The sequence below is a fragment of the Musca domestica genome, unplaced genomic scaffold (genome assembly GCF_030504385.1).
Source record: "Musca domestica strain aabys unplaced genomic scaffold, Musca_domestica.polishedcontigs.V.1.1 14, whole genome shotgun sequence".
In the NCBI taxonomy this organism is placed as follows: domain Eukaryota; kingdom Metazoa; phylum Arthropoda; class Insecta; order Diptera; family Muscidae; genus Musca; species Musca domestica.
Window position 1 is genome coordinate 13131704 of NW_026712192.1, and position 144179 is coordinate 13275882.

General features: G+C 35.6%; 1 protein-coding gene and 1 long non-coding RNA gene across 4 annotated transcripts in view; one reads left to right on the forward strand and one right to left on the reverse strand.

Moving 5' to 3' along the window:
- Positions 1-20587: 20587 nt before the first annotated feature.
- LOC101896084 (dual specificity protein phosphatase 13) lies at positions 20588-66304 on the forward strand. Of its 3 annotated transcripts, none has more exons than XM_011295565.3 (6): positions 20593-21613; positions 49405-49464; positions 60267-60445; positions 60537-60665; positions 64094-64218; positions 65835-66304. In XM_011295565.3, exons 1-6 carry the CDS (start codon positions 21596-21598, stop codon positions 66038-66040), a joined length of 717 nt encoding a protein of 238 aa, XP_011293867.1. In that variant the 5' UTR covers positions 20593-21595; the 3' UTR covers positions 66041-66304. The 3 variants fall into 3 exon arrangements, with proteins under 3 accessions (XP_011293868.1, XP_011293867.1, XP_005186816.1); XM_005186759.4 differs by having other exon boundaries at positions 20605-21613; positions 64121-64218; XM_011295566.3 differs by lacking the exon at positions 49405-49464 and having other exon boundaries at positions 20588-21613.
- A 32627-nt stretch (positions 66305-98931) lies between these two features.
- The window catches only part of LOC131801112 (uncharacterized), a 47782-nt gene continuing 2534 nt past the window's right edge, over positions 98932-144179 (reverse strand). Inside the window, exon 3 of the long non-coding RNA XR_009341703.1 lies at positions 98932-99294. This is a non-coding gene — a long non-coding RNA (uncharacterized LOC131801112). The remainder of the gene's footprint in view (positions 99295-144179) is intronic.

A 144179-nucleotide genomic window follows, 5' to 3' on the forward strand; every position in this document is an offset into this window, starting at 1 on the left:
AAATTTTAAGAAATTAGAAGTAAATTTGCAGCCAACTGTGGAAAAGTGCTAAATTTTTCTGAAATAAACCAAAATTTATGATATACAGGGTGATATGAAAAAACTGCAACCAACTTCAGGTTGCTGTCATTTCTAAGCCAATCGTCCGACAGCTGTTAAAATTATTCCAGTGACAGCTTATTATATTGTTTACATGCGTATTTTGCTGAGAATTTTCCAGAAAAAAGTTATTCGTGATTTCTTTATATTTGGGTGGAAAACCACAAGAGCCTATCGTTACTGCACTCTAGCATTTAAATGTGAATAAATCTTTTGTGTCTCGTACCATAGCTCGTTACCGTGATACTGGTAGCGTAGCCTGACGACTAGCAAGTGGACGGAAGAAAACAACAACATCAGCAGAAATGGTTTGAAAAGAAAAGAAGCGACTTGATCGAAACCGGCGTCGCAGTGACCGAAGAATGGCTCGTGAGCTGAACATATCGCAATATTCCATTCGGCAAACATTGAAAAATGAGCTCGGGGTAAAGCCATTGAAATTCCAAAAAGTGTAAGAACTTACACCGCAACAGAAAGAAAATAAACTCAAAAGAGCTAAAGAGTTGTTTCTCTTGGCCGAAAGTGGTGAACTGCGGAATTTGGTTTTCTCCAATGAGAAAACATTCGTTGTCCAGCAGTTTGTAAACAAACAAAATGATCATGTTTACCTGCCAAAGAGGTCAGCTGAAAATGTGTAACTTCGGTTAGCCACCAGAACTCAAGCGCCGGCCATGGTAATGGTGTGGGCCACCATGCGGCCAAAATTTTTGTATGCCCATGGCCTTAATACACCCTTCTGAATATTTTCGCGATAATATTCGGCATTTATTCTGATGTCACGGTCGATTAATACGAGCGGAGAGCGACCATCGGCTGTTATGGCAGCCCACACCATCACAATGGTCGGCGCTTGAGTTCTGGTGGCCAACCGAAAGTGCACATTTTCAGCTGACCTCTTTGGCAAGTAAACACGACCATGGTTGCTCTCCGTTCGTACTAATCGACCGCGGCATCAGAATAAACGCCGAATATTATCGCGAAAATATTATGGAGGTTGTATTTAAGCCTTGGGCACGCAAACATTTTGGCCGCAGACCTTGGACATTCCAACAGGATAGCAAAGTTGGCCCTAAAAAATACCAAAGTGTAGATCACCTCAAGCAAGCGTTTTGTCGGAAATGGGCCAAAATACCGCAGAGCAACATTCGGGTAATGGGCTGATATAAATTATTATCTTCCAGGGGGACAAAGTACTCACAAGAAACTCCTTGTGTAAAAAATTCTATTGAAAAATGTGGCTAAAATTATCGAAATACTGAATAACGGGGTGTACCGTTATATGGGGGCCATACTATATCGCGGACCTATATAGACAATTCTCTATCAGACGGTAAAGTACCGACAAAGAACTCCTTGTGTAGAATTTCAGACCATTCCATTGAAATAATGTGGCTTAAATCATCAAAATAACGAATATCGGGGGGTACCGTTATATGGGGGCTATGCGATATCATGGACCGATATAGCCCATCTTCGAACTTGACCTGCCTGCAGACAAAATTCGTTTTGACTGTTGCGTCATTACAACAGACGGACGAATGGACAGTGCTAAATCGTCTTAGAATTTTACGCTGATCAAGAATATATATATACTTTGTTGGGTCTAAAATTATTATTTCGATGAGTTACAAACGAAATGACGAACTTTATATACCCTCCATACTATGTATGGTATGGAGAGTATGGAGGGTATAAAATGTGAAAATTATGGCGTTTGACTTTTTGACAGTTTTTTTTATCTCACCCTGTAGTTGTAAAGAATCGCCCACTTGTTTCACAAGTTATGACAGATATAATTATTGTAAATTGTGACCTTTTGTGGGTAAGGTACCACAAGGGGTTGACAGATGTATATCATCTTCACAACAGATCTTGCGTTAGCAAAAATATTTGGTTGTTTGAAATTTGAAGAGAGTTTGATGCTTATTTCATTTTCTTTGAGCGTTTTGCATTTCAAATCTCGAACCCTATGTGAGGGAGGTACCAGAAAAAATGGTGCGATCTCTACCATCTTTATAACATATCTTGTGTTGATGGAAATATTGAGATGTACCAAGTCTGAATGGAATCGAATGTTAATTTCACGTTTTATGAGATTCATGGACACTCAAAATGTTGACCCTTTGTGGGGGAGATACCAGAAGGAGTGAACCGATATATCCCATCTTCACACCAGACCTGGTGTTAATACAAATATTGTGATGTGTGACATTTGAAGAGACCTGGATGCTTATTTCGGATTTTATAATCGTTTTAGTTATTCAAAACTTCGACCCGTTGTGGGGGAGGTACCAGAAGAAATAATCCGATCTCTATCTTCTTTATAACAGATCTTGTGTGCCAAGTCGAAATGGAATGAGATATTAATATCGTGTTTAATGAGTTTCATGGTTATTCAAAATTGATTATTGAGATTGACCCTTTGTGGGGAGGTACCAGAAGGAGTGGGCCGATATATTCCATCTTTACACCAGATCATTAATAAAAATATTGTGAAGTGTTTAATTTGAAGACTATCGGACTATTACATCACAGTTTATACATGTTATAATTGTTGTAAATGTTGACCTTTTGTGTGGGAGGTACCGGAAGGAGTAGGTCAATGTTGCCCATCTTAGAACTCGATCTAAGTTTGACAATAATGTTACGATGTACCAAGTTTGGATCAAATTGGACACACCCTTCGAGTGTTATCGTGCGCACTGATAGACGGACCGACGGACACCCCTATATTTGGTATTTTGAGGATTTAGCTACACTTTTTAACAGACGTGTATTAGATTCGATTTCGGAACAGGCACCACATTTTTTGGCAGATAATTGGCTGTAAATGTCAACGTTTTCGTATAGTCCCATACAACTGTAACTCCTGATATTCGGAATTTTTTAAATTATAGCAAAATTGTTAACATTTTTTTAGATTTTTCAAGTTCCTCCCAAATGGTGGATGATATTAAAAGTTCGGCCTGGTCGAGTACAGCTGCTGCTTTTACTTGTTCCATATTCATTTGATAACATGAAATTGGAAATACAGTACCTATGAAAAAGTCCCGAGGTGTATTATTCCAATTTCCAACAAAATTTTCTGATTCTTATTTAATTATTTGATAATTACTATCTGCTTAATCTCACATTTCCCATTATGGTAGCGGTTTTTAAACAAATAATTTCCACAAATAGCTTGTGAATTGATTTATCTCATAAATCGTGCCAATCCAATTTTAAAATTTCAAATTGTTTCAAATTTGATTCCCCACACAAAATTTCGAAGACAACGGATGTGCGTCATCTGTCTGACATTTGCCTCAATTCAATTGAGAGAGAAAAATTAATGACCGAATCGTGTTAAATAATTTAAATGAATTTTTAACAAATCACAAAATAAAGCGTCTGCTTTCTTTTTAATATTGGCGTCAAAAATATTCAAATTGATTTTGAAGAAAAAAAAAATATTGTAATTAAGTGTAAAATTTTTTGCGTGGAATTTTCAATGTGGGTCAAATGTTTATCGAAATTTAGCTGTTTTCGTTCAAGATTTACAAGAAATCGATAATGAGTGATGTCCAATATTAGAAATATTTAGTACATTTTGGAATGTGGTTAAATCCCGCTTTGTTTCACTACTCCGCATGAATTGTGGCCAACATACAAAATTTCAAAGTTCTAGGTTTTATCTCTTTTTTATTCTGATTAATCAAAAAATATATATAATTACAGAATTGTAAATTCAAAAAAAAAAAAAAAACAGATTTTTATTTAGTAATTTTAAGAATTTATAAATTTTAAACTAGAAGTAACTTCAAATTGCAAAATTCAAACTTCAAAAATTCAAGAAAGTAGCTCTAAAATTACATAATTATTTTTCTTAGTAACATGAGCCATGTTAGGAAATCTAGCTCTACTGACTGAAATCAATACATTTTTACGATTTTTATACCATTCGCCATAGTATGAAGGTTATTTATTTCAAACGTACATCTTGATATTTCTATCAACACAAGATCTGTTTTTAAGATGGTAGATTTCGGGCCACTCCTTCTGGTACATCCCCCACAAAGTGTCAACATTTTGAATAACAAAAACTTAAATAAAATGCGAATTGTATATCCAATTCCCTTCAAATTTCACACAACTCAATACTTGAATTAAAATCAGAATATGGTGTGAAGATGAAATATATAGGACCACTCCTTTTGGAGTTTATAGAACCACCAAAATTTATAATTTCAGTTCTATTACTAAACTATATGCTATATTTAGTACGATTTAGTACATTTGGTACACATTTCCATAGAGACCTACAGGGTGAGATAAAAAACTGCAACAAAGTCAAACGCCAAAATTTTTTAATTTTTTTTTTAATTTATTGAATGAAAGCAAAAAATGTCGGAATTAGCATCAAATTTTAGAAAAAGTTTAGATTTGTTCGAATTGGTCACCTTTGGCACGAATTTTGGCCTTCAAACGGCCAATGAAACGTCACACGCTGCCCAAATGTTGCTCTGCGGTATTTTGGCCCATTCCCGGCGAAACGGTGATCAACACTTTGGTATTTTTTAGTGCCAACCTTGCTTTCCAAAATACTCCAGACACAATAGTCCAACGGATTGGTATCCGGAGATTTTGGTAGCCATTGTGCGCTGGAAATGAAGTGAGGAACCTCATTTTGTAACCATTCTGGGTGGCGCGTGCTGAATGCGATGGTGCTGAGTCTCGTTGGAATGTCCAAGGTCTGGCCTTAATATACCCTCCTGAATAATTTTCCGAAAATATTCGGCATTTATTCTAATGCCACAGCTGACCATCACTGTTATGGCCGCCGCTTGAGTTATGGTGGCCAACCGATGGTGCACATTTTCAGCTGACCTCTTTTAACAAGTAAACACGATCATTTTGTTTGTTTACAAACTGCTGGACAACGAATGTTTTCTCAACGGAGAATACCAATTTCGGCATTTCACCACTTTCGGCCAAGAGAAGCCACCCTTTAGCTCTTATGAGTCTATTTTCTTTCTGTTGCGGTGTAAGCTCTTGCACTTTTTGGAATTTCAATGGCTTTACCCCGTACTCATTTTTTAATATTTCCCGAATGAAATATTGCGATATGTTCAGCTCACGAGCCATTTTTCGGCAATTGGGACGCGGGTTTCGATCAAGTCGCTTCTTTTCTTTTTCAAAGCATTTCTGCTGATGTTGATGTTTTGTTCCGTCCACTTCCTGACAAAAGTGCTTTTCTAAGCTTGTAAACAATATAATGAGCTGTGACTGGAATAATTTTAACAGCTGTCGGACGAGTGGCTTAGAAATGACAGCAGTCTGAAGTTGGTTGCAGTTTTTTACATCTCACCTTGTAAATACAAGGAGATACCTGGATATTAAATTTGAGGATTCCAGCCCTATAGCTTTACCTTATACCATTTAGTATTTTTCGTACAATTGTAGTACTCATTTCAAAAACTACCTTTATTTCTCAATTCCAGCTACCAACAAAGACATCAGTATAAAATCTGAGAATTTCAACTCTATCCCTTCAACCAATTCCTAATTTAGTACCATTTAGTACTTCGCGTACAAATATAGAAGGAATTTTCAAACCACCGCCAAATCTTAAACATAGATATCATCAGTAATCTAAATATCAGTTTTTAGAATTTTATCTCAATCTATTGGGTGAAGTCCCAATACCAAATTTAGTACCATTTTGTACTTTTTGTACAATTATAAAACATGTTTCCAAATCCACCTCCATGTCTCAATTCCAGCTATTAATACAAAATTTGAGGATTCCCGCTCTATCCCTTCACCCAATACCTAATTTAGTACCATTTAGTACTTTTAGAACAATTACAGTATATATTTCCAAAACTACCTCCATATCTCAATTACAGATAATAATCAAAATATCAATTTTCAGAATTTTATCTCCATTCCTTAACCCAATACCAAATATGGTACAAATGGTACTTTTCTTTACAAATAAAATTTCAGATATAATCAATAATCGAAATATCAATTTTCAGAATTGTTTGTCTATCCCTACACCCAATATCAAATAAAAAACCATATCGTACAATTGTAGTACACATTTCTGAAACCACCTCCACATGTCCAGGCTACACATGAACAGTGGCCGTTATAAACAATTTCAGATTTCAGGCACTATCTGTACACCCAACACTAAATTATACCAAATATAGTACTATTTAGTACTTTTCGTACACTTGTGGTACACATTTCCAAAACCACCTCGTTTTTACATACCTACCACCAATAGGGGCCTCACACAAAATATCAAAATTCCATCGTCATCCGCTCACCCTAAACCAAACTCTCCAGATTTAGTACTATTTAGTACAGTACGCACACTTTGTACACATTTCCAAAATCACTTTCACATAAAAAACATATAAAACTTACTTTCCCACATTGATCCTCATACCAAATTTAAAGTTTTTATTCCGATCCTTTCACATAATACCAAATGATACAATTTAAGAACTTTAGTACCATTTCAGAACTTTTTGTAACCTTAAAGTTCGTATTTCGAAAAACCGTTTGGTACCTCTGTTCTGCACTGCATCAGTGACTATCATTCCGTTTTAGTCGTCACCAAACTGTATCTAATCCGTTTCCCACGACTGTACAAAGTACAACAGATGTAATTATCATGGCGTCACATTTATGAAGAGATATCTCCAATTTCAATAGGGTTCGTCCTTGGGCCAAACAAATGATTTGTGTCAAATTTCGTCTGGATAGGACAAATAATGAGAACTGTACTTTGTTTACAAAAATACACGGACAGACGGACGGACGGACATGCATAAATCGACTCAGAATGTGATTCTATGCAGATCATCAAAAGAAACTATGGGTCTATCTCGTTTCCTTTTGCCTGTTACAAACAAATGCACAAAGACATAATACCCTGACCACCTTGTGGTGTAGGGTATAAAAATGGGGTAAAACCATTGACATTCCAAAAAGTGCAAGAACTTACACTGCAACAGAAAGAAAATAGACTCAAAAAACTAAAGAGTTGCTTCGCTTGGCCGAAAGTGGTAAACTGCGGAATTTGGTTTTCTCCGAAGAGAAAAATTCGTTGTCCAGCAGTTCGTAAAGAAACAAAATGATCGTGTTTACTTGCCAAAGAGGTCAGGTGAAAATGTGCACCTGCGGTTGGCCACCAGAGCTCAAGCGCCGGCCATGGTGATGGTGTGGGCCGCCATAACGGCCGACGGTCGCTCTCCGCTCATATTAATCTCCACGAATGCCGAATATTATCTCGAAAATATTCTGGAGGGTGTATCAAAGTCTTGGGCACGCAAACATTTTGGCCGCAGAACTTGGACATTCCAACAGGACTCAGCACCGTAGGTTACAAAATGAAGTTCCTCGCTTCATTTCCAGCGCACAATGCCCACCAAAATGTTCGGATACCAATCCGTTGGACTTTTGTTTCTGGAGTAAGTAAGCAAGGTTGGCACTAAAAAATACCAAAGTGTCGATCACCTCAAGCAAGAGCTTCGCCGGGAATGGGCCAAAATACCACAGAGCAGCATTTGAGCATCGTGTGACGGTTTCATTGGCCGTTTGAAGGCCATAATTCGTGCCAAAGGTGACCAATTCGAACAAATCTAAACATATAATAAAATTTGATGCTATTTCCGACATTTTTCGCTTTCGTTCAACAAAATTAAAAACAAAAAATGTAAAAATTATCGCGTTTGGCTTTTTTATCTCACCCTGTATTCATACTTAAAGTACATAAATGTCGAATGTTATTTCCTTAAAAACCACAATTTAAGAACTTTAGTACCATTTCAGAACTTTTTGTAACCTTAAAGTTCGTATTTCGAAAAACCCTTTGGTACCTCTGTTCTGCACTGCATCAGTGACTATCATTCCGTTTTAGTCGTCACCAAACTGTATTTAATCCGTTTCCCACGACTGTACAAAGTACAACAGTTGTAATTATCATGGCGTCACATTTATGAAGAGATAATCATACTTGAACTTCTCATCATCGTCACCACACTCACACACACATAACGTGTAGACGCAATTTAAACACAAACTCATGCCAAAGACCCTCAAATGTTGAGCAGGAATGTCGAAAAGCGAATGACGAAGAACACAAGAAACAATGTCAGTGGCACAACTCGTTGTCGCCATTTTCGCAACATGTCGTATGTAAATCAATAAATTCAGAAGGAAAATAAGAAGAAGCAACAGCAAAAAACACATATTTTGGCAAGTCACATGCCAGAGAACACAACAACAGCAACATATTACGATAGTAATAGCAAGCAGCCTCACTCACATCTAAATTGAGGCCAAGCGCAACATTCTTTGCCCGACATTCATTTTGGGGAATGGACAACGCATGGCTGACTGGCTGGCTGGCCATGAAATAAATTCCAAAATTAAAAAAAGTGTTAATGAAAATTTTACAAGAATTCTGAATTCAAAATTTAAATACTTTTTTGAAGAGCGTCAAACGCACAGTCATAGAAGGAGAAAAAAGAAATCAAAACAAAACATGATTCATAACACAGAGATAGATGCTAAATATAAAGATTGACAAATTGAGAGTGGCATGATGACGGGCATTTTGAATCAAATGTTTTTTTCGTGTTTTCTGTTTATGCCTAAAAACAAACAGGCAGAGAGCAGAGAAGAAAAATGGTGGAGAGCAGTAAGAAAATACACACCCATACTCCCGCACAGTTTTAGGTACAGCGACAGGTAGAAAGTAAATAAACAACCTTGTCCACTGTGACGTATGAGCAACATGCATAGCAGCACAGCAGAGCAAAAAATCCATTATGGATTACGACGCCCACATTTGGTGTAAAACCACAACATCAACGAACAGCAGCAGCTAAATGCTTTCCGTTTGCTTTGCAAAAAAAAATTAAAGCTTTTCCCATCCATATGTTCTTCAATTGTTTGGGGGTGGGTGAGAGTGTGAAAAGCTTTCGTTCAATATTGTTGCTGAACGAAAGCTGTAACACGTGCGACACTGCACTTGGTGTACGACGTAGAAAAACGAACAGCCAGCCCCGTTGAATATTCATAAAAGGAAATCGTGGAAAATAATGCCCAGATTCGGCAGCCAGCGAAAAGTAAATAACAAAGAAGGCTGTCGCGTTGATCATCAACGACCTGCGATGTTGATTATGAATCATTTCTTTGTTGCCTAATATTAGCTAAGCGTTTTTATTAGCCGACAATAATTGTGTTTGTCTTTAAGTTAATTGCAAAGAGATATGTGGTCAGTCAGTCAGCAAACGTATGACCTTGTTCTCTCTCTTTTGGCCATTATCATTTTCTCAAGTAAAAACCAGTAAAGAAAGCCTTAAAGTCGGGCGGGGCCGACTTTATGATACCCTAGATACCCTAGAGCTCCACATAACAATTAAAAGTTTTTATGGGAGAATTCAATCATACACGCTATGATTATAATTATAATTTAAAGTTCAAAGGACTAAATATGCCGAAGCATTTGTATCTTTTAAATTCGGAATTGTATTGCACATTTGGTGCACAATTAATTTGAAATCGAATAAAGATATATATGGGAGCTATATTCAAATCTGAACCGATCTCGATAAAATTTGGCAAAGATATTTCTGAGCTGTATTTGATATATTTCCCTGAATATCGTTGTTACGGAGTGCATATTACGGTTGTGGGTAACAAATATAACAAATCGGATAAACAGTATATATGGAAGCTATAGCTATATCTGAACCGATCTTCACCAAATTTGACATACTAGCTTCTAGACTCAATTTGGTCGTAAGTTCCAAATTCCATGCCATTTGGACAAATATTAGACGTTTGGTGCACAATAAAAGGTAAATCGGACGAAGTTATATATGGGAGCTATATTTAAATCTGAACTGATCTCGTTAAAATTTAGCAAATGTATTTCTGAGCTGTATTTGATATATTTCCCCAAATATTGTTGTTGCATTGTGCATATTACGGCGGCGGTGGATAAAAATAACAAATCGGATGAACAATATATATGGGAGCTATAGCTATATCTGAACCGATTTCGATTAAATTTGGCATACTTATTTTCAGGCCTAATTTGGTTGTATGTGCAAAATTCCATACAATTCGGGCTGATATTACACGTTTGGTGCACAATAAAAAGCAAATCGGACGAAGATATATATGGGAGCTATATCTAAATTTTGACCGATTATCTTCAATTTCAATAGGGTTCGCCCTTGGGCCAAACAAAAGATCTTTGCAAAATTTCATCTGGATCGGGCAATAAATGCGACCTGTACTTTGTTTAAAAAAATACATGGACAGATGGACAGAAGGACGGACGGACATGCATAAATCGACTCAAAATGTGATTCTATGCAGATCATCAAAAGGAACTATGGGTCTATCTCGTTTCCTTCTGCCTGTTACAAACAAATGCACAAATACATAATACCCTGACCACCTTGTGGTGTAGGGTATAAAGAGTAAAATAATTGACTGACTGACTGACTTAATGATTCATCAAAGCCCAGACGAAACGGCTGAAGCTGTCTTGAAATTTTGGATGAAGGCCATTCTTGGTCCGAATGGGGTCAGATAAGGCTGGGTTTTTGGAAATTCGTACTAGAACGGCACGAAAAGTAGTAAAAGGTACTAAATATTGTACTCTAAAATTTGAAATGAAAGTCACTAATGGAGTGTATGATAGATGTACCAAAGGGTTTTTTTGGAAATTTGCGCTATAAGGGTACGAAAAGTACTTAAATGGTACTAAATTTCGTTTCATTTAGTATCATGTGCTAAAAACTTGAAATTTGGAATGGGAATGTAGATAGAGCAGTAAATTCGATGTAAAGAGGTAGTTTTGGAAGTATGTGCTTTTGCATAGGAGAAGTACTCTTGCTAGGAGAAGTACTTTTGTACAATTTGAATTTGGTGGAAATAGATGGAGCTGGAATTCTGAAATTTGATACTGGTGGAGTGTAGGTGGATTGGGATATGCAGGTAGTTTCTGAAAATTTTTCTTATGTGCACGAAAAGTAGTAAATGGTTTTAAATTGGGTACAATTTTGGTCCAATAGAGCTGGAATGCTGAAATTTGAAAATAAAATTACTATTGCTTTGTAGAACTGAAGTATGTAGGTAGTTTTTGAAATTCGTACTTATCTGTACTACATGGTACATAATTTGTTACAATTTGAATTTTGAGAGAACCGGTAGAGTTGGAAATAAGATTTCTATGGGATTGTATAATTTAGGTGTGGAGATAATTTTGGAAATTTGGAGTGTAGGTTTTGGGTGTGTAGAAAGTTTAGGAATTTTTACTAATCTGTACTAAATTTGGTACAATTTGGATTTGCGTGAACTGATAGGCTTGGAATCCTAAAATTTGATACTAAGGTCACTATTGGTGTTTGTAGTTAATATATAAAGGCGATTTTAAAAATACGGGATGAGATAAAACACTTCAACAAAATCAAACGCCATAATTTTTGATTTTTTTTGTTAAATTTTATTGAATGAAAGCAAAAAATGTCGGAAATAGCATCAAATTTTAGAATAAGTTTAGATTTGTTAGATTTGGTGGAATTATGGCCTTCAAACGGCCAATGAAACCGTCACACGCTGCCCGAATGTTGCTCTGCGGTATTTTGACCCATTCCCGGTGAAGCGCTTGCTTGAGGCGATCGTCACTTTTAAGTGCCAACCTTGCTTTCCAAAATACTCCAGACACAATAATCCAACGAAATTGAATCCGGAGATTTTGGTGGCCATTGTGCACAGAAAATGAAGCGAGGAACCTCATTTTGTAACCATTCATGGGTGGCGCGTGCTGAGTGCGATGGTGATGAGTCCTGTTGGAGTGTCCAAGGTTTGCGGCAAAAATGTTTGCGTGCTCAAGACTTTATTACACCCTCCAGAATATTTTCGCGATAATATTCGGCATTTATTCTGATGCCACAGTCGTTTAATACGAGCGGAGAGCGACCATCGGCTGTTATGGCGGCCCACACCATCATCATGGCCGGCGCTTGAGTTCTGGTGGCCAACCAAAGGTGCACATTTTCAGCTGACCTCTTTTGGCAAGTACACACGTTCATTTTGTTTGTTTACAAGCTGCTGGACAACGAATGTTTTCTCATCGGAGAAAACCAAATTCGGCAGTTCACCACTTTCGGCCAAGCGAAGCAAATCTTTAGCTCTTATGAGTCTATTTTCTTTCTGTTGCGGTGTAAGTTCTTGTACTTTTTGGAATTTCAATGGCTTTACCCCGAACTCATTTTTCAATATTTGCCGAATGGAATATTGCGATATGTTCAGCTCACGAGCCATTTTTCGGCGTGGGTTTTCGGTTTGTTACTTTTCGAACAAATTCTGCTGATGTTACTGTTTTCTTCTGTCCACTTCCTTGACGTCTGGCTACGCTACTATTATATTCATGATTATCATAAAATTCTAGGTCGACTTAACGATGTCCCTCTGTCTGTCTGTCAGTCCGTCTGTCTGTTGTAATCACGACACAGCCCATATTATTTGAAGTAGAGCTTCAAAATTTTGGCAGAACAATTTGTATTATGTCTAGGATGGTTGGCGGCCATATAACGGTACCTCCCGATATCTAGTAGCCACATTTGTTCACCGATTTGTCTAAAACTTGGTATTTGTAGTTTGTAATGGAATCTAGCTCCTGTGGCGGAACATATCATGTATAGGTCCACGTTTTCGTATAGCCTCTATATAATGGTACCTTCGGATATTCAGTATTTTGATAATGTTTGCCACGTGTTTCCACAGATTTGTCTAAAAATTGGTATTTGTACCATAGATTTGTAGCTCCTGTGGCGAAACATTGTGTGTATAGGTGTACGTTTTTGTATAGCCCCCATTTAACGGTACCTCCCGATATTCAGTATTTTGATAATTTTTGCCGCATTTTTTCAAGGATTTGTTTAAAAATTGATATTTGTAGGTCATAATATGTTCTAGCTCCTGCGGCACAACATTGAAAATTTAGCTCCACATTTTCCTATAGCGCACATATAACGATACCCACCGATACTCCGTATTTTAATAATCCTAGTCACATTTACCCACGAAATTGTTTCAAATTGGGCATTTTAGAAGATTTGATAGATGACAATCCTTGAAGTATGCAATTGTCTATTGAGGTTCCAGTTTTGATATGGTCCCCATATAACGGCCTCACCCATTTTATTGAAAAGTTTAACAGCATTATCCAGACGTTTATGGTGAACGGATGAAGCTGCAATATTGGATTTTTTTTGTTTTGGGGTCCCTGTTGGTGGTAGGACGTTGATAAAGAGGGGGTCTTGGAAATGTGTACTCCAAGTGCTAGAAAGTTCTATATTTGGTACAATTTGGTATTGGACGAACAGAAAGTGATTGAAATCTGAAACTTGTTATAAGGGTCGCAGTTCATATGTAGCCTTGGTATATGAAGGTGGTTTCGGAAATGTGTACTGTATTCAAAGAAAAAATATTGAATGGTACTATATTTGGAATCCTCAAATTTGATATTGGCATCTGGAATTGAGATATGGTGGTGGATTTGGAAATTTGTACTACAATTGTTGAAAAGTACTAAGTGATACTAATTTGGGTATTGGATGAAATGATAAAGCTGGAATCCCGAAATTTGATATTGGAAATTTGTACTACAAGAGCATGGAGAGTACTAAATAGTACTATATTTTGTATAATTTTGTTTTGGGTAAACATGCAGTGCTTTAAATCTGAAATTTGGCATTAGGGTCGCTGTTCATGTGTAGTCTGGACATATGAAAGTGATTGCGGACATATGTACTGGATGGTACTACATTAGGTATTGGCTGAAGGGATAGAGATAAAACTCAGAAATTTTATATTTAGATTACTGATGATATTTGTGTATGAGATTTGGCGATGGCTTGGAAATGCGTGAAGGCATAGATCTGGAATCCCGAAATTTGACATATGTTTCACAGTTTGTATCTGAGGTTGAGATATGGAGGTGGTTTAAAGATTTAAATTTAGTTTTGGTCGAAGAAGGAATATAGCTGAAACCGTGAAATTCTTTTATTTAATAATCTATATCTATAAAAGAGGAAAATGTTTGTACGTTTGTTTGTTTGTTTGTTTGTTTGTAATTTATGGACTCGAAAACTGCTGAATAGATTTTTCTGAAAATTTCCATATATACTGCAACATCGCCTGAAAGTAACATAGGCTATATACATTTTTGAATTTCCACTTGGAACTGGAGATATAGCATCAGAATCGGAGGTACCTCCCAAAACTTTAGATTTTATATGCACATATCTATTGATCGGTTAAAGATACAGTCTCCAAATTTGGAATGTGTAACGGAATTTGGAACAAAAATAAGTTTGCTAAATTATATTGTAATCGGTTCAGATTTGGATATAGCTCCCATATATATTTTCGACCGATTTCGTTCATTTGATGCCTCAAACACAATATGAATGTTCGATTCCAATGAAATTTGGAATATGTGACGGGATTTGATCCGAAAATAAATTTGTCAAATTATATTGAAATCGGTTCAGATTTGGATATAGCTCCCATATATATTTTCGGCCGATTTCAAGCATTTGATGCACCAAACACGCTATGTATCCCCAATTTCAATGAAATTTGAAACGTGTGATAGATTTTATCTGAAAAAATTTATTTCCCAAATTATATTGAAATCGGTTCAGATTTGGATATAGCTCCCATATATATTTTCGGCCGATTTCATGTATTTGGTGGACCAAATAAGATATGTATGTCCAAATTTAATGACATTTAAAATAAGTAACGGTATCGGGAGCAAAAATGAATTTTTCAAATTATATTGAAATCGGTTCAGATTTGGATATAGCTCCCATATATATTTTCGACCGATTTCATGTATTTGATGCACCAAACACGCTATGTATCTCTAATTTCAATGAAAATTGGAATCTGTAGGGGAAATTAAAACGAATATACATTTGTCAAATTATAGTAAAATCGGTTCAGATTTGGATATAGCTCTCATATATATTTTCGACCGATTTCATGTATTTTATGCACCATGCACGATATGTATGTTCGATTCCAAAGAAATTTGGAATATGTAACGGGATTTTGATTAGAAAATAAATTAGTCAAATTATATTAAAATCGGTTCAGATTTGGATATAGCTCCCATATATATTTTCCGCCGATTTCACATATTTGATGCCCAAAACACGATACGTATTTCCGATTCCAATGAAATTCGGCATGAGTGGCTAAATTTGGTACAAAAAAAAAATTGACAAATTATATTCAAATACGCTCAGATTTAATTATAGCTCCCATATGTATACTCAGCCGATTTCACATATTTGATGCACCCAAAGCGAGAAAGACGAAATCTGGCACCAGAAAAAATTGCCAAATTTTATTGAAATCAGTTGAGGTTTGGGTATAGCTAACAAATGTGTGGTTACAATAATAAATGTGACAAATTAATTGGAAATTAGTTAAGATTTGGATATAGCTCCCATATATATATTCTCGGCCGATTTCACGCATTTGACGCACCAATTTCAATGAAATATGAAAGGTGTGGCGGAATTTGGTGTAAAAGTAATTTTTTTAAAATTATATTTAAATCGTATCAGATTGGGATATGATTTTAATAAGAACCATTGACCCACAACGCCTTAGGCTAACACAAAAAAACAACACAACAATTAATTTGAAATACGCTTATTACGGCGAAGTATGTTGCTATCTCGAATTCATTAATTGCAACAGAAATGCCACTCAACTTCAAAAGATTGCAGTTTACTGCACGCTTGGTATTTGCTATGAAATAAATAAATCCGAACGACAAACCCTTCGTGTATATATGTCATGTTACTGTTTTTCTAATGGTTTTGTATATTTACGCATTAAAGTAGTGCAATATTTTTTTTTTTTTAATTATAAAATTTGTTTTTTTTAACCAACATATATTCGTAAATATATTTTTGAATGCATATAAAATCAAAAGGGGTAGCGAAGCGCACCGGGTTCAGCTAGTAATTTATATATGTGGTTACCACATGGAGATTGTTGATTTTTTATGGAGACCACTGTTGGTATATAGTTTGGTGAGAAGTTGGTGGATTTCCAAAATGTGCTGTTGAGTGAATGGATAGATTTTGAATCCTGAAATTTGATATTACAGTCACTGTTGGTTTCTAGGGTTTACATATGGAGACGTTGAAATAGTTGAGGATGTGGATCCATTGTGTAATGGTCTTACTAAAATCATTCTGTAGCTGTACCTGATAGCTGTTGTATCGCTGTTGTGGAGTGCATTTTACGGGTGTGAGGGTATGAAACTCGGATCAAACATATATGTGGAACCTATAGCTATATCTGAAGAGATTTTCACCAAACTGTGACCAAATCTCAACTGTATGTGGGTGCTACAGCTATAGCTGAACCGATTTTCAACAAATTTGACACACTTGATTCTAGGCTCAACTTGGTTGTTGGCCGCTTTAAATGATATATAGCCTGTTTTGTAAACAAAATACAAGTCGCATTTATTATCCGATTGACATGAAATTTTCAAACTATATTTGTTTGTCCTAAGGACGAACCCTATTGAGATTGGTGATAATCGGACCAGACTTACATATAGCTCTACCGATTTCAGGTTAATTGTGCACTAAATGGCTAATATCAGCCCAAATGGACTGAATTTTGGCACATCTAACCGAATTCAGTCATGAAGCAAGTACATCAAAGAATATCAGTTCGGTTATAGTTATAGCTCCAATATATGTTTCATGCTATTTGGGGTTATATGTTCCTCACATGCGCAAGAATGGTATTTGGTACAAGATATATACATCTTCACCCGCTTTCAGGTTTTTTTCCACCAAGTTTGGCAATTCCGACTGAATTTATCCTAAAAGCATAGCCATAGCTCATTCGATTTGGCGTTAAAGTCCCTCACATGCATAATATGCACTCCACAACAATGATCTTCGGCACCAGCCATCAAATACAGCCCAGAAAAGACTCTGTCAAATATTATCAAGATCGGTTCAGATTTGGATATAGGTTCCATATATAACTTCAACCGATTTCGGGTTAATTGTGCACCAAATGAACAATATCAGTTCAAATTTGGCATATCCAACTGAATTTAGTCTAGAAGCAAGTACCTTAAATTTGGTGAAAATCGGTTCAAATATAGCTATAACTCCCATATATATGTTTCATTTGATTTGGTGTTTAAGTCCTTCAATTTCGTAATATGCATTTGACAACAATGATGGTACCAGATATCTTATAAAGCTTTTAAATACCGTTGCCAAATTTTATCGAGAACGGCTAAGATTTTGATATAGCTCCCAAATATATTCTTAATCCGATTTCAGGTTCAGCCCAAATGGAGTGAATTTCGGGACGTAAGTTTCCATATTGTGCATCTTGGCTCCGATATATTTTTATACCCTACACCACATAGTGGTAAGGGTATTATGTCTTTGTGCATTTGTTTGTAACATGGAGAAGGAAATGAGATAGACCCATAGTTACTTTTGAGAACCTTCATAGAATCACTTTCTGAGTCGATTTATGCATGTCAGTCCGTCTGTCCGTCCGTCCATGTATTCTTGTGAACAAAATGCAGGTCGCATTTATTATCCGATTGAGATGAAATTTTCCAAACGATATTTTTTTGGCCCAAGGACGAACCCTATTGAAATTGGTGAGAATCGGATCAAATTTAGATATAGCTCCCATATATATCTTCATCCGATTTCGGGTTAAATGAGCACCAAATGTCCACTATCAGTCCAAATTACCTGAATTTTGGCACACCCAACCGAATTCGGCCTAGAAGCAAGCATATCAAATTTGGTTCAGATATAGCTATAGCTCCCATATATATCTTTCATCCGATTTGACCTTTAAGTCCCTTACATTCCTACTATGCACTCCACAACCGTGATAATTGGTACCAGATATTAGATGGAGCACAGAAATAGGTGTTTTAAATTTTATCGAAATCGGTTCAGATTTGGATATAGCTCCCATATATATCTTCATCCGATTTCGGGTTAATTGACCACCAAATGGACAATATCAGCCCAAATGGCCCGAATTTTGGCACATGTGACCGAGATTAGCCTTAAAGCAAATACAACAAATTTGGAGAAAATCGGTTCAGAAACAGCTATAGCTCCCATATATATGTTTTATCCGATTTGGTGTTTAAGCCTCTCACATTCGTAATATGCACTCCACAAGAATGATATTTGGTACCAGATATAAGATACAGCCCAGAAATAGCTGTTTGTAATTTTATCGAAATCGGTTCAGATTTGGATATAGCTCCCATATATATCTTCATCCGATTTCGGGTTAATTGTGCACCAAATGGCCGATAAAGGTCCAAATGGACTGATTTTTAGTACATCGGACCAAATTTAGCCTAGAAGCAAGTATATCTAATTTAGTGAAAATCGGTTCAGATATAGATATAGCAACCAAATGTATGTTTCATCCGATTTAGTGTTTTAGTCCCATACATTCGTAATATTCACTCCACAACCGTGATATTTGGTACCAGGTATTAGATGGAGCACAGGAATAGCTGTTTTAAATTTTATCGAAATCGGTTCAGATTTGGATATAGCTCCCATATATATCTTCATCCGATTTCGGGTTAAATGTGCACTAAATGGTCAATATCAGCCCAAATCACCTGAATTTTCGTACATAAGACCGCATTCAGTCTAGAAGCTAATACGTAAAATTTGGAGAAACCCGGTTCAGAGATAGCTATAGTTCGTAAAATGCACGATAGAATTAGATAGATTTTGATTTTGTACCAAATATCTCATAGAGCTCTGAAATGCCCTGTATAAACCTTTTTACGAGAGCTTTCCTTACTGGTTTAATACAATCCTTCGCCAAGTGATATCATGCACTCTATAGCAAACTATAACTTGAAATAAATTCTCCACTAAATATGCATAGTGGAGTAGGGTATCATATATTCGGCCCCGCCCGACTTTTTGACTTTTCCATACTGGTTTCAATTTAAGTATTCATGCACTCTATGACAATATTATTTGGTACGAAAAACATAAATGTCTGCGTTATACTTAAAAAGAGATTCATAATTCGTATATTCTACTTTACATAAATCCCCAAAATAAAGTTTTTTTTACGGGTAGCTCTGATAAACCTATCTTAAATATTGTGCTTTTGAGAGAAATGGTCAAAAACATTAAGTTCGGCTGAACGGAAATTAGAAAATATTTCTGTATAAAAGTATATGGATTCCAATGTGTTCCACTCTAAACTGCTAATACCATTGAGATTGGTTGGAGAATGCAGTTAAAGTTTTCAAATAACAATAAAGTGGGTGGAGTCGATATATTGGGGCAATACCGACAAAATTGAAACAATTCCGTGGACAAATGTGACTAGGATAATCAAAATACCGAATATTGGTAAGTACCGTTATATGGAAACCGTGGATAAATATCGACACTGTTCTGACATCGGTTGTTTAACCCATTGTAAACTAAAAACACGAAAAAATCCGTCAGAAAATGCGGCTTAAATCGGCAAAATACTGAATATCCGAAGGTACGACCTCAGGTACGAACCCATTACACAAGCTAGAACTCATTACGAACTACAAACGCCAATTTTTAACGCCAGTGGAAAAATATGGCCAAAACCATGAAAATACCAAATATTGGAGGGTACCGTTATATGAGGACTATATTAAAACATGGACCGATAGATCTTTTTTTCAATATCAGCCGTAATAGACACAATACACCTACTAACGCTCTACGTCAAATAATGTGGAATGTGTATCGCGATTTTAGCAGACGGGCATTGCTAAATCGACTCACGCTGATCATGAACATATATACTTTATGGGGTCTGCTACAAATATTCAGAGGTGTTAAAAACGGAATGACAAATGTGATATATCCTCCTTTCCATGGTGGAGGGTATAAAAGAACATTCGAAATTCATTTCAAATGCACACTCAACCTATTCCTATTTGAACTTCATTCTGTAGGGTACCTATATTTTGTTGACAAAACTCGTAAACAGAAAACTACGTCACATTTGAAAACAATTTCTGTTGGTTGCATTGAGTGTGTGTGTGCTCTCCCTCTCGTAGGGGTTGCACCTAATGTATGAGTGAGTGTGGTTTGTCTCTCTCTCTGTCTATTCATTCAGTCAGTCAGTATATATTAACATTGTTGTTAAATGTGAAATACTAAATGAAACATAAACTGTGACTAAATGAAGAAGAAAACTTTGGAGAGAGTTGGCGAGAGAGACGAGAGAGAACACTGAGTGAGTGATATAGAATGTGTGGAAAACTTTTATTGGCGAAAAGCTTTCAATTTTGTGTTAGCGTTATGGTGATGGTGGGCGCCTTACATCCATCCAACAGCTAGCCAGCACTGAACTGTGGGCAAAGTGAAAATACAACGGAGGTGCAGAGCAGAGCGGAACAGAGCAACGTTGGCAGAGAACTGAGCTGCAGCGAAACAAATCAAATCAAATGAAACGAAATCAAACCCTATGTTGTACACAGCGGCCAAGTAAATCAGTTAGTCGCAAAAAGAACGCCACGCGAATTTTATCAAAACAATCATAAGCTGACACACCGAGCGAGAGAACTAGGCGAAATCGAGCAAACTGAAATCGAAATAGAAAAAAACACACCATTAAACCATTTAAATAAATTTAATTTATTTCCCTTTAATTTGCCAATAAAATTTTTTGTTGTTGTTATTTTTTAACGAAACAAAAGCAAAAATCCAAGTTAAACGAGAATTTTCAGTTCGAAATAATTTGCCAAATTTCCAAAGATTTTGTTCGCTTTAAAGCCCCGACAACATAGTGATATCAAAAATCAAAGAATAAATCTAAGAAAAAAAAAGAAAACTGAATTTTGATAAGAAAAATTTTCTACATTTTCTATAAGAAAACAAAAACAAAACCAAACAACAAACGACATAAAGTGCATTAAACAATAAATCCTCAACAAATAATAAATTAGCAGTAAAACTTGCAATTCCGCCGCAATACAACGAAACAAAAAAAAAAAAAAAAAATAAAACAGATAAATTGCGCGTTTTTCCTCCGCTCCAAATCAATTGCCAGAAATTGCAATCGACTTGTAGTTGCATCAACAATTGCCATTACCAAGGACAACCAAGCAATCTATAGCCTAGCAGCCCAGACCAGCCAAGCCAAGCCAGGCAAACATTCAAAACCTACCACAAGGATAAAAGCGACGAGGTCCTGACAACGCAGCCATAAATCAAAACTTTATCCTCCAAAAAAAAAAAAAAAAAAACCAGTGAAACAGGAAACTTCTTCTCGAGTCATTAGCAACAACTAATAACACAACCTCAAAAACTACTCTCAGAAGCCAGCAGAAGAAAAAACAACAACTTTTAGCAAAATGTCATGGAGATATGCGGTAGGTTGTTGTTATAAACTACATAAGCCTTTTTTTTTCATTTCTTTTTCTTGTCAAAGTACATATGTACATAAAGAAATATGTACATGAAAGGTGTATATAACACATACATATGCAGTTTCAGAGCATATATGTGTGTGCAAACAAAGTGTATTTATTCTTAAAGAACTTAGATTATAGTTACCAACAAATAACCTAACCCAAGCAACCATCATCACAATCCGCCATCACCACCTTCACCTACATCCCTCCCCCTGATGTACACACGTTTGGTGGCGGGTTGCCTACAGCATCTTGAGAAGAGATTTTGCAATCACAGCCTCCCAGATGTAGACTCACACACAAACACACCACCACACTTTCACACGCATTTCTAGGTTTAACGACGCAATATTGCTTTACTCCCCCACGGCGCACACACACACACTCACACACATTCACATTTTTTTAGATAAATGATCCTGGAGAAGAATTGTTGTTTGCATTTAAGTATGCTGTAATTCTATAAATAAAGTGTTCTTTCGCAAGTATATATGTAAAGTAAATTTGGTATATAGGCCCATAAATTGCCTCAGCATATTAAAGTGGGTCATGATAAGCTGAAAAAAAGAACAAAAACAATTAACAATGGCTATAGGTTCGGCCTTCGTCCTAAAGACATTTTTACAATAAAAAGTCTGCTATAAAGGACAACTAACGAATGGACCACCACTAGAGAAGTTAAAGTAAAACAATTAACAAAAAAAAAAAAAAAAATACATTAAGTTCCGCCGCCCTCCACCATTGGATAAAGGAAACATTTTTATATAAAAGTATCTGGATTCAAAAGCGTTCCACTTTAAATTACAAATAACAGTAAGACCGTTTGGAAAATGCTGTTAAACTTTTCAAAAAACCATAAAGTGGGTGAGAGGGTTGATGGAAGCCATATCAAAAGGGGATCCCACATTGACAATTTTATACTTCAAGTATTATCATATACCAAATCTTCTAAAATATGAAATGTTAAACAATTTCGTGGGTAAATGTGACTAGGATTATCAAAATACCAAACACCGGTGGGTATAGTTATATGTGCAAAACGTGGAACTAAATATGCAATGTTTTGCCACCGGGCTAGAACCCATTATGAACTGCAAATACCAATTTTTATCAAAATATCGAATATCGGGAGGTACCGTTATTTGGGGACCATACCAAAACGTGGACCTATACATACAATGTTTCGCCATTGAAGCTAGAACCCATTTTGACCAACAAATACCAATTTTTAGAAGAATCCGTGGAAAAATGTGGCAAAAATCACCAAAACACCGAATATCGGGAGGTATCGTTATATGGGGCTATGCAACAACGTGGATACCTTCAATCTTTCGCCACACGAGCTAGAACCCATTATTCCCTACAAATACCAATTTTTAGACAAGCCCTTGAAAAAATGTGACAAACATTTTCAAAATACCGAATATCGAGGGGTATCGTTATATGAGTGCTATAGGAAAACATGAACCTAAATATGCAATGTTCCGCCACAGGAGCTAGAAGCCATTAAGCACTGCAAATACCAATTTTAAGACAAATCCGCGAAAAAATGTGACAAAAATCTTCAAAATACCGAATATTGGGAGGTTCCATGGGGGCTATACCAAAACGTGAACCTATACATACAATGTTTCACCACCGGAGCTAGAACCCATTGCTAACTCGAAACACCAATCCGTGAGAAAATGTGGGTAAAATAATGAAAATACCGCATATCGGGAGATACCGTTATATGGCGTCTATATCAAAACGTGGACCAATATATCTCATTTTCAGTATCAACTATCCTAGACACAATACAACGTATTGTGGCAAATTTTGAAGCTATACATCAAATATTGTGGGCTGTATCGTGATTTCAACAGACAGGGAGACCGACGGATGGACAGACATAAAGACGGACATCATTAAATCGAGTTAGAATTTTATGCTGATCATAATTATATACTTTATGGGGCCTACAACGAATATTTAGGGATGTTACAAACGGAATTACAAAGTTAATATACCCTGTGCAGCAATCCATCCAATATATTGGAGCTATAGCTATATCTGAGCCGATTTTCTCCAAATTCGATGTACTTGCTTCTGGGCTAAATTCTGTCGGATGTGCCGAAATCCATTTCATTTGGAGGTATATTATATATAAGGCTCACAATAAAATTGAAATCGGATGAAAATATGTATGGGGGGCTATATCTAAAACTGAACCGATATTCAGCAAAATTCCCAGACAAATATCTGGAATAAATTTGACAGCGTGTGCTAAAATTCATTTGATTCGGTCTGATATTACGCATTTGGTGCACAATACTTATGACATCGGAAGGCACTATATATGAAAGTTATATCCAAATCATTCATAAACCGACTCAGAATGTGATTCTACGAAGATCATAATTTCAATTCAAGTTTGGTCCTTAATCTATACTTGTTCACCCTATGCTCCTTTGTTCTTTTACAAAGAAGCCAGCTAAAGCCATTCAAAAAAGCGTTTTATGTAATCTCACCTTCACTGGGGAACCTTTGGTCCATTGCGAGGAAGAAATGAGACATTTCGGGATAGGAGAGACAAAGAAGCGAGAAGAAGAAGAAAAAATGTATAGAGAGAAGTGTAGTTAGCAAAGTGGTTTTCTTAGCGAGTTGATGGGATCCATGTCATCTCTCATCTGTCAAACGCCCAATGTTTCTTGTTGAATAACATGGGACATCTTTCCATAGTCGACAGTAGTCAGGAACTCTGTTGTCCGATCTGTCGGCAGTGGCCAGTCAATATGCCTACAGCGATTCTAAGATCAGGCCTGCTAATTGATGGGGCTGGTTCTTATTCTCATTCTCCCTTTTGATGGTTTAACAGTCTCATCAATCGGTGTATCAATTGACTGGAATGCGCCTCGAGCTAAAGAGCAAAGAGCCCGCGTATTTTAAGGAGGGAGGCTTTGCAGTCAAGAGTGATTCTCGATTTAATGGCACTTGACTTCATAGCTTTAAAGTCCGCTTGACTATCGACATATATATTTGATGACATTAGCAGCATTATTCATCGGAACTGCTTTAAATTTCGTATTCGAAGTTCGGATATCCCCATAAAACGGGTTTCATTTGAGTGATTTTCAAGTTCGCTTCAAATGTTGGAGGGTATTAAAAGTTCGAATTAAGCTGCCGTTTTACTTGTTATACCCTCAGCAATTTGGCTACTGAGAGTACGTCACTTTGGACCGAATTCGTTTCAGAACAAGTCGATCTAGGTGGCTTGTGAGCACGATAACTCTCGAACTTATAATTTAAGTTTTACTTTTTTTGGCTTGGCGATCTATGAAAATTCCCAATTTGGGGTTTGCCAAATTATTTTCCTTAAGAACTACATCCTAAAAGTGGCTTTGTATTGGTCCCTTGTATAAGTTTAATACTTAAGAACTTCGAGTAGAACACAACATCTGTGAATTATGTTTTAATCTTCTTCTTGCTGTTAGTTTGAACCATGTTTTTAAGTATATAATTTTGTATGTACGTGTCGTCTGTTTGTATTAGGACACAAAAACTGCATTAAGTGCACATGAACTCAAAAAGAAATGCCATGTATGTACATGCAATTGTTGTTCTTCAATGTTTGTTGTCTGTGTTTGTGTGCGAATATATATAAACCACGACAACACGAAATACATTGAAAATTGTGTGTGTGTGTGTGTGTGTGTGTGTGTGTGTTGACCTTGATTTCCGTGTTCCGATGACCTAAATTTTGCCCATGTACATGGACATTCTTTAACCCCTTAGATATCCATATATATACATATATATGAACTCTTTTCATTGTATTTGTATTGTGGATGATGTTAAAGAGAGTGCAGCTGATCCAACTGATGCTGAACTGTATATGAATTTGTATGTGTGTGTTGGCTGTACAATGCATTGTGATTGGCATTATTATGATGTTTTTTTCATTCTCTCATTTATTTTTAATTTCCCTCTATAAAATATTACTATTTGGTTTTGTTTGTTGCAAATAGCAACTTGTTTTCAATTAGTTTCAATTAAATGCACAGTGAAATGAAAATATTTAATTGTTAGAGTAGATGACAGGGACTGATGGAAAAATTTTCCATAGAAAATTCGTCCTCAGTCCTCGGAGAGAGAGACTGATGGAATAATTTTCTATAGTAAATGCATCCCCAGTTCTCGGAGAGAGGGGCGGATTAAAGAACTATGTATAGAAAATTCCTCCTCAGTCCGCGGAGAGAGAGAGAGAGAGACACTGATGGAAAGTTTTTCTACAGAAAGTTCTTTCTCAGTCCTCGGAGAGAGACTGATGGGGAAACATTTTCTATAGATAATTCCTCCTCAAACCTCGGAGAGAGAGACTGAAAAAATTGTCTATAGAAAATTCCTCTTCAGTCCTCGGAGAGGGCCAGATTGAAAAATTTTCTATAGAAAATTCCTTTTCAGTCCTCGGAGAGAGAGGACTGATGGAAACATTTTCTATAGAAAATTCTATCTCAGTCCTCGCAGAGAGAGACTGGTGGAGAAAGTTTCTATAGAAAATTCTTCCTCAGTCCTCGGAGAGAGAGAGTCTGATGGAAAATTTTTCTATGGAAAATTCCTCCTCAGTCCTCGGAGAGAGAGAGAGAGAGAGAGAGAGAGAGACTGATGGAAACATTTTATATGGAAGATTCTTCCTAAATCCTCAGAGAGGGAGACTGATGGAAAATTGTCTATGGAAGAGTCTTCCTTAGTCCTCGGAGAGAGAGACTGATGGACAAATTTTCTATACAAAAATTCTTCCTCAGTCCTCGGAGAGAGAGAGAAGAAGACCTCAGAGAAGACCTCTCACTTCCAACCTATAGAAGTAGAGAAGACCTCAGAGAGGTCCTCTCACTTCCAACGTATAGAAGTAGAGAAGACCTCAGAGAGGTCCTGTCACTTCCAACGTATAGAAGTAGAGAAGACCTCAGAGAGGTCCTGTCACTTCTATCCTATAGAAGTGAAGAAGACCTCAGAGCGGTCCTCTCACTTCTATTCTATAGAAGTGGAGAAGACCTCAGAGAGGTCCTCTCACTTCTATTCTATAGAAGTGGAGAAGACCTCAGAGAGGTCCTCTCACTTCTATTCTATAGAAGTGGAGAAGACCTCAGAGAGATCCTCTCACTTCTATTCTATAGAAGTGGAGAAGACCTCAGACCTCTATTCTATAGAAGTGGAGAAGACCTCAGAGAGGTCCTCTCACTTCTATTCTATAGAAGTGGAGAAGACCTCAGAGAGGTCCTCTCACTTCTATTCTATAGAAGTGGATAAGGCCTCAAATAGGTCCTTTTACTTCTTTTTACTTCTCTTCAGTGGAAGAGAGGCCATCTTATTTCTTTTCTAGGGAAGAAGAAGAGAAGACCCCTAAGAGGTCTTCTATCCCACTGTTAGGTATATTCGTATCCACCGATCCTCGACCTTTTACTTATTCCCAACTGTTAAAAAAAGCTATGTGACATTTGTCCCATTCCAATTTTATTTTCGTTGCCATTAAAAACTATTTTCATTGTAGCTAAAATTAGACCTGCATTTTTCATTTAAAAATAGACCAAAGCAATTCCAAAGTCATGTTACATAGATTATAGCAACCCGGTTCGACTTCCGGCATGGTGTCCGCTGTGGAAAATAATGTACCTCCATTAGAAATACCAATAAATTTGCATTTTTTTTTGGTTTTTGAGAAACATGCCAAGAAAAAGGTCACTGGTTGGGGTGACCTTAATAATAGTTTTACCTTTTCAAATAAATTAAATATTTATAGGTGTCACTGTGCGGTTAGTGGGGGGGGTAACCTGTCATTGTGTAAGTTTGTATGGTCCTAGTTATCGTTGGGCGCCATCCACACATGAGAGATCCTTTTGAATTCACTATCAATACACTTATGTTGTCACCATTTCCAGTGTTCTGCTTTTGAATTTGGTGCAAAACTCTTTTATCCTATCGCTGATGGAATGGAGTGGAGGAGAGGTGGCCGAAATCAAGAGTAAGTGGTTGTGGTGGCGGAATGGGGTTGGGTGACGTTACCTTCATTTCAAATGTGTGTTACACTTGACAATATTCTGTCTCGCTAAAGCTTGTCTACACCGTTCACAGGTTTGCAATAAATATCCTGCAGTGACATATGCACATATGTATGTGTGCATGTGTGTCTCTTGGTATTGTTTTCCCTCAAAAGGGAAATTGCAGAATAACAAAAAACGTTTTGTTTTCTATGAAAAAGCGAAATAAAAACAACAACATTTGTATGGAGTGTTTGTGTCTCTTCAAATGGTGCTGAGGTATTTTCATTTGTTCGGCTATACAACAATGCAATGTCTATTTAGTCGTCCTTCCTTCCTTCCGTTCACCAGTTTGTCCTCCTCCTCCTCCTCGTCCTCCTGTCTGTCGCTACAATATACAGAGAAAGTTTTTTGTGTGACACATTTTGTTTAATTGTCTTGTAGTTGTTTCGTATTTTCTCTGATGTGTAGGTGTGTGCGTGTGTGTGCTTGTGTTAGTGCATTGAAAGCGATGCTACTGCTGCTGCTGCTTTATTGTCTCAACAGACAAATATGCGAACAATGTTTGATGTCGTTCGCCGTTGCCGCTTCGGTGTGAGTCTAAGTTTTATTTGTCTATCTGTCGACGGGTGACAAATCACTTGTGCTCTGATTTACCTGATGTAACAATACATGTACATAGCTATATAGTGGATGTTGTATATACATATAAACATACATATTTGAATATTTGTAGTTTATTTTGTCTCATACATTTAAAAGTGACACTAATCACTGCGGGAATAGATGGATATTACTTTCTTCAATAAGGGAAATGGTGATTTGTGTGGAAAATAGTTTAGGACAATATGATATGCAAGGATATAGGCCTTGTAAACTTATATTTCTAGCGTAAAAGAAAAATTGATTTATCTGCTTTCCCTTAAGGGAGTAAATTCGAAGAATGCCTTCGGAAGATGGAGTGGAAGTTTATAGGAGAAGGGAGATCTTTGTTCTATTATTTAGGAGAATAGGGATATCTTAGAGCATTAAAATGTCTTCTTTTGAAACCAATCACTGCGGGAAAACTTGGATTTTATTTTGTTATACCCTACACCACATAGTGGTAAGGGTATTATGTCCTTGTGCATTTGTTTATAACATGGAGAAGAAGGTGGAAATAGACCCATAGTTACTTTAGAGGATCTTCATAGAATCACTTTCTGATTCGATTTATGCATGTCCGTCCTTCCGTCTATCTGTCCATGTATTTTTGTGAACAAAATGCAGATAGCATTTATTATCTGAATTGAGATGAAATTTTCCAAACAATATTTGGTTGGGCCCAAAGACGAGCCCTTGGTGAGAATCGGTTCAAATTTAGATATAGCTCTCATATACAGGATTGCCCATCTGGCAACGCCATAACTTTTGACAGAGATGTCACATCGCTTAATGACATACCGCGTTCGAAGCGTCAGTCCAAGCTGATTTTTACCATGAACCAATACACGCCACGCGAAATAGTTGAAATTTACATTCAACAGAAGAAGTCAATTGTGAAAACTCAACATGCTTTTAGAACACTAAAAAATGTGAGAAGTGCGCCTTCTAAGAACACCATTAAGCGTTTATACGAAAAATTTTCGGCTGGTAAGACTCTTTCTAATCCGAAGTCGACCAAGGCGATCGGCCGAGAATATCGCTGCCGTACGAGCCAGTGTTGAGAGGTCCCCAAGAACATCCCAAAAACGCCGTTCTCAGCAGTTGGGCATGGCTCGGTCCACTTTACAACGGATTATTCGCATTGATTTACATTTGTTCCCGTACAAAATTCAATTGACGCAAAGAATGTTGCCTGCGGACAAGCCTCGTCGATTGGAATGGGCCCATGGGTCCGTCGAATATGGGCAACCCTATATCTTCAACCGATTTTGGGTTAATTGTATACCAAATGGCCAATATCAGTCCAATCCAATATCAGTCAGTCTAGAAGCATGAAATTTTGAGAAAATCGGTTCAGATATAACTATAGCTCTACACAGGGTGAGATAAAAAAACTGCAACAAAGTCGAACGCCATAATTTTTACATTTTTTTCCAAATTTTATTGAATGAAAGCAAACCAGTAAAGAAAGCTTTAATGTCGGCCGGGGCCGACTTTATGATACCCTACACCACTTTGCATATTTAGAAGAGCTTCACATAACAATTAAAAGTTTTTATGGGAGAATAAAATCCTACAAGCTATGATTATAATTATAAAAGTTCAAAGGGCGAAATATGCCGAATCATTTGTATATTTTAAATTCGGACTTGTATTGCCCATTTGGTGCAAAATTCATTTGAAATCAGATAAAGATATATATGGGAGCTATATCCAAATCTGAACCAATCTCGATAAAATTTGGCAAAGATATTTCTGAGCTGTATTTGATATATTTTCCGTTGTTACGGAGTGTATATTACGGCTGTGGGAAAAAAATATAATGAATAGGATAAACTTTATATATGGAAGATATAGGTATATCTGAACCAATCTTCACCAAATTTGGCTTACTAGCTTCTAGACTCAATTCGGTCGTATGTGCCAAATTCCATCCTATTTGGGCAAATATTAGACGTTTGGTGCACAATTAAAGGTAAATCGGACGAAGTTATATATGGGAGCTATATCCAAATCTGAACCGATCTCGATAAAATTTAGCAAATGTATTTCTGAGCTGCATTTGATATATTTCCCCAAATATTGTTGTTACAGAGTGCATATTACGGCTGCGGAGGACAAAAATAACAAATCGGATGAACAAAATATATGGGAGCTATAGCTATATCTGAACCGACTTCGATCAAATTTGGCATACTTATTTTCAAGTCCAATCTGATCGTACGTGCAAAATCCCATACTATTCGGACTGATATTACACATTTGGTGCACAATATAAGGCAAATCGGACGAAGATATATATGGGAGCTATATCTAAATTTTTACCGATTATCTCCAATTCCTTGGGCCAAACAAATGATTTGTGCAAAATTTCATCTGGATAGGGCAATAAATGAGAACTGTACTTTGTTTACAAAAATACATGGACAGACGGACGGACGGACAGACGGACGGACGGACAGGCGGACGGACAGACATGCATAAATCGACTCAGAATGTGATTCTATGTAGATCATCAAAAGAAACTATGGGTCTATCTCGTTTCCTTTTGCCTGTTACAAACAAATGCACAAAGACATAATACCCTTACCACTATGTGGTGTAGGGTATAATGAGGTTCCTCGCTTCATTTCTAGTGCACAATGGCCACCAAAATCTCCGGATACCAATCCGTTGGACTATTGTGTCTGGAGTAGTTTGTAAAGCTAGGTTGGCACTAAAAAATACCAAAGTGTCGATCACCTCAAGCAAGCGCTTCGACGGGAATGGGCCAAAATGCCGTAGAGCAACATTCGGGCAGCGTGTGACGGTTTCATTGGCCGTTGGAAGGCCATAATTCGTGCCAAAGATGACCAATTCAAGCAAATCTAAACTTATTCTAAAATTTGATGCTATTTCCGACATTTTTTGCTTTCATTTAATAAAGGTAATAAAAAATGTAAAAATTATGACATTTGACTTTGTTGCAGTTTTTTTCTCACCCTGCATATATCTTCAACCGATTTTGGGTTAATTTTGCACCAAATGACTAATATAAGTGCCAATGACACATCCGACCGAATTCAGTCTAGAAGCAATTACTTCAAATTAAATGAAAATCGTTTCAGATATAGCTTTAGCTCCCATATATATGTTTCATCTGATTTGGTATTTAGATCCCCCACATTCGCAATATGCATTCAACAACAATGATATTTGGTACCAGATATCTTTTAAAGCTCAGAAATACCTTTGCCAAATTTTATCGAAATCGGCTAAGACCTGGATAGCTCAATACTTATCCTTTATCCGATTTCAGGTTTATTGTGCAAATAATGACTAATATCAGCCCAAATGAAGTAAATTTCGGGGCGTAGGTTTTCATTTGGTGGAAATCGGCTCCGAATTATATATATTTTTTTAATATAATCCTTCTCGAAGTGATATCATGCACTCTATAGCAATGTTATTTGGTATAAAATATAAAAATTTTTTCGTCAAATTTAGTGAAAATCGATTCAGAATTGGATATGCCTCCCATTTATTTGTTCCCTCTGGAGCCAAATTATAACTGCTCTAAAGCCAAATGTTGGTAGGTGGCATGATCTACTTCAAATAGTGGTATAGGGTATCATATATTCGGCCCGCCCAACTTTTGACTTTTCCTTACTGCTTTTTTATTTATTGATATATTATTTACGATATTTTGTCCTCCGGGGAAAGACATCATCCCGAATAATATTTAAACTTATAAAAAATTTTAACATTTTTATACCCTCCACCATAGTATGGAGGGTATATTAAGTTTGTCATTCCGTTTGTAAAACCTCGAAATATACATTTTAGACCCCATTCTTGATCAGCATAAAATTCTATGTCCAATGACAGATGTCTGTCCGTCTGTGGAAATCACTCTAGCTTCCGAATGAAATAAAGTAGATTGATGAAATTAAATAAAATTATAAAATGTCTGCAGGACTTTTGGTATTGAAAATGAGTGATGTGGGTCGACGTTTTGATAAAGCCCCCATATAATGGTACTTCCCTTTTTCCGTATTTTGGTGATTTAAGCGACATTATTCACCGGAAATATTTCAAATTTGGTATTTGAAGTTCTTGATGGGTACCACAGCTTATGACAGAAAATTGTCTGTGCAAGTTTCGCATTTGAATATTGTAATGGTTTATAACAAAATTTCCCTATGCCTAAGTTCGTATAGAGACTAATATAACGGCTACATTAGGTATTTTTAAGATTTTTACAGAATTTTTAACGGATTTTACTGTTTTTGAAAATTGCCAAAATCGTTCCAAATGGTGGAGGGTATTCAAAGATCGGCCTGGCCGTACTTACAGCTTTGTCACTTATAAGTTTTTGTCATTTCTTTACCGGTATAAACTTTGTTAAGTACTTAATTCTTATGAGATGCCGATTTAAAATAAGGGGTTAGTATGCTGCTTTGTAAGTGGTTACAGATGTCAAAATGTACTTAATAGCATCACTAGTTGGTAATGAGATATTTTGCTGGGTTGCTCATTTGTTTTCATATTTGGACCAACGTTTTGATTCACGGTAATTTTTAAACCGTAAACATACCGTTAAAAGTCACTTATTCTATATACTACATACATGCACTTATGTGTTGTACAGTAATTCCAAAACAATTCCTACCCCATATCAATTAATTTTCAATTATTTCCTAATACAATTAAATTGTTGTGTTTCATTGTTAAACGGTAATAAACAAACAAAGCCATGATGCATTCTACAAATGGGTGGGAACTATTTATATTTCCGAATTGTTACAATTTCCCATTTTCGTTGTTGTTGTTGTCGATTTTATATAATTTCACAATTTTAGATTACAGCAGTTTACTGCATCAATGCGAGGAAAAAAATACACAAAACGCCCACACGACAGAGAAGACCACTTGCACACATACAGTGGAACCTATTTAAATTGCTAGCAGTGTACATATGTCGATTTGCTAGTTTCGCTTATGTTACACTGTTTGTGTTCTTTGGTCATATTACGTCTTAATCAATAATTCTATTCTGCATCTAGTATTGCAAAGTTTCCGTAAATTCTCAACAGAAATCGTTGTAATTCGAAATGTTACATTATTGAGGGTTTGTTTCTCTTCTGAGATGCCGCCGTCGCCGTCATGCCTAGCAGCCACAAATAATTGCACATACCCACCATGTATCCAATAATTAGACAGTGAATGTCAATGTCAGTTGCACTGGCAGTAAATTTGAAAAAATCGCAAAAAAAAAAAAAAAAATACAAAAATAAAAACAAAAGCTGAAATGTGAAATTCCAAGTGTCGCCGTATGACTGATGAAAAACAGAAAAACAAACAACAACAGCAGCAACAGCAAGCCATGAAAAAATAGGCGAAAAACAATAACAAGTAATTACAAATAATCGATGATTGTGGGCGCGTCATTGGTACTTATTTAGCAGTAGAATTTCTGTTGCCTTTTTTTTGCTGTTGCTGTTGGCTTTTGATGTTGAATAATGTTTGTAATTAGAAGTAAAACAAAAGAGGCAATAGCTATATTTTTTCACAAGCTTATTGTGAAATAATTGCTGTTTTTTTGGTACTAAGTAACATTTTGCATATTTAACATGAAACATGTAAGAGGAGGATAATATTTGCTTAGCAGATGCTGAACATTTTTGGAATATTAAAAGAATGCATTAAAAAATAAAAAAACTCATTTCGACTCCTCCCCTCCCCTGTGACAGTCATTGCCTATATAGGTTTAATTTTTTCCAGAACCCCCCATGTTCCTGAACTCCTCGATATTTAGTGCTCTGATAATTTTTCAGAGGGATCGTTTAAAATTCGGGTTGAAGATTTTGTAATGGGTTCTGTCTTCTGTGGCAGAAGATTGCTGGAATAACCTCCGCCTACTTTCAGCCACAGACACCAACAGTGATCAAGTTTTAGTATTTCAGATCTATCCCTTCACTCAATACCATATCTCAATCACAGGCATCAGCAGAGACCTCAATCTCAAATTTAAGGATTCCGGCCCTATCCCTTCACCCAATACCAAATTTTGTACCATTTAGTACAAATATATGAAATATTTTCAAAATATCGCCAAATCTCAAACATAGATACCATCAGTAATCTAAATATCAAATTCCTGAATTTTATCTATATTCCTTCAACCAAGACCAAATTTAGTACCATTTGGTACTTTTCCTACAATTATCATTGTCACTTCCAAAACCACCTCCCTGTCTCAATCCTAGATACCAACAGAGACCTATATAACGAATTTAAGGATTCTAGTCCTATTCCTTTTCGAACTTTTCGAACAATTACTGTTCGTAATTCCAAAAACACCTCAATATCTTAACTACAGACATCAACAGTGGCATCTGTATTAAATTTCAGAATATCAGCTCTATACCTACACCCAATACTAAATTTAGTAATATTTAGTACTTTTCGTACAATTATCACACACACTTCCAAAACCACCTCCATATATCAATTCCGGATACAAACAGAAACCTCAATATCAAATTTCGGGATTTCAACTCGATCTAATACCAAATTAAGTACCACTTAGTACTTTTCGAACAATTACTGTACACATTTCTAGAACAATCTCCATATCTTAACCTCAGATACTAGCAGTTATCTAAATATCAAATTTCAGAATTTTATCTCTAACCCCTCAACCAAGACCAATTTAAATACCATTTTGCCATTTGAGGATTCCAGCACTATCCCTTCGCCCAATATCAAATTTAGTACAATTTAGTACTTTTTAAATAATGACTGTACGTATTTCCAAAAGCACCTCAATATCTTAACCATGCACATAAACAGTAGCATCTGTATCAAATTCCGAATCTATATATATAAAAGAAAGTTGTGTTAGTTACTACGCTTATAACTTAAGAACCGCTGGACTGATTTTAACGATTCACACAAATTTTGAATTGTCTCCTCTCCGAAAAGGATAATATCCAAAAAAATCGCGTAAAAATGTGATATATTAACATTTTATTTTGACTTTTGAAATGTACAATAGTAATGTTTTATTTTGCATGATTTTTTTTTCCATTTTGACTTACTTTTTTCTAATGTACATTTGTAGTGTTTTGTATATTTTATTTTTGAATTCGAATATTAATACCAATTTATTAAATTGACTTGATTTCTTGAGAACTAAAATTGATGGCGGGTTACATGGAAGTGTAGTACCGAATTATGTGGTGGCGAAACGGAATAGATGATATCGAAATAATTTAACGCGATCACACCAAAGTTAAAAGAAAAAGTTACAGTAAAAAAAGTTAAAGTAAAAGTTACTTTTTCAAAATCGCTAAAAAATCACGAAAAAGAGATCTCATTGCAAAATTATTCAAATCGGGAAAAAATCGAAAAAAACATTCAATAGAATCGAATTTTAAAATAATAGTACATTCTATTGACAAACTTTGTAGGGATCTTTAAACATTTGCTGTAAAAAATCAGCGAACAAGTTGAAGATTTTTTCAATTTGTTATTCTTCTTTTGTCAATTTTTTCAATTTGTATTATCATATTGAATTCAGTGGATTTTTTGTGAACAAAATCAAGAATAATTTTTCACTATATACAATTTTTCACCAAAAAAAATGAAATAAATGAGAAATACGATGGTAACTGACATCTACCTTTCAACCTCAGGGCCTACATCGTGCTTCAGCTGGAAGATGCGCAGACATTTAAACAAACAAAAATGACCGAAAAAGTCTAATAAGCCTCATTTCAAAGCATACTTCTTTCAATGTGACAATAATCCATCCAATGAGACAATAATCCATCCAATGAGAGCTCAAAATTCAAAATTCTTTGGGAGTACAATCAGTAAAATACCAAATTTAAAGGGTGCAAAATAGTAGAGCGAATCGGACTTTTAGTAAGAAAAGGATTTATATCCTTCCAGAAATCCTTCCCAAACATTCAAGATACCTTAAATCGCTTTTGCAGGTCTTCATATCGATCATAACTCACGGATAAGGGTACAACCCGATTTCATATTTATATAACCGTCTATGATTTATGATTTTTTTGGCATTTTTGTTTCTAAGGGGGTAGAGAACCTCTTCGCATAAAATTTGAAATTTTCAGAGTAGGGCCCATATTAGTCTTGACCACCTTCATCAATTGATTTGGCTAAAAAGATTATTTATGCTACCCTGGGGTAGGGAACCATCGTACAGATAATTGCCACATAGGAATTTATTTAAGAAAAGCCCCCACATTGGAGTATCCCCAAGTCCACTTTCACATCTAATGTGTGGTCAGAAAAGAAAATTTTGTATTCTATTGAATTTGTAACCTCCAAGAGAATGTTGGTTGGGCCACGTTTTGATATAACCCTCATATGAATGTATCCCTGATTCCAGCTATGACTGTGGTCTTGGCCACGTTTTTCAACTGATTTGGCCATTATTTGGCCTCTTGGCTTTTCTATTTCGAGGGCCTTGACCACATTTTCCAATCGATTTTGCTGTATTTAGGCTACTTTGTGAGTAGAGAACCATCTTACAGAAAAATGTCAACAAACATAAATATTTTGGTACAGGGCCGCCGATCTATAGTGATTTTTACCGATTGGCGCTAATGCGCAATTTAAAATTTGTTCACCTTTATGAACTAGATTTGTGAAAGATTATGTTATATAAAGTTTGCATTACAGACTAAAACTACGGGCCGGCAACGCGGACCGGGCCAGCTAGTATAATATAATTCAGAATATCAGCTCTATTCCTTAACCCAATGTCTGTTCGTCTGTTGTAATCACGCTATCTGTCGAACGAATTGAGATAGAAGGCTAAAATTTTACACACAAGTTTATTTTGCCAGTAGGCAGGTTAAGCTCGTAAATGGGTCATGCAGGTCCACGTTTTCATATAGCCTCCATATAGCGGTACCTCCCGATATTCGGTATTATGATGATTTTAGCGACATTATTCACCGAAATTGTTTCAAAATTGGCATTTGAAGTTCGAAATAGATACTACAGCCTAGGACAGAAAATTGTCTGTGCAGGTCTACGTCTTCGTATAGCCCCCATGTAACGGTACCTCCCAATATTCGGTATTTTGATGATTTTAGCGTAATTATTCACCCGAGTAGTTTCAAATTATGTATTTAGAGTTCGTGATGGAAACTACTACTACTCGTGATGGAAACTACTACTTATGCTGGTCCAAGTCTTCGCCTAGGCCCCATATATCAGTACCTCCCTATATTCGGTATTTTGACGATTTTAGTTAAAGTACTCACCGAAAATGTTTGAGATGTCGTATTTGAAGTTCGTAATGGATGCTACAGCCTGTTACAGAAAATTGTCTATGCAGGTCCAGGTTTCGTATAGCACCGATATAACGGTACCTCCCTACATACGGTATTTTGATACTTTTAGGTAGATTATTCACCGTTTATTTCAAGTTTCGTATTTGAACATGGTAAAGGCTTATGACAAACAAAGCCTATGTAGGTCCACGTCTTCGTATATACTCCCATATAACGGCTATATTCGGTATTTTTAAGATTTTAACAGAATTTTTAACGGATTTAATTTTTAGAAAATTTCCAAATTCGTTCCAAATGGTGGAGGGTATTCAAAGTTCGGCCCGGCCGAACTTACTGTTTTTTAACTTGTTTTACTTGTTTTTAAATCTATACAATTTTGATAATAAGCGAGACAATTTTTATCTCTAATTGGAAATCTGAGAAAGGGAGAAAGAAACGGGAGAGATCACTTTTGTGATATAATTTTTGGATTTGTCTTAAATGATCAAAATTGTATGGGAAATTTTCAATGGTCTGCCATCTCTGGAAAACCTTTGTCAAGAAAAATTTTCCAATCACCTTAAATTTTTTTTCACCTGTCAGCTTTATAAGAAGTTTGCTATGTTAATACCTCTGCCCCGCAAAGTGATTTAACATATATATATACTGATAAGTCAATGCTTATTCCTTAGGCCCCATTTCCGACGCCCATTTTGATTTAAATCAATCACGTAATTTTGGTAAACTGAAATCTAGAACACATGGGTATCGCCGCAAATTTATTTTCCAATATTCAACCCCTTCCCTGCCCACATATTTTTTTCAGTTTTCGCTTGTTCGCATACAAAATGTGGCAATAAACCACACCACACCGCACAATCTAATCCAATGTTTCAACAAATTGCATTACATATCAGGGTAATTGAAATCATTTATATTATTACGAATTTATCCTAGTTTCGTGCTGAAACACTGGCGTTATTATTGGCAACAATGTCGGCACGGATTCGGATTTACACCAAACGGTGACGGTGAAGACGACAACGTACGACATAAAATGCAAATACCAATACAGAACAGAATCAAAAGAAAAAAATCACCAGGTCAGCTCTCCTCGGTAAAGGGTATTACCTATAGCTCTCTATTTGCTGAGTCATGGGATATCGGAAACATGTAAATTTAAAATTTTCTTATTTGTAATCGTAGCACATGAGTCCATTGCCATCGCCATTGCCGTGATCCGGTCTAGGCAGTAACCTGAGTTTTGCAGGTATCCGTTTTCCGTTGGTTCGTTCTCAATTTGTGTTTTTATTCATTTGTTCTATAAACTGTTGATCCACTGACCAACATTTGTATGCAATAAATAGCCAACAATCACATGGACAACAAATAGACCCTCCCCTCGCCCACCCTCCCCCTTTAGTTGTTGTACATCAACTTGATAAAACTGTTCACATTTTACCTAAGACCTTCTTACTTAACTCATCGATAAGTGAATAAACTTGTTAACCCAGTTTGGGGCAGAGGACAGAGTTTGTGGTACGAGTTCGAAACAACAGAGTTCTATGGAACATTTGTGTAATTCTGCTACCAAAATAAACGGAGGGATGGATGGATTTGCTGCAAATGTTGAGAAATAATTCAAATGGTAAGTTCGTTCATGACTTGTTGCAAACAAAGGTCGAATGTGGGGTACAACACGAATGCCATTTATCAAATTAAACAAAGTTCGCAGTTAAATATTATGGCCACAGACATAGTAATTTATATGGCTAATGGGAAAATTACATATATTTTCCAAAAAAATAAAATTTGAATAACCCGAAGCCTTGTGGATGGGGTCAAAAAACCTTGTGAATGCAGTCAGAAAGTTGGCTCGTGGAAATAATGTATGAAGGCAAAATTCTTTGCAGAACATTAAGGTTCAAACCCGTCCATAAGTTTTTGGGGATATCAAATTTAGATGGAGTCCTCCTCCTAATTTTGGTGCCTCAAAAAAAAAAAAAAAAAAAAAAAAAAAAAAAATACTGAAGACCCAAGGATACATATTGAACAAAGAAGAACACATATACAGGGTGAGATAAAAAACTGCAACAAAGCCAAACGCCATAATGTTTACATATTTTTTTTTTAAATTTTATTGAATGAAGGCAAAAAATGTCGGAAATAGCATCGTATTGTAGAATAAGTTTAGATTTGTTCGAATTGGTTACCTTTGGCACGGATTACGGCCTTCAAACGGCCAATGAAACCGTCAGACGCTGCCCGAATGTTACTCTGCGGTATTTTGGCACATTCCCGGTGAAGCGCTTGCTTGAGGTGATCGACACTTTGGGGTTTTTTAGTGCCAACCTTGCTTTCCAAAATACTCCATCGAATTGGTATCCGGAGATTTTGGTGGTAATTGGGCGCTGGAAATGAAGCGAGGAACCTTATGCTGCTGAGTGCGATGGTGCTGAATCCTGTTGGAATGTCCAAGGTCTGCGGCCAAAATGTTTGCGTGCCCAAGGCTTTAATACAACCTCCATAATTTTTTCGCGATAATATTCGGCATTTATTCTGATGCCACGGTCGATTAATACGAGCGGAGAGCGACCATCGGCTGTTATGGCGGCCCACACTATCACCATGGCCGGCGCTTGAGTTCTGATGGCCAACCGAAGGTGCACGTTTTCAGCTGACCTCTTTGGCAAGTAAACACGATCATTTGTTTGTTTACATACTGCTGGACAACGAATGTTTTCTCATCGGAAAAACCCAAATTCGCCAAATTTGGGCCAAACGAAGCAATTCTATCTGAGGTTGATGTTTTTGGTTGGTTTGGAAATTCCCATTGTAGGCTTTTGAAAAGTACTATATGGTACTAAATTAAGCGTTGGGTGAAGGGATATGATTGGAATCCTCAAATTCGATATATAGGTCTCTGTTGGTATGTAGTATTGGAATATGGATGTTGTTTTGGAAGTGTGTATGATAATTGTACAAAAGTACTAAATGGTACTTAATTTGGCTTTTGTTGAAAGGATAGAGATAAAATTGATATTTGTATAACTGTTGGTATCTAAGGTCGGCATTTGAAGAAGATTTCGGAAATGTGTACTATAATTGTACGAAAAGTACTAAATAGTACTAAATTTGGTATTAGGTCAAGGAATAGAGCTGATATTATGAAATTTGATATATATGCCTCTGTTGGTGTCTGCAGTTAGAATATTGAGGTGTTTTTGGAAATACTTAATTGTTCGAAAAGTATTAAATGGGTCCAAAATTTCGTATTGGGTAAAGGGATAGGGCTGTAATCCTCAAATTCGATATAGAGGTCTCTTTTGGTATCTACGATTGGGAAATGGAGGTGGTTTTGGAAGTTTGTGTGATAAGTGTACAAAAAGTACTAAATGGTACTGAATTTGGTCTTTGTAGAAGGGTTAGAGATAAAATTCTGAAATGTGAAATTTGGATAAATGTTGGAATCTAAGGTTGAGATTTGGAGGTGATTTCGGAATTGTGTACTATAATTGTACGAAAAGTAAAAAGTATTGGGCTGCAGTTGGGATATTGAAATGTTTTTGGAAATACGTACAGTAACTGTTCGGAAAGTATGAGATGATACTAAATTTGGTATTTGGGTAAAAGGGTAGGGTTGGAATCCTCAAATTTCATATATAGGATTCTTTTGGTATCTACGATTAGGAAGTGTGTATGAAAATTGTACGAAAAGTACTAAATGGCACTTAATTTGGCCTGGGTTGAGGTGATAGAGCTGGAATACTGAAATTTGATATGGATATCACTATTGGTGTCTGTAGTTGAGAGAAGAATGTTTTTTTTAGAATTACGTACTATTAACGTACGAAAAGTACTAAATACTACTAAATTTGGTACTGGGTGATGGGATAGAGCTGGAATTCCAAAATTTGATATTGAGGTCTCTGTAGGTATTTTCTTCGAATCTGGTGTTGTTTTTTTCAAATGGTACTAAATGGTACTTATCTTGTACTAAATAGTACTAATTGCATGCGTAATAAATATTTCTAAATATGGTATTGGGCGAGGGTATAAAATTAAAATTCTAAATTTTGATATTAAGGTCACTGTTGGTTTCTATGGTTTAGCTATGGACACGTTGAAATAGTAGTGGACAGAAAATTTAATGTGGGTCCATTGTATATCCTCTGCATCCTCCTTCTTCAAAATTAGTTTTTTAAGACTTTTTGGTATTAAAACTTGAAAGTCTGTTCATTTTTGCTTTTGAAATTGGCCAATCAATCATTGATATTTTTGTAAATAATTTTCAATTCAATTTGCCAATCTTCGTCACATGCAAACTTATTTAAATGAATATTTTCATAAAATTGTTTTCTATTTTTGTCCCCATGCCAAAACATCCTTGAAAACTATCAAATTTATAATTTTCATATTTCCTGCCCTCTGCTACCCCATTTGCATTAATTCTATAATTTGGGCAAATAAAAAAATAAACAATTTCCTGACATTGATATAAGCGAGGCGCATGTCAACAATTAATTTAAACGATAAAACAAATTTCGAATTCTTCGGAAGCACCTGTAATGAGGTATTTTGGCGTAAAATATAAAGAAGGGAGGGGAGGGGTGCCTTGAGTGTCTATGGGTGGCCTTGTTGAACTGCAGAGACCTTAGAAGGCAAAAGAAAGACAATATTTTTAATGGTTAACGGCATCGATTTAATGGCGCAAAAGCCAAGTAGTTGTCATAAATGTCATGACAATTTAAAATGTAATTTGTTTTCGTAAATAATTTTAAAACGGTTTTCATGAACATCTGGCACGAAACGGGAAGGGGTATTGAATTATTAAATTAAATTAAAAAAATTACATTAAATCGAGGAAATAGGGGAAAATCGAAAAAAGATCAAAAATGAAATTCCATAGACAAAATAAGGTTGTCCACCTATATGCGAATTTTGGCATCCGTAGGTTCTGACTGGAGATACTGAAAAATAGCTTTCTATGGAAAGTCATTTCGATTTCTTAAATGATTTTTGTAATGTCCACCTATCAGAGGATAGTCTTCTTCTCAAATTCCAAAATGATTTTCAATCAGCTTGGTGTATATTTCTATTGGCGATGCCTTGTCACAACTGACAATGTTATTTTTTTCTGATCGCTCATCTGGCGGCATATTTCGTTTGATTTCGAAAACACTCTTTAGTTATATCACGTTCATTTGCATGCCCATTACTTTTCACATCTGTGAGTCATCAAAACAAATGATTTACGTTGCTTTTGTCAGAGACAATAAATTTAAAATATATAAATACATTTTGCATTCATAATTCGGCGAGTGAAAAATATTTGTTATAAGCAATTGAATTATACAATGGGAAAACGAAATACTTAACATACCTACATATATGCATACGTGTATACAGATATTCATTCTTTCATAAAATCTGTGTACCATTGCAATTGTTTATATTTCAACACGTACAAGCCAGTAAGTTGAGGACATAAAATTTTATTCGGATGTGTGTTTGGTCTGCAGGACCTCCCTATATTCGATATTTTGATGACTTTATCGACGTTATTCACCGGAATTATTTCAAATTTGATATTTGAAGTTCGTAATACTTCAGCCCAAGACAGAAAATTGTCTGTGCAGGTCCACGCCTTTGTATAGCCCCCATATAACGGTACCTCCCGATATTAGGTACTTTGATGATTTTACGACATTACTTACCGGAACTATTTCAAATTTGGTATTTGAGGTTGGTAATACTTTTTGTACTTATTTCCAAAATCACCACCCTATCTCAATCCCAGATGCCAAAATTTATCTAAATATCAAATTTCAAAAAATTTTATCACCACTTCTACACCCAATACCAAATATAGTACCATTCAGTACTTTTCGTACAATTATTAACTATTAACTATCTGCATATCTCAATTCCGGATACAAACAGAGACCGTTATACCAATTTTCAGGATTCCAATTCTGTCCCTTCACCCAATACCCAATGTAGTACCACTTAGTAATTTTCGAACAATTATAGTATACGGTTCCAAAACCATCTCCATATCTTGACCACAAACACCAACAATGGCATCTGTATCAAATTTTAGAATTTCATTTAGTACTTTTCGTATAATTCTAGTACTCATTTGCAGAACCGTTCCTTATCTCAAACCTCGACACCAATAGTTATCGCAGTAAAAAATTTCACGGTTTCAGCTCTGTCCCTCCTTCAGCCAATATCAATTATAGTACCATTTAATACTTTTTGTTCAAGTATAGGACGCATTTCCACGGCCCCGCCTAATTCCAATTCCAGGTACCAATAGAGGCCTCACTATCAAATTTCGAGACTCCAGCTCTATCCCTTCCTTCAATACTAAATGTAGTTCGTGCAACTATACGTATATCCGAAACCACCTTTATATCTCATTTTCTGAAACCAACAGAGATCTCAATATCAAATTTAATACTTTTCGTACGATTATAGTAAATTTTTTAAAACAATTTCCATATCTCAATTCCAGACACCAACAGAGAGCTAAATATCAATTTTCTGAATTTTATCTCTATCCCTTCAACCAATACCAACCAATTTTGTACCACCTAGTACTTTCGCACAATTATAGTACACATTGCCGAAACCACCTCCATATCTCAATCCCAGATGCCAAGAGAGCCCTCAATTTCAAATTTGAGCCCCTCAACCAATACCCCAATATCCCTTTTCGAACAACTATTGTACATTTATCTAAATATCAAATTTAGGATTATATTTCTATCTCTTCACCCAATAACCAATTTAGTACCATTTAGTACTTTTCGGACAAGTGCCATTCAGTACTTTTCGTACACATTTTCGTAACATATCCATATGTACAGATGAATACCAAATTGGATTTTGTGAAAAGTTTGGCAAATGAAAAGGAAAATTTTCAATTTTTTTTTTCACATTTCAAGCAAATTATCTTCATCCCATAACCCTATATATAGTACCATTCAGGACTTTTCGTACAATTATAATACACATTTACGTAACCACCTTCATATATCCAGGCTACTCATGAACAGCGTCTCTAATACAAAAATATGTACCAAATTTCAGATTTCAAGCCCTTTATCTTCATTCAATACCAAATTGTACCAAGTATAGAACTGTTTATTACTTTTTGTGCACTTGTAGTACCAATTTCCAAAATCACATCTTTATCACAAACCTACCACCAACAGGGATTGCCATACAAAAGTCTAGCTTTATCCGTTCACCCTAAACCAAAATGTTCCAAATTTTGTACTATTTTGTACTTGCACACTTAGTACAGATTTTAAAAACCACTTTCATACATCAAACTTAACTTCTGACCTTAATGCTCATTCTAAATTGTAAATTTTTAGCCATATCCGTTCACATCATACCAAATGGTACCATTTCAGAAGATAAGTACCATTTTAGGACTTTTCGTAACCTTAGAACTCAAAATACCAAAATTTCAACAAAAATTGGAATGCAGATGTGACGAAATCTTTTGAATACAAAATATCGGGTTAAATGGCGACTATACCAAAAGTGGGACCTATTTCCATGGATGGGAACACAAAGTGCCTCTTTATATCTATCTCTACAGGAAATATATCCAAAAATATAAAAATAAACGAAAACACCCACAGACAAACTGTCTGTTTATTACATTTTCTGCGACACATATATGTATATACGCTACATGCCAACATATTTATGTTTAATCACCTGGGATGACTCATTTCTTTAATACTACCTAAACAAACAAACACAAGTTCACAAACACTCATACACTTTGCCTCATAAACATTTGATTTTGTGAAAAATTTGGCAAATTAAAAGGAAAATTTTCAAAATTTTAATTTTTTGTTTATGTCTTGTGATCTAAACCAAAATAAACAATGAAATCAATTTTCAATGCCTCTACCACCTACCCATTCCCCCCAAAACAGCAAAGCAAATAGTTGTTGTTTTAAAAAGAAAAAAAAATATTTTTTTATGAAAAGCTAATTATAAATTAACAAAAATTGAAAATAAAATGCTGAAAGAAAATACAGCGAAATGTTGGCTATAAATTCTAAAATGAAATAAAATGGCAAGCATAATCCCCCCTCATTTATATATTATTTTGAGATTTTTTCATCGTCGAAATCATTGCCAAATGTCATCCATTCACAGCAACGTGAAAGAATATTTAATTTTAAATTGACAAAGGTGGGACATTTTTTTAACCCATTAAGACGACCTATTGTAGTTGTGGGTGGACTAATTTTTTTTTTGGTACACATAAAAAGGTGTTATTGCGTGTTTTTGTGTACATGTATGCATGGTATGTGTGTATGTTGTCTTGTGAACAGCAAATTTTCGAAAATTTGAAAATAACTTGAAAAAAAAGTAAACAATGTGAAGGTCATCGCAAGCGTTTTGGTCATTTTTTATGAACATCCCACCAAGGTGTGTGTGTAGTTTTTTGGGTGCAAACATGAAGACGAAATAAGCAGAGAAATATTTTAGCACACATTTACCTGTAAATTTATTGGCATGACAACTAAAGACATTTAGTTTGTGTATATATATATTATATTACTGTGTGGGAGGGATTTATGCGTTGAATTTTGGACTAGAGGTCATTAGCATATGAAAATTTTTAATTGGCCTTTCTTGATTCCAATTAAAGATATATGCAAAATATACACATACATAATGAGATGAAAAAACTGCAACAAACTTCAGACTGCTGTCAATTCTAAGCCACTCGTCCGACAGCTGTTAAAATTATTCCAATGACAGTTCTTTATATTGTTTACAAGCGTACAAAAGCATTTTGGTGAGAATTTTCCAGAAAAAAAGTTATTCGTGATGGAACTCATGCGTGATAGTGTGATTTCTTTATATTTGGCTGGAAAACCACAAGTGGCTATCTTTAGAGCACTCCAGAATTTAAATGTGAATAAATCTTTTGTGTTTCGTATCATCGCTCGTTACCGTGATACTGGTAGCGTAGGCCGACGTCAAGGAAGTGGACGAAACCCGCGTCGCAGTGGCCGCAATATTCCATTTGGCAAATATTGAAAAATGAGCTCGGGGTAAAGCCATTGAAATTCCAACAAGTTAAAAAGCAGTAAGTTCAGCCGGGCCGAACTTTGATCACCCTCCACCATTTGGAACGAATTTGGAAATTTTTAAAAAATAAAATTCTGTTAAAATGTTAAAAATACCAAATATAGCCGTTATATTGGGGTCTATACGACGTGCACCTACATAGGCATTATTTGTCATAAGCCATTACCATAGTCAAATTCGAAACTTGAAATAAACAGTGAATAATGTTGCTGAAATCATCAAAACATCGTATATAGGGAGGTACCGTTATATCGGAGCTGTGCGAAGACCTGCACCTGCATAGGCAATTTTCTGTCACAGGCTGTAGCATCTATTACGAACTTCAAATACCACATCTCAAACAATTTCGATGGGTATTGTACCTAAAATCGTCAAAATACCGAATATAGGGAGGTACTGATATATATGGCCTATAAGAAGACCTGGACCTGCATAGACAATTTTCTGTCACAGACTGTAGTTCTCATAACGAACTTCAAATACCAAATTTGAAACAATTCCGGTGAATAATGTCGCTAAAATCATAAAAATACCGAATATCGGGAGGTACCATTATATGGGGGCTATACGAAGACGCAGACTTGCACAGACAATTTTCTGTCTCAGGGTGTAGTATCCATTTCGAACTTCAAATACTAACTTTAAAACAATTCCGGTGAATAATGTACCGTTATATGGGGGCTATATGAAAACATGGACCTACAAAGTGGTGAACTGCCGAATTTGGTTTTCTCCGATGAGAAAACATTCGTTGTCCAGCAGTTTGTAAACATACAAAATGATCGTGTTTACTAGCCAAAGAGGTCAGCTGAAAATGTGCACCTTCGGTTGGCCACCAGAACTCAAGGGCCGGCCATGGTGATGGTGTGGGCCGCCATAACAGCCGATGATCGCTCTCCGCTCGTATTAATAGACCAAGACATCAAAATAAATGCCGAATATTATCGCGAAAATATTCTGGTGGGTGTATTGAAGCCTTGGACACGCAAACATTTTGGCCGCAGACTTTGGACATTCCAATAGGATTCAGCACCATCGCACTCAGCACGCGCCATCCAAGAATGGTTACAAAATTAGGTTCCTCGCTTCATTTCCAAAGTACAACTGCTACCAAAATCTCTGGATACCAATCCGTTAGACTATTGTGTCTGGTGTATTTTGGAAAGCAAGGTTGGCACTAAGAAATACCGAAGTGTCGATCACTTCGAGCTAGCGCTTCGATATAGGCCAAAAATCTACACGAAGAGTTCTTTGTGAGCACTTTACTCCCTGAAAGAGAATTGTGTATATAGGTCCACGATATCGTATAATATAACGGTACCCCTCGATATTCGGCATTTTGATGATTTCAGCCACATTTTTCAATGGAATTGTCTGAAATTCCATACAAGGAGTTCATTGTGAGTACTTTATCCCTTGGGAGAGAATTATCTACATAGGACTGCGATATCGTATAGCCCCTATATAACGGTACCCGTCGATATTCGGTATTTCGATGATTATAGCCGCATTTTTAAACGAAATTATCTGAAATTCTACACAAGGAGTTCTTTGTGAGTACTTTACCCCTGGACATATATTTGTCAATATAGGTCCACAATATTGTATATCCCTCCATATATCGGCAACTTCCGATATTAGGTATTTAAAAGATTTTAACTGAGTTTTTAATGGATTTTATTTTTGAGAATGTCTACATTCGTTCCAAATGGTGGAGGGTATTCAAAGTTCGGTCCGGCCAAACTTACTGTTGTTTTACTTGTTTGCTTTCATTCAATAGAATTTAAAAAATGTAAAATTTATGGCGTTTGAATTTTTTTCCGTTTTTTTTATCTCACCCTGTATGTTCGAGCCTTTTTTGGGCAACATTGATGCAAATATTCTGTGCATATACAATGGAAATGTCGATCTATTTTCTTTTATAACTCATATTGAAATTTGATGAAGAATATTTTCGTCTTTGACGTTATCCTTCTAAAATGATGTTTTGTTGGAGATTTTTGCATGTTTTTTTTTAATATACTCGTGTATAAATTTCTGGTGTTTAAGTAAGACTTATACTTTTGAATTTTATTGAATTTTATGACAAATAATTTTGTGGAATATTTTGACTAGCTATGATCCCCTTTTCAGTCAAAATTGGAAAAAGGACCCCTTTGGTGACTCGCTTGAGGGTTAACATTTCCTACCAAAATAATCATCGTATTATTATCTGTAATATTGCAGAAGACACTATATACCAAAAATCAACGGATCCAAAGAAATCTTAATCCGAAAAACTAAAAAAAAAAATGTGGAAAAATGGAAACTTGTCCCCACTATTTGGGTTACTTTACGTTCTAAACATTCAAAATGCCAATACAGGTGTATTCTGTTTTCAGCTCTTCTTTCATAATTTACTGGATTTTCCTTGTCATTATTTTTTGTTTGTGTCACAGTTTCATGTTTATTTTATATATTTACAATTTCCTTGAATTATTTATTATTCAATTAAAATTGTGATAATTTATTACAAAAAAAAAATAATCTTCTTACGTTTAAATATTTTAGAATTAAAATTTATTTATTTAAATTTATTTTAAACATAATTTAAGTTCTCTTTCAATTATTTATTTAATTTCCATTTATTTCATTTTATTCTGTTTATTTTTTTTTACAGCTTCCCTATCAAAGATCTTACACTCCAATCAGTGACAGATACAGTACTCTGTACTATCAGGTTGGCTATATGTTTTTGTTGTTTGTTGGTCGTTCCTTAGCTAAAAAAAGTCGTACGCTAGCTGCAAATAAAAACGTGCACGTGAACACGTGCTTGTATTGTAAAGTCGCTCATGTTTTGTTGCTTCCCTCTTTTAAAATTCTCTTCTATTCTGTCATAATTCTTAGAAATAATGTTCATTGTTTTCGTCTAACCTTGTGAATGTCATGTGGTTTTTTTTTAACAAAATGTGGTATATTATTAGGCTTACAATGTTAAAAATAACACAAGCCAACTTTTAGGCGATGAAAAAAAAGAAAATGTTTTCATCGTTTTTTGTTGCTGCAACGTTGTCTGTCGCCCTTGTCACGTTGTCTAAGTGCCCGTCATATGTTAATTGATTGCCATTCTTGTTCTTGTAATGCTTCTTTTATTTTTCTTGAAATAGGCTAATTGGTTTAATGCAATAACAATAATTTTAAGGTATAATATATTAACCCGAAAATATATTCTAGACAATGAATTGAAAATGAAGATAAAAAGGAATAAATTTATTAAAAAAAAACTGAAATGAGAAAATACACAAGAATTTGGAAATTAAAAAAAAAAAAACAGTAAAGAAAGTCTTAAAGTCGGTCAGGGCCGTCTTTATGATACCCTACACCACTTTGCTAATTTAGTAGAGCTGCGCAATTAGAAGTTTTTATGGGAGAACTCAATCATACACGCTATGATTATAATTATAATTTAAAGTTCAAAGGGCTAAATATGCCGAAGCATTTGTATCTTTTAAATTCGGACTTGTATTACCCATTTGGTGCACAATTAATTTGAAATCGGATAAAGATATATATGGGAGCTATATCCAAATCGGAACCGATCTCGATAAAATTTGGCAAAGATATTTCTGAGCTGTATTTGATATATTTCCTAGAATATCGTTGTTACGGAGTGCATATTAGGGCTGTGGGTATATGGGAGCTATAGCTATATCTGAACCGATCTTCACTAAAATCGACATACTAGCTTCTAGACTGAATTCGGTCGTAAGTGCCAAATTTCATCCAATTTGGGCAATTATTAAACTTTTGGTGTACAATAAAAGGTAAATCGGAAGAATTTATAGATGGGAGCTATATCCAAATCTGAACCGATCTCGATAAAATTTAGCAAATGTATTTCTGAGCTGCATTTGTTATATTTCCCCAAATATTGTTGTTGCAGAGTGCATATTACGGCTGCGGAGGACAAAAATAACAAATCGGATGAACAATATATATGGGAGCTATAGCTATATCTGAACCGATTTCGATCAAATTTGGCATACTTATTTTCAGATCCAATATGGTTTTATGTGCAAAATTCCATACTATTCGGACTGATATTACACGTTTGGTGCACACTAAAAGGCAAATCGGACGAAGATATATATGGGAGCTATATCTAAATTTTGACCGATTATCTCCAATTTCAATAGGGTTCGTCCTTGGGCTAAACAAATAATTTGTGCAAAATTTAATCTGGATAGGGCAATAAATGCGAACTGTACTTTGTTTACAAAAATACATGGACAGACGGACAGACGGACATGCATAAATCGACTCAGAATGTTATTCTATGCAGATCATCAAAAGGAACTATGGGTCTATCTCGTTTCCTTTTGCCTGTTACAAACAAATGCACAAATACATAATACCCTGACCACGTTGTGGTGTAGGGTATAATTAAATCCGTTAAAAATTCTGTTTAAATCTCAAAAATACCGAATATGACCGTTATATTGGGGTCTAAACGAAGGCGTGGACCTGCATAGCCAACCTTTGTCATAAGCCATTACAATATTCAATACGAAACTTGAAAAAAAATCGGTGAAAATGCTGAATATAGGGAGGTACCGTTATATCGGAGCTATACAAAGACCTGGACCTACGTAGACAGTTTTCTGTCATAGAATGCCGTTCCCATTACAAACTCTAAATACGAAATTTGAAACAACTCTTTTAAGCTGATCAAGAAAATACAGGGTGAGATGAGAAAACTGCAAAAATTTTCAGACTGCTGTAATTTCTAAGCCATTCGTCCGACAGCTGTTAAAATTATTCCAGTGACAGCTCATTATATTGTTTACATTGGTGAGAATTTTCCAGAAAAAAATTATTCGTTATGGAATTCAAGGGTGACAGTGTGATTTCTTTATATTTGGCTGGAAAACCACAAGTGGCTTTCGTTGGGCACTCCAGAATTTAAATGTGAATATATCTCGTACCATGCTCTTTGCCGTGATACTGATCACGTAGCCCGACGTCAAGGAAGTGGACGGAAGGGAAGAAAACAGCAACATCAGCAGAAATGGTTCGAAAAGTAAAGAAGCCACTTGATCGAAACCAGCGTCGCAGTGCCCGAAAAATGCCTCATGAGCTGAACATATCGCAATATTTCATTCGGCAAATATTGAAAAATGGGCTAAGGGTAAAGCCATTGAAATTCCAACAAGTGCAAGAACTTACACCGCAACAGAATGAAAATCAAAGCTCAAAAGAGCAAAAGAGTTGCTTCGCTTGGCCGAAAATGGTGAACTGCCGAATTTGGTTTTACCCGATGAGAAAATATTCGTTGTCCAGCAGTTTGTAAACAAACTAAATTATCGTGCTTACATGCCAAAGAGTTCTGCTGAAAATGTGCACCTTCGATTGGCCACCAGAACTCAAGCGCCGGCCGTGGTGATGGTGTGGGCCGTCATAACAGCCGATGGTCGCTCTTCCCTCGTATTAAACGACCGTGGCATACGAATAAATGCCGAATATTATCGCGAAAATATTCTGGAGGTTGTATTAAAGCATTTGGCACGCAAACATTTTGGTCGCAGACCATGGATATTCCAACAGGACTCAGCACCATCGCACTCTGCACGCGCCACCCAAGAATGGTTACAAAATGAGGTTCCTCGCTTCATTTCCAGCACACAATGGCCACCAAAATCTCCGGATACCAATCCGTTGAACTATTATGTCTGGAGTATTTTGGAAAGCAAGGTTGGCACATAAAAAATACCAAAGTGTCGATCACCTCAAGTAAGCGCTTCGCCGGGAATGGGCCAAAATAGCGCAGAGCAAAATTCGGGCAGCGTGTCACGGTTTTATTGACCGTTTGAAGGTCATAATTCCTGCCAAAGATGACCAATTCGAACAAATCTAAACTTATTCTAAAATTTGATGCTAAAAAATACGGCGTTTGACTTTGTTGCAGTTTTTTTATCTCACCCTATATATAGTGACTGTAAAAGAACCCTTAATAACTTCAGCATCCAATCTGTAATACTTTAAGGGTAGACTGGGCCCTCAAGGATTAAAAATGACCTGTGCTGTGTCACAGATAGTTTAGTGTGTGGATAATATGACCAAACCTGTATAGGCATATTTTATGAGAAAAGTGGGACTTTTTTATAGGGTCCGTTATCTAACGTTTACATTGAAAAGCCAGTAATGCTGATTTTGGTTAAGAGGCATAATTGGGTAATTTTTCTTCGAATATGAGCGAGGAGTAGCCGTTACGTTATCGGACGGATTTTTCTTCACAAAAAGGTAGCATTTGGTTTTAGCTCGACGGCATTACGTGCGACACAGCCAAAGAACACTCTACTTTAAAACAAGTAAAAAACATTATGTTCGGTCGGATCGAACTTTTAATACTCTCCATCTTAGGATAATGGAAACATTAGAACCAAATATGACCCACAAGTACCAATTTTTAGACATATTCCTGGGAAAATGTGGCAAAAATCATAAAAATACCGAATATCGGGAGGTACCGCTATATAGGGCTATACAAAAACGTGGACCAATACATACAATGTTTCGCCAACGGAGCTAGGACCTATTATGACCAACAAATTCCAATTTTTAGACAAATTCGTGAAAAAATGTGACAAAAAACATCAAAATACCGAATATCGTGAGATACCGTTATATGGGGGCTATACCAAAGCGTGGACTTATGCATACAATGTTTTGCCACACGAACTAGGACCCATTATGACCTAGAAATACATATTTTCAGACAAATCTGTGAAAAAGTGTGGCATCAAAATACCGAGTATCGAATACCAAAACGTGGACAGGAATCTCATTTTCAATACCAACCATCCTAGACACAATACAAATTGTTTTGCTAAATTTTGACGCTCTACGTAAAATAATGTGGCCTGTATCGTGATTTGTTTGCTGATTATGAATATATATACTTTATGGGGTCTACAAACGGAATGACAAAGTTGATATATCCTTCCTTCCAAGGTGGAGGGTATAAAAGACAATAAGTTCCGCGGGACCTGATTAGGAATTTACGAACTCTGATACAATTCCTGTGAGTATTGTAGCTAAAATCATCAAAATATCGAATATAGGGAGGTACCATTATATGGGGACTATATGAAGACGTGGACCTGCATATTCTAAATTTGAAACATTCCCGTGGAAAGTGTGACACAAATCATTAAAATACTGAATATCTGAAGTTGTAGTAATATGGGGACTATACCAAAGTATGGTCCTATATTGACAGTTCTAAGTAAGGGGAGTTTCTTACACGATTCGCACATGCTGCCACTTTACAGTAAATTCGGGTCAAAATTGTGACTAAAACACAAAAAACTTTAAATCTGATGGTACATTTATGTGGGGGCTATACCAAAACCTGGACATATATATAGGCCATGTCCTATACTACAAAGACCTAACACACATCTGGCTAAAATTTTATCAACCTACTTCATTTCGTTCGGAAGCTAGAGTGATTTCCACAGACGGACGGACATTGCTAAATCGGCATCCTGATCAAGAATATATATTCTTTGTGGGGTCTAAAATTTATATTTCGAGGTGTTACAATTGGAATAACAATTTTAATATATCCTCCATATTATGGTAAAGGGTACACAAATGAGCTTTGAAATTGTTAGGAATAGCCCAATATAATCGCATTTTAGAGATTTCTTTTCCAAAAAAATCATCTTCTCCTGGTTAACTGTGGCCCACTGTACACCTCTCTATTTATATAGTTACTTGGCTTATCCCCATTTTCTTTTAGACCTAACAGTGAAATTCCTGCATATAATTAACTTCTTGTTTTCTTGATTCCTTCGATTGCATTTTTTCTTCGACTCCGTTACTTTGTGTTATTTGAATATCTGTTGGTTTTTTGTTTTTGAGATTTCATGTTTGACGTCGATGTTGTTGTTATTGTAAACTGGTGTTTTTTTTTTGTCACATGTTGGCTATGGGCCAATAATGAGCAATGTGGCGAATTGCAATTGCAAAAAGAAATAGCCGAAAAAAAACTAAACAGAGGAATATCTCACACATAGATTGGCATATTAAAACGAAACAGATTCTCAAAATGCTGGCATTTTGCTGTGCCGTGTCGACAGGAGAGAAGTACCAAAAAACAACACAAAAAAATAATACAGGCGACAGAACAACGCGACGACAGACAGACAAATCCGACAAATTAGTAGAGGTTTTGCTTTGTACATTTTTCTATTGCCATTGTTTTTTTCAGGGTCATTGTAAAAATTCTATGCACCCATACACATGTATTGTACATTAGAAAGTGAAAGTGTGCATGAATGAAATGTCGAATGGGTGGGGGAGGGGAGGAGCAGGAGAAGGAGGAAGGACAAGATATAGATATAGTGGTTTTCTTTTGTTAATGTGTTTTTTTTTTCTTTTTTCATATTGTCATATATGTGACAAGTGCAATGACAATGTTATTCAGAAAAATAACAGAATGATTAAATGTTTATAATGTAACGAGAAAATGGTTTGATTTTTACCGAGAATCATTTTTGAAAGAATTGTGGTTTGTGGTGTAGGCGAAGGTCGTTGTCGGTAGTAATATCTGGTCCTATTTTCAAGCTCGCTTGGGAAAAATGAACTTTTACTTTTGTAAAATAGTAATGACCTATTGTATGATAGTTTATATTTGCTTGACCGCTGAAGCCATAAGGGACGGAGATGCGAGATATGGCAGGTGTTCTTGGAAACTTATGTTTTGATATTTATATAAATTCACATAAACTGTTGCTTTAACCCAAAAAATTCATTTTAATAAGTATGAATTTCTGGCATTTATGTAAGATTTAGACTTTCGATGTTTTTCAGGAACTATAGTCGAATTTTATTACAAATAGTTTCGTTGAATTTTTCGACTTACTACAATCCCGTTTAAAGGGATTTTTTAACAATACTTTGAAAAAAAAGACCAAGAAGACCATTTTAGTGTCTGTTTTAAGGTTGAAATGGTCAACCAAATTATTAAATAACAAGTAAAAAAGCAGTAAGTTCGGTCGGGCCGAATTTTGAATACCCTCCACCATTTAAAACGAATTAGAACATTTTCAAAAAAATTAAATCCATTGAAAATTCAAAAAAAATCTTTAAAATACCTAATATCGGAAGGTGCCGATATATGGGGGATACACGATATTGTGGACCTATATAGACAAATCTATGTCTGGGGGTAAAGTACTCAGAAGGGACTCCTTGTGTGGAATTTCAGACAATTCCATTAAAAAATGTGTCTAAAATCATCAAAATACCGAATATCGAGGGGTACCGTTATATTGGGGCAATGCCATATCGTGGACCTATATAGATAATTATCATCCAGAGGATAAAGTACTCAAAAGGAACTCCTTGTGTGGAATTTCAGACAATACCATTGTAAAATGGGGCTTAAATCATCAAAATACCGAATATCGGAGGGTGCCGTTATATGGGGGATATACGATATCGTGTACCTATATATACAATTTTTTTTGAGGGGATAAAATGCCCACAAGGGACTCCTTTTGTGGAATTGCAGACAATTCTGCTAACAAATGTATCTAAAATCATCAAAATACCGAATATCGCGGGGTACCGTTATATGGGGGCTATACGATATCGTGGACCGATATAGCCCGTCTTCGAACTTGACCTGCCTGCAGACAAAAGACAGATCTGTGAAAAATTTTAGCTTCCTCTCTTAATTCGTTTTGACTGTAGTGTGATTACAACCGACGGACAGAAGGACGGACATGGCTAAATCGTCTTAGAATTTTACGCTGATCAAGAATATATATACTTTGTTGGGTCTAAAATGATTATTTCGATGAGTTACAAACGGAATGACGAACTTAATATACTATCCATGCTATATATGGTGGAGGGTATAAAAATGGTCTGCAATATTGAGAAAGTTACTCTATTAAAACAACAAGTAAAAAATCTCCGCAAATTGGAACGAATTTGGAAATTTTCCAAAAAAAAAAAAAAAAAAACAAAATTCGTTAAATATTCTGTTAAAATCTTAAAAATACCGATTGTAGCCGTTATATTAGGGTCTATACGACAACGTGGACTGCATAGGGACATTTTGTCACAAGCCAAAACGATATTCAAATGCAAAACATAAAAAGCAACTAAAAAAGCAGTAAGTTCAGTAAGAACTTTGAATACTCTCCACCATTTGGAACGAATTAGAAAATTTTCAAAAAAATAAAATCCATTAAAAATTCTTTTAAAATTTTTAAAATATCTAATATAGGAAGGTGCCGATATGGGGGGATATACGATATTGTGGACCTATAAAGACAAATCTATGTCTGCGTGTAAAGTACTCACAAGGAACTCCTTGTGTGGATTTTCAAAATACCGAATAATGCGGGGTATCGTTATATGGGAGCTATACGTTATCGTTAACCTATATAGAGAATTCTCTATCGGGGGTTAAAGTGTTCACAAAGAACCCCTTGTGTACAAACAATCCCTTGTGACCATTCCGTTGAAAAATATGGCTAAAAACACCAAAATACCGAATATCGGGGAAACCGATACGCTATACGATATCGGCGACCTATATAGATAATTCTATGCCGAGGTATAAAGTACACACAAGGAACTCCTTGTGTGGACAATTCCTATGAAAAATGTGGGTAAAATCATCAAAATACCGAATATCGGGGGGTACAGTTATATGGGGGATATACGATATCGTGGACCTATATAGATAATTCTCTGCCGAGGTATAAAGTACTCACAAGGAGCTTCTTGTGTGGATTTTCAGACAATTCCGATGAAAAATGTGTGTAAAATCATCAAAATACCGAATATCGGGGGTACCGTTATTGGGGGATATACGATATCGTGGACCTGTATAGACAATTCTCTCTCAGGGGGTAAGGTACTCACAAGGAACTACTTGTGTGGATTTTAAGACAATTCCATTGAAAAATGTGGCTAACATCATCAAAATACCGAATATCGGGGGGTACAGTTATATGGGGGCTATACGATATCGTGGACCGATCTTCGAACTTGACTTGCCTGCAGACAAAAGACAGATCTGTGCAAAATTTTAGCTTCCTATCTTAATTCGTTTAGACTGTAGCGTGATTACAACTTTGTTGGGTCTAAAATGATTATTTGGAAGAGTTACAAGCGGAATGACGAACTTAATATACCCTCCATACTTTTTTGGTGGAGGGTATAAAAATTCGGTGAATAATGTAGCTAAAATCATATAATACCGAACATAGGGAGGTACTATTTTATGGGAGCTATACCAAAACGTCACCTGCACAGACAATTTTTCGCAATAGGCTGTAGTATCCATTACGAACTTCAAATATCAAATTTGAAACATTTTCGGTGAATAATGTCACTAAGATCATAAAAATACCGAATATCGGGAGGTATCATTATATGGGGGCTATAGCAAATTTTCTGTAATAGATTGTTGTATCCATTACATCAAATACCAAATATGAAACATTTCCGGTGAATAATGTCGCTTAAGTCACCATAATTCCGAAAATAGGGAGTTACCATTATATGGGGGCTATTCCAAAACGGGGACCTACATGACCCATTTTCAATACCAAAAGTCCTGCAGACATAACATACATTTGAGTATAATTTTATCAACCTACTTCATTTCGTTCGAAAGCTAGAGTGATTTCCAAAGACGGACAGACGAACGGACATCGCTAAATCACATAGAATTCTATACTGATCAAGAATATATGTACTTTGTGGGGTCAAAAATGTATGACAAACTTAATATACCCTCCATACTATGGTGGAGGGTATAAAAAAGAAACTGAAATCATATTAAGATATATATGAGAACTATATCCAAATCTGAAACGATCTTGGCATAATTTTAAAAACGTATTTTTGAGCTGTATCTGATATCTGGTACCATAGATTATTGTTGTGGAGTGCCTAGTTCGCATGTGAGCGACTTAAAACCCCAAATCGGATTCACAACATATATTCATTCGAATTTCCCAAAATTCAGTCCATTTCGGCTGATATTAGCCATTTGGGGCACAATAAACCTGATATCGGGTAAAGATATATTGGAGCGATATCGTAATCTAATCCAATCTCGATCCGATTTGAAACACTTATTTATAAGCATGCGAGGGACTTTAACACCAAATCGGACCAAAAATATATATGGGAGCTATAGCTATATAGCTGAACCGATTTTCTCCGAATTCGATTTACTTGCTTCTAGACTGAATTTGGTCGGATGTACAAAATTCAGGAATTAGGTCGTTTGGATGACCAATAGCAAGGTCATTTGGTGCACAATTAACCCGAAATCGATTCAAGAGTAGGGTTCGTTCTGGGGTCAAACAATTATTGGTAAGAAAATGTCATCTCAATCGGTTAATTATTGCGACCTACATTTTGTTCACAAAAATACATGGACAGACGGACGGACACACCGATTGACATGAATAAATCGACTCAAAAAGTGATTCTATGAAGATCCTCAAAAATAACTATGGGTCTATCTCGCATTCATCTCCATGTTACAAAACAAATGCACAAAGACATAATACTCTTACCACTATGTGGTGTAGGGTATAAAAGTACTGCTCCGGAATCAGGGTACAAATACCTACCTTTACAAAAATTTGTGAATTTTTACTAAACTACAGTTAAGTCCTTCCTATTACCTTCAGAATATTTAGCATTAAAATGGGTCATACAGTCCATGGCGTCATAATTTCAGGTATTTCAGCATTTGTGTTTGAATTGGTTCGACCTATTAATTGTTTCGACCCTATTAATTTTTGTGTTCTTAAACTGAATTTGCTTGTAGGATACATGCTTGCTTATAGGGGTTAACCTTGATTGTTAAATCATTAAACCGTTCTGTTTTCCTGCCGACCGACCTACCTTGTCAATGATAGTCATTGTCATTGCCATTGTCACATTGACATTGAATGCATTGTTTTTGTCCTCTGTTGTTGGCGCTCAGGGTTTTTGTTATTGTATTTCCTTGCCCTTACGAAAATCCACTGATCTCATGCATGGCCATAGCACGGCATCTTTGGACTTGGAAGGATATACATATGTATTTATATATTGTAATTTCTTTGTATGACATCTTGGCAACGGACTTGACTTTATTCGTTCAGTTAGTCAGTCAGTCGTCCGAATACATGGCATCACATACTGCTGGCGAATGGTTTTCTTGGCCAATGTCAATGGGGATTTTGTGTTCTTCATGGCTAGATGAGTTATTACAATGACCAAGGCATATGAATTAAAAAAAAAAAAAAAACGAAAAACAAATTTTATACGCAAAGGCGGCGAAGGATGGATGGATGAGTTTGAATGTGTAAACGTCATAAAGATTATGCATAATTATTTTGTTGTCTCACACACACACACACACATACACATGTCGTATGTGTATGTGTAATAATGGACTTTATTTGTTTCAAGAGAATAATTTTGTCTTTCTCTCTCTCTTTGTGTTTTCAGTCGCCCAGTCGTCTGGAGACAGCTGCCGGCACCTCAAGTGAACATACCACAGGACGCCAGTTGCAACGAGTCCTCCACTACTCAATGACACCATGCATGCAAGGACCCCTAAGATCCGAATGTGCCATTCATGACGTTGACTGTGATGAAGTGTATCCCGGTATCTATATTGGTGATGCGTAAGTAGCGGCGGCTGGTGCCACAACGGCACCCTTGCTGAATTTTCATTTTCGGATGAAATGTAATTTAAAATTAATTTCATTTCTACAGAGCTTCGGCGAAAAATAAAACTTTCCTGCGCATGAAAGGTATTACACATGTCTTAAATGCCGCCGAGGGTTGTCGTTACGGGCAAGTTGATACAGGGCACAGCTATTATCGTGATATGCCAAGCATAAGGTAATGTTTTTTTTTTTTTTTGAGGTAGCTTTCATTTGTCACCCATGTCACGTCAGCCAGAGTGGAGCATTCACATTTGATTAACTCATACGTTTTTCACCATTAACTAATTACAGAGAATTATTTTTGTGGTTTAATTTGTTTAATTTAATTGTACACAAGTATACAGAGAGATATTTGTTTGAGTTTTTTCAGAGTGGGAGTTAGTGGAAATTAGGCAAATAATCCATGAAGGGGTAATGTAAACAAACAACCTTCAATATCATCAGTAGATTGAAAGTAATGGAATATTCCTTAAATAGATGCAATATAAACATAACTTAGTGAACTCATTACCAAGTAATGAGTAAAGTCGGCATAGAGTGTGCGCTTACAACTTTCATAAATTGTTTTTGGTTTCTATTTATTTGTCGACTTTTCTTTTCAAAAGGAATTATTTAGTAGATTTATTTCTAAGTAGTTACGATTTTCAAAAAAAGGTTAGAAAACCATTATTTGGTAATGGAAGTTTTAACTTGGCAGTATATTCAATGATGCCTCCATCCCTTAACTTGCACCATACTATGACTTTTTCCGGAAGATTAGTAGCTTTTGCAATGCTTCTGGCTGATCTTCACTCCAAACTGGACAATTATGTTTAGTAACGTACCCTTTGTACCAAAAATCAGCTTCGTCGTTGAACACAATTTCCCTATAAAAGATTCTGCATGGCAGTAGGTTGATAAGCTTAAGTTATTGCACTAGGTGTATTTCGAAGGGCTTCAAACCTTAATCCTTCCGCAAAATTTTCCATGCTTTTAAGAAACAGAGGCCCCATAGCTGCGAACGGCTTCATCGAAAAAGAAAGGATCATTCGATTTCTTTCCGACTTTGTAAATCTTAATATTTATAGTGCTAGATAAGGTGCTAAAATGGGCGCTACTGCTTTACTTCTTTTTGTACCTCCCTCGTAATGTTTATAAAATGTAAACGAGTCCATTTGTCCTTAAATTTTTCATATCCCAACTTTTATCTAGGTCTGATAAAAAGATAGATGGATCGGCCCACTCCTGCTGGTACCACCCCCACATTTTGAATAAGGAAATGCTTATAAAATGTAATGGAAGAATCCGAATGCATATTCCAACGGCTCTCCCAATTATAGATCTAGTATGAATAGGAATAGATCAAATCATTCCTTCTTGTATCTCCGCCACAACGGGTCAACATTTTGAATACTAAACGTCATCATATTCATCCGCAAAAAGAACATACATAGAATGTTCCAAAAAACCTTAAATCTGACAGTACAGTTGTATGGGGCCTATATGAAAAAGCGGACCTATATGGCCTATTTTTATACCCTCCATCATATATAGGATGGAGGGTATATTAAGTTCGTCTTTCCGTTTGTAACTCATCGAAATAATAATTTTAGACCTAAAAAAGTATGTATATTCTGGATCAGCGTAAAATTCTAAGAAGATTTAGCCCTGTCCGTCTGATAGGAAGCTAAAAATTTGCACAGATCAGTTTTTTGTCTGCAGGGAGGTCAAGTTCAGAGATGGGCTATATAGGTCCGCGATATCATATAGCCCCATATAACGGTACCCCCGATATTCGGTATTTTGATGATTGCAGCTAAATTTTTTAATAAAATTGTCTGAAAATCCACACAAGAAGTTCCTTCTGGATACTTTACCCCCTGGAAGATTATTGTCTATATAACCCCCATATAACAGTACCTCCCGATATTCGGTATTTAGAAGATTTTAGCAACATTATTTACGGGAGTTGTTTAAAATTTCGTATTTAGAGTTCGTAATGGGCCAATGACAAAATATCGTCTATGCTGGTCCTCGTTCTCGTATAGCGCCCATATATCGGTACCTCCCTATATTCGGTATTTTGTTGCAGAAAATTGTTCAGGACCAGGTCTTCGTATAGCCCCATATATCGGTACCTATCTGCATGCGGTATTTTAATAAATTTACCTAGAATCAAATATAAGGGTTATATTCGGAATTTTTAAGATATTAACAGAGTTTTTAACGGTTTTAATTTTTTTGAACACTTCCAAATTCGTCCCAAATGGTGGAGTTATTTAATAATAAAGGACCACGACGGTACTTGGATTCTATGCGAAATACATGTTTGAATAAATGTTTTGTCTTGACCCACGACGGTATACTATGGACTGTCTGGCCTTATTTTCGTTCCACTCACCTGGTAACATTAATCGATGTTCTGAAATTCACTCGCGTTCCAGGATGCTTTCAATGGCCTTCCCGACGTTGGTCAAATAATAAAAAATGCTTTAACGCTCTTATAACAATTATTATTTAAATTACCTAAAAACAGTATTCATTATTAAAAATAAAAAAAAAAAAACAAAGTTACGAAGTTAAAAAGCATTCTTCCCCATGTGGAAAAAAGTTAAAAATTTTCAAAAAATAAAATAGAAAATAGAATCATTTAAATTTCTGATAAGATCTCAAAAATACCATTTTAGGGTCAATGCGAAGACGTGGACCTGCATAGCCAAATCAACATTAAATTTATTGCTGATCAATAATATATATACTTTGTGGGGTCTAAAATGTATATTTCGGGGTATTACAAACGGAATGATTAATGTACCCTCCCGTACTATGATGGAGGGTATAAAAGCAAAACCACTCGCTGGTGTAGTAAAAATGAGGCAAAAAAAGTTTTTAGTAATTTGAAACCTATTTGATATGAATTCTCGAATACACTACCATATCCGCGAATTCACGAAAATTTTTAAAATTTAAGGCTAAAAAGTGTAATTTGTAGAATTTCTTAGAACAAATTCCAAAAAACACTACAATTTCTACTCTCTAGTCTTTAATACCGCTTAGTACGAATTTTAAAAAGCTTCATTATGAAAGATGTTCTGAAGTTAGAGCGAGCTTTTAATCAAAAAGCGCCAGCTAAATGACCACTACAGTTCATTTATGGTCAAAGGGTTACTTTAGTTTTGGCGAAGCAATAAAAAATCTCATCTCAATAAAAACCAAGTAACTATGTTCTGTATACTTGTATTATTGATTAATTTATTTATTTTTATTAATTTATTTCAAAATTTATATTTTCATATTTTCTTGACAAAACTCGCTGATTATCACATCGATACCACTACTACGACAACAATCAAAATTTACACACACCAATTATAACAACTCCTTTTGGCATTATAATGTAATTTTAAATTCATTTGCCTTGTAAAATATTGCATTTGAATCGATTACAACCACGACATGATCACGAAATGAAAATATATCGCACACACCCACTCGCACATACACATGAACATGAACATATACTACTCACACATGCATAATACATGATATGCGGAAAATCATGCAACGCGATATATCGTTCATAAAAAAAAAACATATAAATATTTTATTTTTGAATGAGAGCAGAAGAAACAACAAAGACACTATTTTCAGGTATATGGGCTTCCCAATGGTTGATGCTCCGACGACAGATATTTCACGTTATTTCTATGTGGCCGCCAAATTCATTGACAACGCCCTGAGCAGTGGAGGTAAATATTAGTGGCTTTTAATGTTTATGTATATATTATATTATTATATTACCATTATTATTACTAATATGTTTTATGTATTACCAATATTTCAACTCCTAAAAGTATGCATTAAGTATTTTTAGTAGAAAATCTATGATGCCTAGACATATTGACTACTTGCATAAATTTTGAAGATACTGGTTAAAATCCTTTTTGTTTAATTGTTCAATAAAAAGGGTGATTTTTAAGAGCATAAAAAAGTTTTTCAGACACACAAAAAAAGGAAAAAACTGTTAGTTTGGCCTGGCCGATCTTTGAATACCCTCCACAATTTTGAACGAATTTGGTAATCTTAAAAAAAAAAAAAATTAAAAAAAAAAAATAAATAAAACCAGTTAAGATCTTAAAATTACCGAATTTAGCCGTTATATTTGGGTCTATACGACGACGGCAACTTTTGTCATAACCCTTTACAATATTCAAACGCGAAACTTGAAAAAAATCGGTGAATAACGTAGCTAAAATCATCGAATATCGGGAGGTACCGTTATATGGGGGCTATACGAAGATGTGGACCTGCACAGACAATTTCTGTCATAGACTGTAGTATCCATTACGTACTTCAAACATCAAATTTGAAACAATTCCGGTGAATAATGTTGCTAAAATCATCACAATACCGAATATGGGGCTATACGAAGACGTGGACCTGCTCAGACAATTTCTGTCATAGGCTGTAGTATCCATTACGAACTTCAAACATCAAATTTGAAACAATTCCGGTGAATAATGCTAAAATCATTAAAAGTACCGAATATCGGGAGGTACTGTTATACGAAGGCGTGGACCTGTATGGACCATTTTCTGTCATAGGCTGTAGTATCCATTGCGAACTTCAAATATGGAATTTGAAACAATTCTGGTGAATAATGTTGATAAAATCATCAAAATACCGAATATCGGGAGGTACCGTTATATGGAGGCTATACGAAGACGTGAACCTACACAGATAATCTTCTGTCGTAGGCTGTAGCATCCAATTCGAACTTCAAATACCAAATTTGAAATAATTCCGATGAATATTGTCGCACAATACCGTATATGGGGCTATACGAAGACGTGGACCTTCACAGCCCATTTTCTGTTTTAGGCTGAAGTATCCATTACGAACTTCAAATACCAAATCTGAAACGATTCCGGTGAATAATGCTAAAGTCATTAAAAGTACCGAATTATTTGCTAAATTTCAACTCAATCGAAAAAGAAATAATTTTCCGCAGTCAGGGTAAGAAATACCTACCTCTGGAAAAAAATCGAAGAATTTTTACTAAACTAAGTTGTTCCCGATATTATTCCTGAGTTTTCTTCGCACCTTGAATTATTTCCAAAAATATTAGATCTTGTATTACTATGGGAAGTATAGGTCCAATGTAAATCTATACCACCTCCGAAAAGAGTATAAATAAATGTATGGCCAAATGCTGAATGTATTTCAGCCGAAACCCCGACTGAATATTTTTCAAAACTTTAATTTAGAATATTTGTCAGGACTCCTTGTCCTTTTATGTATTGCCTTCAATATTTTTCATGATTTCTTAAAAAAATATTAATCCCTTTTTTTATTCCATTCACAGGTCGTGTTTTGGTGCACTGTTTGGTCGGTATGTCCCGTTCGGCTACGTGCGTTCTTGCCTATCTTATGATTTGCCGGAAAATGACCGCCGTTGAGGCCATTCGCAAAGTGCGCATGCATCGTGATATTCATCCCAATGATGGTTTCCTACAACAATTGGCTGATCTTGATATGGAACTCAAGCGGAAAAATCTATATCCCTATTAAACCAAAATCTAAAAAAAAACCAAAACACAAATCCCGAATCATACTTTATATTTATATTCTAATAATAATTATAATTATTACGATAGACACATATTTATGATGATAAAATAATGTAAAAAATTGAAATGAAAATGAAAACCACATAGTGATCTAGTAATGAGACCATTTTATTCGACCACTACTCAAATGACTTCCATGACGGACCCCAAAGAGGACATAATTGGACTGAAAACAAATGAATAAATCCCAAGAACAACAAAAAAACATGAACGATCTTTTTGAACTTATTTTATAGAAAATCAAGAAAAACAACAAAATCATAAAATGCAATGAGGACTAAAACAATATTAATAATTAATTATTTTTTTTGTGTAGAATTTTAAAATAATAATAATAATTTTTTATGTATTATTTAATATATTAAAGGAAACAAGAAAAAAAACAATAATAATCAATTATGGATATATACATACATATAATAATTATAAAGTATATTATTTAGCAACTAAATTAAATTGTAATACCAAAAACAAAAAACTAAAACAATATTAAGAAATTAATGCTGAAAATCGAAACCAATGTCGTATGGGTAGATGATATAACTCTCCCTCTGTGTAGACACATCAAATTCATCAATTCCATGCAAAAGTATATATTCTCTTAGCATACTATGTACTCAATTGTCACCTGTTGCATACTTTTAACGAGTAGTGTGTTAAGACACTTAGGAAATTGCCACATTTGCTGTGAACGTTAACGATTATTGAAAAAAGAAAAACGATAGCTAATAACTCTCTCATTTTGTTTCTCATCATTGTTCTCATAACGATCTTATCGAACTCTCTCGCTCCACTGTGCAACACAAAATGTAAAGGCGTTACTAAAAAATTGTGAATAAATTTGTTGCATTTTATACAACACCAAAAATTATGCTGGGAGTTTTAATTTTGTTTTTATTAATTTCAAGTTTTTTTTTCTGAGGCTAAGTCTAGGAGGTGCTAATCGGATGTCTTTAGAAATTAACTCGAAATGCTATCTTTAAATCATATTAGGAGTGAGACTTGCCTGCGAGGATTGAGGAATACGAGTTAACATAAACTAAAAGAGCACTAGACAAAAGTTTAAGCGGCTCGATTTCGAGCGAGCTTAACTCTCTACTCGAATTTGAGCCGGATTACTTCTGGGAGTGGGAAAAACATCGAGCTAACCCTTTTCGAACGATATCCAGAAAGCGTGGACCAACATATTTTCATGTTTCAACACATTCCCTTTAAGGGGAATGTAGGGCAACAGTGAGCCAATATTTCCATTTTTATACTCTACACCACAAGGTGGTCAGGGTATTATGTCTTTGTGCATTTGTTTGTAACAGGCAGAAGGATCACATGCATAGAATCACATTCTGAGTCGATTTATGCATGTCCGTCCGTCCGTCCGTCTTTCCGTCCGTCCGTCCGTCCGTCTGTCCGTCTGTCCATGTATTTTTGTAAACAAAGAACAGGTCGCATTTATTGCCCGATCCAGATGAAATTTTGCAAAGATCTTTTGTTTGGCCCAAGGACGAACCCTATTGAAAGTGGAGATAATCGGTCAAAATTTAGATATAGCTCCCATATATATATCTTCGTCCGATTTGCCTTTTATTGTGCACCAAACGTGTAATATTAGCCCGAATTGTATGGAATTTTGCATATACACCCAAATTAGGCCTGAAAATATGAATGCCAAACTTGATCGAAATCGGTTCAGATATAGCTATAGCTCCCATATATATTGTTCATCCGATTTGTTATTTTTGTCCACCGCCGCCGTAATATGCACTATGCAACAACAATATTTGGGGAAATATATCAAATACAGCTCAGAAATACATTTGCTAAATTTTATCGAGATCGGTTTAGATTTGGATATAGCTCCCATATATAACTTCGTCCGATTTACGTTTGATTGTGTAGCAAACATCTAATATTTGTCCATATGGGATGGAATTTGGCACCTACGACCGAATTGAGTCTAGAAGCTAGTATGTCAAATTTGGTGAAGATCGGTTCAGATATAGCTATAGCTTCCATATATATTATTCATCCGATTTGTTATATTTGTTACCCACAACCGTAATATGCACTTCGTAACAAAGATATTCAGGGAAATATATCAAATACAGCTCAGAAATATCTTTGCTAAATTTTATCGAGATCGGTTCAGATTTGGATATAGCTCCCATATATATCTTTATCCGATTTAAAATTAATTGTGCACCAAATGGGCAATACAATTCCGAATTTAAAAGACACAAATGCTTCGGCATATTTAGTCCTTTGAACTTTAAATTATAATTATAATCATAGCGTGTATGATTGAATTCTCCCATAAAAACTTTTAATTGTTATGTGGAGCTCTACTTAATTAGCAAAGTGGTGTAGGGTATCATAAAGTCGGCCCCGCCCGACTTGAAGACTTTCTTTACTGGTTTGCTTCTGACCTATGTCTGATAATACTACCATGTCGTGACGTTGGACAATATAGGGTACACGACTCAATGTACCCTCATCCAAATGACAAGAGAGAGTATATACCATTTAATATGGCCAAAACGTGTCTCACCGAAATAATTTTTTTAGACCCCAGGTCTCTTTGGGCCTCATCCGTGTCAGGACACATGGAGTCGACCTAGCGATTTCCGTCCGTCCGTCTGTCTGGAAGAAAGGAAGTATAACATTTGCAAATCATAACATTTTTGTCAGTGCTAGGTCAGGTGCGAAAATGGAGAGTATCGTCCCACTACATCAAGTACCTCCCCCGCAAAGGGTCAAAATTTGTGAAAAAATTTAAAAATGAGAAATATGAATCCGAGTTTCTTTCACACGTTATAATATTTTTATTAACACAAGATCTGGTTTGAAAATGTAATTTATCGGTCCACTCCTTCTGGTACCTCCGGCACAAAGAGTCAACATTTTGAATATCCATGAAGCTTCTAAAACGCAAAGTTAACATCCGATTCCATTCAGACTTGGCAAATCTCAATATTTCTATCACCACTAGATCTGTTATAAAGATGGTAGAGAACGGACCATTTATTCTGGTACCTCCCCCTTAAAATCCGAAATAAGCATCCGGTTCTCTTCAAATTTCACACATGCCATTATTCTAACAATATCTGCTGTGAAAATGTGATCTATCGGTCCACCCCACAAAGGGTTTCAAATTTTGAAAAACAAAACGCAAAATAAGCTTCCAACTGTCTTCAAATTTCACACATACAAACCTTTTTGCGAACACAAAATCTGTTGTGAAGATGATATAAATCTGCCAACCCCCTTCTTGTACCTCACCCACAAAGGATAACAATTTCCCATACTTATAACTGTCATGACTTGCGAAACAAGTCGGCGAGCCTATAGAATTTGCTATATCTTAATTTTCCCCTTAGCCATAAATCTGATATGTATGTGTTATTAACCTGAATTTATGATTTCGTATATAACTCGATCCATCCGCTGTATCTGGTACCTGTCCGCTATATCTGGTACCTCACACATATTTCTACATTTTCCAAAAATTTGCACATATCTCATATAAAGTATAGGAAGTAGCGAAATCGTCCAAATATGGCATGTTGTAATATTTGTATCAGACTTAGGTCAGATACAAATTGGGCAATATTGGCCAATTGTTTCGAACCTCCCCCGTAGAGGGTCAATAGTTAGAATAATCATAACTCAATACATCTATCGGCAAAACCAACTGATACTATTTAACTTGGTTTTATTCAAAATTTTACCATCTTTTGTGGCGGAGGACCTGTGTACCGATATGATCCTTCGGGAGTTATAGTGCGCACGGCAGATGGATAAAGGGACGGACATAGTTAGACCGATTCGAAAGGTTTGGATTTCGCCCAAAGAATACGAGTTAACATAAACTAAAAGAGCACTAGACAAAAGTTTAAGCGGCTCGATTTCGAGCGAGCTTAACTCTCTACTCGAATTTGAGCCGGATTACTTCTGGGAGTGGGAAAAACATCGAGCTAACCCTTTTCGAACGATATCCAGAAAGCGTGGACCAACATATTTTCATGTTTCAACACATTCCCTTTAAGGGGAATGTAGGGCAACAGTGAGCCAATATTTCCATTTTTATACTCTACACCACAAGGTGGTCAGGGTATTATGTCTTTGTGCATTTGTTTGTAACAGGCAGAAGGATCACATGCATAGAATCACATTCTGAGTCGATTTATGCATGTCCGTCCGTCCGTCCGTCTTTCCGTCCGTCCGTCCGTCCGTCTGTCCGTCTGTCCATGTATTTTTGTAAACAAAGAACAGGTCGCATTTATTGCCCGATCCAGATGAAATTTTGCAAAGATCTTTTGTTTGGCCCAAGGACGAACCCTATTGAAAGTGGAGATAATCGGTCAAAATTTAGATATAGCTCCCATATATATATCTTCGTCCGATTTGCCTTTTATTGTGCACCAAACGTGTAATATTAGCCCGAATTGTATGGAATTTTGCATATACACCCAAATTAGGCCTGAAAATATGAATGCCAAACTTGATCGAAATCGGTTCAGATATAGCTATAGCTCCCATATATATTGTTCATCCGATTTGTTATTTTTGTCCACCGCCGCCGTAATATGCACTATGCAACAACAATATTTGGGGAAATATATCAAATACAGCTCAGAAATACATTTGCTAAATTTTATCGAGATCGGTTTAGATTTGGATATAGCTCCCATATATAACTTCGTCCGATTTACGTTTGATTGTGTAGCAAACATCTAATATTTGTCCATATGGGATGGAATTTGGCACCTACGACCGAATTGAGTCTAGAAGCTAGTATGTCAAATTTGGTGAAGATCGGTTCAGATATAGCTATAGCTTCCATATATATTATTCATCCGATTTGTTATATTTGTTACCCACAACCGTAATATGCACTTCGTAACAAAGATATTCAGGGAAATATATCAAATACAGCTCAGAAATATCTTTGCTAAATTTTATCGAGATCGGTTCAGATTTGGATATAGCTCCCATATATATCTTTATCCGATTTAAAATTAATTGTGCACCAAATGGGCAATACAATTCCGAATTTAAAAGACACAAATGCTTCGGCATATTTAGTCCTTTGAACTTTAAATTATAATTATAATCATAGCGTGTATGATTGAATTCTCCCATAAAAACTTTTAATTGTTATGTGGAGCTCTACTTAATTAGCAAAGTGGTGTAGGGTATCATAAAGTCGGCCCCGCCCGACTTGAAGACTTTCTTTACTGGTTTGCTTCTGACCTATGTCTGATAATACTACCATGTCGTGACGTTGGACAATATAGGGTACACGACTCAATGTACCCTCATCCAAATGACAAGAGAGAGTATATACCATTTAATATGGCCAAAACGTGTCTCACCGAAATAATTTTTTTAGACCCCAGGTCTCTTTGGGCCTCATCCGTGTCAGGACACATGGAGTCGACCTAGCGATTTCCGTCCGTCCGTCTGTCTGGAAGAAAGGAAGTATAACATTTGCAAATCATAACATTTTTGTCAGTGCTAGGTCAGGTGCGAAAATGGAGAGTATCGTCCCACTACATCAAGTACCTCCCCCGCAAAGGGTCAAAATTTGTGAAAAAATTTAAAAATGAGAAATATGAATCCGAGTTTCTTTCGCACGTTATAATATTTTTATTAACACAAGATCTGGTTTGAAAATGTAATTTATCGGTCCACTCCTTCTGGTACCTCCGGCACAAAGAGTCAACATTTTGAATATCCATGAAGCTTCTAAAACGCAAAGTTAACATCCGATTCCATTCAGACTTGGCAAATCTCAATATTTCTATCACCACTAGATCTGTTATAAAGATGGTAGAGAACGGACCATTTATTCTGGTACCTCCCCCTTAAAATCCGAAATAAGCATCCGGTTCTCTTCAAATTTCACACATGCCATTATTCTAACAATATCTGCTGTGAAAATGTGATCTATCGGTCCACCCCACAAAGGGTTTCAAATTTTGAAAAACAAAACGCAAAATAAGCTTCCAACTGTCTTCAAATTTCACACATACAAACCTTTTTGCGAACACAAAATCTGTTGTGAAGATGATATAAATCTGCCAACCCCCTTCTTGTACCTCACCCACAAAGGATAACAATTTCCCATACTTATAACTGTCATGACTTGCGAAACAAGTCGGCGAGCCTATAGAATTTGCTATATCTTAATTTTCCCCTTAGCCATAAATCTGATATGTATGTGTTATTAACCTGAATTTATGATTTCGTATATAACTCGATCCATCCGCTGTATCTGGTACCTGTCCGCTATATCTGGTACCTCACACATATTTCTACATTTTCCAAAAATTTGCACATATCTCATATAAAGTATAGGAAGTAGCGAAATCGTCCAAATATGGCATGTTGTAATATTTGTATCAGACTTAGGTCAGATACAAATTGGGCAATATTGGCCAATTGTTTCGAACCTCCCCCGTAGAGGGTCAATAGTTAGAATAATCATAACTCAATACATCTATCGGCAAAACCAACTGATACTATTTAACTTGGTTTTATTCAAAATTTTACCATCTTTTGTGGCGGAGGACCTGTGTACCGATATGATCCTTCGGGAGTTATAGTGCGCACGGCAGATGGATAAAGGGACGGACATAGTTAGACCGATTCGAAAGGTTTGGATTTCGCCCAAAGAGACCTGGAATCCTAGAATTTTATGTAGATAAACCCTAAAAGGATGCAAAAAATAGTAATGGACACAAAATGGTACGACACCCTTGTTAAATTGCAGGTGAAAGCCATTTGTAAGGTTCACACTCTTAGCAAGTGGAGATGGATTTTGGAAATTAGCTACTTTAGGTTTATGAAAAGTACTTAGAGGTAAATATTTTTGGAAATTCATAAGTAAAGAAAAACCAGTAAAGAAAGTTTTAAAGTCGGGCGGGACCGACTTTATGATACCCTACACCACTTTGCTAATTTAGTTGAGCTCCGCATAACAATAAAAAGTTTTTATGGGAGAATTCAATCATACACGCTATGATTATAATTATAATTTAAAGTTCAAAGGACTAAATATGCCGAAGCATTTGTATCTTTTAATTTCGGACTTATATTGCCCATTTGGTGAACAATTAACTTGAAATCGGATAAATATATATATATATATATATATATATATATATATATATATATATATATATATATATATATATATATATATATATATATATATATATATATATATATATATATATATATATATATATATATATATGGGAGCTATATCCAAATCAGAACCGATCTCGATAAATTTTGGCAAAATATTTTTTCCCTGAATATCGTTGTTACGGAGTGCATACTACGGCTGCGGCGCACAAAAGTTACAAATCGGATGAACAATATATATGGGAGCTATAGCTATATCTGAACCGATATGATGGTTATCCTACGTTTGGTTGAGGATGGTCCTAAGGGGTACAACATTATGATACTAATTCAAAAACGAAATCTACCAAATGGATTTGGACCGAAGGGGCCTTTCCAATAGAATGTGATTTGTGGGTTTAACTGCAGTTACTAACTCTAAATATTAATTTTTTTGCGTACTCTATTGAAAATGACGTTTGGGTCTTAAGAATATCTATAATTGGGAAAAGTATTCCACAACCTTGATCTTTAGAGGTTTCAAAGAATTAACATTATATTTTAAATATCTTAAATATTGAAACCCTCTAGGTACCTCAAATCCCTATTTTGAATTAGTTTTATAAACTTTTACATTTTTGGTTAATATATGCGTATTCGAATATGGGCATCATTGTCAGGTACCTCCCCACAAAAGGGTTCTAAATTTTAAAAATTATAACTCCGAGAAAATTCAGAATAATTCACTGATTCTATTTAAAATATGTATATTCAAATATTTCCTTCAGCATTAAAGGTATATCTTCCATACACAAAGTTATAATTTGTAAAAATTTTTCCAAAGGAAAATAAACACAATAATTTTACCGGGAAAATTTAACTGGTATTTTCTAGAGGTATAACAGAAAGTTCTTAAAAATCATTGTTGAGAAATTCAAAGTTTTTCCCAAAATATATAAAAAAAAAGTTTTTATAAATCCAAGTTCGTTAATAGGTCTTTTGGCCATTGCAAAAAATTCTTTAAAAATCCACGTTTATTGGTCTTTTGAAAACTCCCTTAGAAAAATCAATTAAAAAATCCACTTTTATTAATCTGTTGGTCCTTCCGAAAAAATCTTTAAAAAAATCCACGTCTATTTGCCTTTGTGTCCTTTAGAAATATCCTTTAAAATACTCACGTTTATTGTTCTTTTGGTCCTTCGGAAAAATCCTTTAAAACCCCAAGTTATAGGTAGAAGAATCCTTAAAAAATTGTCGTTTATTAGTCTTCCGGCCTTCACAAAAATCCTTAAAAAATCCACGTTTGTTTGTCTTTTGGTCCTTCCGAAAATCCTTAAAAAATCCACGTTTATTGGTTTTTGGTCCTTTTGAAAAATTCTTTAAAAAATCTACGTCTTTCCGAAAAATTCTTTAAAAAAACAATATTTATTGGTCTTTTAGTCCTTTTCAAAAATTCTACGTTTATTGATCTGTTGGTCCTTTAGAAAAATTCTTTAAAAAATCCATGTCTTCCGGTCTTTTGGTCCTTTAGAAAAATTCTTTAAAAAATCTATGTTTATATGTCTTTTGGTCCTTTAGAAAAATGCTTTAAACAATCCACGTTTATAGTTCTTTTGGTCCTTCCGAAAAGTTCTTTAAAAATCCACTTTTATTAGACTTGTGGTCCTTCCGAAAAATCCTTTAAAAAATTACGTTTATAATGTTTTGGTCCTTCCGAGAAATTCTTTAAAAAATCAACGTTTATTGGTCGTTTGGTTCTTCCGAAAAATTCTTAAATAAAACTACATTTAAGATTTTTTGGTCCTCCCGAAAAATTCTTTAAAAATCCACATTTATTGGTCTTGTGGTCCTTTAGAAAAACCCTTTAAAGAATCCATGTCTTCCCGTCTTTTGGTCCTTCCGAAAAATTCTTTAAAAATCCACGTTTATTGGTCTTGTGGTCCTTTAGAAAAACCCTTTAAAGAATCCATGTCTTCCCGTCTTTTGGTCCTTCCGAAAATTCCTTTAAAAAATCCACGTTTATTGGTCTTGTGGTCCTTTAGAAAAACCCTTTAAAGAATCCATGTCTTCCCGTGTTTTGGTCCTTCCGAAAATTTCTTTAAAAAATCCACGTTATTGGTCTTTTGGTCCTTTAGAAAAATCCATTAAAAAATCCATGTCTTCCCAGCTTTTGGTCCTTCCAAAAAATTCTTTAAAAAATCCACGCCTATTTTGTCTTTTGGTTCTTTCGAAAAATCCTTTAAGAATCCACGTTTATTGGTCTTTTGGTCCTTCAGAATAACCGAAAAAATCCTTTAGAAGAATCCTTAAAAAATGTCGTTTATTAATCTTTCGGTCCATCAGAGAAATTCTTAAAAAATCCACGTTTATTTGTCTTTTGGTCCTTCCGAAAAATCCTTAAAAAAATCCACGTCTATTTGTCTTTTGGTTCTTCCGAAAAATCCTTTAATTATCCTTTCGAAAAAATTCCTTAAAAATCCATATCTTTTTTTGTGTTTTGGTCCTTCTGAACAATTCTTTAAAAAATCCACGGCTATTTCTCATTTGGTCCTTCTTTAAAAATTAACGACTATTTCCACTTTGGCCCTTCCGAAAAAAGTTCTAAAAAAATCCACGTGCATTCGTTTTTGGTCTTTGGTCGAAATATCCTTTAAAAAATCACCGTCTTTTGGTCCTTTAGAAAATTTTTTTTTAATAATCCACGTTTATTGATTCTTAAGTCCTTTATAAAAATTCTTAAAAAAATATCTCAATATTTCAGTTAATATGATATCCGGTGTGAAAATGGGAAAGAAGTTCAACGATTAGATTGATACATATTTGTCATTTCGAATTTTTAATGCCATTTTAAGGTATTCCTAAATTTCGAATTTAATGTCCAAACTTATGGCGTTTGAAATTTTTATATAGAGGTACATTTCAGTTATTTTAAGCTTTTTTAGCACACATTTTTGACGAAGTTGGATGTAATTTCGTATCTTATTTATAATTTATAATTCCAAAGCCCTTTCAAAGCCCTCGTTGAAATAATCCGACTTCAAGGTTACTTTATTGAAAAATGAGCGATCAAATTGTATTGTATCCGACTTAAATCACATCAAACCCAACAAACGACATGAACTCAATCAAACATCAATTAACGAAAACTGTTGCTGAACAAAAATGTATGTCAGAATATTCATTTTAAAAATCGAGAATATCTAACTGACCACTCCAAAAATAATTTTTCTATAATTTTTTCAAATTTCTTTTTCAAGTATTATTTCTTTCACTGAAATAACAGAATAATGCATATTAAATAAAAACAAAATTAAAAAAACTGATTCTCTAGTATTGACAGCCTTATGATGATGTATTTAACAAATACGACATTTATGACATCTAAGTCTCTTGAACAAAATAAAATGCACTATGCATAACATCATTACTATATATATATAAAAAGAAAAATATTTAAATTCAACAACTACATATGTACACAGTTGATGAAGAAAAATTAAAAACAAACTATTTAGGATTTTCAAAATAAAATAATTAACATTTAAATAAAAATGAACAAAAATAATGAAATGAATGCAATAAACACGAGACAAATAACATTTTGAAGGGCATAAAAAATTAAAAATAAAATAAAAATAAAAAAACAATAAATCACAAATTATATACCAAAGAAGAAGAAGAAATTCAAAAAAAAGTTAGTAAAACAAAAAGGTAATAAATGTTTCATATTTTATAAAAACAATAAACCAAAGTATATACCATTGCAAAAATATATCTAAAAGAACCAAAATGAAAAGAACATTTAATGAGTTTTATTTCTTCAAAAGGTCACAGGAGAAAAGAAATGTGGAAGCCTGCATTTAGTGTTGACCATTATATGGTTTTGACATGCTAAGAGGCTCCAATAGTTTTAGATACATTTCACAACATTCAGAATAGAGCTGTATAAGTTAATAGAGGTCTTTGGATTACATTCAGAATTATTGGTATAGCGAATGGGTCATATCGGTACAATTTTTCGAATCTTCGCCAAGTAAGGATAACTCCGATTGCAAGTATTTTTTACGAAAGACTTTACTATAAATACACTCGAAATTTTTTTCAATTCCCCATTTATTGATAGTTATGGAAAGTCCTCTTAAAAATTACTTTCATAACTCTCCACTAGACTGGGCGCTGTGTGGCTTTCTTATGGCTTAAAATCTGCCTAGTTGACCTTGGATCAAGTTCGAAGATGGGCAATGCTGAACCTCTCCTTCGTTTTATACGATTTGATTCAAACTTGGCGTATTGTAAAATTTTTAAAACCGTGGGTTAGGCCTCATAATCTATAATTTTGTAAAAAAGGTTTGATAATCTTCATAGACTAACATGCTGAGTCGATTTGCGCATGTCTGACCCTATTAAAAATTGGTGTCAATAGAATCAGATTTATATAGCTCCTATATATCTTCGTTTGATTTTAATTTTGTTGTGCGAAAAATGTGTGATATTAATATAACCCTAGTTAGATAACGTTATTTTTTTTCAGTCAAAAGATAACGATACGTCTGAACGACGTATGCCCGTTTAAGGTCTTAAAAAGGATATTAAGAGAAAGAATATTGAAATTTTTTTATTGATATCATTTATTTACTTCAGATCTTTTTATATAAAAGTATCTATACATTAAAATTAATATTAGAAATAAAATAAAAAATAAAATTCAATTTGGCTTCAAAAATAGTTAAAAAATAAGCAGCCTTCTCTGAAGGACCTCTAATTCGGTTCTATAAATTAAAAAAATATATATTCTTTTTATTTAAACTTGGTTTTTATATCTCCATTATGTAATGTAAACCAAAAAAAAAAAAAAGATTCGGTAAATATTATATACAACAGTTAAAAACTAAATTTTTGTGGTCTCCACATAGAGGTGTATCACATTTGCAACATATCATTTTCGACATACGTCGTATTTTTGATGGACAGAAACCACAGTATCTTCTCTTTTTTGAGACAGGCTGATCTCCACTGCTGCCGCCATCATTGTTGACTTCGTCGGACACTGCATTTTGAATATTTGTGCGCAAGGTTTTCGACAAAGTCGGAATTTCCATTCGTTTTTCCATCCATGGGTTTGTTAAAGAAGCAGAAAGTACCTTCATATATTCCTTGCGACTTAAAGGCTTTTTTTAATCGAAATCAAATTGTGGGCATAAATGACGTAGGAGTTTATGAATGCTGCGTTAAGCATTCCTTAAAATACTCCAATGGGCCACCTGTTGATTTTCCTGGAGCATGACATCAACGAACACATTTGGTCGAAAGTATCGACACCACCCTTTGTTTCATTATAGTATAATATTATATCCGGCTTTCTAGTTTTGTCGTCAATCGAACGGACGCTATATTTTCACCAGACTCGTTCCCGTCAAGCGACTCATCTTCCACATCACTTTGAATATCATCCTCCAGTAATTCGTTTTCTGATTCACTCACATTTTCTGATGATTTTGAGTCTTCCAAAACGCTTTGCAAAAGCGAAGCAATTTCTGAATCATTCAAAACACGTGTTAATGCCATTGCTGGTAATAACTTTAAATGAGATCTTATAAAATACCTTAAAAATCAAACGAAAATAAAAAAATACTCATTAAAAACAAACCTAAAGTTGCTCAAAAGATAACCATACGTCTCTCAGACGTACGCTGATTCTATTTGTGTCTTTTTTTTAAGAAAATATCGAACTTACCGCAAAAAAACAACCACCACCGCCAAGTTGTTGCTACCGACTGAGATAACAGAGCATGAGAGGTTTCTCTGTTAATGATCGGCAGAGAGAGAGTAAAAAATTCAAAAGGCCAACGTCTCGCAGACGTACGTTATCTAACTAGGGATAAATAGGATAGATCAGGGCACATGCTGGTCGATTGTCGCCATTCACGGCAATTGGGACTCTGTTTCTCAACAACGTGGAAAATGTTGTAGAGGAATTTCAAAATACAGTTGGTTCAAGAATTAAAGCTGACCGAACTAATGCAACGGAAAATTTTTGATGAATGAACTCTTGGAAAGTTGACCAAAAATCCGTCCACCATAGTATGGAGGGTTCCGTTCATTCCGTTTGTAACACCTCGAAATATAAATTGTAGACCCCTTTTGTCGATTCTGCGTCCGTCAGTCCATCTATCGAAATCTAGCTTCCGAACGAAATAATGTAGATTGATAACATTTTACTCAAACGTGTGTTAGCTATGCAGGACTTTTGGTATTGAAAATGTAGGTCCACGTTTTAGTATAGCCCCCATTTAACTGTACCGCCAGATTTATAGTCTTTTGGTTGGTTTTGCCACAATTTTAGCCCGAATTCGCTGTTAATAGGTAGCATGTGTTCCCATTATGTAACAAACTTCCCTGCCAAAGAGGTCAGCTGAACATGTGTACCTTCGGTTAGCCACCAGAACTCAAGCGCCAGCCATGGTTATGGTGTGGGTCGCCATAACAGCCGATGGTCGCTCATCGCTCGTATTAATTTTAGAAGTTTAGTACCATTTTAGAACTTTTCGTAACCCTAAAGTTCGAATTTTCAAAAATATTTGGCGCATCTATCCAGCACTACATCAATGACTCTCATTTCAAATTTCGGAATTCCGATTCTTGAATACAAAGTATGCAGTTTTTAATATATTTTAGTACTTTTCGTACCCTTTTAGTGCCAATTTCCAAAAATCAAGCCTTATCACACGCCTACGCTAGAATATTGACCCTCGTGCAAAATTATAGTTTCAGACGTTTCGTCTGGGCATTTGAACGGTATATATTTATTATTAGGAAATTGTGATCAAAAATACAAAATATTGGGAAACAAAATTTTTTAAGAACTCTAGAAAAGCTTTTCAAAAACACATACATTTCAGAAAAATTCATGAAAACTTTATTTGAATTAGACCGTACTACAAAATAAATATTTGAGTATTTTTTCACGCAAATGTTGATCGCAACCGCACCTCAAGTGATTAATTTGCATATGACTTTTTCTGGATGCATTGGTAGCCGTTGCTACGCTTCTGGCTGATTTTCACTTACAATTCCGATTATTTACACACCCTAAGAGACAAAAATTAGCTTCGTCGGTGAAAGGAAAAAGCTCGCAATTTCAATAATTAAGTCCACCATTTTCAAGCGTTGTTCCAGACTATTCATTGATAAATGATAGACCAGTCGGATGATTTTTGACGGTGAAACAAAACAGGAAACGTGCGTGAGGTGTTAAACCCGTGTTCCCAAAACGATAAAAGCTTAAAATCATATTGGCAGAATTTCTCAATGGGATTGGTTTGAATTCTATTTATAGTCTATATAGGTCCAAGCTTTGCTATAGCTCTCATATAACGATACCCGATATTATGTATTTTGATAATTGTAGACACATTTTCTGATGACATTGTGTGAAGGTGGGTATTTCAGGTTTTTGGTGGATACCAATCTCTCAGAAAGAGTTCCATATACGTATATCCTTTCCTATAATCAACATATAACAGTGTCTTCCGATATTTGGCATTTTTATAATTTTTGTCAAGAGATCACTTGTTTTGCAATTTTTTTTTGCGGAAACACCGCAAGTTTTATCCAGCACAATAACATTTGAAATGTGTTCTTTGGTTTTAGGGGTATTTTTTTGCAGACTTTATAAAATTTAGTTTTAGTTATAAAAGACGTTTTAGCAGGTCCTCACAGTGTGTAAACTTTAAACGGTCGTCTGCCCATAGACAATTTTTGACAAATCAAGCCAAACAAAAATCTCTCGAAGCGTTTTTGATACCCTCTACCATACATAGTATAGAGGGTATATTAAGTTCGTCATTCCGTTTGTAACTTATCGAAATAATAATTTTAGACCCAACAAAATGTATATATTCTTGATCAGCGTCAAATTCTAAGACGATTTAGCCCCGACCGTCCGTCCGTATGTCCGTCTGTTGTAATCACGCTACAGTCACAACGAATTAAGATAGGAAGCTAAAATTTTGCACAGGTCTGTCTTTTGTCTGCAGGCAGTTCGATGATGGGCTATATCGGTCCATGATATCGTATAGTCCTTATATAACGGTACCCCTCCGATATTCGGTATTATGATGATTTTAGCCACATTTTTCAATGGAATTGTCTGAAATTCTACACCAGGAGTTTCTTGTGAGTACTTTATCCCCTAAAGAAGAATGGTCTATATAGGTCTACGATGTCGTACGGCACCCATATAACGGTACCTCCCGATATTCGGCATGGTTTTTGCCATATTTCTTCGCGAATTTGTCTAGAAATTGGTATTTGTTAGTCTTAATGGGTTCTAGATCTTTTGGCGAAACACTGTATGTATAGGTTCACGTTTTTGTATAGCCTCATATAGCCGTATTTCCCGATATTCGGAATTTTGATCATTTTTGGCACATTTTTCCATGAATATGTCTAAAAATTGGTATATGTGGGTCATAATGGGGTCTAATGTTTCCTTTACCCTAAAGTGGAGGGTATTAAAAGTTTGGCCCGGCCGATCTTAATGTTTTTTTACTTGTTTTTTTTTTTATTTCCTAATTCGTTCCAAATGGTGGAGGGTATTCAAAGTTCGGCCCTTACTGCTCGACCCTTGTTCTTTTTTTTTGTATTTTGTCTGCAGGACCACTTTGAGTAGTCTTCTACTTAATTAAATTTTATTACCTTAATCAAATAAAATGTTTACCGAAAATTATGGCCCATAATTAAAATAAGAAAATTCTTCATAATTAATATATACCCAAAAATGTCCACATAAATAAGTTGGCTAGTTGTGACACAAATTCATTATAAGACTGCCAGTGTTAAAATTAGATAAAACAATAAAAGACACTAGCTCCTGGAAGTACTTCTCCCCACTGTTGCTTTGCTTGACCCAATTAAAAAATAATTTTCATAATACCCCTGTCTGAATTCTTGAAATTTTACCTAGCAGTTCATTAACACATTTAAAATTTCCAAAAAAGAAAAACGGAGAAAGAAGGAAAGAAAGAAATAGAAAGCACAACGCCTGGGTACAACAAGAGAACCTAGTGACAGGTGACACTGACAGACTGGCCGAGATGTTGGTTACTTTCATGTGTGTCAACTTCCTTCCCTAATTTTCCAATGAGGCACTCACGTAATGGGTGAGCACATTCACACACACAAACCCTGATGATAAAGTCACGTATGTGTGTGTGAGTCTTATCTGACTGCCTTAGAGTGGCATTCACTCCCTAAAGACAAATGAATTTTTAGTAGTTTTTCGACAAGTTGAATTAAAAGAGTCACAAATCTCACAGACAAACCCGAAATGAAATGAACAACCGAGCATTTTTGGTTGGCTAAACGCTCCACTGACCACAATCCGAAAAAAATGAATTTGGTCGTTAGGTCGGCGTTGGCTGGCTGGCTGGGAGTGAGTGAGTGGTTGTGGTGGTGCAATATTTATAATTCTGGTCTAACACCAATGTCATATTCCGCTTCATACGTTTCGACCTGCCATCATCATCATCAGCACCGCTCCACCCGGCTAACTGATATGTCATGACATGGATGGATGGTAGTTTTTGTAGAGGCACTTGGCCAACCATTTATTTTCCATACGAGCTTCGCCGCGTCTTTGTTTTTTTGGGAAACAAGTGGCTGTTATCAGTTATGGAGGCGTTAATTTTTGTGGTTTTAAATAATTTTCAACTAAAACGCTCAATTAAACTTTTTTTGTTGGGAAACCCACTGTTGAGAAACCATCCTTGAAGAGGGGGCATTTAGTTGGAAATCTAATTAAAAATTCATTAGAATAAATGTTAATAAAGACGGTTTATTTAATAAAAAATAAAGAGTTTGTTTAATCAAAAAATGTACAGGAAAATGTTCGGGACGGATAGAGGGACGGACGTTGCTAAATTGGTATAGAATTTTATGCTGATCAAGAATATATATACTTTATGGGGTCTAAAATGTATATTTCGAGGTGTTACAAACGAAATGACAAACTTAATATACCCTCCATACTATGGTGGAGGGTATAAAAACAATGTAAAAGAACTGATTTCATCATTACCATGTAATGAGTAACGTCGGCACAACCAGAAGGTTGTGAAGAGGGAGAGAGAGAGAGACTCGTTAGGAGCTATTAAAATATGTAGATAGTCGTCTCAAAGGTAGTTATTTTTCGGCTCGATGATATTGGGGTTGATGTAATCGACTTGGTGATAGACGATTTGATATGGTCGCCAAGGTGTTTTTGGCCTTCATCAGGCCGATATTTTGGGGTTGATAGAGTCGGATTGATGACATTCAGGTTGTAGCATCCTGGTGCAGTCGGGTCGACATGTTCGCTAGTGACAGGTCATATTCCGCTTCATGTGGTCGGCCTGATGACAATCGTGTACATCAGCCGGCCTAACGTGTGAGGGAAGCGAACGAATCGCAAATCTAAAGTTTCGTACGACTGAGACTGCTGAGACAAAGCGACAACCTGCTACTCCACCCCTCGATGGTCAGTGGTGATGCACTCTGAGCATCTTATCCGTCTTGCACTACTAAGTGATTAAAAATTATTTTTTCACAGAATAAAACTAAAATTACACATCTTTCACGAAAGCATGTGAAATCTGAGCCTTAATTTAAAAATGAGTTACCGTAGTAGCAACCTGGGAGGTCTATTTCACTGTGTAACATAAAAAATAATTTCAACGAAAGTTCAGCAGATTATGAAAGTAGACTTGACAAAAAGTGGAGACGTCTGTCGGTGTTTTACAAGTTTACATTTCAAAGTAACCTAAACAGAGGGATCAAGTACCCCCTTTTCCACAATTTTGAAAATTTTAGTATTGAGATTCTTGGGAAGTGTATGTATACAATGCCTTTTGCAATATTGCAGATAAAAACACAAGGATTCTTTTGGTTGAAAGTTATAACTCTAAAGAGAGTCAAAAGAGTGGTCTTTCTGATCCTTTTTTATACCCTCCACCATACCATAGAGGGTATTCTTAATGCCAAAGTTCATACTATTTAGTAATTTTTAAATTTGGTACATTTTAGTTTGTATTTTCAAAACCACTTCCAAATCTAAAATTGCAGATTTCAAGCAGTATCATACCAAATTTAGTACCTTTCGTATGTTTGCCAAATGCATTTCCAAACCCAAATTTTTATCTTAACCCTAACCACCAGCAGAGACCCCAATACCAACATTTTAAATTTCCAGATCAACCAAAACCAAATTGTACCGATCCACAATATCGATCCACTGCTTCAAGTACCTGCCCCAAAGCGTCTAAATTTGATAAATAATTTTAATTCTTATAAAATGTGAGGTAGTAGTTCGATTGTCTTAAAATTACACACATCACAATATTTTTATTAACTGAAGTTAAGGTGTGAAGATAAATTGCATCGGCCCACTCCTTCTGGTACCTCCCCCACAATGGTTCAAAAATTTGAATAACCAAAACGATTATAAAATCCGAAATTAGCATCCGGTTCTGTTTATATTCACACATCACAATAGTTTTACCAACCCAAGGTCTGTTGTGAAGTTGAAATATATCGGCCCACTTCTTCTGGTACCTCTTCCACAAAAGGGTCAATATTTTCAATATCCATGAAGCTCATAAAAGACTTGGCACATCCAAATATTTCTATCAGGAGAAGATATGTTATAAAGATTGTAGAGATCGAACTATTTCTTCTGGTACCTTCCCCACAAAGTGTCAAAATTTTGAAAAACCAAAACTATTATAAAATCCGAAATAATGTATTGGCGCACTGCGTTTGGCACCTTCCCCACAAAGGGAACATTATTCTGAATATCAATGAAGCTCATAAAACGCGGAATTAAAATCCAAAGACGCGAAATAAGCATCCAACTCTTTTTAAATTTACAAACATTTTTGTAAGACAAACATTTTTGCTAGAACATGATCTGTTGTGAAGATGATATATATCTACGAACCCCTCCTGGTACCTCATCCACAAAGGGTCACAATTTTCAATACTTTTTATCTGTCATAACTTGCGAAACAAGTCAGCGAAACAACTTGCTATATCTAAATATTTCTTTTAACCTGAAACCTGAGATTAAAAAGGAATTCATGTTTTCGCAATAAATTGGATATACATTTTCGCTTTATCCGATAAATAGGCTATATTCATCAATGTTATGGTTAGAAATTACCTTATGTGCATTTGTGACTTCGTTGGTATTAAAAATATTAGCGGCTCAATCGAAATATTTATACACAAAAGTTGTGATCCATTTCAGGGCATTTTTATACCTTCCACCATAGTATGGAGGGTATATTAAGTTTGTCATTCCGTTTGTAACACCACACACATTTTAGACCCCTCGAAGTATATTCTTGATCAGCATAAAATTCTATGTCGATTTAGCGGAGTCCGTCCGTCTTTCCGTCTGTGGAAATCACTCTAGCTTCCGAACGAAATGAAGTAGGTTGATACAATTTTACTCAAATGTATATTATGTCTCCAGGTATTTTGGTATTGAAAATGAGCCATGGAGGTCCACGTTTTGGTATAGCCACCTTATAACGGCACCTCCCGATATTCGGTGTTTTGATGATTTTAGCGACATTATTCACCGGATTGTTTCAAATTTGGTATTTGAAGTTCGTAATTGATACTACAGTCTATAACAGAAAATTGTTTGTGTAGGTCCACGTCATCGTATAGCCCCCATATAACGGTACCTCCCGATATTCAGTATTTCGATGATTTTAGCAAATTTATTCACCGAAAATGTGTCAAATTTGGTATTTGGAGTTTATAATGGATACTACAGCCTAAGACAGAAAATTGTCGGTGCAGGTCCGCGTCTTCGTAGAGGCCTCATATAACGTTATATCCCGATATTCGGTATTTTAATGATTTTATGGATATTTTTTCACCAGAATTGTTTCAAATTTGGTATTTGAAGTTCGTAATGGATACTACAGCTTTTGACAGAAAATTGTTTGTGCAGGTCCACGTCTTCGTATAGCCCCCATATAACGATATCTCCCCATTTTCGTTATTTTGTTGATTTTAGCGACATTATTCACCGAAAATGTTTCAAATTTGGTATTTGAAGTTCATAATGGATACTACAGCCTAAGACAGAAAATTGTCTGCACAGGTCCGCGTCTTCGTAGAGGCCTCATATAACGTTATATCCCGATATTCGGTATTTTAGCGCCTTTATTCACCAATTTTTTTTCAAATTACGCATTTAGAGTTCGTAATGGAAATGTCGTATTTGAAGTTCGTAATGGATACTACAGAATATGACAAAAAATTGTCTACGCAGGTTCAGGTCTTCGTACAGCTCCGATATAACGGTACCTCTCTATATTCTCTACTTTGATGATTTTAGCTACATTATTCACCGTTTATTTCAAGTTCCGAATTTGAATTTGGTAATGACTCATGACAAATAATGCCTGTGTGGCTCCACTCCGTATAGGCACCAATATAACGGCAATATTCGGTATTTTTAAAATTTTACCAAAGTTTTTTTAGGATTTTATTTCTAAATTCGTTCTAAATGGTGGAGGGTATTCAAAGTTCGGCCCGTCCCAACTTACTGCTTTTTAACTTGTTAAAAAAATAGAACTTTCTTTAATACCTAATGTCTAACTACATTTCCCTGCAAAAAGATAACCTTTTCTGGCAATATCTCCTCACATCGAATCGATGTAACTCCTCACATATTAGCACTGTCATCATTAATATTGTATCTTACCCGTCAATAGCAGAATCTTCTTCATCGCCTTGCAATACAAAGAAGGGCATTTCTGCAGCACGCTCTCTCCCTCTCTCTCTCTCTCTGGAACATATTTTGCAGTATACAATCATCATCATTAGATTCATGGCACACTACGTGGTTCCAGCAATTGCATGCTGGGCATGTGACTGAGTGAGTGAGCGAACGAGTGAGTGTTGTTGACGCGTGATAAATGAAACGAATTATTAAATTCATATAAGCGTTTTTCTCGTCTATTTATCATTGATTCCTTACCGCCCCTCTCTAGTGTCATTCGGTGTGGTTGTGCGGTTAGCCGACAGCCCAAAGCACAACAACACATCGCTCCAGGTTCTTACAACAAAATGCTACATTCAAGAATTTCAAACAGTCAGATGATGATGTTGCTCGTAATCTTCATCCATTTTTGGTAAATCCCTTTTAGTTTTTTTTTTTTTAGTGTTAGAAGTCCAATGTAGGGCGGGATGCTTTCTTCGGTAGTAAATTAGAAATGGATTAATTTGCTTCCAACGAAGATACATAGAAGAGAATCTAACGATGGGGATTTCTCTTTGTTTTGGTGGGGGCGAACAAAAAAAAAAAAATTGAGCAATTATCAGAACGTTTTGTTGTTATGATTATTGTGGCATTCCGTCAATTTCGGGGATTAGAACTTGGGAATGAATGAATGCAAGAATGATGTGGTGATGTGCTACTGAATTTTTGTTTGTTTTTCTTTCTTCGAATTTGGAACAATCAATTACAGTTGAGGCTTTGAAACAGTTGTTTTTGATTGAGCGATGGAAGACATATTATTTTCGGTGGAAATGTATGTCAGAAAAAGGATTTATAAAACGTGACATATATTTTAAATGATAAATTTTAAGATTTGGATTTTGGAATAGCAATGAACATTTTTTCTTATAGACAACTGTTCCTATATATATGTTAAGGCTGGTGGCAGGGCCAGAATATGGACTTTGACTTCCCTAGATCATCGAAGTTGTTATATGGGTTCATTGGGTATGGTCAGACTGGGATAAATTTCTTATATCTTCCAGTAAAGCGAGCATTTCCATAACCTACAACACAAGGTGGTCAGGGTATTATGTCCTTGTGCATTTATTTGTAACAGACAAAAGGAAACGAAATAGACCCATAGTTCCTTTTGATGATCTGCATAGAATCACATTCTGAGTCGATTTATGCATGCCTCTCCGTCCGTCTGTCCATGTATTTTTGTAAACAAAGTACAGGTCGCATTTATAGCCCGATACAGATAAACTTTTGAACAAGTCATTTGTTTGATCCAAGGACGAACCCTATTGAAATTGGAGATAATCGGAAAAAATGTACACATAGCTCCCATATATATCTTCGTCCGATTTGCTCTTTGTTGTGCACCAAACGTGTAATATTAGCCCAAATGGGATGGAATTTGGCACTTACGACCAATTGAGCCTAGAAACAAGTATGCCATATTTGGTAAAGATCGATGCAGATATAGCTATAGCTCCCATATATATTGTCCATCCGATTTGTTATTTTTGTCCTCCTCAACCGTAATATGTACTTTATAACAACGATATTCGGGGAAGATTTGGATATAGCTCCCATATACAGGGTTGCCCATATTCGACGGACCTTTGGGCCCATTCCAATCGACGAGGCTTGTCAGAGCACTCGCGTGGCGTGTATTGGTTCATGGTAAAAATCTGCTTGGACTGACGCTTCAAACGCGGTATGTCATTAAGCAATGTGACATCTCTGTCAAAAGTTATGGCGTTCCCAGATGGGTCCGTCGAATATGGGCAACCCTGTATACATTTTTCCGATTTCAAGATTATTGTGCACCAAAAGGCTAGCATAGACTCGAATTCAACAGAAATTGGAGAAGGTGCCTCCCATATATATGTTTCTTCCGATTTTGTATTTCAGTCTCTCTCACCCCTAAAATCGTTTAATATACCACATAGTGAACCTGTAGTGAAAATTTCGGCGGGAACAAAGTATACATACTGAGAATCCGAAGTATAAAATTTCAGGGTTTTTATTTGTCCCCATATAATGGTACCTCCCGATATTCGGTATTTTGAAAATTTTTGCCACATTTTCCCACGAATTTGTCTAAAAATTTGTATTTGTGGGTCATAATGGTCATAATGGGCCCTGCCCAACTTAATGTTTTTACTTGTTTTTGGAAAATTTTGTTTCCAGGGGTAGATATTTGTACGTTGATTCCGGGAATGTTTTTTTTTCTTGGGTGATGGACTGGGCACGCAGATATTTGCCCCGAAAATCCGGGTCCAAGACTCGGCTAAGACCCGAATCTACTTAACCCACAAGAAAAATACAGGCATCATTTGAAAGCTAATGACAATAATTTTATGTGAATATTAAACGGTTCGGTAGTTATATCAAAATTATCAAATTATTGGACTTAAAAACCCCCAAAAAGTCAAGTAAGACCCAATTTTCCAAAATACTACAATATGTGTTACTATTTTTTTTCTGGATCCCGAGAGATGAGTGCTTGAATCCGGTCAACCTGAAGCTGTTCAGTTCAGATTTAGCCATGTGCGCCCGTCCGTCTGTTGTAATCAGACTAGCGTAATCACGCTAAAATTTTGCATAGATCTCTCTTTTGTCTGCAGGTAGATCGAGTTTAAAGATGGACTGTATCGGTCCACGATATCGTATAGCTCCAATATAACCTAGATAATCGGTATTTTCATGATTTTTATTCATCGGAATTGTTTTAAATTTCGTACATATAGTTCGAAACTGTTACAATAGCCAATGACATAATTTACTTATGCAGGACCACGTCTTCGTATAGCCCCCCATATAACGGTTTTCATTTTCTGCTGTATTTTTCGACTGATTTTTTTTATACCCTCCACCAAAAAAGGTATGGAGGGTATATTAAGTTCGTCATTCCGTTTGTAACTCATCGAAATAATCATTTTAGACCCAACAAAGTATATATATTCTTGATCAGCGTAAAATTCTCAGATGATTTAGCCGTGTCCGTCCGTCTGTTGTAATCACGCTACAGTCTAAACGAATTAAGATAGGAAGCTAAATTTTTGCACATATCTCTCTTTTGTCTGCAGGCAGGTCAAGTCCGAAGATAGGCTATATCGGTCCACGATATCGTATAGCCCCCATATAACGGTACCCCCCCCCCCCCCCCCGATATTCGGTATTTTGATGATTTTACCCACATTTTTGAACGGAATTGTCTGAAAATCCACACAAGGAGTTCCTTGTGGGTACTTTATACCTCGGCAGATAATTGTCCATATAGGTCCACGATATCGTATAGCTCCCATGTAACGGTACCCCCGATATTCGGTATTTTGATGATTTTACCCACATTTTTCAACGGAATTGTCTGAAAATCCACACAAGGAGTTCCTTGTGGGTACTTTATACCTCGGCAGAGAATTGTCCATATAGGTCCACGATATCGTATAGCCCCCATGTAATGGTACCCCCCGATATTCGGTATTTTGATGATTTTACCCACATTTTTCAACGGAATTGTCTGAAAATCCACACAAGGAGTTCCCTGTGGGTACTTTATACCTCGGCAGAGAATTGTCCATATAGGTCCACGATATCGTATAGCCCCCATGTAACGGTACCCCCCGATATTCGGTATTTTGATGATTTTACCCACATTTTTCAACGGAATTTTCTGAAAATCCACACAAGGAGTTCCTTGTGGGTACTTTATACCTCGGCAGAGAATTGTCCATATAGGTCCACGATATCGTATAGCCCCCATGTAACGGTACCCCCCGATATTCGGTATTTTGATGATTTTAGCCACTTTTTCTAATGGAATTATCTGAAAATCCACACACGGAGTTCCCTGTGGGTACTTTATACCTCGGCAGAGAATTATTTATATAGGTCCACAATATCGTATAGCCCCCATATAACGGCACCCCCCTATTTTCGGTATTTTGATGATTTTACCCACATTTGAAAATCCACACAAGGAGTTCCTTGTACATAGATTTGTCTTTATAGGTCCACAATATCGTATATCCCCCCATATATCGGCACCTTCCTATATTAGATATTTTAAAGATTTTAAAAGAATTTTTATTGGATTTTATTTTTTTGAAAATTTTCTAATTCGTTCCAAATGGTGGAGGGTATTCAAAGTTCGGCCCGACCGAACTTACTGCTTTTTTACTTGCTTAATTTTCAAGTTTCTTTCAAATGGTGAAGGGTATAAAAAGTTCGGCCCGGCCGATCTTAGCTATTTTTTTGCTTGTTAAGACCAGAAATTTTCCGGATCTAAATTTCATCTCAACAAAATGTTATCAACCTACTTTATTTCGTTCCGAAGTTAGAGTGATTTCCACAATCGGCATAGAATTTTATGCTGATCATAAAATGAATATGGATATTGTATGCTGGAGGGTATAACAAGAACAATGAAGAGCTTTTAATCTGATGTTTCCACAAACGTTCAGTGAATAAAAATTGTTTCAAATTATGCACAAAATATTTCAACTGTATCTCATAGATTAGTCGCCCGAAGAAAAAACCTTATCAAAAGCGGAAACCTCAAAAAACGCAGACATTTTTATGTCAATCTGTCAAAATTATTGTTACATACGAGGCGTAATTTTACGCTTTGTGATCGTTGGTATTTTCTGCTTTTTTGTTAATTCATTATTTGAAGGCTTTGCACCCCTTTTATCAGAGTTTTAGTCTCGCCCTGACAAACCGCCACCAACGCTAACGACATTACAATCTCTTAACTCGGGGTTGCCCCCTCACCATTGTGGCCAAGCAACACGTTTGCCATAAACAAAAAGTGGAGAGAATAGCTGCTTCAATGGTGTACAAAAAACAATTGGATGACTCCACACAAAAAGATGTGGAAATTACTTTACGTTGTTTGAATATCAATTTTGGATTTTGGTCTACTGTTCAGAGGGGGCTCCTGCAGATTATAATGATGGAGTAAGCAGCAACAGCAGCAGTTATTTCTCGCTTATTATCCACCTACCCATGAAGAAATATCCGAAATGTTCAGCTGATAAATAGCGCCCCCACATTTAAGCGATAACTTTTGTCAAAACGCGTTAAATGAAGTGAAGAAGTTCCTACCCTTTGTCTTACAGCCAGTGCGGGTTATGAATAGCTTAGTGTCTTGCTGGTCTATGACTCCAACCAATACCATTTGTTATGATGTCGAAAAATTTTGCCGAATGTCTTTTCAATATTTGTATAGGTTTTTTTACGTATTTTTGAAAAACAAAGTTGAAAAGTTATCTGAAAATATGTTTTTATACCCTCCACCATAGTATGGAGGGTATATTAAGTTTGTCATTCCGTTTGTAGCACCTCGAAATATACATTTTAGACCCCACAAGGAAATTACTCTAGCTTCCGAACGAAGTGAAGTAAGTTGATAAAAATTAACTCAAATGTGTATTATGTCTGCAGGACATTTGGTATTGAAAATGGGTCATGTAGGTCCACATCTTCGTATAGCTCCGATATAACGATACTTTCCGATATGCGGCATTTTGATGATTTTAGCGACATTATATACCGGAATTGTTTCAAATTTCGCATTTGTAATTCTTAATGGATACTACAGCCTATAACAGAAAACTGTCTGTGCAGGTCCAAGTCTTCGTATAGCCCCCATATAACGGTACCTTCCAATGTGCGGAATTTTGATGATTTTAGCGACATTATTCAACGGAATTGTTTCAAAATTGGTATTTGAAGTTCGCAATGAATACTACAGCCTAAGACAGAAAATGAGCCATGTAGGTCCACATCTTCGTATAGCTCCGATATAACGATACTTTCCGATATGCGGCATTCTGATGATTTTAGCGACATTATTTACCGGAATTTTTTCAAAAGTGGTATTTGAAGTTTGTAATGGATACTACAGCCTAAGACAGAAAATTGTCTATGCAGGTCCACGTCTTCGTATAGCCCCCTTATAACGGTACCCCCCGAAATTCGGTATTTTGATGATTCTATTGACATTATTTACCGGATTTTTTTTTTCAAATTTCGCATTTGAAAATCGTATTGAATACTACAGCCTATGAGAGAAAATTGTCTGTGCAGGCCCACGACTTCGTATAGCCCACATATAACGATGCCTCCGATATTCGGTATTTTGATGATTTTAGCGACATTATTTACCGGAATTGTTTCAAATTTCGCATTTGAAGTTCGTAATGGATACTACAGCCTAAGACAGAAAATTGTCTATGCAGGTCCACGTCTTCGTATAGCCCCCGTATAACGGTGCCCCCCGAAATTCGGTATTTTGATGATTCTCTCGACATTATTTACCGGATTTTTTTTTCAAATTTCGCATTTGAAGTTTGTAATGGATACTACAGCCTTTACAAAAAATTGTCGGTGCAGGTCGACGTCTTCGTATAGCCCCCGTATAACGGTACCCCCGATATTTTGATGATTCTTGCGACATTTTTTACCGGAATTATTTCAAATTTCGCATTTGAAGATCGTATTGAATACTACAGCCTATGAGAGAAAATTGTCTTTGCAGGCCCACGACTTCGTATAGCCCACATATAACGATGCCTCCGATATTCGGTAGTTTGATGATTTTAGCGATATTATTTAACGAAATTATTTCAAATTTTGGATGCAACAGCTATGCCAGAAAATTGTCCACGTTTTATAACCCCCATGGTACCTTCCTATATCCGGTATTTTGATGATTTAAGCTACATTATAAACAGATTTTTTTTCCACGTTTCGCATTTGAATATTGTAATAGCTTATGACAAAAGTTGCCTATGCAGGTCCATGTCGTCGTATATATACTCTTATATACGGCTACATTGGGTATTTTTAAGATTTTAACAGAATTTTTACGGATTTTATTTTTTTCAAAATTGCCAAACTTGTACCAAATGGTGGAGGGTAATCAAAGTTCGGCCCGGCCGAACTTACAGCTTTTTTACTTGTTCAAACATATTTTTTTAAATTTTGTTTGACAGTAAATGAGAAATTAATGATTACGGGAGGAATGTCAAAGACGACAACTTGTAATTAACAAAATTTCAAAAATGGCTTATGAATGTGAAAATAAGCCTAATATTGGAAATGCGGAAATACGTGCGTAATTGTAAAACAATTTTATTTGAATGGGGTGGTTCAAAATGCGGGTCGTACTTGTATTGTATGCTTCAGCGCATGCCCATGTTACAGCCTGATGAAAGCCCAAATTGCCACCTAAGTTTCTAGAGTATCTGACATTCCCAACTGGCAAATCGCTGTCGAACATGGTATTGAGTCTGGGAGCAAATAATGTTCCTCATCTCCCTGCGTTCTAAACAATCTTTCCTGCACATCTCTCGGTACCATTAAACTGCCAATAAAGAGAGTTTATTGTCCCCTACACTTTTTTGTAACTTCATTTTGTATTGGTGCCGACATCATTACGTTCATCTCAAACCATGTTTTCATCATTAAAATCGCAATCGCTGTTAAGCTTCTTTATTTAATTTCTGTTTTTTTTTTGGGTATCTTCACTTTTTTTTGGGTGAATTTTAATTTTCGTTTACCTTTTAAGCTGAGATTAATTGATGCGATTTGGTGGGGAAACATTTCGTTATTTGTGAACAACTCGTGTTGAGCCATTAAATTTAGCTAATGGATGATAATCTTCTTAATGAACAAAATACCTCCGTCCGAATTAACATGAGACGTCGCTGGTATGTCATTAGAGTTTATTGGACTTGTGGCAAAGTGAGTGAACCGCAAATAAGTGAAATTACCAAGGAACTCAAAATAAACATTTGAATTAGTTCTTGGAATCCCTAAAATCTATTTTAAATAAAACTGCAAGGGACTGCAATGTCCATAAGAAAAAAACATTTTCGGCCAGGCCGAACTTTAAATACCCTCCACCATTTGGAAAGAATTTGGAAATTTTCAAAAAATAAAATCCATAAAATCCATAAAATCCAATGTAGCAAAAAATCATCAAAATATCGTATATAGGGAGGTAACGTTAGATCGGAGCTATACGATCGGAGCTATACGACCAGGACCTGAATAGACAATTTTCTCATTACGAACTCTAAATACGTAATTTGAAACCATTCCGTTGAATAATGACGCCAAGATCATTAAAATACCGAATATAGGGGGGTAACGTTATATGGGGGCTATACGAAGACGTGGACCTGCATAGACAATTTTCTGTCTTAGCCTGTAGTATCCATTTCGAATTTCAAAGATTTCATTTGAAACAATTCCGGTGAATAATGTTGCTGAAATCATTAAAATACCGAATATCGGGAGGTACCGTTATATGGGGGCTACACGATATCGTGGATCTATATAAACAATACCAGGGGGAAAAGTACGCAAAAGGAACTCCTTGCGTGGATTTTCAAACATTTCCATTGACAAATTTGGCTACAATCATCAAAATACCGAATATCGGGGGTTATATGATATCGTGGACCGATTTTTACCTTATACTCGGTATTTAGATGATTTTAGCGACATTATTCGCCGGAATTGAATTTCCTAATGGAAATGTGACGGAAAATTGACTAATGGGTACTACAGCCTATGACAGAAAATTTACTACGTAGGTTTAGGTCTTCTATTTCCTCCTTCCTTCCTTGATTTTAGCTACATTATTTACCGGATTTTTTCAAGTTTCATATTTGAATATTGTAGTGGCCTATGTCAAAAATTGCCTATGCAGGTCCACGACTTCGTATAGACCCCAATACAACGGGGACTTCCTATATTCGGCATTTTTAAGATTATTTTTAAAGGATTTAATTTTTTTTTTTTGAAAACTTTAAAATTCGTTCCATATGGTGGTGCTTATTTTGTGAATGCAGACACTTATATAATATCTGATTTAAGAGATAATTAGTTTTATCCTTCTGCTGAGAGAATATTGTATTTCAGAATGTGTCCGAAAAGTGCGTCCGCATGAAAACAAGCGAAATTGTCGCATTTGGAGTACTTTCTGTACATACATTAAAAATCTGATGCGTTCAAAACGAGTCCCTGTTCGGTGCGTATGTTGGCCCAGATGCATAATTGGGTCATTTTTTTTTCTCCAAAATGATCAAAGAGTGCCCGTTACATTATCGGGCCACGTTGAAGCAATTTTTGTTCACAAAAATTGAAGACAACAGGATTGTTTGCGCCCTGCTTTTGAAGATCGCATTATCAGTCGCAGAACTTATGTGGGTCGGGGTGCGAGAGGGACAACTGACGCTTTTAAGGCCAATATTCCAGAAGCCATCGACTTCAGATGTCCTGAAACGGATTTGGTCCAAAGGGACCTAGTAAAGGGACCGTTAGTAAACCGAGAAATTTATCTTTTCCTCACCAGGGAGTTCTATCTTGCTAATAATTTTCTTTATGGAGGCAATGTATGCATTTGGGGCAAATTTGAAGAAAATGTTGTTCTTCCTTATTCCGCTGCACATGATGGTAATTGGATCACCACCTTTCAATATGTGATCCAAAATTTTATTCTTGACCATTTCCTCGATAATTTTTAAGTGGTCTTTGGGTAAATTACCTGAACCTATATTGGTGTTTATCAATACGTACTGCATTTCGTGGCCACAGGGTTTCTTGACTACTTTAGCGTTAGATAATGGCTTCTTACATTTTCTAACCGTCCGTTTCCTCTTATGCCGGGTCCGGCATTTTTCCGCAAAACCCCCAGGCTTAGCAATTGATTTCACGACCGGGCTCGCCTTTTCAATGGTCGAACTCACTTTGTCCTCGTTGGGAATCTCTTTTTCTTTTTCGCGACATCACAGTGTTCAGCACCTTAGGAGACCTGATCCTTTTCCTCGCTTCCAAGAAAGTGTTGAAAGTTTCCGTAACCCCCTTTTGAACATCCTGCGACCTTGCGTTTTTGCTTGCCAGTTGCTCCCTGAATGTTTGTCGTGGAGCCGCAGACCACTACTTCGTTTATTTCTGAATTTCGTTAAGCTATCACTCACTTCATCTATAGTCGTTCCCACGATTTTAGGGATTGGCACAACGGTTGTGTTATTGCCGTCAGATTCGGAGTCTGAGGTATAACCTCTCACTGAAGGCTGGACTGAGGTTAAGCTTCCATGGAGAAGATATCAGTCTCCTTAGATATCTTTTTGCGCCATTGGTAACTTCATTTTTCGGTAACTTCTTTCATATTTGTTATACACTACAGAAAATAGTGGTAAAGGTATTCTGTCTTTGTGCATTTGTTTGTAACATGGAGAAGGAAGCGAGATAGACCCATATTTACTTCTGAGGATCTTCATAGAATTACTTTTTGAGTCGATTTGTGCACATCAGTCCGTCCGTCTGTCCATGTATTCTTATGAACAAAATGCAGGTTGCATGTATTATCCGATTGATATGAAATTTTGCAAACAATATTTGTTTGCCCCTAGGACGAATCGAACCCTATTGCAATTGGTGAAAATCGGTTCAAATTTAAATACAGCTTCCATATATATCTTCGTCCGATTTGCCTTTTATTGTGCACCAAACGTGTAATATCAGCCCGAATAGTATGAAATTCTGCACATACAACCAGATTAGGCCTGAAAATAAGTATGCAAAAATTGATCGAAATCGGTTCAGATATAGCTATAGCTCCCATGTATATTGTTCATCCGATTTGATATTTTTGTCCTCCGCAGCCGTAATATGCTCTCGGTAACAACAATATTCAGGGAAATATATCAAATACAGCTCAGAAATACATTTGCTAAATTTTATCGAGATCGGTTCAGATTTGGATATAGCTCCCATATATAACTTCGTCCGATTTGCCCTTTACTGTGCACCAAACGTATAATTTGTCCAAATGGGATGGAATTTGGCACTTACGACCTAATAGAGTCTAGAAGCTAGTATGTCAAATTTGGTAAAGATCGGTTCAGATATAGATATAGCTCCCATATATACTGTTCATCCGATTTGTTATATTTGTTACCCACAGCCGTTATATGCATCCCGTAACAACGATATTCAGGGAAATACATAAAATACAGCTTAGAAATATCTTTGCCAAATTTTATCGAGGTCGATTCCGATTTGGCTATAGCTCCCATATATATCTTTATCCGATTTCAAATTAATTGTGCTCCAAATAGGCAATACATAGTCCGAATTAGTCCGAATTTAAAAGATACAAATGCGTCGGCATATTTAGTCATTTGAACTTTAAATTATAATTATAATCATGGCGTGTATGATTGAATTCTCCTATAAAAACTTTTAATTGTTATGCGGAGCTCTACTAAATTATCAAAGTGGTGTAGGGTATCATAAAGTCGGCCCGCCAGACTTTAAGACTTTCTTTACAGGTTTTTACTTGTTTCTCATTCAACCGAACTTTTCCATTTGGAGAACTTGGCTCGGTTTGTTGAAAATCGAATCAGAGTTGGACATAGTTCCCAAATTGTCACTACTCTAAACCCATCAACCATTGCATTCAAATAAGGTTCATAGTTGGTATGATCTACTTCACATTCCCAATATAAACTTTTTTGTTACGGGAGCTGTACTAAATACGCATAGTGGTGTAGGGTATCATATAGTCGGCCCCACCCGACTTTTGACCTTTCCTTACTGGTTTTTTTGTAAAAGTTTTCAATTGAAGTATTTTTATCAGCGCAACATAAAAAACAACCAGGACATACCATGAGAAACTCTGTTGCATATTATTCAAATACCCAAGTTTGTCTCAATGGGGGAACCTAACTGCCCCCTTTCTAACTTCGTAATTAGTTGAACGTGTAACAATCATAATAAAGTTAATTTGTTTTATGAGTCGCTCACAAGAAATGCTAAACCCATACAAAACTCTTAGGCCTGCCGACAACTTTAAATAAATAAACATTTAACTTTGTTTTTAATCCCTTCTCTTTTCCCTGTTTTCTCGATCATGCAGCGAAGTGAACATCGTCTCATCGCTCTGGCGTCGTTCCAAACAATCATTAAATTAAGCATCAAACAACAAATTAAATTAATACTTGACCTTAATGGGCAGCTATCAATAACCACAGCTCAGACACGAGATTTACGATACGCTGCTGTGGCATGTTCAAAAGTATTATTTTTTTTCTCGAAATCGACGTAACACAGTGAATCATTAATGGTAACAGCAACAGCAGCAATAACATCCAACAACAGAAACAGAAACAGGTAGCCATTCCAAATGCTGGGCATATAAATCAAATCAAATATCATCTTTGTTATGATCATCATTAGTAGTTGAAAGAGGTGATGCGACCCTGAAAACAAAAAAGCGAAACAAGAAAACTCTGTAGTGTAGCTCTGCAGGTGGATTCGAACTAGACATAAGTTCTTTGGAACTTAAATGAATTTGAATTAGAATCATAAAGTTTCCCATCTCTACCTTGTGTGACCCGAGTCATTTTTATTCTATTTTTTGGCTTTAATCTGTCAGAGAAATAAAAACAGATAAAAATTAAAAAAAAATACTTAGACTGGATTGCATTATTATGGACAGCGGAGGATTTTTTAAAAATATTTTTCAAGACCTATTAATAGGTGTGGATTTCTTGAAAACAATTTGTTAATTATTAATTAATATAGGAGTTTTTTAAGTATTTTGTAAGGACTATCAACAGTCGTGGATTTTCTTTCTATTATTTTGTAAGAATCAATGAATATCGGACATTTTTTTTAAATATTTTTCAAGAATAATTATCGAAGTTTTTTTTTATACCGTCCACCATACTATGGAGGGTATATTAACTTTGTCATTCCGTTTGTAACTCCTCGAAATACTCATGTCAGACCCAACAAAGTATATATATTCTTGATCAGCGTAAAATTCTAAGTCGATTTAGCGATGTCCGTCTGTCTGTCTGTCCGTCTGTCTGTCCGTCTGTCTGTTGTAATCACGCTATCTTTCGAATGAATTGAGATAGATGTCTAAAATTTTGCACACATGTTTATTTTTCCAGTAGGCAGGTTAAGTTCGTAAATGGACCATGTAGGTCCACGTTTTCATATAGCTCCCATATAACGGTAACCCCCCCAATATTCGGTATTTTGATGATTTTAGCGACGTTATTCACCGGAATTGTTTCAAATTTGGTATTTAAAGTTCCAAATGGATACTACACCCTAAGACAGAAAATTGTCTGTGCAGGTCCACGTCTTCGTATAGCCCCCATATAACGGCACCTCGCTATGTTCGGTATTTTGATGATTTTAGCGACATTATTAACCGGAATTGTTTAAAATTTGGTATTTGAAGTTCGTCATGGGAACTACAGTCTGTGACAGAAAATTGTCGGTGCGGGTCCAGTTTCGAATTTGAATATGGTAATGGCTTATGACAAACAATGCATATGTATGTCCACGTCGTATAGACCCCAATATAACGGCTATATTCGGTATTTTTAAAATTTTAACAGAATTTTTTAAGGATTTTATTTTTTGAAAATTTCCAAATTCGTTGCAAATGGTGGAGGGTATTAAAAGTTCGGCCCGGCCGAACTTACTGCTTTTTAACTTGTTAATTTTCAAGGGCTATCAGAAGTTTTGGATTTTTAAAAAATATTTTTCAAGGACAATGATTTGTGTGCGGATCTTTATTTTTAAGATTCAATGTTGAGGCCGTGGATTAATTCAATTTTGCAAAAAAGGTCCCTTTCAAGTGGTATTAATGAAGGTGGATTTTTAAAAATATTTTTCAAGGCCTTTTATTAGGTGCAGATTTTTAGAAACTTTTTTAAAGAATACTTATTATAGTAGATTTTTTAAAGTATTTTTCTAGGGCTATGAAAAGTCGTGGATATTTTTTTGATTATACAAAATAAATATTTGAAATATTTTCAATGATTATTATTGAGGATTCTTTTTTTTTAATTTTTCCAAGGGCTTAAAAAGGATTAGATTTTTTTAATTATTTTCAAGGACAATGGATATGACTATGATTCGTGGAACTTTATTTTTAAAATTCAATGTTAAGGCCGTAGGTCAATACCATTTTGCAAAAAAGTTTCTTGAAAATATTTTTCAAGAGCTATTAATGGAAGTGGATTTTAGAAAAATATATTTCAAGGCCTATTAATAGGTGTGGATTTTCTGAAAGCAATTTTTTAAGGATTATTTATTATAGAAGATTTTTTTAAGTATTTTTTCAAGGGCTATCAAAAGTCGAGGATTTTTTTAATTATTTTTCAAGAATTAACAATTTTTTTAAAAATGTTATTATCGAGAATTTTTTTTTTGGTTTTTTCAAATGCCTAAAAAGGATAAGATCTTTTTTAAATATTTTTCAAGGACTACTAAAAAATGAATATTTCGTGTTCAGAACTTTATTTTTAAAATTCAATGTTGAGGACGTGGGTTAATTTAATTTTGCAAAAAGTTTTTTATATTCCCCAGCGAGAGCACGTCTTCGTCGTCCTTATCTGTGTCTTCGTCGCATTCCAAAGCTACTACTCCCGAACAGCTACCTACAGGGTAAGATGGAATTCAAGAGTGATAGTGTGATTTCTTTATATTTGGCTGGAAACCCTCAAGTGGCTACCGTTAGAGCACTCCAGCATTTAAATGTGAATAAATTTTTTGTGTCTCGTATCATCGCTCGTTACCATGATACTGGTAGCGTAGCCCGACGTCAAGAAAGCGACTTGATCGAAACTCGCTTCGCAGTGGCCGAAAAATGGCGCGTGAGCTGAACATATGTCAATATTCTATTCGGCAAATATTGAAAAATTTGCTCGGGGTAAAGCCATTGAAATTCCAATATAATGTAACTTGCACCCCAAAAGAAAGAAAATAGACTCAAAAGAGCTAACGAGTTGCCCCGCTTGGCCGAAAGTGGTGAACTGCCGAATTTGGTTTTCTCCGATGAGGAAACATTCGTTGTCCAGCAGTTTGTAAACAAACAAAATGATCGTGTTTACTTGCCAAAGAGGTCAGCTGAAAATGTTCACCCTCGGTTGGTCACCAGAACTCAAGTGCCGGCCAGCAGTAGTTTGTGGCCCGCCATATCAGCCGATGGCCGCTCTCCGCTCGTATTAAACGACCGTGGCATCAGAATAAAAGCTGAATATTATAGCGAAAATATTCTGGAGGGTGTATTAAAGCCTTGCCATTTTGGCCACAGACCTTGTACATTCCAACAGGACTCAGCACCATCGCACTCAGCACGCGCCACCCAAGAATGGTTACAAAATGGGGTACCTCGCTTCATTTCCAGCGCACAATGGCCACCAAAATCTCCGGATACCAATCCGTTGGACTATTGTGCCTAGAAAGCAAGGCCGGGAAAGTGCCAAAATACTGCAGGGCAACAATCGGGTAGGTGTGACGGTTTCATTGGCCATTGGAAGGCCATAATTCGTGCCAAAGGTGACCAATTCGAACAAATCTAAACTTATTCTAAAATTGGAGACTATTTCCAACATTTTTTGCTTTCATTCAATAAAATTTAAAAATTATGGCTATTGACTTTGTTGCAAATTTTTTTATTGAACCCGTATATATTCACATATCCCATCGTCATATTATTAACAAAAATCAAAACTAGTCCTGGGCTGTTAGCCACTTATGAAAAAAATATATACATAGGTATTTGGTAATGAGACAAGTTTGTTATTAGCCGTCGAAATGAGTTACGGTATACGCCAAATACCACTTGCCAAATGAGGAAAAAACAGAAACTAAATAGAGCGGGTATTAAGTTTCTAGCCCCACTAATATTTCATTCGCCTAAGCTGACAGTGTAATTTATTAAAGTAAAAATTAATTTTGTAATATGTCTTTGCCTCCAAAAATATTTAATCCTCATTCAAGACAGAATTATGCAAACAAAGCCGGCTTGTACACATGTTAATTGTATAATGTTCGAATGATTAATAAATATCCAAAGGGGGGGTATTTTTTCATTTTATTGTTTAAGAAGATTTTCTTTTTCTCATTCATAAATTGGTCATGTGAATGGGGTCAAATCTAATATTGTAGTGGGAAGGGGACAGGAAATAATTTCATTGAAAATTAAATGTAAAATACAATGAATCGACATAACACTGACAAATGTTCCACGTGCCGATTAAATAAATACACTGGCTTAGATTCTGAAACCTATATTAGAAAACGAAAAAACAAGCTGCACATAGTAGGGCAACAGCAGATAGAATAATTCGGGCTGAATAAAATGATCGAATACTGGACCCATATAATAAATACTGTACCCATATACAGTTCCTCCTGTATCTAATAAGAGCCCAAAATGTAAAACAACTAGCGAGTGACCGCTACTTCGTCAGCGAAAAGTCCGCTTTAAAATTGTCGATTCGGTTAGTATTCAAAATGCACAAATTGTCAAACTGAACAATTTTTATGCCCTCCACCATAGTATGGAGGGTATATTATGTTTGTCATTCCGTTTGTAACACCTCGAAATATACATTTTAGACCCCACAACGGATATATATATATTCTTGATCAAATTCTATGAAATTCTATGTCTATGTCCGTCCGTCTATCCGTCTGTGGAAATCACTGTAGCTTCCGAACGAATTGAAGTAGATTGATGATTGGTTCTCCTGATATTCGGTATTTTGATGATTTTAGCTACATTATTCACCGATTTTTTTAAGCTTCGCATTTGAATATTGTGATGGCTTATGACAAAAGTTGCCTATGCAGGTCCATATCGTCGTATAGACCCTAAAATAACAGCTACATTCGGTATTTTTACGATTTTAACGGAATTTTTAACGGATTTTATTATTTTTGAGAATTGCCAAATTCGTTCCAAATGGTGGAGGGTAATCAAAGTTCACCCCGGTCGAACTTACAGCGTTTTTACTTGTTTTAATTGAAACTTTATACACCGTACGAAATTTTTAGACATTCAGGGCTTTACATGTTATTCAAGTTTTTTCTTTTTCGGAAATAATAATAAGAAAATTTTTACCTCTTGCACCAAAAAGTCTTGAAAATCTTTCATTTTGAAATTTTCCGAGGAGGATATTAGTAATTTTTCCTGAAAAAATCCACATAGAATTTTATCTATCCAAAATTATTTCAATGTAATAATGCATATTTCTAGAAATCAACAGTGACTTCAATATCGAATTTCAGATCTGTAATTTCCCCGATAACTAATTTAAGTAACATTTAATTCAATTATAGTACGCGTATCCCAAAATCAGCGCTTGTTCCCAAGCACAGATACCAATAGTGACATCCATATCCAATACCAATTTTCAAATTCATCTGCATAAATCCGTCTTAGATACCAACATTAACCTCAACATCAAATTTTACCTCGTTAATTTCCCCCATTAGTAAATTTTCGTTCAAATACAGGGCGCATTTCCAAGCCCATCCCCAAATCTCAAACACAAATACCATCAATAATTTAAATAACAAATGTCTGGATTTCAGTACTTTCCTCTATCCTTTCTTCAACCAAAACCAAATATGTTACCATTTTAAAACAACTACAGCACACATTTCCAACACCATCTCAATATCTTAACCTCAGACACCAACAGTGGGATCTATATCAAATTTCAGAACTTTATCCCCATCCCTTCAGTTAATATCAAATATAGTACAATTCAGTACTTTTTTATTATAATAGTACAAATTTCCAAAACCACTGTCATATCCTAATCCCAAATATCAACGGCGACCTCAATATCAAATTTTGGTATTCCAGTTCTATCCCTTTAATCAATACCAAATTTAGTACCACTTAGTACTTTTCAAACAATTATAGTACACATTTCCAAAATCACCTCCTAATGTCCAGGCTACACATGAACATACACAATATAGTACTTTAAGCACCATCTGTTCACCCAATACCAAAGTGTACCAAATATTGCACTATTTTGTACTTTTTGTACACTTGTGGTACACTATTGCAAAACCGACTCGTTATCACAATCTCAGCACCAATAGGGAACCCAACATAATTTTAATAAGTAAGCAAAGGCTATAGTCGTGCGGGGCCGACCATGTGATACCCTACAACACTACAATATGTTCGAGGTCCCCTTATATACAAACCCATTTTGGAAGTTTTGGTTTTTGAAATAATGCCAAAGAGCCCTGCCCAGAGGTTACCCTTAGGTTTTTGACCCGGAGAATTTGGCAAATATTTACGCACTCCGTAGTATTGTGAAGTATTCAAAACAATTGCACACGAAAGTCCATTTTACAGCTAAATATAATCCAATGGTCATCCAAAATGCTAGACTTCTTCTCTGTCCTCAACTCTCTTCCGATGCGAAATTCCGTGTCGATTAGTTTTCAATTGTGGCCTATAGAACGACTACAAAATTAGAAAAATTCTAAATTGTTTAGCCATTTAAACCTCTAAATGCAGATCCTAAAAACAATAGGCTTCAATTCCGACCCACCCCCATGCAAAATTTAGTGAGGATCGGACGATAATTGCGACATTCATATAATACCCTCAAAACGTAGTGTTGGGGGTGTAAAAATTTTGAAAATTTAAAATTCAAAATTGTAAATCAAATTGAAAAAATCGCATGCGATAAAAAATATGACAAAAATGGAAAAAAATTCGACAAAAGATATAACTTTTTTATTGGTATTTTATCCCGTGATTTTCTTAGATTTTATCAATTTCTGGCAAGAGACCATTCCGAATTGATGTGAATTGTGAAAATCGGCCAGCGGTTCTTGATTTATAAGCAGAATAAATAAGATCAATTCTTTTACATATATATTGTACCTATTTTGCTATATATATCCGATTTCTTGGCTATTAGCATCACTGTAATGGTCAGAAGTGGTCTTTTAATGTGTTTGTGATTTGGCTGGGATTAAAAATATTCGCGGTTTAGTGGAAATTTTCCTATTTTCTAACATAAAAGTTAGGGTCTATTAGCGGGTATAATTTGCGGGTAATAATTATTGTCCGATGGCCGCTCAAGTTGGTAGGTTTCTGCCCAGTCCCAAACTCTAACTCCATGTAAATTTTCGCGTCGATTGGTTAATAATTGTGACCTATAGAGCAACTGCAAAATCAGGAAAATTTTCTGTTTTTGGTCCATTTCAACCTCTAATCGATGCGATCATCTCCAAAAACAATAGGGTTCTATTCTGACCATAACCCCACCTACATTATCAATTTCGTGAGGATCGGTTCATAATTGCGACCTGTAGCTTGATTACAAATTACCATGGACAGACGGACGGACGGACATACATAGCTAGATCGACTCAGCTCGGCGATCTAGGAAGACCCATATATACTTTCCTATGTGGGAAACCAACATTTCGAGGTGTTACATAATTTTTGGCCCAATCAAACTTATAATAACCCCAACACATAGTGTTGTAGGATATAAAAATTCCAAATCCCAAGTTTTTAGCTCTATCCATTAACATAATACCAAGTAGTATCATTTTAGAAGTTTAGTACAATTTTAGAACTTTTCTTAAAATTATCGTTTGAATTTCCAATAACCTCTTGGTACATCTATCCTGAACTCCATCAGTGACTCTCATTCCAAATTTCAGAATTATTGCTCATTCCGTTTGTCCAATGCAAAGTATATACGTTTAAGTACATTTTAGTACTTTTCGTATTTTAGTTTCAGACGCTTCGTCTGGGCGTTGACTCCCGGTCAGTCAGTTATTTCACTACTGGAAAATGTGATAATGACGTTTCAAACACTTAAAAACAGCCAGGATCCGGAATCATGAGAAAATATTTCTTCAGAAGTTTGAGATACACTTCAAACTATTTTTTAAGAAATTTCCTCCAACCGGCTAGTTAATTTGCTACCAATTTTTGTCCGTTAAAGTCTATTCGGAATTGTAAATTTATTTACAAGGGAAAACCGATTCAAATTTGAGTTAGTGAATCGGCAAAAGCTTTCCGTTGTTCGTTAAAAAGCCTTTACATGGCCAAAGGCCACATGTTAACATCTGAAGCGCAACCTCAAAGTTTTTTTTTCGCGTAAACGAAACCATTTTCCACAGACCAGATTGTAGACCAAACTTAAAAAAAAAGGCGAAAAAAAAACAAAACAAACACCCCAACTCAGTTTGGAAAAACCGAATAAAACTTTTACAAGTTCAGGTACGCGATGGTGCAAAGTGCAAACATAGCACTTGTGCGCCTCCAGCACACCCATTGATGTGAAATGAGAGTGAGGTTTTAAGTATTTGATGTGTTTTGGCCAGCAACAATAATAATAACAACAACAAAGGCTGGTTGAAATGTTATTTTTTGGGTGATTGCAATTTTCCCCTCCTCCAAATCCGCCATGCCACCATGCAAAACCCGACACAACAAACATGTGTGATTTTCAGTCGATACATCGCGGCACAGCACTCTCTTAACGACATCAAACAACCAAAAAAACATCAAACAATATTCGATAAACTACTGGAGTTCAAATTGTAATTTGGAGCAACAATAAAATGTCGTTTCCAGTTGACTTCCATTGGATGTTGTTAGAAGTGGCAAGGCATTATAGTTGAGCGGTTCGTTGTTTAGATGTAATACGCTGGTGTTAGTCATTTAGCGGTGGAAGGGAGGGAGGGAGGGAGGTAGATACATGAAGTCACTCAGGATAGTTTGGGAACACTCAACGAAATGTAATGGCCAGGGATCTTGTGACAAAGAGGACTTCTATTCCGTCATCAAGAAAATTTGTAAAAATTGTAACTGAATGATGTTCGTTCGCCTTAAAAGTCAAGTAAAAGAGATCGACATGAGAGAGGCATTTTTACAGTTGTGTTACTTGGAGTATTGAGAATCCTTGCTAAAGAAATCTTACTTAGAAAAGTTATCTACTTTATCAGTATTTATACCCTACAACACTATGTGTTGGGGGTATTATAAGTTTGATTGGGCCAGAATTTATGTAAAACCTCGAAATATTGGTTTCCCATATAGGAAAGTATACATGGATCTTACTAGCTCACCGAGCTGAGTCGATCTAGCTATGTATGTCCGTCCGTCCGTCTGTCCGTCTGTCCATGTTAATTTGTAATCACACTACAGATCGCAATAATGGCCCGATCTTCACGAAATTTAAAATGTAGGTGGGGTTAATGTCAGAATAGAACCCTATTTCTTTTTGAGATGATCGCCAAATGTTTAGGGGTTGAAATGGACCAAATACCGAAAGTTCTCATTAATTCAGAATGGCCCATTGGCAGAAAAGAAAAAACGCCTAAAAAATCGGATAAAAATATCTCTCTAAAGATGAAAATATTGGATTTGTAACATTTTCTCATATTTTTTCAATTTTCTCATATTTTTGGCATATTTTCATTTTGAATTAAACATTTGGTAATATTTCTACAGCTATCAAAACTAAGTAGTTAGAATATCAGGATATCATATACAGATCGCATTTATGGCCCGATCTTTACGAAATTTTGCATGGGGATAAGATGAGGGTCAGAATAGAAGCCTACTCTTTTTGGAGATGATCGCCATATATTTAGGGGTTGAAATGGACCAAAAAACTGCAAAATTGTCAGCAGGTCGTAATTATCGCCCGATCCTCAGGCACATTTGAGTGGCTGACTGAATACGTTTCAGTCAAAAACCAATAATAAATTTTAATCTTTTGCCACTTCTGAGAGATTATGGGTCTTTGGAAGACCATTTACGTGCAACATCTACCAATAAATTGGAAATGAGCAAATTAGTTTAAGTTGCTATTATACGAAAATTAGAGAACGAACCCTGATGGTTTTCTTTTATTATTTGTCACAATATCTTGTGGAATTCTTTCGAGTATCTCGCCTATATAAACTGTATCGTTTATTGTAGTGTTGTAGGGTATTCAACGGTCGGCCCCACTCGACTGTAGCCTTTGCTTACTTGTTTTAAAATAAGTTATTTTTGAAAACATTTTTTTTTTTTAGTTTTAGAAATAAAATAATTTTGGGAGGTATTATACGGAGGATATACAAAGAAACTAGTCCTTTCTAGACAATTTTCTACAAGATGGAGAGTATTTTCTTTTTTAATTTTGACGTAATTTCAGCAGTTTTGAAAGAAGAATTATTATCTACTACGAACTTAAGATATAGAAGTTCAGACAAAATTACCAAAAAAAGCTTAAATCACTAAATTGCCGAATGGAGAAAGGGGGTCATTATTGCGTACCTCTTAAAAATGTGGCTGAATATATTTGGGTGTATCGATACGATATCATTAATCAAATTGACATCTTTGAATTTGCAAAATCTTAGCACCTTATTATTCTCAGAATGCCAATGTCAAAATTTCTCTTACAGTTTGATCTCTTTTAAGGATGTTTGTACCAACAGTCATATGGCTATAGACAGTATACATTATTTGGTACGGCCAAAATAACGGTATTAGACACTAGGTCTCTCTGGACCAAATCTTTTTCAGGATATTTGGAGTCGATCTAGGGATGTCCGTCTGGGAGTAACCAATTTGGCCTCCTGTTTGGTACATCGCAGTATTATTGTCAAATTATATCGAATTTGGAGATGGACAATGTCGGTGCACTCATTCTGGTACCTCTCCCACAAAAAGTCAACATCTCCACAGAAAATAATTTTCCATATCAAAAAAGAAAGGATCATCTACGTTTGTGCAAATCCTAATATTTTTATCAGTGCTAGGTCACGTGCGAAAATACACAATATTGGTCCACTCCATCAAGTACCTCCCCCACAATGGGTCAAAATTTAAAAAAAAAAAATGTGGAGTAAGAGTAATATTTTTATAATTTTTGGTATTTGTTTGTAACATGGAGAGGGAAACGAGATAGACTCATAGTTACTTTTGTGGATCCTCATAGAATCACTTTCTGAGGCTGTCCCTCTGTCTGTCCATATATTTTTGTGAACAACATGCAGGTCGCATTTGTTGTCCGATTGAGATGAAATTTTCCAAACATCATTTGTTTGGTCCAAGGGCGAACCCTCTTTAAATTGGTGAGAATTGGTCAAAATTTAAATACAACTCCCATATACATTGTTCAACCGATTTGTTATTTCTTTCCTCCATAGCCATAATATGCACTATGTAGCAACGATATTCGAAGAAATATGTCAAATATAACTCAGAAATACCTTTGCCAATTTTTATCGAGATCGGTTAAGATTTACATATAGCTCCATATATATCTTTACTTGATTTCAAGTTCATTGCACCAAATGGTTATAATAAGCCCGAATTGAATGGGTTTGGGCACATACGAATGAATTCAGCCTGGAAAGAAGTACATCGAATTTTGTGAATATCGTTTAAGATATAACCATAGTTCATACGTTTCATCCGATTTTGTGTTTAAGTCCCTCACATGCGTAATATGCACTCCACAACAATGATATTTGACCCCAGATTCGGATATAGCAATATGAGAGTTGGATATAGCTCCAACATTTATCTTCGAGCGATTTCACGGTTAATGAGCACTAAATGGCTGATGTTAGCCCAATTGAACTGAATCTGGGCAATTCTGACTGAATTCACCCTATCCTGTTTAATATAGTCGGCATTGCCCGATTTTTGATACTTCATTGGTTCACTGGTTAATACCTATAACCCTTACAACTCAAAAAAACTTGTAATTTATTCTCGTTTAACTAAGTATATCTGAATGTTACATTCAGCCATGGATCTGACGTGAATATGGGATTTTTCGATGAAGTTCTTCTGACACCTCCCCCACATGGGAGGAACTCTCAGGCGAAACAAGTCAGCGATTTTTTCAATTTTAGTGCTTTTCAATATTTCAATAAACGCGGATCTAATTTTTAATATTGGATACTTCGGCCAACTCTTTCTTATACTTTCCCCCCAATATATGAAATTTTAGATTTACATTCTGGTGCGTTCCAAACAAACGTTCAGTACTTTCCAGCAAAAAGTATATACACATAACTCATATAAAGTGCAGGAAGTATTTGATGGAATTCAAACCTGGCACGTCGCAATATATATATTAGATCCAGGCAAGATAAAAAACCACCCCTCATACTCAAGATTCCAGTGTATCCGAAATATAAAAGTTTGGCCCTAGGCAGGACATAGTCAATATGATGAATACGGTCGAACCTCTCCTGAAATACTTCCCCTAACTACTCACCTTATCCAAGACTCCTGTCTAAAATTTGTCGGACCGAGTCCGTAGCATATAATTTTCCTATATTCAACGTTTGGCGAAGTACCGATAGAGAACATTACGGCATTGGTTAACACCTGCGCCGTTTTTGATTTTTTTGCCTTGTTTTGTCTGTTTACGTTGCCAATTTCGTTTTAAACTGTCAGATATCATGCGATTCCATTAAATGGGTGTATACCAAAATGTGGACCAATTTCGTAAAATCGGTGGACAATACCGGAAAATCGGAGGAACATGTATATAAAAATCTGAACCGATCTCGATAAAATTTGGCAGAGGTATTTTCGAACTGTATCTAATGCCTGCTATCAAATATCATTGTTGTGGAGTGCATATTACGCATGTGAGGGACTTTAACAACAAATTTGAACCGGTTTCCACCAAAATTTGAAGCACTTGCTTTTAGGCTGAATTCCGTCAAAAGTGCAAAAATTCAGTCCATTTGGGCTGATATTAGCCATCTGGTGCAAAAAAAAAAAAAAAAAAAACGAAGATATATCCAAATATTTTAAACAATTATTTCAGGTGCCTGATATCTGGTACCAAAGATTATTATTGTGGGTGATTACGCATGCGAGGGACTTAAGACCCCAAACCGGATGAAACATATATGTGAGAGCTATAGCTATATCGAAACCAATTTTTACCAAATTTAATGGACTTGCTTCTAGACTGAATTCGGTAGGATGTGTCAAAATTTAGGTCATGCGGAGTAATTTTGGCCATTTGGTGGACAAAAAAGACATATAAGAGGCTATATCCAAATCTGATCCGATTTAAATTGCTTGAAGATATATATGGAAGCTATATCTAAATTTGAACCGATTCTCACCAATTCCAATATTGTTTGGAAAATCATCTGAGTCGGATAATAAAAGCGACTTGTATTTTTCTATTTCCTTTGTCATAAAGCAAGTAAAAAAGCTGGAAGTTCGGCCGGGCCGAACTTTGAATATCCTCCACCATTTGGTACAAATTGGCAATTTTCAAAAAAAAATCCGTTACAATTTTTTTTTTAAATCTTAAAAATACCGAACGGAGCCGTATATTAGGGTCTATACGACGACGTGGACCTGCATAGGCAACTTTTGTCATAAGCTATTATAATATTCAGATGCGAAACTTGAAAAAAAAAAATTTTATAATGTAGCTAAAATCATCAAAATACCGAATATACGGAGGTAACATGGGGGTTATAAAACGTGGACTTGCACAGACAATTTTGTGCCATAGGCTGTAGTATCCATTACGAACTTCAAATACAAAATTTGAAATAATTCCGGTAAATAATGTAGCTAAAACCATCAAAATAGCCAATATCGGGGGTACCGTTTTATGGGGGGCTATATGAAGGCGTTGAACTGCACACACAAATTTCTGTCATAGGCTGTAGTATCCATTACGAACTTCAAATGTGAAATTTGAAACAATTCCGGTGAATAATGTCTCTAAAATGATTAAAATACCGAATATCGGGAGATTCCGTTGTATGGGGGCTCTTCGAAGAGGTGGACCTGGACAGAAAATTTTCTGTCTTAGGCTGTAGTATCCATTACGAAGTTCAAATACCACATTTGAAACAATTCCGGTTAATAATGTCGCTAAAATGATTAAAATACCGAATATTGGGAGATACCGTTGTATGGGGGCTCTTTGAAGAGGTGGACCTGCACAGACAAGTTTCTGTTTGAAACAATTCCGGTGAATAATGTCGCTAAAATGATTAAAATACCGAATATCGGGAGATACCGTTGTATGGGGGCTCTTCGAAGATGTGGACCTGCACAGACAATTTTCTGTCTTAGGCTGTAGTATCCTTTACGAACTTCAGATACAAAATTTGAAAGAATTCCGGTGAATAATGTCGCTAAAATCATCAAAATAGCTAATATTGGGAGGTACAGTTATACGGGGGCTATACCAAAACGTGGACCTACATAGCCCATTTTCTATGCCAAAAGTCCTGCAGATATAACATACATTGGAGTAAAATTTTATCAATCTACTTCAATTCGTTCGGAAGCTAGAGTGATTTCCACAGACGGACGGACATCGCTAAATCGACATAAATTTTATGTTGATCAAGAAAATATATGCTTTGTGGGGTCTAAAATGTGTATTTCGATGTAAAATGTGTATTACTATGATGGAGGGTATAATATACTCTCTAATTTCAATGGTCTATGGACCATAGGAATTGGAAGGCATGGTATCAAATATGTCTTAAATGCGAAAATGCTTCATTACGAAGACCTATCACCTTTATTAAAACTAAGCAACTTTAAACGTTTATTTTCTGAATGTAGCCTAGTGGTCCATATGGAACTACCTCACTCCTCTTCGCCATAATAGCAACAACAATGAAAACAGCAACAGCAAAAATGTGGACTAAAAGTCGTGACCAACGTGTTAGTTGTCGTATTCATACTCAAAAGTATGGCCCGTTGGATGCTGTTAACAAAACTTTATTTCTTTTCATTATTTTAAGTCCTATTTGATTTGCTCTTTGCCGCGATAGCTGTGTGTTGTTTTTTTTTGCATCGAAGACCATTACTGCTTTTGTTGTAAAAAAGCAGCAATTGATGTTGCTGGCACTGTTGTGCTGCTGCTGTTCATTTAGCGGGAGTTGTTACATTAATAGCTTGCAACAGTTGTGTTTTTCCTGATATCGTTGCTGCTGTTGGTTGGTTGGCTGTTTGCTTGCTTTGTCCATGATGTGGTAGCCAGCCAACCGGTAGAAACATTTGTTGACGACTGCTCCCGTTTGCCATGGTGGCTGGTTGGCTGCCTGGCTGGCTATCATGGACTGTGTGTAGTACACATGGATTACATGACACAAGTCTTGAATTTATTTCTTTTTTGTGTTTCAAAATAAATGACATCGAGTCGACGACATCCAGGAGTCATGTCTTTTGAAATGTGTTACATTTCTTTTAATTATTCATAATTTGTAAAAATTGAAAATTGTAATTTGCTTTAAAAAAATATATATATATGCAATTCAAATTAAGACTTGCTGGGCGGCTGTATGTGTGGGATTAAAAAATGTTAACATTATTTGATGGAGCGTAAATTAACAAGTTAAAAACCAGTAAAGAAAGTCTTAAAGTCGGGCGGGGCCGACGTTATGATACCCTACACCACTTTGCTAATTTAGTAGAGCACCACATAACAATTAAAAGTTTTTTTTATGGGAGAATTCAATCATACACGCTATGATTATAATTATAATTTAAATTTCAAAAGACTAAATACGCCGAAGCATTTGTATCTTTTAAATTCGGACTTGTATTGCCCATTTGGTATATATGGGAGCTATATCCAAATCTGAACCGATCTCGATAAAATTTGGCAAAGATATTTCTGAGCTGTATTTGATATATTTCCCCGAATATCGTTCTTACGGAGTTCATATTACGGCTGTGGATAACGGATATAACAAATCGGAAGAACAATATATATGGGAGCTATAGCTATATCTGAACCGATCTTCACCAAATTTGACATACTAGCTTCTAGACTCTATTCGGTCGTAAGTGCCAAATTTCATCCCCTTTGGGGAGATATTAGACGTTTGGTGCACAATAAAAGGTAAATCGGACGAAGTTATATATGAGAGATATATCCAAATCCGAACCGATCTTGATAAAATTTAGCAAAGGTATTTCTGAGCTGCATTTGATATATATCCTTAAATATTGTTGTTACAGAGTGCATATTACGGCTGCGGAGGACAAAAATAATAAATCGGATGAACAATATATATGGGAGCTATAGATATATCTTAACCGATTTCGATCAAATTTGGCATACTTATTTTCAGGCCTAATTTGACATATTTCTCGGAATATTGTTGTTACGGAGTGCATATTACGGCTGTGGGTAACAAATACTTCAAATCGGATGAACAATATATATGGGAGCTATAGCTATATCTGAACCGATCCTCATCAAATTTGACATACTAGCTTCTAGACTCAATTCGGTCGTAAGTGCCAAATTCCATCCCATTTGGACAAATATTAGACGTTTGGTGCACAATAAAAGGTAAATCGGACGAAGTTATATATGAGAGATATATCCAAATCCGAACCGATCTCGATAAAATTAAGCAAAGGCATTTCTGAGCTGTATTTGATATATTTCCCCAAATATTTTTGTTACAGTGTGCATATTACAGCTTCGGAGGACTAAATAAAAAAATCGGATGAACAATACATATGGGAGCTATAGCTATATCTGAACCGATTTCGATCAATTTTGGCATACTTATTTTCAGGCTTAATTTGGTTGTATGTGCAAAATTCCATATTATTCGGGCTTATATTACACGTTTGGTGCACAATAAAAAGCAAATTGGACGAAGATATATATGGGAGCTATATCTAAATTTTTACCGATTATCTGCAATTTCAATAGGGTTCGTCCTTGGGCTAAACAAATGATTTGTGCAAAATTTCATCTGGATCGGGTAATAAATGCGAACTGTACTTTTTTCACAAAAATACATGGACAGACGGACGGACATGCATAAATCGACTCAGAATGTGATTCTATGCAGATCATCAAAAGGAACTATGGGTCTATCTCGTTTCCTTTTGTCTGTTACAAACAAATGCACAAAGACATAATACCCTGACCACATTGTGGTGAAGGGTATAAATAGCAGTCGGTTTTGCTGTCAGATGTATACCCTCAGCCAATGTTCCATTATTTAAATATATTTCGACTTCTGTTAGGATTATGCAAATTATTGTCCCTATATGGAGTAGGTTCCGAAGGAATGGAGCAGTATTGTCTATTTCATATCGGACTTAAACAATTATGGTAAAAATATTGCGACGTGCCAGGTGTAGACTATATCGACTACTTCCTTCACTTTATATGAATTATGTGATAAATTTTGAGGTAGGATATAATGGTCCGAAATATTCCATTTTCATGAAGTATGATACAGATGAACAAAATTACAAGAAAATTGGTCCGATCTCTGCCGTCTCTATAACTGATGTTATGTTGATGGAAACTTTAAGATATATCAACTCTAAATGGAATCGGATGTTATTTTCGCATTTTATGAGCTTCATTGATATTCAAAATTTGACCCCTTGTGGGGGAGGTATCACAGGAAGTGATCCAATATATCCCATCTTTACAGCAGATCTTGTATTAGTGGAAATAATAACATGTGTGAAATTTGAAGACAACCGGATGCTTATTTCCGACTTTATGCTCGTTTTTATACCCTACACCACATAGTGGTAAGGGTATTATGTCTTTGTGCATTTGTTTGTAACATGGAGAAGGAAACGAGATAGACCCATAGTTACTTTTGAGAACCTTCATAGAATCACTTTCTGAGTCGATTTATGCATGTCAGTCCGTCTGTCCGTCCGTCTGTCCATGTATTCTTGTGAACAAAATGCAGGTCGCATTTATTATCCGATTGAGATGAAATTTTCCAAACAATATTTTTTTGGCCCAAGGACGAACCCTATTGAAATTGGTGAGAATCGGATCAAATTTAGATATAGCTCCCATATATATCTTCATCCAATTTCGGGTTAAATGTGCACCAAATGTCCACCATCAGTCCAAATTACCTGAATTTTGGCACACCCAACCGAGTTCGGCCTAGAAGCAAATATGCATGTAATATGTAATATGCACTCCACAAGAATGATATTTGGTACCAGATAAAAGATACAGCCCAGAAATAGCTGTTTGTAATATTATCGAAATCGGTTCAGATTTGGATATAGCTTCCATATATATCTTTCATCCGATTTCGGGTTAATTGTGCACCAAATGACCGATATAAGTCCAAATGGACTGAATTTTAGTACACCGGACCAAATTCAGCCTAGAAGCAAGTATATCAAATTTAGTGAAAATCGGTTCAGATATAGATAAAGCAACCATATATATGTTTCATCCGATTTAGTGTTTTAGTCTCTTAATAATATTAATATTATAATAATATTCACTCCACAACCGTGATATTTGATACCAGGTATTAGATGGAGCACAGGAATAGCTGTTTTAAATTTTACAGAAATCGGTTCAGATTTGGATAAAGCTTCCATATATATCTTCATCCGATTTCGGGTGATTGACCACCAAATGGCCGTAATAGCATCAATTATGGCAAATCCGACCGAAACCAGCTTAGAAGCAAGTACACCAATTTTAGTAAAAATCGGTTCAGATATAGCTATAGCTCTCATATATATCTTCATCCGATTTCGTATTAATTGTGCATTAAATGGCCTATATCAGCCCAAATGGCATGAATTTTCGTACATAAAACCGAATTCAGTCTAGAAGCTAATACGTCAAATTTGGAGAAACCCGGTTCAGAGATAGCTATAGTTCGTAAAATGCACGATAGAATTAGATAGATTTTGATTTTGTACCAAATATCTCATAGAGCTCTGAAATGCCCTGTATAAACCTTTTACGAGAGCTCTACTAAATATGCATAGTGGTGTAGGGTATCATATTGTCGGTCCCGCCCGACTTTTGAGCTTTCCTTACTGGTTGTTATTCAAAAATTGAAACCTTTGTGGGGGCGGTACCAGAAGGAATGGTCCCATCTCTACCAACTTTATAACAGACCTTGTGTTGTTAGAAATATTGGGATATGGCAAGTTGGAATGCAATCGGGTATTACTTTCGGATTTTATGAACATCTTGGATGTTCAAAATTTGACCTTTTGTGGAGGAGGTGCCCGCAGGAACTTATCTAGTCCATCTTCACACCTAATCTTGGGTTAATAAGAATATTGTAGTGTGAAATATGTAGACAATCGGATTCATATTTCTCATTTTATAAGAGTTTTAATTATTCAAAATGTTGACCCTTTGAGGGGGAGGTCCCTGATGGAGTGGAGCGATATTGTCCATTTTTGCACCTGACCTAACACTGGTGCAAATATTAGGATTTGCAAAGTTTGAGCAAAATCGGTTCATCCTTTCTCTTTTTGTGCAGTAAAATATTTTCTTTGAAAATGTCGACCTTTCGTGGGGGAGATACCAGAAGGAGTTGGCCGATATTGAACTCGATCTAAGCTTGATAATAATATTACAAGTTTGGTTCAAATCGGATACTCCCTTAGAGAGTTATCGTGCGCGCCAGCCAGACAGACAGACGGAAGGACGGACGGACGGACATCTCTAAATCGACTCCAAATGTCCTGAAACGGATTTGGGCACAAGAGACATATGATCTAAAACCGTTATTTTGATAAGACACGTGTTGGCCGTATCAAATAATAAATACCCTCTTCAGCCATATGGCTGAGGGTATGAAAATTATAATTTTCCAGGTCGTGGGGAGATTTGATATAGTTTTTATTGATTTTTGCATGATTTGGTCTATGGACAAACCAAATGAAAATTGGTTATAATTGGTTTCGATTTTGATACCGATTAGCGATTTTAATACCGCCAAGTCAACGGCTACACTCTTTACCACAATATCAAATTTGAGGATACTACCCCTCCTATTCCTTCACCTAATACCGAATTTAGTACCATTTACTACTTTTCATACAAGTATAATATAGACTTCCGAAACCAACTCCATAAGTCAAGGCCATAAATGAACACCGACCCTAATACTAAGTTTCCAACTGCAAGGATTATTTGCACGCTCAATACCAAATTTAGTATCATTTAGTACTTTTTGTACAAATATAGGACGCACTTCCAAACCTCCGCCAAATCTCAAACACAGTAATTATCTATTATCTATGTTTTATTCGAATTGAAAATCAGATTCTGGGATAAGTTTGCTGGGCTGAAAAACAAAAATTTGAAATCGCTGCAAATATACAATTAACTTAAAAAAGTAAAAAAGCAGTAAGTTCGGCCGGGCCCTCCACCATTTGGAACGAATTAGAAAATTTTCAAAAAAAAATTAAATCCATTAAAAATTCTATTAAAATCTTTAAAATATTTAATATAATTTTGTGGAAATCTATGTCTGGGTGTAAAGTACTAACAAGTAACTCCTTGTGTGGATTTTCGGATAATTGCATTGGAAAAAGTGGCTAAAATCATCAAAATACCGAATATAGGGGAGTACCGTTATATGGCGAATATACTATATTGTGGACCTGTATAGACAATTCTCTCTCAGGGGGTAAAGTACTCACAAGGAACTACTTGTGTGGATTTTAAGACAATTCCATTGAAAAGTGTGGCTAACATCATCAAATATCGGGGGGTACAGTTATATGGGGGATGTACGATATCGTGGACCTATATAGACAATTATTTTTGAGGGGATAAAATGCCCACAAGGGACTTCTTTTGTGGAATTTCAGACAATTCCATTGAAAAATGTGGCTAAAATCATCAAAATGCCGAATACCGGGGGTACCGTTATATGGGGGTTATACGATATTGTGGAGCTATATAGATAATTCTCAGCCGAGGTATAAAGTACCCACAAGGAACTACTTGGGTGGATTTTCAGACAATTCCATTGAAAAATGTGGCTAAAATCTTCAAAATACCGAATATCGGGGGGTACCGTTATATAGGGGCTATACGATATTGTGGACCGATATAGAACATCTTCGAACTTGACCTGCCTGCAGACAAAAGAGAGATCTGTGCAAAATTTTAGCTTCCTATCTTAATTCGTTTAGACAGTAGCGTGATTACAATATAAATCGTCTTACAATTTTACGATGATCAAGAATATATATACTTTGTTGGGTCTGAAATGATTATTTCGATGAGTTACAAACGGAATGACGAACTTAATATACCCTCCATACTATGTATGGTGGAGGGTATAAAAAAAAAGTAAAAAAACATTAAGTTCGGTCGGGCCAAACTTTTAATACCCTCCACCTTAGGGTAAAAGAAACATTAGAAGAAATGTGGCAAAAACCATTAAAATGCCGAATATCAGGAGGTACCGTTATATGGGGGCTACACCAAAACGTGGACCTATAATTACAATGTTTCGCTACACAAACTAGGACCCATTAGGATCCACAAATACCAATTTTTAGGCAAATCAGTGAAAAAATGTTGCAAAAACAATCAAAATACCGAATATCGGGATGTACCGTTATATAGGGGCTATATCAAATAATGGACCCATGCATGCAATGTTTCGCCACCGAAGCTGGAACCCATTATGACCAACAAATACCAATGTGGCAAAAAATGTGGCAAAAATCATCAAATTACCGAATATCGGGAGGTACCGTTATATGGGGGCTATACCAAAACGTGGACCTATAATTACAATGTTTCGCTACACGAACTAGGACCTATTATGACCCAAAAATACCAATTTTTAGACAAATCAGTGGAAAAAATGTGGCAAAAACCATAAAAATACCGAATATCGGGACGTACTGTTATATGGGGGCTATACCAAAACATAGACCCATACATGCAATGTTTCGCCACCGGAGCTGGAACCCATTATGACCAACAAATACCAATTTTCAGACAAATCCGTGAAAACAGGTTGCAAAAATCATCAAATTACCGAATATCGGGAGGTACCGTTATATGGGGGCTATACCAAATCATGGACCCATACATGCAATGTTTCGCCACCGGAGCTGGAAACCATTATGACCCACAAATACCAATTTTTAGACAAATCCGTGAAAAAATGTGGCAAAAAAAAAACTAAAATTCCGAATATATACTTTATATGGGGGCTATACCACAACGTGGACCTATACATGCAATGTTTTGCCACACGCTCAGGGACCCGTTATGACCTAATACCAATTTCCAGACAAATCCGTGAAAAAAATGTGGCATAGATCATCAAAATACCGAATATCGGGAGGTACCGTTATATGGGGACTATACCAGAACGTGGACCGAGATATATTTATATATTTTATATATATATAGATATATTTCCAATACCAACCATCCTAGACACAATACAAATTGCTCTGCTAAATTTTGGCGCTCTACGTCAAATAATGTGGGCTGTATCGTGATTTCAAGAGACAGACAGACGGACAGACAGACGGACGGACAGACAGACGGACGGACAGACAGACAGACGGACATCGTTAAATCGACTTAGCATTTTATGCTGATTATGAATATGTATACTTTATGGGGTCTAAGACGAATATTTAAGGATTTTACAAACGGAATGACAAAGTTAATATACCCTCCTTTCCAAGGTGGAGGGTATAAATATAATATACAAAAGTTTGGATTCTAATAACAGTTTAAAGCTTTTATCCCTTTTATACTTTACAGGCGTAAAACAAAAGGGGCTATGTACCCCTTTGAACGTGCATCATTTATTGAATCATTCGTTTGTTAGTCTCGTCGCATCGAAAAAAAAAAAAACAAAAAGTTTGATGCGTTTTTTGTTTTTGCCAATGACTCCTACATTTCGGTTTGCTTCCTTTTCGTCGTTTCAGTTCACTTTTCTATGTCTGACAACTCGCTGATATCTCATAGATTTATTGTGCGAACTGACAGTGACAAAGTGCATTCGAGTTACTTTTCGTTTGTGTCCTTTTTGTATTGGCCTTCCTCTTCTTCTTCTTCTTTGAACAGTTCAGATATTGTATTGCTCAGCTGCGACGAAGTTTGTTCTGTTGTTCTTATATTTTGGTGTATTTTAAAATTTTATGTTCGTTAATGGTCAGATGGTCGATTAGGGTGCCATTTTCTAGGGAAATTTACACTCAAAGAAGTTTTTAGGCGTCTAAACCTGTTATTTTTCGGCACAGTATATAAAAGAGTAAAAACAAGTAAAAAAGCTGTAAGATCGGCCGGGCCGAACTTTGAATACCCTCCACCATTTGGAACGAATTTGGCAATTCTCAAAAACAATAAAATCCGTTAAAAAATCTGTTAAAATCCTAAAAATGCCGAATGTAGCTGTTATATTAGGGTCTATACGACGACATGGACTTGCATAGGTAACATTTGTCATAAGCCACTACAATATTCAAATGCGAAACTTGAAAAAATCTGTTTATAATGTAGCTAAAATCATCAAAATACCGAATATAGGGAGGTACCATGGGGGTTATAAAACGTGGACCTGCACAGACAATTTTTTTGGCAAAGGCTGTAGTATTCATTACGAACTTCAAATACAAAATTTGAAACAATTCCGGTAAAGAATGTCGGTAAAATCTTCAAAATATCGCATATCGGGGGGTACCGTTATATGGGGCAATACGAAGATGTGGAGTTACATGGTCCATTTTCTGCTTTATGCTGTAGTATCTATTACGAACTTGAAATAACAAATTTGACACAATTTCGGTGAATAATGTCGCTAAAACCATCAAAATACCGAATATCGAGAGGTACCGTTATATGGGGGCAAAACGTGGACCTACATAGCCCATTTTCAATACCAAAAGTCCTGCAGACATAACATACATTTGAGTAAAATTTTATCAATCCACTTCAATTCGTTCGGAAACTAGAGTGATTTCCACAGACAGACAGACAGATAGACGGACAAACGGACGGACGGACTGACATCGCCATATCGAAATAGCATTTTATGCTGATCAAGAATATATATACCTAGTGGGGTCTAAAATGTATATTTCGAGGTGTTACAAACGGAATGACAAACTTAATATACCCTCCATACTATGGTGGAGGGTATAAAAAAATCGGTAATAATGTAGTTAAAATCATCAAAATACCGAATATCGGGAGGTACCGTTATATGGTGGCTATACGAAGACGTGGACCTACATGGCTCATTTTCCGTATTAGGCTGTAGTATCCATTACGAACTTCAAATACCAAATTTGACACAATTCCGGTGAATAATGTCGCTAAAACCATCAAAATTCCGAATATCGAGAGGTACCGTTATATGGGGGCAAAACCAAAACGTGGACCGACATGGCCCATTTTCAATACCAAAAGTCCTGCAGACATAACATACATTTGAGTAAAATTTTATCAACGTACTTCATTTCGTTCGGAAGCTAGAGTGATTTCCACAGACGGACAGACGGACAGACTGTCGGATTATGCTGATCAAGAATATATATACTTTGTGGGGTCTAAAATGTGTATGTTGAGGTGTTACAAACGGAATAACAAACTTAATGTACTCTCCATACTATGGTGGAGGGTATAATAATTAATTTTGTCGGCATGGAGAGAAAGAGTCCCTTCAACTCGCCTGTGAGAAATCCTATTCGTCTCAAACATGGAGGCCATTTGGGTTGATCAATGAATACTCTCTTGACACGCTCCCATTAAGACACATTACCTCTCGCTTATAATGACCCCCTGGCGACTGGTCTGTAAAGATCCCTCACAAGTCCCTTCCAGCTTGAGTCCCTTTTTAGTTAAGATTAAGTTTTATTTTAGTTAAGGTAACCTTTTGCTTATTATTATTAAAAACTCGTCGAGAAAGTCTCCCCTCCAAAGCGCCTATAAAGGCTATTTTCTGGATTGCCTAAAGGAACCTTCTCTTAACTCTCTTACAAACTCTCCTAACTCTTCAGCTCATCAATTACACTAAGAGTACGAATTTCCAAATACCCTTTGGCACATCTGTCGTACAGGGTTGGCTATATTCGACGGACCCATCTGGCAACGCCATAATTTTTGACAGAGATGTCACATCGCTTAATGACATACCGCGTTTGAAGCGTCAGTCCAAGCAGATTTTTACCATGAACCAATACACGCCACGAGAGCGCTCTGAAATAGTTGAAATTTACATTCAACAGAAGAAGTCAATTGTGAATACTCAACGTGCTTTTAAAACATTAAAAAATGTGAGAAGTGCGCCTTCTAAGAACACCATTAAGCGTTTTTTTTCGACTGGTAAGGCTCTTTCTAATCCGAAGAGGTCGTATAAAAGTCGACCAAGGCGATCGGCCGAGAATATCGCTGCCCTACGAGCCAGTGTTGAGAGGTCCCCAAGAACATCCCAAAAACGTCGTTTTCAGCAGTTGGGCATGGCTCGGTCCACTTGACAACGACTTATTCGCATTGATTTGCATTTGTTCCCGTACAAAATTCAATTGACGCAAAGAATGTTGCCTGCGGAGAAGCCTCGTCGATTGGAATGGGCCCAAAAAAACATGGGTCCGTCGAATATGGGCAACCCTGTACACCCCATCAGTGACCCTCATTCCAAATTAAAGAGTTCTAGCCTACGGTTTCCTCAAATACAACAAGCCTTATTTGACCCCCTTCGGACTAACAGTGACCCTCAACAAATAATTTCAAGATTCTAGCTTCAGCCGTTCCGAATGGGCGTTGATGAATCATTAACTCACAGACTCTATTCCGATTCATTTATAAGCACCCGCTCCAGCCTCTTCCGCCCGGATTGCCTATAAAGAACTCCCTGCTGTTTCCATTGTCAACATTTTTTAGAGTGTAAAATATTGTGGTTTGATGCCATACAAATTTACACTATTTTCTAGCGTTTAAAAGTTTTCTTTAAAAAAATAAAAATACAAACACAAAGAAATCAAAAGAGATGAAGTGTGAGGTCTTCTTCATTCGAACAATAATGAATATGTGTAAAATACAATCTCAAGTCTATCAATCTACGCTGAAGTGCAATGGTGGTTTACTGTATGGACTAGTGGAGATATTCTTTCCTACTGGTCTATTGTTTGCTGCTCTTGTTGGTCACATGTATGGTTCGATGGTCGATGCCAACTCTGAGTGTATGACCAAGTTGCATTTTGGATTCAGGGAAGGGTTTGCTACCATGTATGGATGCAATTGCAAGAGTTTTTAAAACTGCAAAATTTTCTAAGTTAGATTTTTTTTTTTTGGCGTGTCATAGGTTTGGAATGGGATTTGAATATGTGTGTGATTTAGACAATCCCAAAAAAAAAAAAAATGAACATGAAAGCTGAACAATCCAACGTTACCCACGATGAGGACCCTACCCTTTCGGGTGGCTTGCAATTAACCTATAAAACATCTATATATATAAATGTAAGTTGTGTTAGTTACTACGCTTATAACTTAAGAGCCGCTGGGCTGATTTTAACGATCCACACAAATTCGGAGTTGTCTCCTCTCCGAAAAGGATAATATCCAAAAAAATCGCGTAAAAATGTGATATATTAACATTTTCATTTTGACTTTTCAAATGTACAATAGTAATGTTTTATTTTGCATGATTTTTTTCTATTTTGACTGGCTTTTTTCTAATGTACATTTGTAGTGTTTTTTATATTTTATTTTTGAATTCGAATATTAAAACCAGTTTATTTAATTGACTTGATTTCTTGAGAACTGAAATTGATGGCGGGTTACATGGAAGTGTAATACCGAATTATATGGTGGCGAAACGGAATAGATGATATCGAAATAATTTAATGCGGTCACACCAAAAGAAAGATAATTATTAATTAAAAGATAATTACTTTTTCAAATTCGCTAAAAAATCACGAAAAAGAGATATTAAAATAATAGTAAGGGTCTTTAAACATTTGCTGTAATAAATCAGCGAACAAGTTGAAGATTTTTTCAATTTGTTATTCTTCTTTTGTCATTTTTTTTAATTTGTATTTGCGAACACATTTAAACAACCAAAAATGACAGAAAAAGCCTAATGGAGCTCATTTCAAAGCGTGGACCTACTTCTTTCATGTGACAATAATCCGTCCAATGAGAGCTCAAAATGCAAAATTCTTTGGAAGTACAATCAGTAAAATACCAAATTTAAAGGGTGCAAAATAATAGAGCGAATGGGACTTTTAGTAAGAAAAGGATTTCTATCCTTCCAGGAATTCTTCCCAAACATTCAAGATACCTTAAATCACTTTTGCAGGTCATGATATCGATTTAAGCTATTTTTGGGGTCTTGACCACTTTTTTCATATTTTGGCCCTTATTTGGCATCTTTGTCTCTAAGGGGTTAGGGGACCATCATACAGATAATTGCCACATAGGAATTTATTTAAGTAAAGTCCCCACATTGGAGTATCCCCAAGTCCACTTTCACATATAATGTGTGGTCAGAAAAGAAAAGTTTGTATTCTATTGAATTTGTAACTCTCAAGAGAATATTGGTTGGAAACGTAGATTTGGGAAATACATCTATATGATAATATGGTGGATAAAACTATTTTTACTCATTTAAATCACGCGGAATATTTTTCAGTTTGACATGCTATGTTGTTCTGCTAAATTTTTGATTTGGTCTCTATTTGTCATATTGGATTATAAGGGCTAGAAGAATGTTTTCAATGTAGGTCGATGTCTCGGAGTAGTGCCCATATAAAAGTATCTCCTGATTTTACCATATTTCAAAGGATTTGGCTAAAAATGTGTATTTGGGGGGTGAAAAAATATGAACATATCTACAAATTTTAGAATTTTTTCCATATAATAGTACCCCCTCAAGTCCACTTTTTGGCGGACAAACAGACCGACATGGTTAGGGAGACTTATAAGAACGCTAATGGACAATCTGAGGTGCTAATGGCTTAAAAAAGTAATTAACTTTGGCTATTCTTAATTCATTCAGCGCTCAATTATGAGGTGTACAAAATACAGCAAATTCCAAATTACTGCTCATTTCACTGAAAGATTTTGCTACGATTTTTACCATACTAAAAATTAATTTGATCCCTTACATGGGGATAAGATTGATATATACTTTTTAATAGATTTGTATAGCACATCCACACCTTTGAAGCCCACGGCTTAAATATGGGTACAGGTATTTTAAAACACTTTTAATCGACCAGTACGGGAACACTTATATCAGTCATATCTGTGAATAATTATGCTTTGACAAATATGCATAATAGACAAAAACTACGGGCCGGCAACGCGGACCGGGCCAGCTAGTTTTATAAAAAAACAAGTAAAAAAACATTAAGTTCGGCCGGGCCAAACTTTTAATACCCTCCACCTTAGGGTAAAAGAAACACTAGAAGAAATGTGGCAAAAACCATTAAAATGCCGAATATCGGGATGTACCGTTATATGGGGGCTATATCAAATCATGGACCCATGCATGCAATGTTTCGCCAGCGAAGCAGGAACCCATTATGACCAACAAATACCAATTTTCAGACAAATCCGTGAAAAAATGTGTCAAAAACCATAAAAATACCGAATATCGGGAGGTACCGTTATATGGGGGCTATATCAAATCATGGACCCATGCATGCAATGTTTCGCCACCGGAGCTGGAACCCATTATGACCAACAAATACCAATTTTCTGACAAATCATCAAATTACCGAATATCAGGAGGTACCGTTATATGGGGGCTATACCAAATCATGGACCCATACACGCAATTTTTAGACAAATCCGTGAAAAAATGTGGCAAAAAAACTAAAATACCGAATATCGGGAGGTACCTTTATATGGGGGCTATACGACAACGTGGACCTATACATGCAATGTTTTGCCACACGTTTAGGGACCCGTTATGACCTACAAATACCAATTTCCAGACAAATCCGTGAAAAAATGTGGCATAAATCATCAAAATACCGAATATCGGGAGGTACAGTTATATGGGGACTATACCAGAACGTGGACCGATATATCTCATTTTCAATACCAACCATTCTAGACACAATGCAAATAGCTCTGCTAAATTTTGGCGCTCTACGTCAAATAATGTGGGCTGTATCGTGATTTCAACAGACAGACAGACAGACAGACAGACGGACATCGTTAAATCGACTTAGACTTTTATGCTGATTATGAATATATATACTTTATGGGGTTTAAGACGAATATTTAAGGATGTTACAAACGGAATGACAAAGTTAATATACCCTCCTTTCCAAGGTGGAGGGTATAACTAGCAAGTGTCCAAGCTAGTGGAATTCAAGTGACGAGGTAGCGTCTGCGAAAAGTCCACCTTAAAATTTTAGAATCGATCCAACAGTTCATGTAGGCTCGTTTTGTACTCAAAATTCAGAATTTGTCCAGTTTGGCAAGATTTTTTTATATGATAAATGTTAAGACGTTTAAGGTTGAAGTTATTCAATTTTTTTTCTTTTTCCCCAATAATAATTGAAGAATCTTTACCTTTTTCATCAAAACGTATTCAGCATCTTAAATGTTGAAGTTTACCGAGGAGGATATTGGTAAAACCATTGCACAATGGACCCATATCCAATTTTTCTATCCAAAATTATTTTAACGTCCCCAAAATTTAAAACCTAGAAACCAAAAAGTGACCTCAATACCAAATTTCAGAATTTCAGCACTGCCCCTTAACCCAATACAAAATTTAGTAAAATTTGGTCCGCACATCCAAAAAAAAAAAAATATATATAAATTTCTCTTTATACTTGACACCAACAGTGATCCCGAATTGGTACTATTGAATACTTTTTAAACATTATAGTACACATTCCAAAACCGCCACCATATCACCAATTCCAGATACCAACAAAGACAAGACCACCTCCATATTTCACTTCGGAATGCCAACAGAGACCTCAATAAGAAATTTGAGGATTCCAACCCTATCTCTACACCCAAGACCAAATTTAGAACTACTTTGTAATTTTCGTACAATTATAGTACACATTTCCAAAACCACCCCCATATCTGGAATACATATTGCTTCACCCAATACCAAATTTAGCACCATTTACTACCTTTCGTACAACTATATTACGAATTTCCAAAACCACCTTCATATCTCAATCTGGAATACCAATAGAGACCTCAATATAAATAGAATTCCAGCCCTAAACCTTCACCAAATATCAAATTTGGCTATATTTAGTACTTTTCGAACAACTGTATTACGCATTTCCAAAACCCATCTTCAAATCTCAACGACAGATAAAAAATGTTATATAATTATAAAATATCAGAATTTTATCTCTATCCCTTCATCCAATAATCAATTTAGTACCACTTAGTACTTTTCGTACAAAAGCTCTTCCATATGTCCAGGCTAAACATGAACAGCGACCCCAATACCAAATTTCAGATATCAAGCACTACCTGTTCACCCAAAGTCAAATTGTACCGAACGTAGTACTATTTAGTACTTTTCGTGCACTTGCAGTACACATTTCTTTACACATCGTTTTTACGAACCTATTGCCAACTGGGAACCCAATACAAAATTTTAGCTTCATCCGTTAACACTTAACCAAACTGTTTCAAATTTAGTACAGTTCCCACACTAAGTACACATTTCCAAAACTACCTTCAAATATCAAAGTTACATTCCAAACTTGATTCTCATAACAAATTTCAAGATTTTAGCTTCATCTGTTCACATAATACCAAATTGTACCATTTTTGAAGTTTAGTAACATTTTTAGATCATTTTCCAAATTTAAATTTCGAATTTGCAATAGCCCTTGGCGACATCTATCCTGCACTGCATCAGTAAGTCTCATTCCAAATTTTTGAACCCAAATTCCAATTTGTACAAAATTTAGTACCATTTATTTCATATAAGTACGAATTTCTAAAGCTTCCTATGTACCCCAATCCTGAACTCCCACAGTAATCCCAATTCCAAATTTAAGGATTCCACTCCTGTTGGTTCACCCAAATACAAATAATAATTTATTTAGTACATTTTAAATATAAGTACAATTTTCCACTTCCTATATATCTCAATCCTACACTCCGAGAGTAATCTTATTTCCAATTTTCAGGATTAAGTACCATTTAGTACACTTAAGTACAAATTTTCATAACTACAGTTCAATAGAAATCTTATTTTCAAATTTCAGGATCCCAACTCAACTGGTACACCTAAAATTTAAATTGTACCAAATTTAGTATACATAAGTACGAATTTCCAGAACTACCTACATACCTCAGTTCTTCAATGCAATAGTAATCTTATTTCTAAATTTTAGAATTCCAACTCTATAGGTTCACCCAAATCAAAATTCTACCAAATTTAGTACCATTTAGTACACATAAGTACGAATTTCCAAAACTACCTAAAAAACTCAGTCCAACAATGCAATAGTAATCTTCTGATTTCCAAATTTCAGGATTTCAACTCTTTTGGTTCTCCAAAATTCAAATTTTTCCAAATTTAGTACCATTCAGTACACATTTAGTTTGTAACTCCTCGAAATACTCATGTCAGACCTAACAAAGTATATATATTCTTGATTAGCGTACAATTCTAAGCCGATTTAGCGATGTCCGTCTGTTTGTCTGTCGGTTGTAATCACGCTATCTTTCGAACGAATTGAGATAGAAGGCTAAAATTTTGCACACATCTTTATTTTTCACGTCACGTAGGTTCACGTTTTCATATAGCCCCATATAACGGTACCTTCCGATATTCGGTATTTTGATGATTTTAGCGACATTATTCACCGAAATTTTTTCAAATTTTGTATTTGAAATTCGAAATGGATACTACAGTCTGAGACAGAAAATTGTCTGTGCAGGTCCACGTCTTCGTATAGACCTTCGTATACATATCAGTACCTCCCTATATTCGGTATTTTGACGATTTTAGGTCAATACCCACCGAAATTGTTTGACATTTCGTATTTGAAGTTCGTAATGGATGCTACAGCCTGTGACAGAAAATTATCTATGTTGGTCCAGGTTTTCGCACAAATCCGATATAACGGTACCTTCCTATATGCGATATTTTTTTGATGATTTTAGCTACATTATTCACCGTTTATTTCAAGTTTCGAATCTGAATATGGTAATGGCTTATGACAAACAATGGCTGCGTAGGTCCACATCGTATAGGCCCCAATATAACGGCTATATTCGGTATTTTTAAAATTTTAACAGAATTTTTTTAAGGATTTTATTTTTTGAAAATTTCCAAATTCATTCCAAGTTGTGGAGGGTATTCAAAGTTCGGCCCGTCCGAACTTACTCTAACCGTTCACATGATACGAAATGGTACCCAATGTAGTACATTTTAGTCTTTTCCGTACTCTAATAGTACGAACAGTTTGGTACAACTATTAAACACTCCATCAATAACCCTCATTCTAAATTTAAGAGTACTACCTCTACTGCTTCCTCAAATACAATGGGTACCATATTTAGAACCTTTTAATATTTTACGTACGGTTCTGGTACGAATTATTAAAATCTGACCCCTTCGGACCAAGTGTGACCCTCACCCGCAATTTCAAGATTCTAGCTTCAGCTGTTTCATTTTTCATTTTCAGTCCGTCAATAACTTGACTCTTTTATTAAAATAGATCAATAATTTAGCGCCATCTTTATTCGTTGTTCACCATCCCAGCTCTGGCTCATCTCTTTCCTATTCACGTCAAAAAAAAGTTTCGAGTTTTTTTGAAAACACTTCCCTTTTACGTTCTCCATGGAGAAAAACAATGGATAACGAATGAACATGATTCGTTTTTATCTTGCAGAGATTCTACTTGAATTGATTGCCGTCAATCAATCAATGCTAATGTGTTGATATCTGTTATGCAATTAAAATTTTATTATTGTACTATTTGGTGGTCATTTATTCCCATTCGGATGCTCCCTCTGCCACAGCAACAAAGTTACATACGTACGCACCTATTTTTTTTACTCGAGCGGACTCCAACAAGTCCCAACATACATACATCGCATACATCGCTGTAAAGGAGTTGAGCTAAATGTATTATCGAACAGACAAAGTGTCAGCGTCAAAACGAAAGAACGAACGAATGAATATTTCAACAGACCAAGGCATTGGATATTCCATCAATTTAAAGAACACCAAAAACAAAACGAAAAAAAACGAAATATCGTAGGGAAGTCTTATCTCTCTCTCACTTCAAAACATAATTTATAACAATCGCGGAGGAAGTTAATAGGAGAGCTAATTTATTTCCTATAATTAATTGCTGTAATGAGAATTGAATTAATTTTTGAATCTCTGCACCAAACACCACAATTCAATCGAATAAATAAACCAAAAATTTCCATTGTTCCGAAACAATGTCCAGACAATGGAATGATCTGATCTGCTGTGATGTTGCTGTGACACGGGGTTTTGTGTGAGTGCGTACGTGTGTATGACGTGATTTATGACTCCACGACCATTCAGTTAGTGAGCCAGCCAGCTAGCATAACTAAAGGATTGAATAGCCAATTTTATCAAATGAAATCATGGAAATTACACTCGGTTATCGCGGTAAGTGTGTAGGGGGAGTGTGGGGGGAGGGCGAGCGTAAAAGGCAAAATGTAATGTGATATGCATCAGCAGACAAGCGCACAATTTAATTATTAGACATTATTCGCGAAAAGAAATGATTTAATTTTAATATAAAATCAGTAAGGTAAGGGCAAAGTCGGACGGGTCGACAATATGATACCCTATACTCCAATGAAATTTTAGCAGAACAACCTGCAACAAATATATGTTTAAATAAGGACTTTGTATGAATTGAAACACATTTACGGATTAAGAGCGGCTGAACTTTTAAATCGGTTGGACGGATATGATATATGGAAGCTATGTCTTATTCTGAATCTTTTTCCACTAAAGTTGATGAAGGTCTCTGTTTTGGTCTTTGTGACCTCCCGTAACAAATATCATTACTATCTATATCTATATATATAAATGTAAGTTGTGTTAGTTACTACGCTTATAACTTAAGAGCCGCTGGGCTGATTTTAACGATCCACACAAATTCGGAGTTGTCTCCTCTCCGAAAAGGATAATATCCAAAAAAATCGCGTAAAAATGTGATATATTAACATTTTCATTTTGACTTTTCAAATGTACAATAGTAATGTTTTATTTTGCATGATTTTTTTCTATTTTGACTGGCTTTTTTCTAATGTACATTTGTAGTGTTTTTTATATTTTATTTTTGAATTCGAATATTAAAACCAGTTTATTTAATTGACTTGATTTCTTGAGAACTGAAATTGATGGCGGGTTACATGGAAGTGTAATACCGAATTATATGGTGGCGAAACGGAATAGATGATATCGAAATAATTTAACGCGGTCACACCAAAAGAAAGATAATTATTAATTAAAAGATAATTACTTTTTCAAATTCGCTAAAAAATCACGAAAAAGAGATATTAAAATAATAGTAAGGGTCTTTAAACATTTGCTGTAATAAATCAGCGAACAAGTTGAAGATTTTTTCAATTTGTTATTCTTCTTTTGTCATTTTTTTTAATTTGTATTTGCGAACACATTTAAACAACCAAAAATGACAGAAAAAGCCTAATGGAGCTCATTTCAAAGCGTGGACCTACTTCTTTCATGTGACAATAATCCGTCCAATGAGAGCTCAAAATGCAAAATTCTTTGGAAGTACAATCAGTAAAATACCAAATTTAAAGGGTGCAAAATAATAGAGCGAATGGGACTTTTAGTAAGAAAAGGATTTCTATCCTTCCAGGAATTCTTCCCAAACATTCAAGATACCTTAAATCACTTTTGCAGGTCATGATATCGATTTAAGCTATTTTTGGGGTCTTGACCACTTTTTTCATATTTTGGCCCTTATTTGGCATCTTTGTCTCTAAGGGGTTAGGGGACCATCATACAGATAATTGCCACATAGGAATTTATTTAAGTAAAGTCCCCACATTGGAGTATCCCCAAGTCCACTTTCACATATAATGTGTGGTCAGAAAAGAAAAGTTTGTATTCTATTGAATTTGTAACTCTCAAGAGAATATTGGTTGGAAACGTAGATTTGGGAAATACATCTATATGATAATATGGTGGATAAAACTATTTTTACTCATTTAAATCACGCGGAATATTTTTCAGTTTGACATGCTATGTTGTTCTGCTAAATTTTTGATTTGGTCTCTATTTGTCATATTGGATTATAAGGGCTAGAAGAATGTTTTCAATGTAGGTCGATGTCTCGGAGTAGTGCCCATATAAAAGTATCTCCTGATTTTACCATATTTCAAAGGATTTGGCTAAAAATGTGTATTTGGGGGGTGAAAAAATATGAACATATCTACAAATTTTAGAATTTTTTCCATATAATAGTACCCCCTCAAGTCCACTTTTTGGCGGACAAACAGACCGACATGGTTAGGGAGACTTATAAGAACGCTAATGGACAATCTGAGGTGCTAATGGCTTAAAAAAGTAATTAACTTTGGCTATTCTTAATTCATTCAGCGCTCAATTATGAGGTGTACAAAATACAGCAAATTCCAAATTACTGCTCATTTCACTGAAAGATTTTGCTACGATTTTTACCATACTAAAAATTAATTTGATCCCTTACATGGGGATAAGATTGATATATACTTTTTAATAGATTTGTATAGCACATCCACACCTTTGAAGCCCACGGCTTAAATATGGGTACAGGTATTTTAAAACACTTTTAATCGACCAGTACGGGAACACTTATATCAGTCATATCTGTGAATAATTATGCTTTGACAAATATGCATAATAGACAAAAACTACGGGCCGGCAACGCGGACCGGGCCAGCTAGTATATATATAAATGTAAGTTGTGTTAGTTACTACGCTTATAACTCAAGAACCGCTGATCTGATTTTAACGATTCATACAAATTCTGAATTGTCTCTTTTCCGAGAAGGATAATATTCAAAAAAATCGCGTAAAAATGTGATATATTAACATTTTCATTTTGACTTCTGAAATGTACAATCGTAATGTTTTATTTTGTATGTTTTTTTTCTATTTTGACTTACTTTTTTCGAATGTACATTTGTAGTGTTTTTTTTAATATTTTTTTTTTCTTTTTGATTCGAATATTAATACCAATTTATTTTGACTCGATTTCTTGAGAACTGAAATAGAAGCCGGGTTACATTGAAGTGTAGTACCAAATTATGTGGTGGCGAAACGAAATAGATGTTATCGAAATAATTTAACGCGGTCACACCAAATTTAAGTCAAAATTTCTAAAAATCTTGAAAAAAGAGATCTCATTGCAAAAATTCTCAAATCGGGGAAAAAATTACATAAGGTATAACTAAAGAACGGCTTGACAATTCATACAATTTTGGAATGGTATCCAATAAAAATATTAATAACAAATTTCTTTTTGGTGTGATTTTTTTCAATTTGACATACTATATTGAAGTGAACATTTTTTATTGCCTTGAAATCTGAATGAATAATATTTAAAATAAAATGAGTGACCTACGTGGACCTACATCTTTCATATGGCAATAATCCGCCCAATGAGAACTCAAAATGCAATTCATTGGAACTGCAGTCAGTGAAATACCGAATATAAAGGGTGCAAAATGGTAGAGCGAATTGGACATTTAGGAAAAAAGAAAGAAATTGTTCCTAAACTTTCAAGATGTCTTAAATCGCTTTTGCAGGTCATGATATATGACCCCCGGATAAGGGTACAACCCTATTTCAAGTATTGTTTACATTTTAACCACATTTTTCTCACACCCATTTTAATTTGATAAGAAACCATCCTCGCAAAATATGATCATGTTTTGGTATAACCATCATATAATTTAAGCCATGTTCGGGGTCTTCGACATTTTTTTCATCTTTAGGCCTTTATTTGGCATCTTTGTTTCTAAGGGTGTAAAAAACCTCTTCTCATAATATTTTCAATTTTCGGAGTAGAGTCCATCTTGGTCTTGACCACATTCATCAATTGATTTGGCTAAAAAATTGTATTTAGGCAACTCTGGGGTAGAGAATCGTCCCTCAGATAATTGTCCACATAGGCATTTATTCGAGTATAGTTCTCACATTAGTGTACCCACAAATCCGCTTTCCTAACCAATGTTTGGTCAGAAAAGAAAATTTGATATACTATTGAATTTTAAACTCCCAAGAGAATATTGGTTGGGAACGTAGATGTGGGATTAACATCTACATGCCATAAACTCCGAAATATCAAATTGTGGCAGAAACATGAAAAAATCACGAATATTAATTTTTTTGTTCGTTATTGAATTATACTATGATGAAAAATATGGACTTTATGGGTTCTCCAACTCACAATTTAAATGACAAAAATAAATTAATTAATATTTCACGGTAATGGGTATAAAAAGCAATTATCTTTGACTATTTTGAAATCATTCCGCCCTCAATTATGAGGTGGACAAAACTAAATACCACGCAGCACGGTATTCTTAACATTGGAAATTCAATACCAAAAATTTAGCTGAGTTTTCACATGGGGCTATTATAGAAGTTCTATATCATACTGGTTTTTAACACTCAATTATAGCCTTAGGCTGAAAAATAAGATCAGGCTATTCAAAATATCTAAAACCGACGGTAGATTATTATCTATTATAATTTTTCCCATGAATGTTTATTTCTATTTAGAAATTACTATGGAGTTATTTTACTTATAATAAAAATTGTGCCGCTTTCATAATTCTATAATGCTTAAAAAAATATGCATTAAAGACTAAAAGTAAGGGCCGGCAACGCGGACCGGGCCAGCTAGTAGAATATAAATGACTTCGAGAATATAAAATAGGATGAAACACATACATATATGGGAGCGATAGTTATATCAAAGCTATTTGTCTCAACTTTTCTGCACCAATTAAAAAAAGAAAAATTACTTTTAGCATGAACTCGGCCATAACTAAAAAGATATTGGCAATTTTTGGCCTATCAACTTGTTACGCTATCTCAAATATGAATGTTAAATTTCAGCAAAATCGATTTCAAAATATGGTAAAACACTTCAAAGAAATACAAGTAAAATAACACTAAAATCGGCGGGCCGAACTTTTAAGACCCTCCACCATAGGGTAAAAAAAACTACAAATAATTTTATAAAAAAAATTATAATAAATAAATAATTAAATAAAAATAAAAAAATGAAAATAAATAAATAAAAATAAAAATAACCAGTAAACCAGCAAAGAAAGTCTTAAAGTCGGGCGGGGCCGACGTTATGATACCCTACACCACTTTGCTAATTTAGTAGAGCTCCACATGACAATTAAAAGTTTTTATGGGAGAATTCAATCATACACGCTATGATTATAATTATAATTTAAAGTTCAAAGGACTAAATATGCCGAAGCATTTGTATCTTTTAAATTCGGAATTGTATTGCCCATTTCGTGCACAATTAGTTTGAAATCGGATAATTGTATAAATAGGAGAGCTATATCCAAATCTGAACCGATCTCGATAAAATTTGGCAAAGATATTTCTGAGCTGTATTTGTTATATTTCCCTCAATATCGTTGTTGCAGAGTGCATATTACGGCGGCGGTGGACAAAAATAACAAATCGGATGAACAATATATATATGGGAGATATAGCTATATCTGAACCGATTTCGATCAAATTTAGCATACATATTTTCAGGTCCAATCTGATCGTACGTGCAAAATTCCATACAATTCGGGCTGATATTACACGTTTGGTGCACAATAAAAGGCAAATCGGACGAAGATATATATGGGAGCTATATCTAAATTTTGACCGATTATCTCCAATTTCAATAGGGTTCGTCCTTGGGCCAAACATATGTTTTTTTGGAAAATTTCATCTCAATCGGGCAATAAATGCGACCTGTACTTTGTTTACAAAAATACCTGGACAGACGGACAGACGGACGGACGGACATGCATAAATCGACTCAGAATGTGATTCTATGCAGATCATCAAAAGGAACTATGGGTCTATCTCATTTCCTTCTGCCTGTTACAAACAAATGCACAAAGACATAATACCCTGACCACATTGTGGTGTAGGGTATAAAAAGCAGTAGCTTCGGTTGGGCCGAGCTTTGAATACCCTCCACCATTTGGGACGAATTAGGACATTTTCAAAAAAAAATATAATTCATTAAATATTATGTTAAAATCTTAAAAATACCGAATATGGGAAGGTGCCGATATATGGGGAATATACGATATCGTGGACCTATATACACAATTCTCTTCCTGGGGATAAAGTACTCACAAGGAATTTCAGACTATTCCATTGAAAAATGTGGCTAAAATCATCAAAAATACAAAATATAAGGGGATACCGTTGTATGGGGGCTATACGATATAATTCTATTCCAGGGGACAAAGTACTCACAACTCATTGTGTGAATTTTCAGAGAATTCGAGTAAAAAATGTGGCTAAAATGACCAAAATACCGAATATCGGAAGGAGCCTTATATGGGGGCTGTACAATATCGTGGATCTATATAGACGATTACCTTCTAGGGGATAAAGTAATCACAAAGAACTCCTTGTGCACAAAAATAGAATATCGAGGGGTACCGTTATATGGGGGATATACGATATCGTGGACCAATATAGCCCATCTTCGAACTTGACCTGCCTGCACATAAAAAACAGATCTGTGCAAAATTTTAGCTTCCTATCTTAATTCGTTTTGACTGTAGCGTGACTTCAACAGACGGACGCACAGGGCTAAATCGTATTAGAATTTTACGCTGATCAAGAATATATATACTTTGTTGGGTCTAAAATTTTTATTTCGATCAGTTACAAACGAAATGACGAACTTAATATACCTTCCATACTATGTATGGTGGAGGGTATAAAAAATGAATAAATAACAAAGTCTGTTATATGGGGAGCCATAATAAAAAGGGTACCCATATAGACCATTTTACAGGGTGAAATAAAAAAAACTGCAACCAACTTCAGACTGCTGTCATTTCAAAGCCACTCGTCCGGCAACTGTTAAAATTATTCCAGTAACTGCTCAAAAGAGCTAAAGAGTTGCTTCGCTTGGCCGAAAGTGGTGAACTGCCGAATTTGGTTTTCTACGATGAGAAAACATTTGTTGTCCAGCAGTTTGTAAACAAACAAAATGACTGCGTTTACTTGCCAAAGAGGGCAGCTGAAAATGTGCACCTTCGGCTGACAACCAGAACTCAAGCGGCGGCTATGGTGATGGTGTGGGCCGTCATAGCAGCCGATGGTCGCTCTCTGCTCGTATTAATCGATCGTGGCATCAGAACAAAGCTGAAATATTGCGAAAATATTCTGGAGCGTGTATTAAAGCCTTGGGCACGCAATCATTTTGGCCGCGAACCTTGGTTATTTCAACAGGACTCAGCATGCGCCACCCAAGAATGGTTACAAAATGAGGTTCATCGATTCATTTCCAGCGCACAATGGCCACCAAAATCTCTGGATACCAATCCGTTGGGCTATTGTGTCTGTAGTATTTTGGAAAGCAAGGTTGGAACTAAAAAATACCAAAGTGTCGATCACCTCAAGCAAGCGCTTTGCCGGGAATGGGCCAAAAGCAACATTCGCCTAGTGTGTGATTTGTGTGAGTTTCATTGGCCATTTGAAGGCCATAATTTGTGACCAAGTTGAACAAAGGTGACCAATTTGAACAAATCTAAACTTATTCTAAAATTTGATGCTATTTCCAAAAGTTTTCACTTTCATTCATTAAAATTATGATGATTCGGTGATAAGTAATAACATATTGCACATTTTGGCGTATAATATACGTGAAATCGGGGAAAATGTATGAGTTCGTCCGTGTGTTCTTACCGAGTTATATATGATATAGCTGGGTATTTATTCAGGGGTTGCGGACAATATCCCAAATGGTTACTTTTGTATATTTTAGAAAAGAGAGAGAGAGCTCGATGTAAGGAATTTCCAGGGTGGAGCAGGAAACTCCTCTTCGACAAAATTCATTTTGTTTTTCAATAATTACGGGAAAAAACCAGCAGAACCGTCCATGTGATACTCTACAACAATATAATATATTGGAAAACTTCCTTGGGTCCAGACCCACTTTAGTAGATTTTATGAGATTGTGCCATACAGTCCTGCACAAATATTGCCTTTGTTTTTTTTTGTAGGGGGTAAATTCTCCATATTTACGTTCTCTGCCATGCTGATAGGTATTAAAAAAAAATTCTCACAAAATTGTGGTCCATTTACCCGCTAAATATAATTCATGGGTCGTCAAAAATACTACACTTTTGCGCTGTCCTAAACCCCAACCTCATGCAAAATTCCGTATCTATTGGTTTTTAATTATGACCTGTAGATCCACTGCAAGATCAGGAAAGTTTTCATGTTTGATCCATATTAACCCCTAAATATACATCTTAAAAAACAAACAGCCATAATTCTGAACCTAACTCAAGTCCCGTGCAAAATTTCGTGATGATGAGGACAACAATTGCGGCCTGAATATAACACCCAGAACATATAGTGTAGTAAGGTGAAAAATAACTCCTGGGAAGAATACCCAAGGAAACTGTTGAGGATTGGTAGCTCTTTCCGAAACCTACCATCTATATCCACTAATAAACAAACGTTGTTTTTATATAGACAACAATAATGGGATTAAGCCTTACTATTTTGCAACAACACAATAATAAGGCATCCCGAACACACATGAGATCACTTTTCTATCACAAAATATTACTAAAACGAGTAAAAACATTAAGTTCGGCCGAACTTTTAATACCCTCCACCAATGGATAAAGAAAACATCTTCATATAAACGTATCTGAACTCAAACGTGGTCCACTTTAAACTATAAATACCAGTAAGACCGTTTGGATAATGCTGTTAAACTTTTCAAAGAAACATAGAGAGGGTGAGGCCATTATATGGGGGCCATACAAAATGGGAACTTATATAGAAAATTTTATAATCCGAGGTTTGTCATCTACCAAATCGTTTTTAAAAACAAATTTGAAACAATTTCTTGGGTAAATGTGACTAGGATTATCAAAATACCGAATATCGGTGGGTATCGTTATATATGCGCTATAGGAAAACGTGGACATAATTATTCAATGTTCTGCCACCGGAGCTACAACCCATTATAAACTACAAATACCAATTTTTACACAAATGTTCTCACGTATTTGTTGCATAAATCCTCAAAATACGGAGGGGCTACCAAAAACATGAACTTATACATACCATGTTCCACTACAGCAACCATTACTAGAAACCATTACGAACTACAAATACCTATATCTGGAGAAATAAGGCAAAAAATCATCAGAATACCCAATATCGGATGTTCCGTTATATGGCAACTATAATAAAACGTGGACCGATATATCTCATTTTCAGTACCAACCATCATAGACACAATACAATATGCTCTGCCAAATTTTGAAGCTCTACGTCAAATAATGTGGACTGTATCGTGGTTTCAACAGACAGATTCACATCGCTAAATCGACTTAGAATTTTATACTTATCATGAATATATATACTTTATGGGTCTACAACGAATATTTCAAGGTGGAGGGTATAATAATATATAGTGCAAGAGAAAATATCATCTTATCAAAGCGCTACAGAGATTTGCACAATGATTTCATTTTTAAAATTTAAAAAATTATAAAGATTATTTGTCATAAAATTTTAATATACGCCCTAAAGTATATCAAAAGTCTATATCTTATCTAATCGAGGGTTAAAGCCGTACTTTTTCTGAGTTTATGTAAAAATCTTCCACAAAGTGTCATTTTTGAAGGATAATATTAACAAAAACTTCATAAAATTTCACTATAAGTACTGAACGGTACAAACTCTTGTAAAATTTGAAATTAGTGGAACGGATGGAGCTGGGATCCTGAAACTTGAAATTAACATTACTGGCAGAATGCAGGATTGAGATATGTAGGATGCATTTCGTTGACTGTTGACATTTCGAATTATTTTTGGAAATAAGTACTACAAGAGTATAAATGGTACAAAATTTAGTAAAGAGTGTAGGGATAGAGTTAGATTTCTGAGTTTTGGCATTGGGGTCAGAATTGGTATGTAAGGTTGTGAAACGGAGGTGGTCTTGGAAATACGTACCGTAGATGTACGAAAGTACTAAAACTTCAATTATGGTCCATATTGGTGTATAGGGTTGAGATATGAAATGGTTTTTGAAATGTATACATGAACGAAAAGAACCAAGTGGTACTAAAATTGTGTATGTGTCTTTATCCGATATCAGATTTGTTGTGCACCAAAGCCCAAACTAACTGAATTTTGGTAATTCAGCCTAAAAGCATGTACTTAAAATTTTATAAAAATCAATTCAGATATAGCTATAGCTCCCATATATATGTTTTATACGATTTTGTGTTGAAGTCCCTCACATGCGTAATATGCACTTCACAACAATGATATTTGATACCGGGCATCAGATACTGCTCGAAAATACTTCTGCCAAATTTTATTGAGATCGGTTCAGATTCGATACACATCTTCATCCGATTTTACACTATCAGCCCAAATTGAGTAGATTTTTTCATATTCAACCGAATTTTACCACTCAGTGAAACTTGGTCCGGTATACCTATTGCTCCAGTAAATATTTTGAATATAAAACTTGTCGAAGTCATATCATGTACTATACAGCGATGTTATTTGGTTTAGAGTTGGTATGATCTACTTCAGATAAATTTCGAATATAAACTATAAATTTTTTGTTACAGGATCTCTTCTAAATACGCATAGTGGGCCCCGCTCGACTTTTGACCTTTCCTTACTGGTATAATTTTAAAATTTGCAAAACATGTATGAGTATAGGGGGAAGCCCGTGCCTACCCCTATCCGTTCGGATTAGATCAACTTCGGAAAACAAATATATTTAAGGTTCCTCCTTACAATTTAACTATCTCTTCCCTCATGAAAATATAAACGTTTATCCTATGCCTTGGTCAAATGAAATCTCCTTATGTCATTGATCAAGCTTTGAGCTCTTTCTGTTTAAATACGAATTACATTTCTCCTTTAAAGCATAAATCCCACTCTTATAAATATCGGCTATACCACACAACGGCACCAACATCTCTCTCTCTCTCTCACTCTCCCTCTGCGTAAAGTCCAAAACCACCAGCAAAAGACCACAAACAATTTTACGGTTTGAGGTCAATCCAAATTTAATCGTTTTAAAATTTCAACGTTGTCTGCAATATTTTCACTGTCAAAAATTTAATTCACATTATTTATTACTTTGCCATTTTCGGACGGGTCTGGCATCCTGATGGGTTTGTTTGTTCTTTTTTTTTCATTTCAATTCGTTTTTTTTTCGTTTTTTGGCTGACTGAGCTGTCGTTCTTGCAGACAGATATCATGGCCGTCATCGTGGCCACTTCAACGCTTCTTGTTTTGTGAACAGCGCGTTTACACTGATTCGCATTGGTATGACGTTTCGTTTTGTTGTAATGCTTAACACGGGTGAACAAAAATTTTGTCGTATTTTAGAAAATATTCTCGATTTGATTTAAGGTAAGGGAAAGGGCATTGGAAGATTTGGTTATAAGGAACATTGGTGTACAACCGGCGGGTATTTATTGTTAATGAAATAAAATTGAATTTCAAATATTAATATATTAACAATTTTGTTGCCCTGTATAATGTTTATTGTCCAATATGGACACTCCATGATGTTTGTTGTCTGTTCAAATGTATGTTCATCTACCAGAGACTACATCATTTGTATTCGGGTTCGTTTTGAATTGTTTTTCAACATCATATTTTGATACAATTGTTATTTCTTTCATAGACAATGGCAGGAGCAACAGCAACAACAACAAACAATCATACATTTTATGTTATCAATGATAAATGTACATTTCTTCCGAGTGAAATGCTTGAAAGCTTTCCCTTTGATACAATTCACATTTTAAATAAATAAATAATAGCTGGAGACTTTTCACTATTGAAATTCGTTTTTGGAATTGGTTTAAAGCTAACTTTTAGGGTAGATAATATTTGTATCGTTTAATGTTACTTTTCAACAAAATTGAATTTTATGGGAAGATTCTCCATTTTCGTAAATTCAAATTTACAAACTTATTTTTACTGTATGATTTGAAAATTAGTAAGCGGAAGTTAGTTAAGACCAGTAAGGAAAGCTCAAAAGTCGGACGGGGCCGACTATATGTTGCCCTACACCACTATGTATATTTAGTAGAGCTCTCGTAAAAGAAAGGTTTATATTGCCATTTCTGAGCTCTATTAGATATCTGGCACAAAATATCATTATGTTAGAGTGCATATTTCGAAAGTTGGAGATTTAAACACTAAATCGGATGAAACATATATATGGGAGGAAATTTTAAAATCTTGCTTCCATGCTAAACTCGGTTGAATTGCGAAAATTCACTCCATTTGG

Excerpts from the sequence above, each read along its gene's own strand:
- LOC101896084 (XM_011295565.3), top strand. Across the intron at positions 49,465-60,266 it reads ACAGTACTCTGTACTATCAG|TCGCCCAGTCGTCTGGAGAC; the intron begins GTTGGCTATATG and ends TTGTGTTTTCAG. Across the intron at positions 60,666-64,093 it reads CGTGATATGCCAAGCATAAG|AAGAAACAACAAAGACACTA; the intron begins GTAATGTTTTTT and ends GAATGAGAGCAG.